This window comes from Loxodonta africana, chromosome 11 (genome assembly GCF_030014295.1).
Source record: "Loxodonta africana isolate mLoxAfr1 chromosome 11, mLoxAfr1.hap2, whole genome shotgun sequence".
Taxonomy (NCBI): domain Eukaryota; kingdom Metazoa; phylum Chordata; class Mammalia; order Proboscidea; family Elephantidae; genus Loxodonta; species Loxodonta africana.
Genome location: NC_087352.1, coordinates 2,429,820 through 2,561,914, shown reverse-complemented (window position 1 = coordinate 2,561,914; position 132,095 = coordinate 2,429,820). Strand labels below are relative to the sequence as shown.

At 47.9% G+C, this 132,095-nt stretch overlaps 5 protein-coding genes and 1 long non-coding RNA gene across 16 annotated transcripts; 4 read left to right on the top strand and 2 right to left on the bottom strand.

Annotated features, from left to right (window-relative positions):
• The first annotated feature begins 44,019 nt into the window (after nucleotides 1-44,019).
• On the top strand, nucleotides 44,020-46,831 carry FXYD3 (FXYD domain containing ion transport regulator 3). Its single transcript, XM_023539872.2, is given in 4 exon segments — nucleotides 44,020-44,880; nucleotides 44,883-44,980; nucleotides 45,522-45,559; nucleotides 45,673-46,831. Coding segments are annotated over 4 exon segments (285 nt in total). The 5' UTR covers nucleotides 44,020-44,742; the 3' UTR covers nucleotides 45,684-46,831.
• A 422-nt stretch (nucleotides 46,832-47,253) lies between these two features.
• On the bottom strand, nucleotides 47,254-60,636 carry LGI4 (leucine rich repeat LGI family member 4). The gene is made up of 9 exons (XM_003420763.4): nucleotides 55,593-60,636; nucleotides 55,129-55,200; nucleotides 54,829-54,900; nucleotides 53,369-53,440; nucleotides 53,111-53,182; nucleotides 52,712-52,881; nucleotides 49,534-49,698; nucleotides 48,914-49,419; nucleotides 47,254-47,789 (listed from the first exon to the last, which is right to left on the bottom strand). Exons 1-9 carry the CDS (start codon nucleotides 55,760-55,762, stop codon nucleotides 47,475-47,477), a joined length of 1,614 nt encoding a protein of 537 aa, XP_003420811.1. The 5' UTR covers nucleotides 55,763-60,636; the 3' UTR covers nucleotides 47,254-47,474.
• Nucleotides 60,607-64,879, top strand: FXYD1 (FXYD domain containing ion transport regulator 1). Of its 4 annotated transcripts, XM_064293560.1 has the most exons (9): nucleotides 60,645-60,727; nucleotides 61,345-61,412; nucleotides 61,805-61,869; nucleotides 62,284-62,316; nucleotides 62,761-62,835; nucleotides 63,033-63,069; nucleotides 64,352-64,401; nucleotides 64,597-64,648; nucleotides 64,746-64,879. In XM_064293560.1, the coding sequence occupies exons 3-8, from the start codon at nucleotides 61,809-61,811 to the stop codon at nucleotides 64,617-64,619; spliced, it is 279 nt and encodes a 92-aa protein (XP_064149630.1). In that variant the 5' UTR covers nucleotides 60,645-60,727; nucleotides 61,345-61,412; nucleotides 61,805-61,808; the 3' UTR covers nucleotides 64,620-64,648; nucleotides 64,746-64,879. The 4 variants fall into 4 exon arrangements, with proteins under 4 accessions (XP_064149629.1, XP_064149630.1, XP_064149631.1 ...); XM_064293559.1 differs by lacking the exon at nucleotides 61,345-61,412 and having other exon boundaries at nucleotides 60,607-60,727; XM_064293561.1 differs by lacking the exons at nucleotides 60,645-60,727; nucleotides 61,345-61,412 and adding an exon at nucleotides 61,044-61,130.
• Nucleotides 64,880-65,106: 227 nt separating this feature from the next.
• On the top strand, nucleotides 65,107-74,686 carry FXYD7 (FXYD domain containing ion transport regulator 7). The gene is made up of 4 exons (XM_023539871.2): nucleotides 65,107-65,206; nucleotides 70,645-70,674; nucleotides 72,905-72,979; nucleotides 73,103-74,686. The coding sequence occupies exons 1-4, from the start codon at nucleotides 65,176-65,178 to the stop codon at nucleotides 73,198-73,200; spliced, it is 234 nt and encodes a 77-aa protein (XP_023395639.1). The 5' UTR covers nucleotides 65,107-65,175; the 3' UTR covers nucleotides 73,201-74,686.
• On the bottom strand, nucleotides 66,307-80,523 carry LOC135232750 (uncharacterized). 2 transcript variants are annotated; one of them, XR_010323302.1, is made up of 5 exons: nucleotides 80,423-80,523; nucleotides 74,409-74,542; nucleotides 70,998-71,042; nucleotides 68,847-69,036; nucleotides 66,307-67,554 (listed from the first exon to the last, which is right to left on the bottom strand). It is a non-coding gene; the product is annotated as an uncharacterized LOC135232750 (long non-coding RNA). The 2 variants fall into 2 exon arrangements; XR_010323303.1 differs by lacking the exon at nucleotides 70,998-71,042.
• Nucleotides 80,048-93,413, top strand: FXYD5 (FXYD domain containing ion transport regulator 5). Of its 7 annotated transcripts, none has more exons than XR_010323300.1 (9): nucleotides 80,048-80,190; nucleotides 80,935-81,071; nucleotides 82,689-82,769; nucleotides 83,490-83,546; nucleotides 85,513-85,611; nucleotides 88,456-88,527; nucleotides 90,081-90,137; nucleotides 90,297-90,332; nucleotides 90,413-90,488. XR_010323300.1 is itself a non-coding variant. In XM_064293554.1 (9 exons), exons 1-9 carry the CDS (start codon nucleotides 80,063-80,065, stop codon nucleotides 93,143-93,145), a joined length of 735 nt encoding a protein of 244 aa, XP_064149624.1. In that variant the 5' UTR covers nucleotides 80,048-80,062; the 3' UTR covers nucleotides 93,146-93,413. The 7 variants fall into 7 exon arrangements, 5 of the variants coding, with proteins under 5 accessions (XP_064149624.1, XP_064149625.1, XP_064149626.1 ...); XR_010323301.1 differs by having other exon boundaries at nucleotides 89,949-90,137; XM_064293554.1 differs by lacking the exon at nucleotides 90,081-90,137 and adding an exon at nucleotides 93,096-93,413 and having other exon boundaries at nucleotides 90,413-90,487.
• The last annotated feature ends 38,682 nt before the right edge of the window (nucleotides 93,414-132,095 follow it).

Below are 132,095 nucleotides of genomic sequence, written 5' to 3'. Positions count from 1 at the left end.
TGGTTGGGCAGAGGGACAGAGAGAATATCAGGTTGATGAAAAAACAAAGACAGAACGATCCTGGGAAGAAGAGAACAGGTGGTGAGACAGCAGACAGGGAGTCAGGGGGACAGGTGGATAAATGGTGGGCAGGTAGTGAATCATTTGGTAGACTCATCTGAGCTCACAGATGGCCACAGGCAGAGCCGGAACTTCCCTGGGTCTTGTTGGTCATCCTTCACCTGGTCATAGCCTTGGACCCCTCAATGCTTCTCAGTGCAGCTCTCCAGGGCTTTGGTTACATAATCTCCACCCTCCCTACCTTTTCTGCCCCTCATCCTCTAGTTCCCTGACTCTAGCAACTGGCCGACCTCACCTGCCATCCAGTCTGCTCACCCTATTTCTTTTTCCCCATCCCTTACTTCTCGGATTTCAGGCTTCCTCTATAATTACTCCTTGCCTACAGCCTCACCTATTTTTCTCCTCCCTCCCTCTAACATTTACCAGGTGAACTCCACTTCTGGAAGCCCACCTCTCCACTGGCACTCACCCCTACACTTAGGCACCTGAACACAGCCGGGCCAGCTTTATACCTATGATGGTGAGCTTGAATTCCCCCAATTTTCCGGTCCCTTCACCTGCCCTCTCTTCCTAATGACCAGTCCATAGCCTCCCCTCTCCCCTCTGATCAAACCTGCTCCCCCAGCCTCACTCTTGGCTGATGACCGTGCTCCCTATTTTACTAGAAAATCATGAGCAGGGCCCTCTGTGAGCTCCCACTGCCAACCCTCCACGCTTCCTGCATCTCTGCCCAAGCCCTCTGCCTCCCAGGCTGCTCTGATGAAAGATGGCTTGTGCTCCTGGCTAACACCTGCCCTGTACTTACTTCTAGGTCTAACCCAGCAGTTCTTCCTGCTCGCTCTCCTATTCATCAGTGGTTTTCAAAGGGTGACCTCTAGACCAGTAGCATCAGCATCACCTTCGAGCTTGTCTGAAATGCACATCCACTGCCACTCCCCAAAAACAACAATAAAAACCCATTGCCGTTGAGTTGATTCCGACGATAGTGACCCTGTAGGACAGAGTAGAACTGCCCCTTCGGGCCTCCAAGGCTGTAAATCTTTATGCAAGCAGCTTGCCACATCTTCCTCCCATGAAGCAGCTGGTGGGTTCGAACCACAGACCTTTCAGTTAGCAGCCCAGTGCTTTAACCACTGTGCCGCCAAGGCTCCCACATCCACCCTGGACCACCTGAATCATAAACTCTGGGGTAGAGCTGACAGTCTGTGTTTTAACCAGCCCCTCAGGGAATTCTGAGGCATGCCGATGTTTGAGCAGCACTGCTCTGAGTCTGCACCATGAATTTGCCCCTTGGTACTGGATCCTTCTCATCCATATTCCAACAGGCTGTGATTGGTCCCATCTTTAAAAACCTCCCTCTACCAACCCCACCTTGAGGACTGAAGTGCGCCTGACCCAAGCCATGGTGTTTTCAATCACCTCATATGCATGCGGAAGCTGGACAATGAATAAGGAAGACAGAAGAATTGACGCCTTTGAATTATGGTGTTGGTGAAGAATGTTGACTATACCATAAAAAATAGGGTGCCGAAAAAAAAAAAAGAAAGAAAAAATCTGTTTTGGAAGAAGTGCAACCAGAATGCTCGTTAGAAGCAAGGATGGTAAGACTACATCTCACATACTTTGGACACGTTATCAGGAGGTATCAGTCCCTGGAAAAGGACATCATGCTTGGTAGAGGGTCAGTGAAAAAGAGGTAGACCCTCAACAAGATGGACAGACACAGTGGCTGCCACAATGGGCTCAAGTGTAACGATTGTGAGGATGGCGCAGACTAGGCAGTGTTTTGCTCTGTTGTACACAGGGGTCGCTATGCGTCAGAACTGACTCAACAGCACCTAACAACAACAACAACAACAGCCAACCCCCGTCTCCCTCTGGCCATTGCCCCGTTTATCAGATACCCCTTACAGCAAAAGCCTGCAAAAGAGTTGTCAGTACTCTCTGCCTCCAGTTCCTCTTTTTTCATTCTATTTTGAGCCCTCTCCAGTCAAGCTTTTGGCCTCTTTCAGCTTTATGCCACCAAAACTACTCATAGCAGGGTCTACCATGAGCTCCACATTGCTAAGTCTGGTGGTCGGTCCTCAGCCCCCAACCTACTTCACCATCAGTGGCTTTTGATGCAGCTGATCCCTCGCTCCTCCACGAACCACTTTCTTTCCCACTTCCAGGACTCCACACTCTTCCAGTTTTCCTCCTACCTCTCCAGCTGTGCCTCTCATCAACCTCACTCCTAAATGCTGAAATGCCCCAGGGCTCACTTGCCCTCTTCTCTTCTCCATCTTCGCCCACTCCCTCGGGCATCTCATCCAGCTTTTCTACTATAAATACGCCCCATCTGCTTCTCCCTCTCTCCCTCAAGAGTTTCACCCATGACCTGACCCTCACCTCTCCCTTCTTCTTGACAAATGTGTTTCTATCCCAATTATCTCCCACTGGGAGGGCTCCCTTCAACTGAACCTGAGTCATAGCCCCTGCCATGGATTGAATTGTGACCCCTCCAAAATATGTCAACTTGTCTAGACCATGATTCCCAGTGTTGTGTGACTGTCCTCCATTGTGTGATCTGAAGTAATTGTCCTGTGTGTTGTATATCCTAATCTCTGCCTGTGGTTAACGAGACAAGATTAGGTCATGTTAAAGAGGATTAGGGTGGGATGTAACACCTTTACACAGGTCACAGCCAGCAGAGAGAGACAGACCTCTTACTACCAAGAAAGAAGAGCCAGGAGCAGAGCTCAGCCTTTGGACCCAGGCCCCTGTGCTGAGAACTCCTAGACCAGGGGAAGATTGATGACAAGGACCTTCTCCCAGAGCCAACAAAGTGGGAAGGCCTGCACCTGGAGCTGGTGCCCTGAATTCGAACTTCTAGCCTCCTAGGCTGTGAGAGAATAAAGTCATCCACTTGTGGCATTTCTGTTATAGCAGCACTAGATAACTAAGACACCCCCTGACTCCAGCACTGTATCCTGTCCCAGAGGAGAATGGGTAAATTCTTCCTCTGTCCCACTTCATTCACTTGCTATCCATGTACAGGGCTCAGCTGCTCTTCTGGCCATGGATGCAAGTCTCAAACTGTGGATCCAGGATGGGCATCTGGAATTCGTCGTACGAGAAGCTGAGGTCACCATCACCAGGGGTCTGTGTGGGTCTGAAGCCCTGATGCCTCTGGAATGCCCCATCTGGAGCCGGGTCCATTCCAGGACAGCTGGCAGGAGGTGGGACCCTGCAGCTCAGTATGGCCAGGCTGCCCAGACCATCTGAAGGCCAGGCACACAGGCCCATGATGCCTGCAAGAGGCTCTTAGAGCTGATTGGCCCCTCTGCAGCCTGTGCCAGGACCCTCCCTGTGGGCGGGTTTATGGGTAGCTGTGCCGAAGAGATGTATGCAGCCAACGCAAGTCTGCCTGTCTTATGTCAGGCACTGGCCACCTTTGCCTGGGCCTATCAAGCTATTGAGATCCCTGTGGGCATCTGGAGTGCTCCTGGCTTCTGTGGTGAGGGAGGAAGAGAGGAGGTGGGTGGGAGCTGGGTCCAAGACCATTGTGTATAGTTGCACAGGCTGTGCACTGCACAAAACATCTGGTCCTGCCTTGGGGCTCTAAGGGGTGATGGCCCTGACCTGGGGGGTTTTCTTAGTCATCTAGAGCTGCTATAACAGAAATACCACAGGTGGATGGCTTTAACAAACAGAAATTTATTCTCTCACAGTCTGAGAGGTCAGAAGTCCCAATTCAGGGTGTCAGCTCCAGGGGAAGGCTTTCTCTCTCTGTGGGTTCTGGGGGAAGGTCCTTGTCATCAATCTTCCCCTGGTCTAGGAGCTTCTCAGCCCAGGGATCCCCGGTCCAAAGGATGCACTCCCCTCCTGATTCTTCATTCTTGGCAGCATTATGTACCCCTCCCCTTTTATATCTCAAAAGAGATTGACTCAAAATACAACCTAATCTTGTAGATTGAGTCCTGCTTCATTGATATAACTGCCTCTAATCCTGCCCCATTAACACCATAGAGGTTAGGATTTACAACGCATGCGGAATGTTTGTTGTACAGAAATCAGATCAGATAACAAAACGGTGGACAGTCACACAACTCTGGGGGTCATGGCCTAGCTAAGCTGACACACATTTTGGGGGCACACAGTTCAACCCATAACACCACCTGTTTAGCTCCATGTCCAGGCAGGTTCACCCTGAGAATAGTAGCTCCAGCTTTTATCATCAGCTAGGTTTCTGCCCAGCAGGAAAGAGAAATTCTTTGGTCCTGGGAGCTCCAGCCCAAGCCTCACTGTGCCTCACTGCCTTCGACTGGCTTATTCCTGAGCTAATCACTGTGGGCAATGGAATATGATTACGTGGCTTCTGCCTGATGCAAGTCTCCACCCAGGGCAGAAGTTGGGGTGTGATTACCAGTGGGCAATACACACTTGGCTGGCACCCAAAGGACACTGTCCACTGTTCCTGTCTTTGCCAAGCGATCTTTGTCAACAGCATTAAGCAAAGTCTTTCAGACATTTTTGATGGAGACCCACAGTACAAAATACAGTTAATTTTGGGAACCAGGTGTACTAGTTTTCTATTGCTGCCACCACAAATTATACCACAAACCGCAGCTTAAAACAAGAGCTTGTTATCTTACAGTTCTATAGATCACAAGGCCAGGACCGTTCTCATCAGGCTAAAAGCAAGGCGTTGGCAGAACTACATTCCTTTCTGGGGACTCTAGGGGAGATTGTTTCCTTATTCATTCAGGTTGGTGACAGAATTCAGTTCCTCGCGGTTGTCAGACTGAGGTCCCCACTTCCTTGATGGCGGTCATCTGAGGGTCATTCTCAGCTTTGAGAAGGCGCCCATGTTCCTTGGCTCATGGTCCCCTTCCTCCATCTTCAACACTAACTACAGAGGACGGAGTCGCTGCCATTCCTCAATTCTCTCCCGCCTCTCTCTGACTTTTCTTCCTCCCTCTTCTACTTTTAAGGGCCCATGGGATTATTTTGGTCCCATCCAGATAATCCAGGATAATCTCCCCCATCTCAAAGTCCATTATCTTAATCACATCTGCAAAGTCTTTTTGCCATGTAATGTCACATATTCCCAGGATCAGGAATTAGGAAGGACATGGACATCTTTGGGGGGCCATTGTTTGGCCTGTCATACCAACATATGTATACACATGATAAAAAATATCACCAAACAGAACATGCACTCAGATACTTTTCATTCCATTTCAGTTTTTAAAGCAGGTAGTGCTATATCCGTATAGCGTTGAGGCTAAGAACACAGATCCCAAGGTCAGGATGCGTTGGTTAGATTATTAACACCACCATTTTCTAGCTGTGTGATCTTGGAGGACATTACTTACAACCTCTCTGTGCCTCAGTTTCCCCTTTAAAAAAGAATGATGATAATAGTTTGCAAAACGGTGGCATCAGACCTCATCTAACTTCAAGGGGAGAGAGGAGAATCAACATCAGCCAAAAGCTGATTCCTGTGAGGTAGAGGTCAGACATGGCTCCACTCTCCAACCTGTTTACCAATTCTGACACCAGCCGTCCCTCCCATGGCACTCTACTTCTCTGCTGGGTTCGATAATTCATTGTAACTGCCATGCAGAACTCACAGGCCACACTCACAATTATGGGATTTATTAGAGAAGTAACAGGTTATGGTTCAGGATCAGTGACTTCCTTCTGCCCCCAGCCCTGTGAACTTCTTGAAAGAGGAAGCAGTTTCATCCTCCCTCAAACAAAGCTTCTTTTTGTCCACAGGAAGCAGCCCATTGCATGTTCCAAAGGCCAACAGAAGGGGTTTGTGATGGGAGGGCTGGGGGTTCTGCTCTGCCTGGCCCAACTCTCCTCCCAAGGCCAGAGACAAGCTCTGGGGCCTTACTCACCTCACAGTAACAATGACTAAGGTTAATTGAGCACCTACTAAGGACCAGGCACTGTTCTAGGCATTGGGGACCCAACAGTAGACAAAGCAGACAAACAAAGGAGTCGGTTCCTGCCCTCATGGAACCAACATTCCAGTGAAGAAGACAGAAAAGGTGAAAATAAATACATAGATTAAAGAGTGCATCAGCAACATGAGGCAGAGACAGTGTGTAAATACTGGGGGTGCTGGGGAGGGGACATGCAGTATTATAGAGAGGGCTCAGGGATGCCTGGGGTGGGGGATAAGTGCTGTAACAGTGAAGATCAAAGGTGGTGATGGAGGGAGCCGTGTGGACTGAGGAGGAACATTCCAGGCAGATGGGACCCAGGAAAATGACTCAGGAAGCGTACAGGGGCCCCTCTGAGCCCCAGGACTCTAAATGCCCAAATCAAGATGCCTTTGAGCTGAAAAACTCGCCCATCCCATTTTCCAGACCTCGTTTACTAATTCTGAGACTGGGAGACCCACCCGCCTCCTCAACAATCTTTCCCCCTATATCTGTCTTTCCTCAGGTCCATGACCCTTCTCCCCAACTTCTGCCCCTGCAGACACAGGTATGGGGTCTGTCTTGGTAGGCACAGTGTCACCAGGACCGGGCATGAAGTCTTCTAATAATATGTCAGATCTCATTGAACTCCTGATTAAAACTCCATGGTTCCTGTGATGGTTGAAGTTGTGTGTCACCTTGGCTAGGCAATGATTCTCAGTGGTTTTGCAGTTCGTGTGATGTTGTGATCGCTTCCATGATGAGATTTGATATAATGGGATCACCTCCATGAAGGGACCTGCTGTGAGTAAGCAATCATTTAAAAGGGAGTTTCTTTGGGTGAGTAGGCTGCATTGGATATAAGTGGACATTCTGGCAAGGCTAGTGGGCTTTTGCTTGCTCTGGATCCTGCATTGGCTCCTGTTCATCTGACCTATGGTTCTTGGGACTTGAGCTAGCAGTTTACCTATGGTCTTGCCTGCTGATTTTGGGATTCACTGATCTTTGCAGCCTGTGAGCAAGAGCCCTGCTGTCTGACTTGCTGATCTTGGGTTTGCCAGCCACTGTGGCTATGTGAATCAAGAGAAGCCTCTATCCTGACCCACAGACTTGGGATGTTCCAGCCTGTACAACTGTGTGAGCCATTTCCTTGATATAGATCTCTCTACACATATGCAAAAGACATGTAGAGATATTACTTTAAAGACTAAGGTGTGCCTGACGAAGCCATGGTGTTTTCAATCACCATATGCATTTTCAATCGCCTCATATGCATGCATAACCTGGACAATGAATAAGGAAGACAGAAGAAGAAGTGATGCCTTTGAACTATGGTGTTGGTGGAGAATATTGAATATACCATGGACTGCCACAAGAATGAACAAATCTGTCTTGGAAGAAGTACAACCAGAATGCTCCTTAGAAGCAAGGATGGTGAGACTATGCCATCCTTTGGACATACTCACATACTTTGGATATGTTATCAGGAGGGTCCAGTCCCTGGAGAAGGATATCATGCTTGGTAAAGTAGAGGGTCAGTGAAAAAGAGGAAGACCCTCAATGGGATGGGTTGACACAGTGGCTGCAACAACAGCTCAAGCATAACAACAATTGTGAGGATGGTGCAGGACCAAGCAGTGCTTTGTTCTCTTGCACATAGGGTCACTATGAGTTGGAACTGACTCGATGGCACCTAACAACAACTATATACATGTATTCACTTTGCTGGTTTTGCTTCTCTGGAGAACCCAGCCTAAGACAGTTTTCCATTGATCTTGGAATGAAATTTGACCTCCACCCCTCCTCCTAAGACCCTCGGAGCTTCCTCCTTCCCTCCCACCTCTCTGTACTCCCCTCCTCCCACATTCCCCCTAGCTCACTTGGCTCCAGCCACGTTGGCCCCCTGCTCTCCTGGAACACACCAGACTCATTCCCACCTCAGGCCCTTTGCATTTGCTGTTCCCTCTGCCTGGAATGCTCTTTCCCAGGTCACCACATGGCTGACTCCTCCCCATCATTCAGGTCTTAGCTCAGATGTCACCTCCTCAGAGAAGCCTCCCTGACGGCTGTCCGTCCGCAAAACAGCTCACAGGACTTGGCCACTCTTTGTTACACAACCCACTTTCTCGATCTGAAATTATCATTTGTATTTGTTTACCAGTTCATTGTCCACCGCCACCCTTCCTCCAGAATCACTTCATCAAACTTTTACTGTAAAACCCACTGCTGCCGAGTCACTTTCAACTCATAGAGACCCTATAGGACAGAGTGGAACTGCCCCACAGGTTTTCCAAGGCTATAATCTTTGCAGAGGCAAACGGCCACATCCTTCTTACTAGGAGCAGCTGGTAGGTTCAAACTGCTGACCTTCTGGTTAGCAACCAAGAGCTTTAACCACAGTGCCAGAAGAGCTCCCTAGGGAGAAAGCAAGAATTTGTCTTGGGGGCAGTGAATTGACGTCGTTACATTGCCTGGCTTGTGTTCCTCCAGAGCCAGGCTGCCCTCCCTGCTGCCACCATAAGCTCTGTAGTTCCTGCGTCCCAGCTCCTGTGCCAAGACTGCCTGCCCGACAGCTGCTCGACACCGTGCCAGGAAAGCTGCCAGTGTGACACGGTGCAGCTGCTCCAGGGGGACAGGCACCACCTGGCAGGGGAGGCCTGGGCTGGGGAGCACTGTGAGCAATTCTGCCTCTGTGGGGCTCCCACCCACCCTGCGCACTGGTCCCCTTCCTCCTGCGGGCCTGGGCAGAGGTGCGGGGCCCTGAGCAGCACCTTCAGGTGCCACCCTCTCACCTCTGGCACCTGCCAGGCATCTGGGTGCTCGCAGGTCAACACCTTCGATGGGAGGACTGTGAATTCTCAGGCACCTGTGCTTCTGTCCTGGCTGGATCCTGCGTCTCCTCCTCCGGCTCACTGCCCTTCTTCAGGGTAGAGCTGAGAAAGAAGAACAGGCCCAGCAGCCCCATCATGCTCATCTCAGAGGTATCTATCCAGGTGTACCTGCAGAGATACAGCCCAGGTGTAGCTCAGGCAAGCACACAGCTCTGGGAGATGTGTTGGCTTTAGGAATCTCAGCCCCTCACCAAAACCACAGCTCCAAGGGGAAAACTTATTTTTCCTCCAATGTTTACACATTTTTACCTCTATTCTCAGACACATCCTTCTCCCATCTGTATCCATCAGAACCCATTTGGTTTAAAATAACAGAAACAGCTCTCAAATCAGCTGAAGAAAAAAAGGGGGCAGAGGGATTTATTGGTTTATGTAAGTGGGAAAAAAAATCTACAGGTCCTGGCTTCAGGCATAGCTGCATCTAAGTGCTCAACGACATGTCAGGAATCTGTCTCCATTTCTGGGATCTTTTTTTCTCCTATGCTGGCTTCATTTTCAGCACATGCCTCTTCCTTGTGTTGACCAAGAAGGCTGCCAGCTTGGCCAATAGCACTGGACAAAGCCCAGAGCTGTCCCTCATCGGCCCAGCTTGAGTCATGTGACCATCTCTGCACCTGTCGTTGTGGATTAGTTGATTGGCTGGATGTTATGGGTGGAGTCATCTTTCTGTAAACTACTTGCATAGAGATTGGAGGGAAAGTTTCTTAAGGAAATGCAGAGAACAGAGAAATGAAAACAGAAGACGTTCACTATGAAAGTTCCAACTGTACCCCTTCGTTTTAAACATTTCCCCATGTATTTGAGCACTTACCATATGCCAAACGACGCTGAACCAAACAAAGATGGTTCCTGGTCTCCTGAGCCTTCTTTTGCCTCTCTGTCTGCCCTGCGGTAAACAGTGAGTCAGCAGCCCCAGCCTGGTCATGTACTGGCGTGGCCTCTTCTGTGTGCTGCAGTCCACCTTTGGGCCATGGCTCAGCTCAGACCTCACCTACGCCCTCACCCTCATTCTGCCCCAGCCCTATGAGGCTTACACCTGGGTGCTGTGCAGCAACTTCAGTTGTGGGGGTGACCGTCCAGTCTGTAATGACCAGGGTCAGATTGTGTGGGCCAGGGGGTGGTGCTGACTCCTGAGGGGCCTCCAGGGGCCCTTTGCTCCCTGTTATGATGAGATCAACCCAGATCCGTACATACCAGCTGTGTTGGTGATCTGGGTGTTGCTGGCGGCAGTGGCCCCAGCCTCTGTTTGGCCCTGCAGGTGTGTGCTGCAGTCTGCCAAGGTGCAGGCATCATGGTGGGGCACTGGAGGAAGTCTTCCTTCCGTGGTGAGTCATGTGGGCGGGGCAGGAATTTATCCTCATACTCTGCATGGCCAGGGGGGTTGGTGACAGACTTGAGCCAGGCTCCGGTAAACCTGCAAATACTTCAGCAGGATTCTCTAACAGACTGAGATTTAAAAACAAACAAGCAAAACACAACGCCTCGGTATTCTCACATCTAACACGATGAACGATGATTCCCTGATACCATTAACACCTAGTCCATATTCAGATCTTCCTGATTGTCTCAAAGCCATCCCGCTCCCCTCCTCGGCTCCAAAGTTTTTGCTGGCTCTCTATGGTACTGGCTAAGAGCTTGACTGCTAACCGAAAAGTTGGTGGTTCGAAGCCGCCAGCTGCTCCTTGGAAACCCTATGGGGCAGCTCTACTCTGTCCTATAGGGTCTCAATGAATTGAAATCTTTTCGATGCCAACAGGTTTGGTTTTGGGTTTGCTTCTGTTGTTTGGCTATCAGAGGTTCCCAGCTGGTTCCAGCATTAGGGGTGCAGTAGGGACAGGGTGTGTTCTCTGGGGGATGTCACTCCTTTGCCCAATCAAGGAGGTACCGAAAGTCCCACAAGGCCATTCCGGTGGTCGGGACACCCTAAAACCATGGCCCGCTGCCACTGATGTTATATCCAGATGTGAATCTCTGACACCCAGGCAGTAGGGAGCACCAGAAGGCTTTGGAGTAGGGGAAGGGAGTTGGGCAGTGTTTGTGGAGCGAGAGAAGTAGGCACACTAGGGGCTGTTTCTGGAACGGCAATAGGTCACGTGTCTCCAGGCACTGTTCCAGCCACTTAATACATTTTCACTTGCTTAGCCCTCAAATCAAGTCTCTGAGGCAGGTAATACAGAGCCCCATTTTAGAGACAGGGGAACCGAGCCCTAGAGAGATTAAACATAGCCCTAGATAGGGGTAGCGACACAAAGCCAGAATCTGAGGCACTCAGGCAGGAAGCTGGAGCAGCGGGCATGCCGTTCCTAGGCCTAGCGTTCCTCTGCCCTGCTCAGCTGAAGCACAGCCCTACCAGCTTTGCCTGGGCCCCTGCCGGGTGCTGCTCTGCGTCCCAGCCCAGCTGCTCCCGCCTGCACTGAGGGCTGGGCCTGCGATGACGATGACGGTACCTGTGGGCCAGGGCAGGTGTGTGCAGCTGCTTACCAGGGGAGTCGGGAGCTGGGTTCTGCTCCTGTGAGGGTAGCCAGGTCATCTTGGGGGTCAGGGAATGGCCAAAATTGCCAGGGGTGGGCCCCCAATCTAGGAAACCCATATTCAGCTGGTGTGGATGGTTGGTGGGTACTTGTGTGCTGGTCTCTTTATTATGGATGATTCCACTAATAATCCTAATATTAACTAAGCTTATTCCATGTGCTCAGCACTGTGTGTTAAGTGCTGCGTGTTCTTCTTCTTATCGTTATAACTATCATTAATTTTTGTTATTTTTTTTTATTAGCCACTGTTTATTGAGTGCCTACTAAATGCTAGGCCCCAACTAAACACTTTGATAATAATAAAAACAATAATCACAACAACTAATATTATTTAGCATTTGTAAGTACAAGACTCCGTACTAAATGCTTTGTTATTATTGTTGTTATTTTAGTGACCAACATTTAGGTCCTGACCATATGTCAGGTCCCGTGCTAATAATGATAACAATAACAGTTAAAACGTATTGGGTGTTTACTTTGTGTCTTTGCCTGGTCTAAACATTTTAATAATATTAACAATAACGGCTAATATATTTGGGCATTGTGATGGTTAAGGTTGTGTGTCAACTTGGCTGGGCCATGATTCTCAGTGGTTTGGCAGTGTCTCAGTCATCTAGTGCTGCTATAACAGAAATACCACCAGTTGATGGCTTTAACAAAGAGAAATTTATTTTCTCACAGCCTAGTAGGTTACAAGTCCAAATTCAGGCATCAGCTCCAAGGGAAGACTTTCTCTCTCCATCGGCTCTGGAGGAAGATTCCTTGTCATCAGTCTTCCCCTGGTTGAGGAGCTTCTCAGGCGCAGGGATCCCATGCCCAAAGGACGCGCTCTGCTCCTGGTGCTGATTTCTTAGTGGTAGGAGGTCCCCCACTCTCTGCTTGCTTCTCTTTCCTTTTATCTCTTGAGAGATAAAAGGTGGTGCAAGCCACACCCCAGGGAAACTCCCTTCACCTTGGATCAGGGATGTGACCTGAGTGAGGGTGGTATTACAATCCCACTCTAATCCTTTTAACATAAAATGACAATCACAAAATGGAGGACAACCGCTCAATACTGGGAAGCATGGCCTAACCAAATTGATACACATGTTTTTGGGAGGACATAATTCAATCCACAACAGGCAGTTATGTAATGATATAGTTTATCAGTTATGAAATGATGTAACTTGGCGGTTATGTAATGTTGCGGTTACCCTCCATTTTGTGATGTAATGTAATCACCTCCATGATGTGATTGGCCAATCAGTTGTAAGGGGAGTTCCTGCAGAGGTGTGGCCTGGCCTGTATCCAATATATATGGATGTTCTGGCAAAGCTCTCTGGGTTTTGCTCTCTCTGGGTCCTGCATACAGCTTGTTATCATCTGACCTCCAGTTCTTGGGACTTGAGCCAGTGGCCTGCCATACTGCCTGCTGATCTTAGGTTCGTCAGCCTCTGTAACCACGTGAGTCAAGAGAAGCCTCCAACCTGACGCCTGACCCACGGACTTGGGACTTGCCAGTCTCTACAACTGTGTGAAGCCATCTCCTTGAGGTAAATCTCTTTCCCTCTCTATGTATATATGCTTCACTGGCTTTGCTTCTCTAGAGAACCCAGCCTAAGTCAAGCATTTACAATGTGCCTATGTGTGTAGGGAGCCCTGGTGGCATAGTAGTTAAGACTTCAACTGCCAACCAAAATGATGGATGTTCAAATCCACCAGCTGCTCTTCTAAAACCCTGTGGGGCAGTTCTCTGCCCTATAGTGTCTCTGTCAGTCGGAATCAACTCGACAGCAACAGGTTTTCTTTTTTTAATGTGTGTAGAAAGGGCAGTGTTGATTCACTGGTAGAAAGAAATCTTGCCTTCAATGTGGGAGACTCTACCAGTTCTCAAAAAGAAAGGAGGAAATACTCTCCCTGCAAGCCTTTAGTCCTGCAATGTCCAATGCAGCAACTACTAACCACATGTAGCTATTTAAATGTAAATTAACTAAAATTAAAACTTCAGTTCCTCAGTCACATTAAGCACATTGCAAGTACTCAAAGCCATGTAGCTGGTGGCTACTGAACTGAATGGCACAAGTGGCAGAGCTGGACTTGAAGCCAAGAGGGCTGACTCCAGAGCCCATCCGCTGATGACTACTCATGCTGAGTGACGGTATGAAAACCATTTCTAACTGTGGGTTGGGGTTTGTGAAAGTTTATTACACTGCAGCAGGAGCTGTCAGAGGCTGACAGGGAGAGGCTGGAAGGGGTGGGAGGAGACTGGCTGGGAGGGACTGGTCAGGTGGGGAGGCAGGAGCCGAGGCTCAGAGCTGTCCGTGCTGAGTCTCCATGATCCCCCCTGTGCCAGCGTGAATCTGGGGGCACTGAGCCCTGCCAGGACAGGCCCCGGTGGAGCAGCTCTTAAGAGTTCTAGTGAACCACTGTGGGCCCTTCGCTGAGGACCACAGGCACGAGGACCCTGTGTCCTACACACACAGGCCTGTGTCTTCAAACTCTGCCCGTATAGCTTGGATAACCACATGCTGTGTGCTGCGCTGGAGGACTTGGCTGAGCTCTGCGTCCTGCACGGCAACTGTCTCAGTTGTCTAGTGCTGCTGTAACAGAAATACCACGAGTGGATGGCTTTAACAAAGAGAAATTTATTCTCTGAACTCAGGGTGCCAGCTCCAGGGGAAAGCTTTCTCTCTCTGTCAGCACTGAAGGAAGGTCCTTGTCATCAGTCTTCCCCTGGTCTAGGAGCTTCTCAGCACAGGGACCACAGGTCCAAAGGATGTCCTCTGTCCTTGGTGCTGCTTCATTGGTGGTATGAAGTCCCCATCTCTCTCTGCTCACTTCTCTCGTTTATATCTCAAAAGAGATTGACTTAAGACACAACCTAATCTTGTAGACTGAGCCTGCCTCATTAACATTATAGAGATAGGATTTACAACACATAGGAAAACTACATCAGATGACAAAATCGTGGACAATCACACAATACTGGGAATCATGGACTAGCTAAGTTGACAGATATTTTGGGGGGACACGACTCAACCCATGACAGCATCCATTCTCCTGCCTGAGAGGCAAGCCAGTCTCAGATGTGTTTGGTGCCCCTTCACCCTTGCCAGCTCTGCACTGACAGGAGCCTCATCCCTTGGCCAGCTAGGATGCCACTTCAGCTGACTAGAACCTTGCATCCCCAGGGACATCCCAAACCCTATTCCTTGAGATGTGACCCAAGCCTCAAACCAGAATCAGGGCTCCCCCCAACTCCCTTCTAATGCCACCTCCCACTTCCAGGCACTTGATCCAGAGTATTTCTGATTGTGCGTTGCTGTTGTGTGACATCAAGTTGATTCCGACTCATGGCGACCCTGTAGGACAGAGTAGAACAGCCTCTTCAGGTTCCTGAGGAGCAGCTGGTAGATTTGGACTGCTAACCTTTTGGTTAGCAGCTGTATGCTCAACCACTGTGCCACCCAGGCTCCTTAGGTACAAAACCATTAGTCACCCTCCTTAAATAGAAATTAATGAAAAATGTGTATACACAGTGAAAGCAAACAAGGCATTAAATTCGCAGTGGCCACAGAGTGTGCCTCCTCTGGGCTAAGGGGGTTAGTGTCACAAAAGAAGCCCTGGTGGTACAGTGGTTAAGCACTTGGCTGCTAACTGAGAGGTCAGTGGTTTGAACCCACCAGCCACTCTGCAGGAGAAAGATGTGGCAGGAAGGAAAGGTATGGCAGCCTGCTTCTGTAAAGATTACAGCCTTGGAAACCCTATGGGTCAGTTCCACTCTATCCTGCAGGGTTGCTATGAGCCAGAATCGACGTGGCTGCAGTGTTACAACAGCATTCGAGACAGGTTAGCATCAAATTTAGGACTTTCCTGTTGATGTCCACAGGCAGATTGAAAGAGAATTGGAAAAGGAATGTTTTCATTCATTCATTCACTCATTCAACAAGCATGTATTGAGCACAGTCTTCTAGGTGCTGGGAAGACAGCATGACCAAATTCTCTGTCCTTGTGGGATGGTGTTCTGATTGGTGAGTTACACACGCCATGCGTTGTACAGTAAGAGATTAGTGCAACACATAGGACGCTGGGTGGTGGCAAGTGTTAGGGTGAAAACAGGCCCCAGTCGGATCCCATCCCTCTTCAGATCTGGACTGTGTCCTCCCTCCCCTGTCTAACCCCACTCTACCCGTTCCTACCTCTCTACGGGCAAGACATAAAGTCCTCACCATGCTCCCCAAGGCTCTCCATGGTCTTCACAACCCTTTCCCCGAATCTCTCTGACCTCATCTTCTAGTATGTTCTGCTGGCATGCTGTCTTCTGGACACACTGCCTTCTCAGTGTTCCTCCCACATAAACAAACACACCAGGTGTGCTTCTTCCTCCTCATGGCCTTTGTCTTTTTGGTCCCACTTCCTGGGAATCTTTGACCCCAGAAATTCGTGTGGCACCCTTCTGTTATGGATTGAATTGTGTCCCCCCAAAATGTGTATCAACTTGGCTAGGCCATGATTCCCAGTACTGGGTGATTGTCCACCATTTTGTTACCTGATATGATTTCCGTAGATGTTATAAATCCTAACCTCTGTGATGTTAATGAGGCAGGATTAGAGGCAGTTATGTTAATGAGGCAGGATTCAATCTACAAGATTAGGTTGTATCTTGAGTCAATCTGTTTTGAGATAGAAAATAGAGAAGCGAGCAGAGAGACATGGGGACCAAATACCATTAAGAAACAAGAGCCAGGAGAATAGTGCATCCTTTAGACTCGGGCTCCCTGCACTGAGATGCTCCTAGACCAGGGGAAGGTTGATGACAAGGACTTTCACCTAGAACCAACAGACAGAAATAGCCTTCCCCTGGCGCTGGCACCCTGAATTCAGACTTCTAGACTCCTAGACTGTGAGAGAATAAATTTCTCTTTGTTAAAGCCATCTGCTTGTGGTATTTTTGTTATACAGCACTAGATGACTAAGACACTTCCCTTACCTCCTTTAGGTCTTTGCTCATGTATTATCTCTTTAGTGAGGCTTTGCCTGTCCCCATTTCTAAAATTTCAATGCTCCTTCATTCACGTTTCATATCCCCCTTTCCTGCTTTACTTTATTCTCAGCTCTTGTTTCTGGTACCCTAGGTATTTTTGCATTTAAGACTGCAGATATAATGTTCACTTTTTAAATGACATTTAATTAAACATGAGTTAATTTAAAGAAAAGTATGAATAAAAATAGTAAAACTAACATGTATTGAATGCTTACTTTGCGCCAGGCATTGTTTTAAAGAATCAACTAGTTTATTCCTCAAAACACCCTTTTTGGGTAGATACTATCACTGTACCCATTTTAGAGAGAAGGAAAAACTGAGGCCCAGTGAGGCTCAATAACTTGCCCCAGGTCACACAGTGAGGAACTGGCAAGGCTGCAGTTTGAACCCAGGCAGCCAACTCTGGACTCTGCTTAGCTAAACACTGCCTTCTCCTCTTTTCCACAGAGCAGGGGTTCACAGGTATGGCCCAAAATTATATGGTGCTTCAAGAACAATGGTGGTTTGGGAAGCATCTTGTGGACCATTCCTGCTCCCCTCACTTCCCTGAACCTTACCCTGAAGTTTTCTCCCTCTGACTGAGGGACCAAATGATTCAGGATGGTAGCCCCCCACCCCTGGTCATCTGTCCCCGCTCACAGGTGTGGTGTGTCCAACCAACAGCTACTATGACCTCTCTAGGCTACCCTGCCCAGCCACCCGTGACCAAATATGCATGTCTTTTTTCTTTCTTGGGCCTGGGCACCCGCTAAAGTTCTACCCTCATGCCTGTGGGCCCCGCACGCTGTGCCACATCATGCACTATGGGACACTCTGGCTCTATGGGGTACTCTGTGGAGACCCCCACACATGCACCTTCAATGGCCCACCACCAGCTTCAAGGGCTCAGCCAGGAGGCATTGGCCCAAACGTGCTAGCCACACCATACCTCTTTTGCTATCTGGCTAGAGGCTGGGCACCAGAAGAACTGGGGTGCTACATGGGCCCAACTGGTGGATGTGACAGGATAGCGGCTGTTGCTGTTAGCAAGATAGTTTGGGGTGGCCCGGGTAAGCATTACCAACTCTAGCCCCGGGCCTGCGAGGATCCCAGTGACTAATGGACTCATAAATAGCAAAGGGCTGAAGAAATGGTACACCTTTGGAGAGGGAGACACTAGAGGCTCTGTCACTCTTAGAATTGGGCAGAGGACCCCTGTCCTAACTCTATACTTTAAAAGTCTTGCTCTGGCCTCTCTGGTTGCACCTGTCCTCATGGGATGTGGAGTCCAAGGGCCTCTGGAAGGTGCCCACCCAGAGCTTGTGTGTGACTCTCCACCCTCTCACCCCCGCACTTCTAGACCATGCTCTGGGAATTGGAATTCCCTGGCTAAAGGCTTCATCCGTAGGTCCATCCTCAGGAGAGGGTACCATGCTGCCAGTGTGCACACCTCTAGGCTCCATTGCAGGAGATGGGTGTGTACTGGGTTTTGCCTAGCATGCTGGGTTGTCTGAGGAAGAGTATGCAAGACCCCTTACAGTGTAAGCTAAAGCAAGGGCTGAGAATACAGTGGACAGACCTGGAGAAGCCTCTCCTTGGAACTCCAGGACTCAAAGGAGTAACGAATTCTAAATTCAAGCTTGTCCTTGATATGGCCTGACCGCCAGGTTGTCAGGAAGGTTTATGCATCAAGTGAGGAGGATAGAACATATTTCACTAAATAGTTTAGCAGCTTGCTTTGTAACTTCAGAACATAAAGACGTATAAGATGTGGGCATCCATTTATACTCTTGTTTTGGGCCCCACAAATTGGATGAAAATTGGTGGTTGGTCCACCTAGGCACAGTTGACATTCTGGCAGGCAATGTGGTTGTCTTAATCTGGGTTCTCTAGAGGAGCAAAGCCAGTGAGACGAATGTGTGTGTGTGTGTGTGTATATCCCCCACACATCTATCAGTTTGTCATACAGTGGAGGAGCAGATAAACATTGATATACTAGGTATTAGTGAGCTGAAACGGAGTGGTATTGTCCATTTTGAATTGAACAAGCATATGGTCTACTATGCTGGAAATGACAACTTGAAGAGGAATGGCATTGCATTCACCTTCAAAGAGAACATTTCACGATCTATCCTGAAGTACAATGCTGTCAGTGACAGGATAATATCCATACGCCTACAAGGAAGACCAGTTAATACAGCTATTCAAATTTTTGCACCAAACACTAAGGCCAATGATGAAGAAATTGAAGATTTTTACCAACTTCTGCAGTCTGAAATTGGTCAAACACGCAATCAAGATGCATTGATAATTACTGGTGATTGGAATGTGAAAGTTGGAAACAAAGAAGGGTCAGTAGTTGGAAAATATGGCCTTGGTGATAGAGATGATACTGGAGATAGCATGATAGAATTTTGCAAGATCAATGACTTCTTCATTGCAAATGCCTTTTTTCAACAACATAAACGGCGACTATACACATGGACCTCGCCAGATGGAACACACAGGACCAAATCAACCACATCTGTGAAAAGAGACGATGGAAAAGCTCAATATCATCAGTCAGAACAGGGCCAGGGGCCAACTGCGGAACAGACTATCAATTGCTCATATGTAAGTTTAAGTTGAAAATGAAGAAAATTAGAACAAGTCCATAAGAGCCAAAGTACAACCTTGAGTATATCCCATCTGAATTTAGAGACCATCTCAAGAAAAAACTTAACATGTTGAGCACTAATGACCGAAGACCAGATGATTTGTGGAATGACATCAAGGATATCACACATGAAACAAGCAAGAAGTCATTAAAAAGACAGGAAAGAAAGAAAAGACCAAAACAGATGTCAGAAGAGATTCTGAAACCTGCTCTTGAAAGTATTTAGCTGAAGCAAATGGAAGAAATGATGAAGCAAAAGAGCTGAACAGAAGATTTCAAAGGGTGGCTCAAGAAGACAAACTGAAGTCTTATAATGACATGTGTAAAGACCTGGCGTTAGAAAACCAAAAGGGAAGAATATGCTTGGCATTTCTCAAGCTGAAACAACTGAAGAAAAAATTCGAGCCCTGAGTTGAAATACTGAAGGATTCCATGGGGAAATACTAAACCACGCAGGAAGCATCAAAGAAAGATGGAAGGACTACACAGTCACTGTACCAAAAAGAAGTGTTTGACATTCAATCATTTCTGGAGGTAGCATATGATCAGGAACTGATGGTACTGAAGGAAGAGGTCCAAGCTGCACTGAAGGCACTGGGGAAAAACAAGGCTCCAGGAACTGACAGAATACTAACTGAGATGTTTCAACAAATGGATGCAGCACTGGAGGTGCTCACGTGTCTATGCCAAGAAATTTGGAAGACAGCTACCTGGCCAACTGCCTGGAAGAGATCCATATTTATGCCTATTCCCAAGAAAGGTGATTCAACTAAATGTGGAAATTATTGAACAGTATCATTAATATCACACACAAGCAAAATTTTGCTGTAGATCATTCAAAAGCGGCCGCAGCAATGCATAGACAGGGAACTGCCAGAAGTTCAAGCTGGATTCAGAAGAGGACGCGCAACCAGAGATATCATTGCTGATGTCAGAAGGACCCTGGCTGAAAGCAGAGAATACCAGAAAGATGTTACTTGTGTTTTATTGACTATGCAAAGGCATTCAATTGAGTGGATCATAACAAATTATAGATAACGTTGCAAAGAATCAGAATCCCAGAACAACTTAACTGTGTCCCTGAGGAACCTGTACATAGACCAAGAGGCAGTTGTTCGAACAGAACGAGGGGATACTGTGTAGTTTAAAGTCAGGAAAGATGTGCGTCAGGGTTGTATCCTTTCACCGTACTTATTCAATCTGTATGCTGGGGAAATAATCTGAGAAGCTGGACTATATGAAGAATAACGGGACATCAGGATTGGAGGAAGACTCATTAACAACCTGCATTATACAGATGACACAAACTTGCTTGCTGAAAGTGAAGAGGACTTGAAACACTGATGAAGATCAAAGACCACAGCCTTCAGTATGGATTACGCCTCAACATAAAGAAAACAAAAATCCTCACAACTAGACGAATAAGCAAAGTCATGATAAATGGAGAGGAGATTGAGGTTGTCGAGGATTTCATTTTACTTCGATCCACAATCAACACCCATGGAAGCAGCAGTCAAGAAATCAAAGTATGCATTGCGTTGGGCAAATCTGCAAATGATCTCTTTAAAGTGTTAAAAAGCAAAGATGTCTCTTTAAGGACTACAGCGTTCCTGACCCAAGCCATGGTGTTTTCAATCGCCTCATATGCATGTGAAAGCTGGACAATGAATAAGGAAGACTGAAGAAGAATTGATGCCTTTGAATTGTGGTGTTGGTGAAGAATATTGAATATACCATGGACTGCCACAAGAACAAACATCTGTCTTGGAAGAACTACAGCCAGAATAGCTCATTAGAAGTGAGGATGGTGGGACTTAGTCTCACATACTTTGGACATGTTATGAGGAGGTATCAGGCCCTGGAGAAGGACATCATGCTTGGTAGAGTAGAGTTCAGCAAAAAAGAGGAAGATCTTCAATGAGATGAATTGACACAGTGGCTGTAACAATGGGCTCGAGTGTAACAACGATTGCGAGAATGGCACAGGACTGAACAATGTTTTGTTCTGTTGTACATAGGGTTGCTATGAGTTGGAACCAACTCAAGGCACCTAAAAACAAGAAGTCATGGTCCTGCCTATCTGCAAGGCGTGAGGGGCTGGGAAATGGGGGAAGCACATGGGCATTTAATGAGCTGTACATGACTTTGCCAAATGTATTAGCTCATTCAGCCCTGTATCAACCCACTGAGGAAAGCACTATTATTATTTCCGTTTCACCCATGAGGAAACTTAGGCACAGTGAGATTAAGGAACTTGTGCAAGGTCTTTCAGACAGTAAGCAGGACACATGATGTTTTGGTTCCCTGGTGCTTTAAGGATAAAGTGCGAGCTCATGTGGACTGATTTATCAGCTCTTCCAACCTCCTGTCTGCTGCCTTGCACCTCTTTTTGTGCTTCAGGGTCCTGAAGTGTGTGTAATTCTCACACCTATCAGGCAGTTTTTTGCTGCTGTTCCAGGGTACATAAACCCAAATGCCAGTGGGGCCAGGCAGGTAAGTGTTGAAGTGTCTGAGTGAAGACCAAGCGAATATGGAAATGTTTCCTACTTACATGGTTGACACCACTCGCACAGATGATTCTTGCCAAGTGGGAATGTGCAATCACAGTGGAGCCCAAAGACCTTGTTTCAAATACCAGATCTGTCACTCAGTAGTTGTGTGACCTTGAGCAAGTTACTTAACCTCTCTGGGGCTCAGTTTCCTCATCTGCAAAAGTGGGGGGTGGGTAACGGAAGTCCCTATTTCATAAATAGAAAGTCCCCTTTTTATAAATAAGATGCCATGTGAAAAGGAGACTCCTGATAACTGCTCAATGTTAGGTAGTTCTTCTCACTGATAAAATGATAGTGACTTTTCACAGTTTCTGGTTAACTCAGTATCTGTTAGTGAATTCAGGGAAAAAATAACAAGAATTAAAAGAGATGTTACCTGTACACAGCAGGGCCTGGCATATAGTCAGTGCTCAGGAAATGTTATTTCAGGACATCATCATCTTCGTTATCACTGTCTCCATCGTTGCCATCACCATTTCCACCACCATCTCCATTATCACGTTGACCATCCTCACCATCATCACGATCACCATGGCCACCACCATCATCATCATTACCACCACTGTCTCCATCATCACCATCACCACCATCACTGGGAGCATCGCTACCACCATCATCATCACTATCGTCATCGTCATCACACTACTCCCTCCTGATGCTTCAACCTTCTCATCTTTGCACGTATGACCTGCTCCTGGCCCCCAACCCTCCCTCTGCTCTCTTGGTCCTCTTCTAGTTGGAAATGTTTCAGAATAGCAATACATCAGTGCTTAACTAGTAATTAACCCCTGTCTTGGATTGAAGTATGTCCCCCCCAAAAATGTGTGTATTATTTTGGCTGGGCCATGGTTCCCGGTATTGTGTGATTTTCCTATATCTTGTATGTAAATCCTGCCTCTAGGATGTAAATGAGGGAGGATGTGTGGCAGTTGTGTTAGTCAGGCAGGGCTCAATCTACAAGATTGGATTGTGTCTTGAGGCAATCTCTTGAGATATAAAAGAAAGAAACTAGCAGGGAGATAGGGGGACCTCATACCATCAAGAAAGCAGCACCAGGAGCAGAGCGTGTCCTTTGGACTCGGGGTCCCTGTGCAGAGAAGTGCCTAGTCTGGGGGAAGATTGAAGAGAAGGCCGACAGAGAGAGAAAGCCTCCCCCTCGAGCTGACACCCTGAATTTGGACTTTTAGCCTACTTTACTGTGAGAAAATAAACTTCTCTTTGTTAAAGCCATCCACTTGTGGTATTTCTGTTATAGCAGCACGTGGTGACTAAGACAGCTGTGTTCCTCCAGAGCCAGCCTGCCCTCTCCGCAGCCCCCACAAGCTCTGTGGCTCCTGCATCCCAGCTCCTGTGCAGAGCCCACCCTTCCTGACAGCCGCTTGATGTCAGGCCAGGAAGGCTGCCAGGTGACACGGGTTTTGTGCTCAGTGGCACTGACTGCGTGCCCCTCACCCAGTACAGCTGCTTCATGGGGGCAGGTACCAGCTGGCAGGAGAGGCTTGGGCTGGGGAGCACTGTGAGCAATTCTGCCTCTGCGAGGCTCCCCCCCCCCCACCCCGCGCACTGCTTCCCTTCCTCCTGGGGGCCTGGGCAGAGGTGCGGGGCCCTGAGCCCTCTCACTGCTGGCACCTGCCAGGCATCTGGGCACACACCCACCACCACCAACAGCAGGACTGTGAGTTCCCAGCCACCTGTGCTTCTGTCTTTGCCGAATCCTGTGTCTCTTCCGACTCTGCCCTTTGTGGGGTAGAACTCAGTACGGAGAATAGGTCCAGCAGCTCCAATGCGTTTATCTCAAAGTTGTCTATCCAGATTGACGGGACCCGGGTTTATCTGCGACAGAGGGCTGTGACTTGGCTGGGGTATACACTCATAGACCTGTAGAAACTCTTCACTGATTTCAATGAAAAGAAGATGTATCGGCTCAAACTGAGTAAAAATCATGTGACACATTCCAGTGAAAGGCAGTGATTTGGGGCCCACAGGATGCCGCTGCGGACCAATCTGGTTGTTTTTGGTTGCAAGTGACAGGAAATCTCATTAAAACTGACTCAGGTCAAATTTTTTTTTTTTTAATAATTTTTATTGTGCTTTAAGTGAAAGTTTACAAATCAAGTCAGTCTCTCACACAAAAACCCATATACACCTTGCTACACACTCCCAGTTACTCTCTCCTCAATGAGACAGCCCGCTCTCTCCCTCCACTCTCTCTTTTCGTATCCTTTTCTCCAGCTTCTAACCCCCTCCACCCTCTCATCTCCCCTCCAGGCAGGAGATGCCAACATAGCCTCAAGTGTCCATCAGGTCACATTTTTAGATTACTTAACTGAAAATTCCGTACGGAGATCAGGCATGGTGTGACGCGGGTGCCCACTTTGTTTTTCAGCATTTCTCTTGATCTGTGGTCCTCTCTACAGTTAAATTTGTCTTTGGGTGGCAAAATTTCTGCAGAGCTTCCAAGCCTCAAATGTGTTTACCCATTGTCCAAAACCAAGCCAAAAAACCATTGCCCTTCCGACTCCTGGTGACCCTGTAGGACTGGACCAAGTAGAACTGCTCTCCAAGGTTTTCAAGGAGCAGCTGGTGAATTCAAACTTCCAACCTCTTGGTTAGGAGCTGTTATGGATTGAATTGCATCCCCCCAAAACATGTGTCAACTTGGCTAGGCCATGATTTCCCGTATTATCCACCATTTTGTCATCTGATGTGATTTTCCTATGTACTGTAAATCCTACCTCTATGATGTTAATGAGACAGGATTAGAGGCAGTTATGCTAATGAGACAGGACTCAATCTACCAGATTAGGTTTTAAGTCATTCTCTTTCGAGATATAAAAGAGAGAAGTGAGCAGAGAGACGGGGGGACCTTATAACACCAAGAAACAAGAGCCAGGAGGATAGCATGTCCTTTGGACCCAGGGTCCCTGTGCTGAGAATCTCTTTGACCAGGGGAAGATTGATGACAAGGACCTTCCCCCAGAGCCAGCAGAGATAGGAAGCCTTCCCCTGGAGCTAGCTCCCTGAATTCAGACTTCTAGCCTCCTAGACTATGAGAGAATAAACTTCTGTTTGTTGAAGCGATCCACTCGTGGTATTTCTGTTACAGCAGCACTGGAGAACTAAGACAGCAGCCAAGCTCTTAACTACTGCACCACCAGAGCTCCATTGTCTAAAACCAAAAAACCCAATCCTGTTCCCATCAAGTCAATTCCAACTCATAGTGACCCTTTAGGACAGAGTTGAACTGCCCCGTAAGGTTTCCAAGGAGCACCTGGTCGATTCAAACTGCTGGCCTTTTTGTTAGCAGCTGTAGACTTTTTTTTTTTTGTAGACTTAACCGCAGCACCACCAGGATTTCCTCATTGTCCAAAGCAAGACCTCAACCTTTTCTTACTCCAACTTCTGAAAATTCCTATGGTTGGATTGGACCCCGCTCAACCAATCGCTGTGGCCCAGAGATTGTCTTAAGCCTACCCTGTCCTATCACCAGGAGCTGGAGCTGGGGGCAGTCCCTTTACCCCTCTCAGCTGCCCCTTGCTGGGGAGAGAGTAGAAATGGGAGCCCACACCAATGTCCTCAAACTCTCTAAACCAGTATTTCCTCTTGCAACAATCTTGAAAGAATGCAGATGCCCTGGACAACTTCCCTTCTGAGACCTGAGACTTTTGTCTGGAACCCACAGGGGTGGATGTGTTCTCCACTGGAGGGCCTCTGCCTACAAGAGTTCCATTGTTAGCTGTTGGAAAACACATGGCCACGCCCCTCCCAGTCCACTCCCTTCCAGGAAGGGAAGCAACTTTCAGAATTAGTCATGCTGTGAGCATCTCAGACAACAACCCCATTGAACCCAAAGGGCAGCCCTACAGGGTGAGTGCCATTCTTATCCCTAAGGTACAGAAACGGGAAACTGAGGCCTGGTGAGGGAGGCTTGCTTGCCTGAGGTCACACAGTGAGAGAGTGGTGGGTTAGGATTTAACCCAGGCTGCCTGGCTCTGAGTCCTTTCCCTCTCCACCTGTGGGCCTACTGTGTGCCCCCCAAATTGTGACCGATTAAGGAGCGAAGCATGCCTGATTCTTCTATTATGGGGCCTGGAATACGGTACGGTAACCCCCGAGAATAGCTTTCATTTGCACTCTCAAATATTTTCTGAGCACCTACCATGTGGCAGACCCTGCCAGTGGTTGCCCTTGAGTTGATTCCACTCATAGCAGCCCTATAGGACAGAGTAGAACTGCCCTATAGGGTTTCCAAGGAGTGGCTGGTGGATTCGAACCGCCAACATCTTGATTAGCAGCCAAGCTCTTAACCACTGCACCACCAGGGCCCCAGACCCTGTGCTAAACCAAATCAAGCCAAATCTGCTGCTACTGGGTCAATTCCGACTCATAGAGACCGTATAGGACAAAGTAGAAATGCCCCATCGGGTTTCCAAGGAGCGCCTGGTGGATTCGAACTGCTGACCTTTTGGTGATCAGTGGTGGATCTTAACCACTACACCATGTGCTAGGTGCTAGGAAAATAGCAGGAATAGAACAGCCAGGGTCCCTCTCTCATGGAGCCAATCTTCCAGAAGAAAGAGAGACAATAAGCATAGTCAGTGAGTGTACAAACACCCAGTATGTCAGGAAGTGATCGGTGCTACAGACAAAAAAAAACAAAAAGAGAGATAATGGGGAAAGGGGTTTCAGGAGGAAGGCTCAGTTTTAAATGGAGTGGCCAAAGCCAGCCTCACTGAGGAGGTGATGTTTAAGAACAGACCTGAAGAGAGAAGGTGAGAGGGAAATCCATGTGCCCATCTGGAGGAAATGTGAATCCAGAAAGTGCAAATGTATACGGGCTGGTATGGTGCCTGGGACAGTGGAGGGGCTGCTGGGAAGCAAGTACTTGGCTGGAGCTGACTGCGGGAGGGAGGGAGGGGCTGAAGGGAGATGATGAGGTCAGAGAGGTGACAAGGGACAGATGGAGGAAGAGGGGCTTTGTCAGCCATGGTGAGGGCTTTGGCTTTCACCTGGATTGAGGTGTGGTGAGGGGAGGGCTCAGCCAGGAGGGGCCTGATGTGATTCTGGCTGTGTGTGGGGAATAACCCATGGGGGCAGGGCCTAGAGGAGGGAGACGAGAAGACAGCTGCTGCGATGGGCCAGGAGGCTGGACCCAGGTTGAGACAGTGGAACAGGGAGTGGGCAGAGTCTAGAAAAATTCTCTGGCCATCTAACCGTGCTGTCTTTTCTTGGGACCCTCAAAGTTATGTGGGGTTCTGCTGTCCTTTTGTCTCCGTCCACCTGACAACATAGGTTGAAATTCCAAGTCTGCCTGACCCTTAATTAACTGTGACTTGTGGCTAAGTGAGTTAGTTCTTCTGTGCCAGTTTCCTCAACTCGGAGTATGATGCCTGCCTAACCCGTTGCCATCAAGTTGATTCCGACTCAAAGCGACCCTATAGGACAGGGTTGAACTGCCCCTTAGGGTTTCCAAGGAGCGGCTGGTGGATTCCAACTGCTGACCTCTGTTGGCTGGCAGCCGAGCTTTTAACCACTGCGCCAACAGGGCTCCAATGCCTGCCTAGCAGACAGTAAATTCTACAGCCGCATATAACAATTTTGTTGGTTGAAGATAGAGAGAAACAGTCAGCAACAGTCGGTAGATGACTCAGGGAAGCGCGGGGAGGGGGGTTGGAGTTGGCTCTCGCCCAGGTGCAGCTCAGTCTTCTTGGACGATGAGGTGCAAGGGGAAGGAGGGATGTGATGGCAGGAGCCCCAACCTCTTATAACTGCAGACTCATCTCCCTGCCTCTGCGGCCAGGCAGGAGGCTGCCAGCACTAGCGCTAGCCGGCCTCAGAGCTTCGCGCCCCACCTTGCCAGGGCCAGACAGTGAGGAGGGATGAAGTCACCTGTAGCCAGGAAGGCGCTGAGCTGGGCACCGAGGGGAGTCAGGGACTGTGAACTGACCCAGGAGGAAGGAAAAGGGAGACATTGTAGAGGGTACAAAAGAACACAGGTTTTTATCTAAAAGAAAAATAAGATAGATATATAATATTCAATATATAATACGTATGATTTTTCTTATGATATATATACTCTGGAGAAAGATGTGGCTGTCTGCTTCCATGAAGATTTACAGCCTTGGAAACCCTATGGGACAGCTCTACTCTGTCCTACAGGGTCAATATGAGTTGGAATCGACTACAATGGCAATGGGTGTACAATATGTATAAATATATATATTTTTCTAAGTGTGATTAAGCTCTATACATTTAACTTCTAGATTACCCAATTCTAAATTTACTTTTCTCCCTGTTTTTTTCCTGTTGTTTTTCATTGTGTGAGTTATTATTTCGTGTTAACTTTAAGATTTTTAACTGCTTTTCCTTCCCCAACTTTCATTTTGAGAAAAAAAAATTTTTTTATTGTGCTTTAGATGAAGGTTTACAAAGCAATTTAGTTTCTCATTAAACAGTTAATATACGTATTGTTTTGTGACATTGGTTGCCAACCCGTGACGTGTCAGCGCTCTCCCTTCTTGACCTTGGGTTCACCGCTCCCATTCGTTTACCTTTCCTGCCCCTCCTGCCTTCTTATCCTTGCCCCTGGGCTGGTGGGTCCATTTAGTTGCATATACGTGGTTGAGCTACGTGAATTATTGTTTGTTTTATGGGCCTGTCTAACCTTTGGCTGAAGGGTGAACCTCAGGAGTACCTCAGTACTGAGTTGAAAGGGTGTCCGGGGCTATACTCTCAGAGTTTCTCCAATCTCTGTCAGACCAGTGAGTCTAGTCTTTTTTTGTGAGTCTGAATTTTGTTCCACATTTTTCTCCAGCTCTGATCGGGACCCTCTATTGTGGTCCCTGTCAGAGCAGTCAGTGGTGGTAGCCGGGCACCATCTGGTTGTTCTGGACTCAGCCTGGTGGAGGCCGTGGTAGTTGTGGTCCATTAGTCCTTCGGACTAAACTTTCCCTTGTGTCTTTAGTTTTCTTCGTTCTCCCTTGCTCCCGAAGGGGTGAGACCAGTGGAGTGTCTTAGATGGCTGCTCAACTAGCTTTTAAGACCCAAGACTAGTCTGAAAAATTTTTAACTACAGAAATGTTACATGAACAGTATGATGAACCCAAATACCCTTCACATATATTCACTTTTTCTTAATATTTTTCCTCATTTGCTCTATCTATCTGTATCTTAAGGAGCCCTGGTGGTACAGTGGTTAGAGCTCTAGGCTGCTAACCAAAGGGTTGGCAATTTGAACCCACCAGTAGCTCTGCAGGAGAAGGATGTGGTAGTCTGCTTCTGTAAAGATTTACAGCCTTGAAAACCCTATGGAACTGACTTAAGAGCTGTGGGTTTAGTATCTATTTCTGTTATCTTTACCTACATCTTTATCTTTACATATATATACATATATACATATTTTTTTTCTAAGTTTCTTGCGGTTCAGAAATATTTTCCTGCCCCTATCTGGCCAGGCATTTTCAGAAGACTCGCTTTTCTCCATTGTCAATTGCCTGACAGAGCCTTTTCGGGAGAGGAATCATGAACCACGATCTAGCTTTTCCTTATTCATGTCATTTCAGCTCACCTGGGCAAGCACCCCCTCTTTTCCTGCACTCAGGGTAACAGCCCAGGAGATCTTCCCAGCACAAACCACACCCCATTGCATTCCCTAGCTATCCATGAGAGTTCAGAGATGTAGGTAGATTGAGCCAGACGGCAGATACATGGACATGGACCAAGACACCTGACCCTGGTGGCCACGCTCCATCCCCGGCCCATCAGTTCTACCAGGTGCCTTCATGGTGACCCATTCTCAGGGATGGGGCACTGATGGGAATAAGACAGAGCTGGCTCCTGCCTCATATTAGGGGGCACCCAGTGTGAGCTAGGAGACAGGTAATTATAAAATAATTTGGGATTGTGATGGGATCTCTGCTGGAAATCCTCTGCCGTGATAGGTGACTTAGCTGGCTGTCAGGGAAGGGCTCTCCAGGGAGGTGATGTTTGAGCTGAAACCTGGGGAGCAAGAAGGAATCAGTCATGTGAAAAGCTGGGAAGAGAGCTCTGGGCTGAGGGACCAGCTGGTGCTTTGAAGTGGGGGTCTATCATGGATGTCTGAGGAAGAGTGAGGGGCCAGTGCAGCAGTGGAGTGAGCGAATGAGGGGAGCGTGGGAGGAGGTGTGGCCAGAAGGATCAGTGGTGCCAGCGTTCATCATCAGAAGGAGGTTGCACGGAGAGATTCCTTTTCCTGCCCTCTTGCTGTTCTCATTTCTGAGGAAGATACCCAAGTCCCCATGCAGAGATGGAGGCAGGCCCAGGCTCGCCAACTGTCTTTTCCTCCCCACGCCTCTTGGCACAGGCTCTTGCTCCCTGTTATGGGTTGAATTGTGTCTCCCAAAAATGTGTATCAACTTGGCTAGGCCACGATTCCCAGTATTGCGGGGTTGTCCGCCATTTTGTGATCTGATGTGATTTTCCTATGGGTTGTAAATCCGAGCCTCTGTGAAGTTAATAAGGCAGGATTAGAGGCAGTTATGTTAATGAGGCAGGACACAATCTACAGGATTAGGTTGTATCTTGAGTCAATCTCCTTTGAGATATAAAAGAAAGAAGTGAGCAGAGAGGACCAAAACCCAGTGCCGTCGAAGAGGGACCTTATTACCACCAAGCAAGAAAAACCAGGAGTGGAGTGAGTCTTTTGGACCCGGGACCCCTGTGCTAAGAAGCCCCTAGATCAGGGGAAGATTGACCTTCCCCCAGAGCCGACAAAGAGAGAAAGCCTTACCCTTCAGCTGATGCCCTGAATTTGGACTTATAGCCTAACAGTGAGAGAATAAATTTCTGTTTGTTAAAACCATCCACTTGTGGTATTTGTTATAGCAGCACCAGATAACTAAGACACTCCTCATGGTGCAAGGAGCCAGCTGTCTGTCCAGGATCTACACTGCAAATGATGGTCACATAGATGGAAGGTAGGTCTGAGATGGGGGATGACAAGAGCAGACCTGGGGTCACAGCGACTTGTGAGTCTCCCTCTCCCTCATCCTCCAATAATGCCTCAAATCAAGGGAAGAGGGGCCTGGGTCACCCTCGGGAGACAGATCTGCCGCTCCAAGTGCTGCCAAATGGGAATGTGGGCCCGTTAGACCAGACCTACCAAGAGAAATCCAGCTTGTTAGGCTGAAACATCCTGATGTTTAAATGTCGGCAACTTTTCGTTTTTGTAACAGGTTGTGAACCAAAGGAAACGTGTGCAGTGGTTGGATCCAACCCTGGAGCAACCAGATTGAATTCCTTGCCTTAGGGGATGAGGCTACAGGGTCCCCCTTCTTGAGCTGTTATTTCCCCATCCCAAATCTCAGATATGTGGCCTGCCGCCTCCTGCTTCTCTGTAATTCTTGCTTATACCTGAGACCACTAGCCATAGCCCAAGGCTTCCCCAGTGATGAGAAAGTTGGTCCAGGCCTGTCAGCAAACCTGGTCCTCCATGCCCACCTGCCTCTACTAGCAGTTCTGCTCTCACTACCTGTCATGGATTGAATTGTGTCCCCCTAAAATATGTATCAACTTGGTTAGACCATGGTTCCCAGTATTGTGTGGTTGTCCTCCATTTTGTGATTGTGATTTTATGTTATAGAGTATTAGGGTGGGATTGTAACACCCTGACTCATGTCACCTCCCTGATTCAAAGTAAAGGGAGCTTCCCTGGGGTTTGGCCTGCACCATCTTTTATCTTATAAGAGATAAAAGGAAAGGGAAGTAAGCAGAGAGTAGAGGACCTCACACCACCAAGAAAGTAGCACCGGGAGCAGAGCACATCCTTTGGACCCGGGGTTCCTGCACAGAGAAGTTCCTAGTCCAGGGGAAGACTGATGACAAGGACCTTCCTCCAGAGCCAACAGAGAGAAAGAGGTTTTCCCTGGAGCTGATGCCCTGAATTTGGTCTTCTAGCCTCCTAGACTGTGAGAAAATAAATTTCTCCTTGTTAAAGCCATCCACTTGTGGTATTTCTGTTATAGAGCACTAGATAACTGGGACACCACCCCACCTCAGCTCCTTCAAGCCTGCACTGAAGCAGGGGCTGGAAGGCATAAGGATGCCTTACTTTCATGATTTAACAAATAACTCATGAGCACCCACTAGGTGTGCGGTGCAATGGATCAGTTTTGTGTGACCTTCTTGCCATGGTCTTGTTAACTCCTGCCCAAGTGACTGGGTGGGAGTATATCAGTAAGGTAATTGTGGCCCACCAAGGGGTCAGATAGCTTGCTAATAATGCAAAAAAAGGTCATAGCATCTGTGTTGGGGGGGGACTATGCAAATGAGATCTATGGAACCCTAACGAGGGGATTGGTCAGTTTTGCCATCCTGCTAGGCTTAAAATGAGCCGCCCCAGAGGCGGAAGGAGAAGATTTCCCCAACACCAAGAAAGAAGAACCAGAAGTGGAGCATGTCTTGGGATTCCCACACTGAGAAGCTCCTGGAACCAGGAGACTGAGAGAAAGGGGTAACACCAAAGATGATGAGAAGTGGTGGCAGAGAAATGGTGGCAGGAGAGACTGTCAGGAGGCGGCGCAGTGGGTTTGCTGGCCCACAGAGTGAGAAAGCTGAGCTCCTTTGGGCAGGAGATTTGCTGGAGGAGTAGGGTACCTTGGGGACCTGGTGAAGCCAGGTTTGCCAACCCACAGGGTTAGGGCTGAATGCCTTCTGGCCGAGGCTTACTGGTGGCGTGGGGTGCCTCTGGGCACTTATCGTCAGAGTCAAAAGAGCTTTGTAACACTTGCCCGAGCAGAGGCCAAGAGACCAGAGAAAGGCGTGCCTGCGGACGCGGCTAAGAAGAGGCTGTCGTGATAGAAGAACTGTCTCCTGAATGTTCCTGAGCCTGAATTGTAAGTGTTACTTCCCTAATAAACTCCATAATCATGAGTATTGTCTGTGAGCTCTGTGTGGCCATTGCAATGAATTACAGAGCTCAGCCCAGAAGTTAGAAAGCACCTTGGAAGGGACGGGTGGTGTCAGAATTGGTAAAGATGGCAGAGAGAGGAGGCTTGTCCTACCTCTGCCTCATAGGAATCAGCCTTGGGCTGTTGACCTTGATTCTCCTTCACCCTTGTGAAGTCAGAGGAAGTCAGATGCTGCCCCACGCCATTTTTACAATGTGCCAGGCAGCTTTATAATTCAGATAAAAATCCTTGGGAGGAGCTGGCATGCTGGCAGGGAAATCAGATCATCAAAAACGAAATAAGTTTCTTATAATATGCTTTGAAGATAAAGAAGTCAGGGTAAAGTGTTAGAAAGGACAGAGGGCAGATGCAATTTTAAGTAGGGCGGGCATGTTAGAAGGTGGAATTTGAGGCAGACCTTGACAGAGGTAAGGGAATAAATTGTGCAGGTGTGGGGGAAAAGAATTCCAGACTGAGGAAACAGCAGGTACAAAGGCCCTGAGGCAGAAACATACCTGGACTGTTCCAAGAAGAGCACAGAGGCTGACTGAGGTGGCTGGAAGCAAGGTGAATGACAACAGGGATTAAAAAAAAAAAAAAAGCAAGATGAAACCCGTTGCCTTCTAGTTGATTTCGACTCATAGCGACCCTATAGGACAGAGAAGAACTCCCGCATAGGGTTTCCAAGAAAAAGCTGGTGAATTTGAACAGCTGACCTTTTAGTTAGCAACCAAGCTCTTAACCACTGTGCCACTAAGGCTCCTCAACAGGGATTGGGGAGACCTAATCTCCCCACAGTTTACCAAGTCCTTAAAACAGGAATCTCAAACTGGTGGCCTCAGGGCCTAATCCAACCATTGGACACATTTTGTTTAGCCCACAGATTGTTAAGAAAATTAGAAGTCAGTCACCAACATTTAAAAATCAGGAGATGGTGTTATAAAAACCCACCTTCCCAGCTTCTCTTGGTAGGTGATGAGATGACAGGAACAGAGCGGACAGACCTCCGGGGGCCTGCAGACCCTCCGGCCGGCTGCCCTGTGTCTGCAGGCACTTGCTCACAGACCTCACTGGCTCCTGGGAACCAGGCAGACAGCAACACACCCACAGCCACACTGCCCCAAGGTGGCAGGACAGGGCCCAGGGATGGACCACCTGGCAGCTCTCATTCTTCTCCCTCAGGTGCAGAATCCTGAGGCCACAGGGAGCAGCTCAGCAGAGCCCCGGGGGCCACACTTGCCTGCCCAGGAGGCTCTCCGTCCGCGGGTGGGAGCTAGAAGCATCTCTGCAGCCACACCTCCCCAGGCCATCAGCCCGGCCTTCCAGCCAGGACGCAGGAAGCAGAGCCCCAGCCCCACCAGGGTATCTCCCTTGTGGTGGGGGCAGGGCCCAGGCTGGCCCGTGTAGGGCCTATACATTTGCTAGGGCAACACTCACAACAAAAGCACAGCCTTGAAAAAAATGACTGACCTCTGAATGTCAAAAGCAAATGGCAAAACCCAAATTAATAGAAGTTTGAATCAATGACTATGAAACATCCTATGGCCTTAACTTTTTGCTTTAGTTCGGCATTCCTGAAAACCGTGATTCTGGAGAACAGCCAGAGTGCTCCTTAGGAGAGAGGACGGTGAGGCTTTATCTCACATCCTGTGGACATGTTATCAGGAGGGACCAGTCCCTGGAGAAGGACATCATACTTAGTAAAGTACGGGGTTAGCAAAAAAGAGGAAGACCCTCAACGAGGTGGACAGACACAGAGGCTGCAACGACGGGCTCCAACATTGTGCGGATGGTACAGGACCAGGCAACGTTTCATTCTGTTGTACGTAAGGCTGCTATGAGTCAGAAGTGACTTGATGGCACCTTCTCATTTTGCAAGAATTCCCAGGATGTTGAAAAATCATAGCCAATCACAACTTCAATAGTTTCTTCAGAGCCAAATGATTTCAGAAGCAAAATGGGAAAAATATTTCAAGGGATTTTATTATATATGTAATACAATAAATATATATATTTACACATAAAACAAACAAAAAAACCCATTGCTGTTGAGTTAATTCCAACTCATAGCAACCCTACAGAACAGAGTAGAACTGCCCCATAGGGTTTCTGAGAGCAGCTGATGGATTCGAACTGCAAACCTTGTATTTATGTATAACACATATTATTTATATAAACAGTGAAACCTGTGAGAGCTGAAATTCCATGGGACTGCCTTCTTTTTCCGGATCTCGAAAGTTTTCTGCCTTTAACTGATGCAGTCTTACCAATTTTCTATTGCTCTCTACTAGTGGAAAATATTTGCGTTTTCCTTCTCTGACAGGTTTCCACCTTCTGCAGGTTCTGGCTTGGTCCGGTTTTACTGTATATAAATAGGGCGGTGATCGATCGTATCCTCACCTTCCATGCGATAGATCCAGGTTTGATTCCTAGCTAGGGCACCTTAAGCACAGCTGCCACTCATCTGCCAGTGGAGGTTTGAACGTTGCTGTGATGTGAACAGGTTTCAGCCATGTATGTGGTACATATTACTAACAATAAGATGTACAAAAAAAAAAAAAAGACGGTCGTAAGTGTGGCTCGTCATAACTCAAACATGTCATGAGTCTCAGACTACATGGATATATCAATATATAAAATTGAGTGTGTTTTAAATATAAGTCTGAAGCAAAATTGGCCTGGAAACCTCACCTCAAAAGAGAGCCAATTCTCAACAAAATATAAGTGGCTGCCCCATGCCCTTTCCTGCAGACTTTCCCCGGCTCTCAGCATGCATGCATCTGCCCTTCCACATGGGGTCTCAGGGTTCTGCCCCTCCCAGCCATAAACCCACACCCCAGCCTAACCTACACTGGGAGGCGCCACGTTCCATTCCAGCCTCAGGAGGAAATCGCGGTTGGCCTGGGTTGGGTGTAAGTCTCATAAACATCTGTATATCAGAATGCAAGACCAGGGTGATTAAAGATCCAGGAAACGAGGGTGGCAGAGTCTCTAACTGCTGGTGCCTCTCACTGAAACCAGCCCTTAGATGCGTTCTGTTTGACTTGCATAGTTTTTTTTTTTTTTCAATTGAGTCAACTTTTAGCACTGGGAATTCTGCATGAAGATTCATCTACATCTACTGAACATAGAACGGCAATCGGCGAGAACTGTGTAGAAGCTACCCCTTAATTTTTTTTAACTTTTTTTTTCAAGGTAGTTCTCAAGATACAAAATTCAGAAGGTACAAGAGGGTACCTCATAAGTGAGTCTCCATTCCACCCCATCCTCCAGTCCCCCGGAGCTCCCCTCCCAGAAGTAACTAAGGGTGCCAGTCTCCAAAGACACTTTATTCTTATACAAGCATATAAAAGTACAGTGTGTGTGTGTGTATTTACCCTCACAAATAGTAGCATAATCCACAGTTTCCCGACACCTTACTTTTCTCCCTTAGCAAGATTTCTGGGAGATATTTCTTTGTCTATCTACGTGAGCTTGTTCCCTTCTTTTGTTGACTGATCCTTTAGATAAGACAAGAGGTCTCCAGTTTGCCCAGTCACCACCCTGGTGAAATGAGTTCCTTCTTGTGGTCTTTTGCCTTGGTTCTATGAAATAGGAGGAAAAGAAATCAGCTTGGGAGATTTTTTCCCCTGGGATCTGAGGCATTGTTACAGTTGCCCTTGTCCTTTGGAGAAGGTTGTTACCTTTGCCCAGGGAAGAAGCTAGTCCCTGCCCACAGAAAACGTCAGTTATTATGCAAATAGATGGAGCCACTTGCCAGGGGATTGGCCAGTTTAGTCCAGTGAGGGGATTGGTCAGTTATTATGCAAATAGAGTGCATAAAATTCGACCAATAGGATTGAGCCGCTTGCCTATATAACCAACCATTACACAGAGGTTGAGGAGGGATCGCACTGCCATCAAGAAGAAGAGCCTGGAGCGGAGTGTGTTCATTGGATCTGGAGTCCCTGTGCTGAGAACCTCCTAGACCCAGGAGACAGAAAGAGCTGCAACACTGGAGTGGTGGCAGCAGAACCAGGAGACCAGTGCAAGATGGTGTGGTGGGCTTCCTGGCCCACCGAGCAAGGGGCTACAGTGGGCTTGGGAACACTTGGAGCAAGAAGGCTGAGTACCTTTGAGCTAGAAGTTTGCTGGCAGAGTGGGGTACCTCAGAACTTAATGGTAGAGCTAAGAACAGCTGTAACATTTGCCTGAGCAAGTAGGACTGAGAGGAGTCCTGTCCTGAGGGTGTGTGTACAGCTGAGAAAGAGAGAGCCGTCTTACACTAAGGAAGGGAGGGACGTGCTCTTCATTTTGGGGGAGACTTCCAGGCCTTGTCTGTATGCTTTCTGATGCCAGTCCTGTTCCAAGTGAATCTTGATCTCATGTTACTTCCCTAATAAACCATACAGCTGTGAGTGTGGTCTGTGAGCTCTGTGTGGCCATTGCAATGAATTTTCAAACCTAGCAGAGAAGTACAGAGTGCCAAGGGAGGGACAGCTGGTGTCAGAATTGGTAAACAGTTTGCAGAGTGGAGGTCAGACATACCTTTGGGCTGATTTTGACTCTCATTTTCCCCGAAGCTGGACGAGGGACAAGACTGTTACTGCCACATTACACCACCATGCCATATAGTCTCACACCTGACTACTTCACTCATTCACAATTCCTGCCTGAGTTCTTTGGCATCTGAGTTTGCAGACTCTGGCACATATAAAGGGAGGTTGGAGTAGCCCCCCTTTACAGCCTTGGTACCTGCCTTCTCGTTCTTTGACTCCTGCAGTTCTGCGACATCCCAGCAGAGGGAGACACCACCCCACTCCCAAGCCACCAAAAGGGTCTTCTCGGGGCCATTGAATATTGAAGTGTCTAGGCAATTTTTTTTTTAGGCAATAGATGTTATCTACCCAGACACAAAGTCCCCCTTAAGTGGATCAGGATCCTCCCCTCAGGCCTCCTCTTCCTCTGATTCCATGTCCCCTGGAGCTTCCCCCTTTGATTGTACCCCATACTGAGTGCCCCCTCCACTCCCTGTGGGGACTGGCCCCTCTTCTTTGGGGCTGGGGGAATGCCTTGTTCTGGTCTAGGACCTGGGAGTGAGAAATTGCCTGAGGGACTTACATTCAGAAAGCACATGGCTGGGTAAACATTCCCTTCACCCTGTCCTTCCCTGCTGAGAAATTGTGGGTCCTTTCTCCCCTGCCCCTAGCAGACCAGTCCCCTAATAGGGTCTTGATCCAGGGAACCCCTTTCTCTGTTCTGCACCCCACATTCTCGATAGGACCCCCTCCCTGGCCTGGCTCCTGCGGCCTTCCTCCCCACCCCCACAATGGCATTGGGCGTTGGGGGTCGCCTGAAGTGCAGCTGGTGGCCAGCTCAGAGCCACCCCTTCCCTGGCCCTGCCCCTCCTCATGACCCCAATCCTCCGCCAGCCACTCAAAGGCTCCTTGTTCTCTGTCCAGCCCCCAGACAAAAGTTCCTCTGTCTAAGAAGGCGGAATTGGGGGAAGGGGTACCCCAAAGGGGGCCACGTGGGGGCCTGCAGAGACCCCAGCCGGAAGGCATGCCATCAGTAGCGGGGGCAGGGAGGAGGGCAAGGAGGAAGAAGTCTTGCCCAATGCAGGAGGCCTCATCTGGAGTGGGAGGCAGCTCCCACCCCACTGCCTACTCCGTGGATCCAGGCATCCTGGTATCATGATCCTTGCATCCCTGGTAAATGCAGGCCTGGGGCTTGGGAGCCAGTTCTCAATCTCCCCAGAGCTGGGTCGGGGTTACGGCCCAGTCAAAGGTCCAACAGTCCCCACTCCTAAGCCCGCCTATGTCCTTCGCATACCCCTCCCTGCTCACAATCTTGGTCATCCCAGCATTTTCTGCAGATCCTCAAACCTTGTCAACAACAAACTGTGGCCTGGGAGGGGACTTTAGACCTCCTTAACCCCCACTAACTCCTCCCTCTCCCCCAATGCCCCTGCCATGTAGAAACTCTCCTGTTAAAGACCCCAGAACCTTCCCCCTTCAAGTTTCTTTTCTGGGGGCAGGAGATTAGAGAAAGCCCCCTCTGCTCATGTGAGGAACTGACTCCCAGCCCATCCTATTTCCCCTCCTTGTCTGAGGCTGCTGTGGCCTTAGAGGGGAGCAGTTCGCTGTGCTCCTAGCTGGGGAGGAAGTGGAGCTGTCCCTTTAAGAGCAGGAGTGGGGTGGGGGTGCCCCAGAGCCTTAGGGAGTCTGACTTGTTCTCTACCTGCCCAGGTTTGCTCAGGGTGTGGCAGCTGTGCATAAAGGTAGGAGTCAGGTATAGCAGCCCCAGCTTTCTCCTGAACCTCCACTCAGCCTGCAGCACCTACAGGTGAGTGGCTGGAGCCCCCTCCCTCCAATCCCCACTTGATTCTGCTCCCAAACCACCCCTGTCTCTCCCCCACCCCATTCGTCTGTTAGGGAGCTGGGTGAGCCCGCTGGGATGAGGGTGAGGCCCACAGTGGGGCTGGGGAACATGGGAAGACTGGCGGTATCCAAGTGAACCAAGGGTATCTTAGTGGATTGGGGGTGACTGAGTGGACCCGGGGTATCTAGGTGTATTGGGGACACGTGGGTCCTGGAGTTGGAATCGACTCAACAGCAGCAGATTTTGGGTTTTTTCTTTTGGGGGTCCTGGAGACCCCTAGGAGAAGGGGTGGTGGCTGCCTGGAGTGACTGAAATGCAGAGCTTGTTCAGCGATATGGGGGAGTCGTTCTGTACACCAGTGAAGACTTGGCCACTGTCATGGAGGGACAGAGGGGGTGGCAGCAGTCGGAGGGAGGACACAGAGCCAGCACTCTGTGGAATCGGTCCCCAGGCCTGTGTCAGAACCCAGGAAGGAGCAAAGAGGGGTAGACAGGGAACGGACATCCAGCCATAGAGCTGCCCTCCTCTCCAAGCCACACCAACTGTAATCAATTCCAGGGGTGGGGAGGGCCCAGGGACCTCTTCAGACAGCAGCCTGGATGGGGAAGGTGAGAGCAGATTCCCAGACACCCGGCTCTCAGTACCCCTGGCAGAGCTTGGGCTGGACATTTCTGCGCAGGGGTTAGGGTGTGGCTGATTCCATCCATCAGTCTCTCCTGTGTTGGGAGGCTAGACAATGTCATGAGAATGCAGAATAATGGAGGCCCCACATGTTAGGGGCAGCTTGGAGCATTTCACGCAAAGAAGCTTAAGGGTTGAGTCTCAACAGTCACAGGGTGACCGGATAGAGCATTAACCTGAAGTCACTGGGGTTACAGGTTAATGGAAGATGTCACAGCTACATGGGCTAACGACAGTGTTAGCTTCACTGATCTGTGAAGGTTATAAGAGTGAATAAGTGTAAAGAGCTGGGAACAGTGTCCAGTATGGGGGAAACAACTCAGAAAACACTGGCCGCTCTTACTAGTGTTAGCATTCTTCATGGAGTAACAGAAGCCTCGTGGGGGAGCTTCCGTGACGGGCATTCCAGCTGTACCAGACCTGTGCTGTAACCACTAGCTGGCCTGCCAACACACCCCCACCAGCTATCTCCAAACCTCTCTGAGGTCTCAAATGATTGAGAACGCTCTGCAAAGCTACAAGCCCTTTTCCTACAAGAGATGGATGCTCAGACCAAAATGGCAACTCCAGCCAACGTGATTAACAGGGAAGCTGAGAGGAGACAGGGACACCCACGACCTGGAGTGGGCACAGGGAGATGAAGGGGACTGTGCAGACATGCAGAAAACAGAATCTCAGGGTGGAGGTTATATGCAGGGTATAAAGAAAAAGAGATGGGGGCACACTCGCCAGCAGCATACAGGAGTTTCTGCAGGGACCCATCAGGGAATGTCCGACGGGCTGTCAGCTGAGTCTGTGGCGCCCGTGGACTTAGGCAAAGTGAAGGGTGTTTGAATGATCATGGGGTTCCTTTCCTGGAAGAGACCTGGGGCTTTGGTCTGAGGGCCAGAGGGGTTTGTGACTCAAAGGATGCTCTGGAAGAGCCAGGAAGGGGTGCTGCTGGGGTGGTTCAGTGACTGGACGCCCAGACCTACTCAGGTCCCCATCCTGGACCTGACAGCTCCATTCCCCCTCTAAGCACAGGTTTTGCCAGACAGAAATGGGGGACATAACAGACAACCTCAGGGAGCTTTGGGGGAACTAAATGAGCGGAAACACGGCAAGTTCCCTTGGCAGTGGCAAGTACAGGGTGAGTGGGACAGAATGTCAGCGATTACTATCGTGACCATGACGATGTCTGTTTGTGGCAGTTGGGCAGGGGACAGGGAGGGGACAAGGGACACACAGAGGCCTAAGGGCTTACCACAGGCACACAAGGTGGTAGGAGGTCAGGGCTGATGCCAGGCCAGGAATAGGAAGGAAAAGGGTTCTTTCTGGCCTACTTGGGGAAAGATGAGGTGTTTGGGATAGGGGCAGGGGCTAGGCTGGGGCGGGGGTTAGGGCTGGGGCTGGAGAGGGCCTGGGGTGCAGTGAGATAGGGGCAGGGCCTCGGGCTGGGGTGGGGGCGGGGCCAGGGGCTGGGGGCAGGGGCTGGGTGGGGGCGGAGGCTGGGGTGGGGCCAGGGGCTGGGGTAGGGGCACGGGCTGGGGTAGGGGCGGGGGCTGGGGTGGGGCCAAGGGCAAGGGTAGGGGCAGAGGCTGGGGTGGGGCCAGCGGCTGGGGTGGAGGCGAGGTCAGCGGCTGGGGTAGGAGCAGAAGCTGGGGTGGGGGTAGGGGCTGGGGTGGGGGCAGGAATAGGGGCTGTGGTGGGGGCGGGGTCAGGAGCTGGGGTGGGGGCGGAGTCTGGGGTGAGGGCAGGGCCAGGGGCTGGACCAGGAGCTGGGGTGGAGGCAGGGGTTGGGGTGAGGGTGGGGCCAGGGGCTGGGGTAGGGGTGGGGCCAGGAGCCAGAGCTGGGGCAGGTCTGGGGCAGGAATGAAAGAAACAAGGGTTGCAGGCGGGGGCTAACATATGTTTCTAACCAGACTGTGACAAGGTCTTGGGAGGGGGCAGTGGCAAGAGCAGGAATAAGGGCGGGGGCAGAAGATGGGACTGGAAGAAATCAGATCCTTTCCCCAGGTCTGGCCGAATTCTCTCTACCTCACATTCTGACCTGAGCAGCCTGAGACACCAGCTCAGGCTCCAGCCCTGGCCCAGCCTGAGGTCTGCAAAGTCTGGGCAGGGCCGGGCAGGCTCCAAGCTGTCTGTAGGAGACACTCCCAGGAGTGCGAGCCTCCTGCCACCTGGTTCCCAACACCCCAAAACGCCCTAGGCCCTGCAGTCCCTGAGTTAGGAACAGCTACTGTGGAGCCAGATCTGGTTTAAATCCCGCTTCCTAGCCAGGTGACCTGGGCACCTGCTTTTACCTCTCAGACCCTTTGGTTTCCCATCTGGAAATGGGGATAACCGTAGGCAGCACCCCCTCATTTGGTTGCCGGGGTGATTCACTTAAAGTCGTGTTTGGTGTCTGTACCCATTGCCGGTGAGTAGATTTCGACTCACGGTGACCCCCATAGGGCAAAGAAGAACAGCCCCATAAGGTTTCCAAGGAATAGCTGGTGGATTTGAACTGCCAACCTTTTGGTTAGCAGCAGAGCTCTTAACCACTGCACCACCAGGGCTCCAAGTTGTGTCCACGGAGTTATTGCTGCTTCCTCTTCAGGTCTGAGTCTCATCCAGACCCCATTTCACTTTTCAACTTCTTCTTGTCTCTCGGCCCATAGTTTCAAGGCCCATTCCTGCCCCAGGTGAGCTGTGTACCCCCAGTGGGAAGCAGGATGGGAGGGTAGTGGAAATCAGAGGCACAGGGCCCAGCACCCTGGTGGCCCTGCTAAAGCTGGACCCTCTCCCTCAGACCCCCAGCCCAGCACGCTGACATGCAGGAGGTGGTCCTGAGCCTGCTCGTCTTCCTGGCAGGTAAGTTCCCATTCCTGGAACTGTCTTTTCTCCTGAACCCTCAGCCTGGCAGAGCCAAGCCTCATGTGTGCCTCTATCTGGTGCTTTTCAGCTACCCGTGTTGAGGTGGTGAATATTAGGATAGTGTCGCACTGTTGATTTCAAGGGACATGTAAGACAGGGCCTCTTATAGCAGTGACTTATGCAGCTAGAGAGTCACCTTGTAAATCTTCCGAGGACAACAAGAAGGAGGCTTGGCCCAGTGCTAGGTCTTTACACCGCCCTGACAGTTTATTTTGGAGCCCCGGTGGTGCGGTGGCTAAGAGCTCAGCTGTAACCAAAAGGTCGGCAGTTCTAATCCACGAGCTATTCCTTGGAAACCTTATGGGGCCGTTCTACTCTCTGTCCTGTAGGGTTACTATAAGTCAGAATCGAACACTTTATTCTGAGAGGTAATTGGGAGCTTAGTGGTTATGTGGCGCCTTGAAAAAGTTACCAAAATCGTTTGTGCCTCAGTTTCCCCATCTGTAAATATGAGGATAATAACAGTACCTGCTCACAGAGTCATTTCCAGGATTAAACAAGTTAATGTTTGAAAAGTTTTTAAAGCAGTACCTGATACAGAGTAAGCGCTATGTGCTTGTTTAAATATGATAAAAATTATTAATCTCCCTTTAACAAAGAAAGAAGGGAGCTCAGACTCAGATCTAAGGCAGGCCACTACCACCACTTCTAGCCAGAGTTTAACTCTAATCCTTTGCTTTCGTTGCATTTATTTTTATCCGTGACATCAGGCACACTGGTATTCCACCCAGGGTAGTGATGTAGGGTTGCATTTTTAAATAAGTTTATTTAAGTATTTATTTTGCCAAGTGTATTTAAGTTTATAACAGTGAGTTGCTTTCAAGAGGAATGGTGAGTAAATGACAGAACAGGTAGGGCGCGGACGTGGAATACTCAGGAAATGGGCTGTGAGAATGACTGAATTATTGGAAGCAGGGTCCTGGGACTGAAACCATTTGTCATTCTGACAAGGAAACGCCTCCATTTCTTCAGGAGACATGATTAGCCAGGGTGTCTAGAAATATGGGGCCAGGCAATGACCAAAAATCACTCAGATTGGACCATATTTCAGGTGGTAAAATGCTGTCATGACTGGCAGCTGTGGGGAAGAGTGGGCGAGTCCACATCTCTGTGGTGGGGTGGGCAGAGTCTGCAGCTGGACCCCTGCATATTTGGGAGGTGGGGAACTGTCTCTCAAGGGACCCTCACCCGAGGTCCCTAAGGCCCTAGTGACCCTGCCCACGGGCTTTGCCGAAGCTGGCATCACCATCTCCTGTACTTCCTGCTCTTCCTCACCAGGCCTGCCTGCCCTGGACGCCAACGACCCAGAAGGTGAGTCAGGTTGGACTCCTCCCGCCTGCCCCAACCCTAATTCTCCCCCAGGATCCCTGCATTCTAGCTGTTGTCCTGGATCTCATGTTCTTTTTTCTTTCTTTGCAGATAAAAACAGTCCTTTCTACTATGGTGAGAGCTTGTACCCCCCTCCCCACCCAACACATACTGTCTTGTGCCGAGGGTCCTATACAAGGTTGGATGAGGGGTTGATGTGAATGAAAAGGGGTGAGGACAGGAAGGGTCTAGGATGGGAACACTGAACACAGACCGACGGAACAAGAGATGTCGACCTGGCTCTTGGGAGGAGTCTACTCCAGCAAGATAGACGCACACAGGAAGTGAAGACAGCTCACGAAAGTGAAGGCAGCTCTCACAAGAAGCAGTTGTTATAGTTTAAGGGTTGACTTGAGAAAATTTCCCGGGGGAGTGTAGTTCTCTGGTCAAAGTCTTCATATGATCTCCAGGTTCCCCATGACCTGCCTCATCCCTACCCACCCCTTTCCTTTCTGTACTCCGTACCCCTCACTTCCTCCCACCCCCATCACTCACTCGGCTCCAGTCACGGTGGCCTCCCTCAGTTCCTCACACACAACAGACATACTCCCAGCTTCCAGACCTTTGTCCTTGTGGTTCCTTCTGACTGGATACTTTCCTCCCTGTGTCCACATGGCTCCCTCCCTCATCTCATCTCACTGTCTCTGATCAAATGTGGCCTCCTCAGAGAGGCCTTCTGCCACCACTCTCTCTAAAAGAGCTACCCCCGACTTTCTAACCTCTGACCCTGCTTATTTTTCTTCAAGCACTTGTCTCTACCTGACCCTATATCATATATCTTGTTTGTGGGTAAGCCAGACTGTGAGTGGCAGACGGGCTAGGATTTTGTCTGCCTCACTGCTGGATCCCCAGCGCCTGCACACTGCAGGTGCACAGCACATACTTGTCAGGTGGGTGGGGGCACGCATGGGGAGCACACAAGCTGGTGGTAAGCTTCCCTCTGATTCTCTCCTAGACTGGCACAGCCTGCAGATCGGTGGAGTTATCTGTGCAGTGATTCTGTGTGGCATCGGCGTCATTGTGCTCTTGAGTAAGTATAGGAACTGAGAGGGGAAAGAAGGCAAGGCTGTGGGTGTCCTCCCCTGACCACGCACCTCTCCCCTACAGGTAGCAAATGCAAATGCAAGTTCAGCCAGAAGCCCAGGTAGGATGGGCTCCCACGGTGCCTGCCTCATGCTGGATTGACACCTTTCAGGGATGAAAGAGTTAAATCTTGCAGAAAGAGAACAGGCCTCTAGCCCTTGCCCTGGGGAATTCCTGCCACTAAGATTTCCCAGGTTTATTAGTCATAGTTGATAATCCCCAAACCAAAACAACAAAAAAAAAAACCCACTGCCATGGAGCCGATTCTGACTCACAGTGACCCTACAGGACAGAGCAGAACTGCCCCATAGGGTTTCCAAGGCTGCAGAGCCTGCTGCCACATCCTTCTCTTGTGGCACAGCTGTGGCTTTGATCCACCAGTCTTTCACTTAGCAGCCGAGCGCTTAACTACTGTGCCACCAGGTTTCCCTGATAATCCCCAGATGGGTTTAAATCCTGAAACGCTTTGGCCCCTGGGATTATATGTGGAAAAATAGCTGGGAGGGCGTGTCTGGGCAAGCTGGGAATCCTCTAGCCCTGAGGGAAAGGACAAACGGGGGTGGATACAGCTAATACAGATCTCACCACTTTTATTTCCTTAGTCACCGTGCAGGGGAAGCCCCGCCTCTCATCACTCCAGGTAAGGTGGGACAGAATAGAGTTGAGCAGAATGGGATGTGTGTGCGCCCATGTGAATGCTGGGAGGAAAGAACGCTACTCACCCACACGAGCTGACCCCATCATCTCTCCCAGGATCTGCCTAGGACTGCTGAGAACGGACCAGCCAAGAGAGGGCAGAGGGCCTTTCTCTTCCCCAGCTCCTGGCTCTGCACACTCCCCTGGCTGACTGGAGAGCATAAACTGTGAGACGGGATTCTCCCTCTTCTCCTCAGGCTGCCTTGCCAGGGCCTCATCTCACCTCTCACTGGAGGGGGTCTTTTTATTCACTTTTCATTCTAAAATGATCTTTGCCTCCTGCCCAGACAGCCTTAAGACTCCGTATGTGTGCACTAGGGTAGGGTTTTGGGGCTGGGAGAAGGCAGACGAGCACTGAAGGCTGGAATGGAAGCCAGCAGCTGAATTTCTTCACTGGGAAAAGCCAAAGGGCTGCCCCCTTGTGGCCTGGTGGGTGGCACGGGGTCTGCCCTCTGCCTCCATGGTCATGGGAACCACATATGCAATTAAAATTTTTCCAGTAGCCAAATGGGAGATGTTTTTGAGACTTAAAGAGGGATCTCATCAGATGGAATTCTGGGACACCCCAGGGGACACTGGGACCATCCCAGGAAAACTAGGATGTAGGATCACCCTACCATGATGGAAACACCCAGATAGCTTATGATTTTAATAGTAAGACCCTTATGACCCTCCCATTCACCTCTGAGACCCCATTTCTTACAGACCTTCCCCAACATCCAGTTGTCCCTGTGAAGTCTTTAAATAACTCCCAGTAACATACAATGACCACAAAGTGTGAGGCCCTCCCATGAGCCTCAGACTACCTTGAGACCCCTAACACCCAATCAGACATCCAAAATGTCCTCATGAGCCACCCATGAAATGCCTAAAACCCTTCAAAACATGCAAAATTATCTTTTACAATGTCCTGAGCCATGACCCCTAAAAGAGACCCACAGTAAACCTGTAACCTGTTCCCAAATAATGCCCTTATATCCCTAGGCACTTCATGGAGCCCCCACACGGCTTTAGAGACCCCGCGATAGCTGACCATGAGCAGCCAGAGCGCAGCCCTGCGTCTTCCCGCCTCCAAAATCTCTCTTCCGGAATCCCAGCTCCCCCATGTTCCTGACGAGACACCCTCTCCCAGTCACTCCACAGTCCCAGGCGGGGCGGGTGCACGTCGTGTTTATTGAGCTCATACACTTTCTGTCCTCTTCCCTGCCCCCGGCCCGGTCCGGGAGGGCAACCGGGGCTCCCTGCAACACCTCGCGCTTTCCCACCTTTTCCCCGCGCACGTGCAAGAGGGATGGGTCCTGGGCATCCTCCTGCATCAGGCAGACACGCAAGCAGCAGAGGGAGTTAGCAGGCCTGGCAGGAAAACTGCCCAGCGACTCATGACGTCATTGAGGCGGGCGCTAAAAGCGATTGGCCAGATTGAGTTTAGAGGGAAAGGGAGCTTTGTCTCCTCTTCTTCCGGTTCAGAGGCGGGGATGATGGAGCCGGGTGAGACGACCTTCCAGGGCTCGTGGAGCTTGGCAGGTTATCTCCACTATGACTTCGCTCTTCCCCCTTCTCTCAGTGACCCAGCCTCAGCCCCCTTGGTGAGCGCAGCTGCCTGACACAGACGTTGCTTCAGATTAGAAGGGCAGCTTTGAAGGTCCAGGAGGCTGGGACCTTCCATTTCTCCCAGTGGACCCAGATCCTCCAAGAATGGGCCAAGGCTTGGACCTGTGGCTGGTGAACTTGGCCTGTGGTCAGCATCTCACAGAACCAGTCGTCACCCCGAGTTGGGCCAGGAGGCCAGTCAAGGGTGCATCCAGAGGGCTAGGACACCCATCCCAGCCCCCCAGCCATGACCAGGGTCCCGACTGGTATTAGGCGCTGAGGTCTAACTCGTGAATGTGGTAGATCTGTGTGGGGCCCTTGAAGCAGGCAGCAAAGAGGAAGTGTTTGCCGGCCACCATGATATGGGCAAAGGCGCGGGGGGCCATCAAGGCTGGGGGTCCCAGCTCCTGTACTGGCTCCAGGAGCCTCTTGTCAGGCTCGAGGCGGAAGACGTGGCTGAAGGCAAAGTCGCTGCCGAGGATGGCCAGCTGGTCCTTGGCGATGAGCACTGGCTGGAAGACGTGAGCACCGCGAGAGGGCAGCTGCTGCAGCAGGCGGAACATGGAGCCGTCCCAGCGCATGAGCTGTGGGGCAGTCGCTAGTTAGGCCTGGGGTCTCAGAAGAGCCCGGCTGCCCGTAGTCCTCCAGGCTCTGGAAGGCTCGTGGGTCCCCAAACTCTTGCCACTTTCGTATCTTCAGAAATAAGCTGCTTAGGCCCACACCTTAGGGTCGGTCTTGACCTTTATCCCTCCCTCACACCCCACATAGAATCAGTTAGGCAAATCCTGTCAGTTCTACCTACGAGAGAGTTATACATTTCTCCTATTTCCATTGTTTGCACCCTGGTCCTCCCCCAGCTATCGCACACCTGGACCCTTGACGCAGCCACCTCTCTAGTCCCTGTGCTCCCGCCTCCGCCCCATGGTTTGTTCCACACACACAGACCCTGCGGACCCCTGAGTCAGCTCAGTTCTCTCATAGGCTCAGACCTCTCCCCTGGCTGTACCTTACTCCAGGTGAAATCCCAGACCCTTCCTGGGACCCACAAGGACTGGAGTGTTCAAGAAACCGAGGGAAGTGGGCAGGACAGGAGAACAGTGAGTGGAGGGAGGTGAGCAGGCAGTTGTAGTTAGCTGCCCTTCAGTTGGTTCTGACTCATAGCAACCCTATAGGACAGAGTAGAACTGCCCCATAGGGTTTCCAAGGAGTGGCTGGTGGATTCAAACTGCCGACCTTTTGGTTAGCAGCCAAGCTCTTAACCACTACTATGCCACCAGGGCTGCTGGCAGTGGGAAGGGCTTAACACCAGCATGAGTCTTGGGGGCTTAGAGTCTCAGGGTGTGTGGGGGGGAGGGGTGATTGTGGCTGAGGGTTAAGTCGTGGAGTGTGTCAGAGTTAGAGTTTGGGGAGGTAGGGGAGAATCAGAATCTTGGGGGCCAGTGTCAGTGTAGAGGGATGGGGACTTAGGGTCAGCCTTGAGGGGTCACAGTCGTGGAGTCTGTGTTGGGATGGGGTCAGAGTTCAAAAGCCAGCACATTAGGTGGTGTCAGAATTCAAAGGTCAGCCCGTGACACAGGCCAGAGTTTGGAGGCCAGCGTGTAGGTGGTGTCAGTGCTGAAAGAGCAGCCCTCGGCGGGCTCCGTGCTGCGGCGTCAGGCCTGGCTTGTGCACCCCGTTGCCTGCTCATCCCTCTGGGACCCAGCCTCACCATGGAGTCCCCAATGTAGCGTGTCAGGCACAGGAACACATCCCCGCCAGCCTGGAAGTGGCGTGTGGCGTAGACGTCCTCGGCCTCAGGGATGTCTGTGCGCCTCTCGAAGCGGCCCCCAGACCAGTGGAAGAGCACAGGCCGCTGTGAGACGGAGGCCAGCAGCAGATGGGGCCGGCCGTCCAGCTCGAGGGCCTCGGCGTCCGTGTCCCGGTGCCAGGCGTGCAGGCTCTGGCGTGGGTAAAAGCCCGGTCCGTCACGGCACAGCAGCGTGGTGCTGCCCGCCTTGGAGGCATCGGCCACCACGAAGCAGGGTTGCCCGTCCAGCCACAGCAGCTCAGCGTCATTTGGTCGCAGCAGCCGCCGCGGGGCCAGTGCCTGCATCGGGGCCAGGCGCAGGTCGGGGCTGGCCTGTGCCCACAGTTGTGAGCCTCCCCACAGGCGGGCAGCCAGCACAAAGAGGCGCAGGCCCAGCACCAGCGGCTTGCAGGACACCACCGAGGGCGCTGGGGGGCAGGGCAGGCGGGAGGGCAGGTCAGGCTGGCGGAGCAGGTCTGGGTGCCAGGCACGGGGTGGGCAGGAGGGCAGGAGGGAGGACTGGAGGGCAGGAGGGGGCTCACCAGACAGCTCTTCCTTGGCTTGGAAGCGCTGCATGCTGTAGTCCCAAGCGAGGACAAGGCAGCGGCCAGCGAAGGGCTGTGCCAGGACCATATGGGGCTCCCCTTGGTAGGAGAAGAGCTCAACACCCAGCGCAGACTCCCCGACCGTCTGGAACCAGGACAGCTCTGGGTGTGGGGGGGCAGGAAAGAGTCAGGCAGGCCCACGGTGGGGGGACCCCTCATCACTGAGCCTCAGTTTGCACATCTCTGAAATGGAGACCATCATGGTGCTCACCTCACGGGGACATTAAGCAGGATCTTATGTAGTAACTCCCAGAAGCATAGTAATCTATTTTTCTAAGCTGCAAGGCGTCATCAAATAATAACTCAGACACCACATGTTTATTAAGCCTCTGGACTTCACAGTATCCCCCTGGGGCACATTCTGTTACTGTATCCACTTTTCAGATAAGGCTAAGCAGCTGAGGTAGCCAGCTGTCTTACAAAATCCACGCTTCCCATTTTCCACTAAATAGGATTCAAGCTGGGGACAAGGCTGCCCCCCTCAAAGGCCACATCCTCCCAGTCACCCCCCGCAAGTTGGATGTGACCATGTCGACACCATGTTCTCTGTGGCACAGGAGCGGAAGTGATGGGTTTAACACTCTCCTCATTTGCTTGGATGAAAATGGCTTGCCCTGGACTTGGCCTCTTTCCTTTTCTTCCCGTGAGCTGGCATATGGATGTGTTACATCCCAATTTCAACCACAGAAACAAGGACAGGGCCTAGGGGGCTGCCCCTCCCACCTGGACCGCTCACCTCGCACCGTTCTGTCTTCTTAAATTTACAGCATTTTGAGCCTCTTTGTTACAGCAGCTTAGCTTTTCTGGGAAGTGATACACCAAGGTCTCTGAGCTTGTTAGCGGTGGGGCTGGGCTGTTGACTTCAGGGTCATAACTCCTGACTTCACACCAGGCCCTGTCCTAGGCTTCGGGTTTGAAGCAACGCGCCAAACCGCCAAGGATGCGCACCCAAAAGGGGATCTTCTAAAATTGCCCATCAAATCATGTCACTCCCTGCTCAAAACTCTCCATGACTTCCCACAGTCCTTACAATGAAGTCCACTCTCCCCGTGGCTTTCGAGGTCCTGCGCAGTGAGGCCCCTGCCAGTCTCCAGCCTCATCCGTGTCCTTCCCTTCACCAAGCCACACCTACCTTTGCCTGGTCCTCAAACAGCACAAACACTGCTGCCTCGGGGCCTTTGCCCATGCTGTTCCCGCTCTCTGGAATGCCATTCCTTCTGCTCTTCACTTAGCACATCAAGATCTGATGTCAACTCTTCAGAGACACCTTCTCTGATCCCCCATGTGAGTTTGAAACCTCCCTCCCCTGTTAAATTCCTTTGTTACTCTCCATAGTTATCATGGGAAACCCTGGTGGCGTAGTAGTTAAGTGTTATGGCTGCTAAGCAAAGGGTTGGCAGTATGAATCTGCCAGGCGCTCCTTGGAAACTCTATGGTGCAGTTCTACTCTGTCCTATAGGGTTGCTATAAGTCGGAATGGACTTGACGGCACTGGGTTTGGTTTTTGGTTGGTATAGTTATCATGATATGTAGCGTCAATTTTTTCGGCAATGTTTTATTCCGTGTCTATCTACCCTGACTCCCAGGATCCCGAGCCCCATGAGGCCAGGGCTCCGGGTCACCGCAGTGTCCCCATCTCCTCGTACAGAGCCAGGCACAGAGTGGACCTCAGTGAACATTTGTTGAATAAATGAATACCGAGTAACTCTTACATTAAATCCTCTTGTTCTATGATTCTACACACCAAATATATGTCTTACACTTGGATAATTCTAGTAAAAAGCCCAAAACCCATTGCTGTTGAGCTGATTCCAACTTACAGTGACCGTATAGGACACAGTAGAACTGCCCCATAGGGTTTCCAAGGAGTGGCTGGAGGATTCAAACTGCTGACCTTTTGGTTAGCAGCTGAGTTCTTAACCACTGAGCCACCAAAACAAAACAAAACAAAAAACCCTGCTGCTGTAGAGTCAATTCCGACTCATAGCAGCTCTATAGTATTAATATTAGCAGCATCCATTTAATAGAGGCTTCATGTTTGAGCTCAAATGTCTCCTCCTTCAGAAAATCCTTCATGACCCATCCAACTGTGTGTGGCTCTTGCCCTGGGCCCCCATAGCCCCCATCACTGGGTTCCCCCATCCCAGCCCCATCACTCAGGCCTCTCTCCCCGTCAGAGCCCTGATCATCTTGGGCTATCACTGCGTGGGCTTGGGCCTCCCTCCCTCTGAGCTGCGGGCTCAGCGAGGGCAGGGCCCAGGGCTGTCTTCATCACTGCCCTGCTCCCAGCATTGCCCCGCGCCCGTGTTGTTGCTGTTAGTTGCCATCAACTCAGTGCTGACTCATGGCGACCCCATGTGTGCAGAGTAGAACTGCTCCATGGGGTTTTCAAGGCTGTGACCCGGAAGCAGATCGCCAGGCCTGTCTTCCTAGGTGCCTCTGGGTGGGTTCAAACTGCCAACCTTTTAGTTAGTGACAGAGCGCTTAACTGTTTCCGCCACCCAGGGACTCTGCCCAGTGTCCAGGAAGGCACTAGAATATGTTTGTTGAAGAGCAAAATGAAAATAAATATAGATGAGATCATGCACATGCAGCTCTTGGCACAATACTTGGGACAGGAAACAAAAAAACAAACCCGTTGCCGTCAAGTTGATTCTGACTCCTAGCGAGTACAACTGCCCCTAGGGTTTCCAAGGAACGGCTGGTGGGTTTGGACTGCCAATCTATTGGTTAGCAGCCGACTTAACCATTGTGCCACCAGGCCTCCAACTTGGCCCATAGGAAGTATTTAAAAAATGGTCACTTTTATGTTAACCACAGGAAGAAGAGTGAACACTGATAAGGGTCTCCTGTCTAGGCCCTGCACCAAATGCAGGTGTAGCTGCATCCCTGAGTTCTCACGGCAACCCAACGTCACTGTCCATTACCCCCATTTTACAGATAAGGAAACTGAGGCTCAGGGAGGTGATACTCCGTGGTCAAGCTCTCACAGCCAGGAAATGGCAAGGCAGGGAGTGACATTAGCCCCTCGGCCCTGGAAGCCATTCCTTCTGATGTCCCCCCTTCCTCCAGGGGCCCCCATTACCCCCACCCACCCTGCTGGGAAAGCCCCCACCTATGGCTCTGCACTTGAACGTCTTGGGATCGAGGTGGCGGAGCTGCAGGTGGGCCAGGGCGGCAGGGCCTGCGCAAGTCCCCATCCCCACACTGGCATTCACGCTGGGTATCCACTGCAGGAGCCAGAGGACACGGCAGTCACACTGGAACGGGTTCCCACGGAGGTCCCTGGGGCAAGAGGCCGGCGAGGGGCTGCGACCCGGCTTCCACCTCCTGGAGGTCAGGCTCCCCACCCCTCCCCCAGCAAGGGTCCAGGAGCGGGCTCCACGGGTGATGTGGAGACTGGGTAAGAACCATTGCTGCTGTACCCACATGTGCTCACCCAAAGTGACGCAGGTGCCTCCCTGTCCAGGGCCCCCAAGCCTCCCCCCACCCACTCAGCCCCATTGATCCTCACACATGAGTCAGGGTCTCCAGACCTCGGAACAGGAATCTGGGGAGGGTTTCTAGATGGTTGTTTGCCAGGCTCCTGGTGGAAGGAGAGAAGGAGAAAACTATCAGCAAATACCAGGATGCCCTGTGTGGCTGAGTGGTGGGGTGTGGGTGCCTGTCAGGGAGGGCTGGGGAGGTGGAAGGAGGAGGCCTTTGGGGCACGCACAGGTGTGTGGGTGAGCGGGCTGGGGAGGTGGAGGAGTGAGGCCTTTGAGGCACGCACAGGTGTGTGAGTGAGCGGAGTCCTCTGAGAGCGTTCTTAGAAATGGAGCCGATCTCATTGTCCTCGATGAAGCTGTGGAGGGAAGGTGGGGTGAGAAGGAGACCCCAGGTTCCCTGCTATAGCCTCAGAGCACTTAAGGGAATTTACCCCAAAGAAGCCATGGACCACTGGAAGGTGCAGAATTCTCCCCCAACACCTTCCACAACCCCAGGAAAGTCCTCCCCCAGAAACCTCTCCTCAGCAAGGTGCCAGCTCACAATCTCAAGAGCCAAGAACCCAGCCCTGTGGGCATTGCCAGCCTCACCATGAACATGGCCACCACCATCACTACCGCTGCTACCATTATCGCAAACACTACCACCAGTCTCGCCAACATCAATCCCTCCACCAGTCACGGGATCACTAATGCTCGTGTCTCTTCCGCCACCATCAATCCCGGTACCAACACTGCCCTTATCACCAGCACCGTACCGTGTCGTCACCACCACTGCCAACGTAGTCAGCAATACACCACCACCACCCACTACCATCACCAACACCAGTATCATTACCAAACCCCACACTGACCACACTAATAATCATTATCAACATCACGACCTTCATGATCAACACCAACGCAGCTGCCACCATCATCACCAGTGCTGCCACTATTATGACAATCACCGCACTAGCACCCACGTTGCCAACACCAAACACTCACATCTTCACCCGCCAGCACTACTGCTGCCAATACTTCCACTGTCATCACCCAACTCAGTACCAATAACGTTGCCGTCATCGCAACGCCAACATTCTACACGCAGCCAGGCCCAACATCAGCGCCAATACTGTAACTACCGAGCCCCCACAGCGCTAGGAATTATCACCCCCACCAGCCCCACAAGCTTTATCCTCATCGGCACCCATCGTTTTTATCAACGCCATTCCCACTCCATCATCATCAATAATGCTGTCGCTTCCCATCGGCAGCAGCGTTAGGACCAGCACCGCTGTCACTGCCATCACCAATATCAACATCAGCATCATTAATACGGATACGACAATTGCCATCGCCACCACGGCTGCAGTCACCAGTATCGCCACTGCCCACCCTCAGTACCCAACCACCGCCACCAACTCACCACCAACACCATTGTCACCAACACAGCACCACCACCTAACGCAGCTATTTCTTGTTAATTTCCTGTCTGTCCTCTTTAGACCCTCCCTGGGCTCCCTCAGGCCACATCGGGCCAGAAATGGGCTCTGGTTTTCCAGACCCTTTTGAGATCTTGCAGCCCAGAGAGGCGAGGTGAGCAGGCTGAGATCACGGAGCTGATCAGTAGCTGTGACCCCAGCCAAGGAGCCAGGCCTCCTGTGCTCCAGGAGGGGTCTTTCAAATGCCTCCTCCCCAGGGCCGTGAGTCCCCACCTCCCCCTCCTCCCAGGTTTACCGCGTGTCCCCAGCCCCGCCTTACTCACAGGTAGCGCAGGTGGGACAGGCCCGCGAAGGCATCATCCTCGATCACGGAGAGAGAGTTGGATGTGAACAGGCTGGCAAGGGAGCAAGAAAGGGGTTTTTGCAGAGCCGCTGCCCCTCCTGATGTGAGCCTTGGCTCCCACCTTCGGTTCACGTGGGCGTGGGCGCACATGCAGGTGCATGTGGAAATGAGTGTGTGCGTGGACACAGGTGCTTCCACAGAAACTCACGCACGTGCACATACGTGTGCACACCCACCCACACTGGGTGTGAACGCGCTCCCTCCAGCCAGGCCCACTCACAGCAGGTGCAGCGACGGCATCCTCAGGAAGCTGCCGGCTTTCAGCTGGGTCAGCCCGGTCCTGACAAGAGAGCTGGGCGGCACGGGCAGTGGTGGGCGAGAAAACAGCCCCTCAATGCTCCAGCCTCGTCTTGGAGCCCTGTCCTGTCTGGGAGACCCTGACATGCCACCCCGACCCTGGCTTCCAGGTATCTCCCCTGCAAGCCAGCCAGACAGGCACCAGCAGGGATTCGGGTGCACTCAGCCCACCCCTGGGCCCCAGTGCTGCCCCTGCCCTCTGGGAGTCCCAGTTTCTGCTCCCTTTTAACTTTCCTTGGCCCCCTTTCACACACCCTTTTGCTGCCCACGCTTGCCCCTTGAAGATTCTGACAGGTCCCTGTTTCCTTGGAGACCCCTGCCCCCAAGCCCTGGGGTCCCCAAGACGCCCATGGCCACCCTTGGGCCCACAGAGGGCCCGGCACTCACAGTGACAGCAGGGTTGGGGGAAAGCCCTCGGGCAGGTCCGGGGAGCCCTCACATAGGGCGCTGTCTTTGGAGCAGGAGCAGCGTAGAGAGCATTTTCCCTTTGGGGGTCTCCAGGCCACCCCCACCCCTGCCCCAGCCAGCAGCAGCAGCAGAACGCCCACCCGTCCCATGCCCCTCACCCCCGTCTGAGGCTCCAGCTTCTCTCTGCCCACCCAGCTTGGCCCAGGCTTCAGCCACTACATCTCCTATACCAGGTGCCCCTTCGTTCCGCCAGCTGGCTGGCTTCTCCCTGGAGTCTCTCTCCTCTCCCTCTGCCTCTCTTTCAGACTGTCTTCCTCCCGGTAGCTCTTTGATGTTTAATTTTCTGTGTATTTCTCTTTCCCTCCCTTTCTGTCGCGTTCTCTTTTTGGATTTCTGGCTTTATGAGTTGCTTTGCCCTGTTTGTCTTTCTCTCTGTCCCCCTCCCTCTGCCTCTGTTTCTCTTTCTGTTTCTGTGTCTCTCAGTCTTTCTGTCGGTCTTTCTGCCTCTGTCCGTCTGTCGCCTCTGTGTGTGTGTGCGTCCCTCTGTCTGAAATCTCTATTTTTCATCTCCCCCGCCGCCCTCCCTCTCCGGCCCCCCTTTCCAATTCCTTGCTGGTTCCTACACTCTTTGTCCCTGCTCCCTGAAGGTTTGGGAAAGGGACTCAGTGACCACAGCCGGGGAGGGCAGGAAGGAGGAGGGGGCCAGAGGACATAGGAAGAGCCGCTCTGGGGAAGGGACTGGATGGCCCTGGGGGAGGGCTGCCTCATGGCCACTCCCAGCCAGCCCCCTGCCCAGATTGCCCCACTCCACCCCACTGGGGGAGTCTGATGAAGACTGTCATTAGGGTGGGGACCAGATGGCTCTGCAGGAAGGAGGGGTGGGAGGAGAGGCCACTGGGGACTGGGGCTGTCCCCTGGCCACTCCCAATGAGTCCCCTCCCCAGATTCCCCTGGCTCTAGGTGGGTGTGGAGGGCGTCGTCATTGCAGCTGGGGGTGGGGGTGGTGGGCACCTCAGGTCCAGCTGCTCCCTCTGGCGGCTACATTTGGCAGGGCAGCTTTCCTGCCCCAAATCCAGGACCTCCCTCCAACAACCCAAAAGTAATTCCTTGATCCTGAAGTCACTCCCGATGTTCACCCTTCAGCCAAGGATTAGACAGGGCCATAAAACAAAACAAGTCTAAATGGGCACACCAGCTCAGGGGCAAGAATGAGAAGGTAGGCGGGGATAGGAAAGCTGGTAATGGGGAGCCCAAGGTCGAGGAGGGAGAGTGTTGACACCTTGTGGGGTTGGTAACCAATATCACAAAACAATATGTGTATTAATTGTTTAATGAGAACCCAATTTGCTCTGTAAACCTGTATCTAAAGTACCATAAAATAAAATTAATTCCTGGAGTGGCCACCAGCCACTGGGGGCAGGGAGCAAGGCCAAGGGAATGATGACTGTGGTGGTGACGATGGCAGCCCCTCTTGAGCGTTTTCTCCCCACCAGACTCTGCCCTAAAAGTTCTATGTCTATTAACTCATTCCGTCCTCACCACAGCCCTCCGAGGTTTATAGGTGGACAAACTGAAGCCCAGAGAGGTCAAGTGACTTGGGCTGTAGGCTAGCCCACTGTGGGGCAGAGCCAGGATTCAAACCCAGGCAGGTGGCTCCAGGGCCTCTCCATGTAAGTTTTGCATTCTTCCTTTGGGTATGTGTCTAATTGGTTATTTTCACTTGGACCAAGTCTTTACCAAGTTGGACATGAATGAATGACACCTGAAATAGTAATAGTATTATTTATTGGGCGCTTACTTCTCATGAATTTACTCAGTCCTCACAATAACCCCATGAGGTGGGTAGTATCACCATCCCCACTTTATGGATGGGGAAACTGAGACACCAAAGCAAAACCAAACCTGTTGCTCTCAGGTTGATTCCGACTCATAGAACTGCCCCATAGGGTTTCCAAAGAGCCCCGGGTGGATTCGAACTGTTGACCTTTTGGTTAGCAGGTGAGCTCTTAACCACTGTGCCACCAGGGCTCCAACTGAGGCACAAGGAGGTTAAATGATTAGTTCTACATTGCCAGGACATCATGCTTGGTAAAGTAGAGGGTCAGCAAAAAAGAGGAAGACCCTCAACGAGATGGACTGACACAGTGGCTGCAACAATGTGTGCAAGCGTAACAACAATTGTGAGGATGGCGCAGGCCCGGGCATTGTTTCCTTCTGTGGTACATGTGGTTGCTAGGAGTTGGAGCTGACTCAACCACACCTAACAACAACAACACGCGTTGCCAGGCTGGCCAGGTCTGAAGTCAGGGGACCCACCCTTGCCGCTGAGGAACACACACAGCCCCTCTCACTGCCGGTGCACATGCCCGGTAGACTCCTTGGAGGGCAGAGGGCTTAACAGCACCAGCTCAGGCCTCACACAGATCTGGGTTCAGGTTCGGTCCTGTGTGGCCTCAGGCAAGTCACTCAACCTCTCTGATCCTTAGTTGTCTCATTTGTCAAGTGAGAGCAATCATGGTACCAACTTCCCAAGTGTGGAGAGGACGGCTGGGACAGTGAGGCAACACACTCTGGGGTTCAGGACAGGGTGGGTACCCCCCGGTGCTCGGCAGGCTTGGAGCTGGGCTTTGGATCCAGGTTCCTGGTCTGCACCTGAGCAGCTTTATGATTTGAGCAAGGCCCTTCAGCTCTTGGTTTCCTCATCCGTGAAGTGGGGATGACAAACTTCTTTACAGGATCTTTGAAAGGGCACAGAAAAGGCTTAAGGCCAGGGACACAGCAGCGACAAAGACAGACCTGAGCTCACACTCACAGAATAGGGCTCTCGCTCAGTTTAGGATGAGCATGATGAGGGTGGTGTTGATAACGATGGTGAGAAACCGAAAAACCAAACCTGTTGCCGTCAAGTCGATTCTGACTCACGGGGAACCTAAAGGACAGAGCAGAAGTGCCCCATGGGGTTCCCAAGGAGCAGCTGGTGGATTTGAACTGCTGATCTTTTGGTTGGCAACCGAGCTCTTAACCACTGCGCCATAGGATAAGGAGGATGAGGGCAATGGTGACGATGATGATGATAGGTGACTTTTCCTTTTTTAATCACTTACTGTCAGCCCTTGTTGTAATTATTTTACACGGATAATCACCCCAGCCTTCCTCTGAGGTGAATACTATCTCCCTTTTACAGAAGCAGAAACTGAGCCACAGAGAGGTTAAGTCATTTGCCCAAACATCACACAGCTAGAAAGTGGCCAGACACCCAGCCCTGCCGGTTAGCGCTCCAGGGTTGGCTCTCGAGGGAAGGAAGGAGGCTTGGCTAAGAGCTGGCCAGGCGCGCTGGGCTTGCCCCCGACTCCACCATCGCCCCGCCCCAGTGCCGCATAAACATCAGGGTTATCATTAACCAGGGGCTGCTGGTGACCCTGGGGCGCAGGGCCACTAGGGGCAGGGATGGGAGTTCAGACAGGCAGGGATGAGGGAGACTTTTGGAGCCCCCCGAACGCTCTGAGGCCCTGCCTGTGCCTGCGTGTAAGCACATCTACCTGTTCTTCCTGCAGAGCGTGGTGTCCAGGCCTGTGTCTGACTCTCTCAGGAAGGGGCCACTTCTGCCCTTAACCACCAGGGGGACCTTGGGGAAATTACCTCCCCTTTGCTGGACCTTGATTTTCTCATCTCCAAAATGAGTGTGCAGATTTTGTCAGGTTCAGGAACCTCTGAGCCCTGCAGGGCGTTACACATGTGACCTTAGTGATTTTTCCATTTTATAGGAGGGAAATCAAGGCACAGAGAGGTCACATGGGCTGCCCAGGGTCACACGACCAGGAATGCCACAGCCCGGACCTTATCCCAGGTTTCTCAGCCTCTGAGAATCGAGCCCTCCCTTAAGGACACCAGGGGTGTTGTCCTCCACGCGAGCTCAGGGAAAGGAAGGCTTGCATTAAACACATCAGCATGCCTTTGGCGCTGGCCGTAGTTTTGGCGGTGTGCTGGATGGCGTCTGAGTGTGTGAACACAGTGTAGGCCTGTACGTCTGTGTGATTTTGTGGCCTGTGCATAAGAATATGAACAAAGTATGTGTCTCCGTTTCCGTGGTAACGTGTAAGAGTGTCTGGTTACACCTTAATGCCCGTAATAGTGTTTCTGGCTGTGTATCTGCTTCTACGTGTGCCCATGTAAACACGGTGTGTGTGCAAGTGTGCGCACATTTGCTGCTCTTCACCTCTGTCAGACTGAGTGAGAGTGCCACCTGCGTGTCTGAATCTTTGAGTGTATCTACGTGTGTGTACTGGTGCCACTGGATGGCCATTTGTGAGTGTGCGTTCGCCCTGGCTATGACATCGTGTCTCCACGTGGGCATCCATCTCAGTGGATATGTGTGTATGTGTGTCTGTGTGTGTGTGGCATTCACAAATGGGTTTGTCTCAGTGATTTGTAACCTGCGTAGGCGGTGCTGGCTGTGAGTCTGGGTCTTGGGGTTTCTGTGTGGGTGTGTGCATGGTGTACGCCCCTGGCGGGGGCACCCAGCCAGCAGCAGACAACCCACACAATCATATCCCCGGAAAGCAGTCCTGAGGCAGTGTTGAGGGGTCCACGGAGCACTGAGGCCAGGGAGCACTGGGCTCCTAAGCACACAGACTAGGTGACCTGAGGCCCTAACTGGGCCCAGTTCCCAGGGAGCAGTGCAGAAAATCATGGACACCCCTCTACCCCTCTGCAGCTCAGAATCTCTCTAAGGTGGGCGAGAGGTGTGTGTGTGCGTGCATGTGTGTGTGTGTGTGTACATGCACACAGTCCAGATCTCTGCAGACCTCCTGGTCAGCAGCCTCCTCTTCCAGGCCTTCCTAGCACGCTGCCCGCAGTTCCTCCAACTGAGCAGAGAGAGTTAACCTAGCGGGCCAGGGCGGTCTGGGCTGGGGGCCGCCCCCTGGCCCCCCTCCAGCCCCGGCTCCAGTTACAGCTGCTGGTTGGGGAGGGCAAGGGCAGGGTGGGGCTGTGAGGGGAGATCCTTGGGGGCGGTGCGTCCAGCTCTGGGCCAGGGGATCCAAAGTGCTCGACCCCGGGCACAGGGACAGCCGGATGTTTGGGGGCTTCTTTCAGCGGGGGACAGCCTGATTGGGGTGAGAGCCCCCCCGCCCCTCCCCTCTAGGCCTTACCCCTTGCCTGGTTGGGCTGCCTATTTCGGGAGCAGGAGGGCCAGCCCGTGGCTTCCCAGGCAGGCCAGACCCAGAGGGAAGGAGAGTGGGGTTGGAACGTGGGGTTCCCTCCAGGGTGAGTTGTGAGTGCAACTCCTCCCTTCTCTACTGCTGCGTGTGTACCCCGGCTAGGTGTGGGCTTCGGGCACTCACGTGTGTAGCTCCAGCTGCGTCACTGTTTGGGGGCACCGGAAGCCCAGATGAGTATTTCAAGCAGAAGTTTTGGGACAGGGTGTTGCCTCCATTCCAGCTCCACCGTGTTCCATCCCCCGGGCCCGCTGGCCTGGGCCTCATGCCACCCGCCTGGTGTTGTCCGGTTGTGAAAGAGGCAGGTCAAGGGGGGGTCGTTTGTTTTTTCATCACTGCCAGGAGAGGAGAAGGGGTGGCCTTTCCCATGGGGGGCAGCCCCTGGCGCCGAGGCAGCCGGGCCTCGCCCCAGAAGGGTTGTGTCTGACCCCCGGGTGGGGGAAGGAAGGCTGTTGCTATGGTGGCCGGTGCAAGGCGAATTCCTCCAGGGTGAAGTGGGAGATATTTATACCCAGGGTCAGGCAGAGAGGAGACAGCCGCGGAGGGCAAGGAGAGCTGGGATTTCACGGGGCACAGCAAGCAGGTGGGCCCTTGAGTGTGTCGCACTGTCTCACACAGTGTGTCTGTCTGTCCACCTGTGTGGGATGAGACATTCCTGGGTAGGTTTAAGGGATCTGGGAACTGCTGCAGGGAGGTCAAGACCTCCGAGACCCTTGTGGGCTGTATGTGTCTCACGCCTGCCCTTCTTGGGTTCTCTTGTCATGTGGCCCTCCCCCCCATTGTGTGGGTTGTTTTGGTGACACCATGTTCCCATGAAGGAGGGGGCGTCCCTGTTTCCAGGGGTGACCAAGCTGGCTGATTTTTGTGGGATTAAGTCCTGGGACCATCTCTGACTTAATCCCTTGGGTTCAGGCCCCGATGGGGGCAGGGAGGGTGTCAAGGGTACACATTTGCTGACCCTCAATGTCTCCCTAGGACAATGACATCTCTCAGCCACATCTTGGTTCTCTGTGTGGGTTTCCTCGCCATGGCCAAAGCAGGTGAGTTTTGGAGAGGCACCTTACCACCTACCTCAGCCCCAATGGGGGCTGGGGAAGGGAGACTCCACGAGATAACCAAGGTGGGAGACCCCAACCTAAACCAAGTCAATTGGGACACTAATAAGCTGGGAGTTAGCACATGGGGTCCAGTCACAGGATGGCATTGGAGGGAGGGGAGAAGATGCCCCAGGTCAGGCAAAGGCAGGAGGTATTGGGGGTCAGCTTCTTGGCGGAATGATGGAATCACAGATGACCTGTAGTGAGCCCAGGACAGTGCAGAGGGGCCAGCTAGAACCCAGGGAGGGTGAGTAACCTCTCCAGGTCCAACAGCCCCCAAACTCCCAGCCCAGAAAGGTGGGGCCCTGAAAAGGCCCCAGGAAGTATCCAGCTCCTGATGTCTGTCTCTCTTCCCAGAAGTTTCCCAGGAACACGATCCATTTACCTATGGTGAGGGGGGTCTATCTGTGGGGTCTTGGGGGAGGGCCTGGGTCTGCCTGTCCTGCGCCTTATATTCCCTCTGTACTTCACACGTTCTCTGTCTCTATGCCTCCTCTCTGTCTTTCTCTCACTGTTTATATCCCAACCACTCTTCTGTCTCATACCCTGGCTCTCTCTGGGTCTCAGGGCCCCGTCTCTAGCTGCTGCCGCTCTTCCTCTCCTCCCTGCTCCCCCATCCCCTCCCTCCTGCCCCTCTCCTTCTCCCCCCAGATGCCCTCCTCCTTCCCTCCCCGATCGCCCTCCTCCCCTCTCCTCCTTCGCTTCTTCCTCGCCGTGCTCTCTGATCTCCTCTCCCCCCTCCCCCGCGTCCTTCCCCCCCCGCCCCTCCCTCATCTGCCCCTCTCCTCTTCCTTGTCCCCTCCCTGCCCCGGCCCGCCTCCCCACTGCCCGCAGACTACCAATCTCTGCGGATCGGAGGCCTCGTCATCGCAGGGGTCCTCTTCATCCTGGGCATCCTCATCGTCCTCAGTGAGTCCCCTGCCCCGCCCGCCTCTATCCCAGCCCCCGGCCCCGCCCCGCCCACATCCCCCTCGGCCCCGCCCCCTTTCTGCCAGGGGCTGGACTCCCCGCTGCCCCGCCCCCTGGGATGGGGAGCTGGAGCAACAGCGCCGCCGTGTGGCCGCCCGGAGGGAAAACCTCAGCCCTCTTCTCCCTCCGCCCCTCAGGCAGAAGATGCCGGTGCAAATTCAACCAGCAGCAGAGGTAAGAGGCCCCGCTGGAGCTCTCACCCGACCACTACCGCCCAAAAGGCCGCTGGGGGGGGCGGAGAACGTCCACTCACCCGACCACTACCGCCCAAAAGGCCGCTGGGGGGGCGGAGAACGTCCATCCGGTCCGCAGCCAGAAGTCTTTCAGCAGTGTGCACTAAGCACCTACTACGTGCCAGGCCCCCAGCCAGGCCTTGGAGAGGCAGCGGGAAATAAGCCCCTGCCCTGCCTGGCAGAACGCCCAGCCCAGTGGGGCCAGTGGTGGTGGATTCCAGCAACCCCACAAATATAAAATCACAGAGCGTGGTAAGTGCTGGGAAAGCAAGGGACACAGAAATGAGATCACCTCACAGGGTGTCCCAGTTTAGCTGCAAGCCCTGTTCCCAGCTCTTTGATTCATCTTTAAATAACGTTTTTAAGCACAGGCAATGTATGCATTATCTTCTCCATGTGAAAACAATTACAGATGTTATTATAAATAATAGCTAATATTTATGGGGTGTGTATCATGTGCTAGGAGCCCTGGTGGTGCAGTGGTGAAGCGCTCAGCTGCTAACCAAAAGGTCAGCAGTTCAAATCCACCAGCCACTCCCTGGAAACCCTATGAGGCAGTTCTACTCTGTCCTATAGGGTTGCTATGAGACGGAATCGACTCAGTGGCGACAGGTTTTTTTTAATCACATGCTAGATATGTTTCCATTATGTATATCTTATTTATCCCTCACACCACCCCTATTAGAAGGTGCTACTATTGCCCTCATTTTACAGACGAGGAAAGTGAGGCACAGGGAGGTAAAGTCACTTGCCCAAGATCACTCAACTGGAAGGTGGGGGTCCTGGGTTTCAAACCCAGGCCGGCTCACTGCAGTCTGCCCTCAAGTCCCTTTGACCCTCTCTCCCCCTCCAACTTCAAGTCTCTTCCTGATACTCCCAGTGGTGTCCACTGTTAGGTTGGAGCGCCTCCTGCCCGGCCTTATTCTATGGGTTCCCACACACAGGCTGCTCCTGGATGCTGTTGATTTTCTGTGGGACCCTGAGCCTACCCTTTGCCCATCTCCGGGCCTCAGTACCAAAAAACAAACAGACAAATCCATTGCTGTCGAGTCACTGCCGACTCAGAGCGACCCTACAGGACAGAATAGAAACCGCCACACAGGGTTTCCAGGGAGCGGCTGGTGGATTCGAACTGCCGACCTTTTGGTTAGCAGCCATAGCTCTACAGGGGTCTCTGAAATGAGGGTTTTCCATCCGCATTCTCTCTGCCTCTTCCTTCCCAGGACCGGGGAACCTGATGAGGAGGAGGGAACTTTCCGCAGCTCGATCCGCCGTGAGTGGGGGCGGTGGCGGGGGAGGATGTTTCGGGAGTGAGGGCGAGTTCCAAAGACCCCTTTCCTGGTCCTGCCTGGGCACGCGGAAGGCGGGCTTGGTCTGAAGCCCGAAGGTGGGAGTTCTGCCTTAGAAACCCCTCCAGAGGAGCCGCAGGTGCCCCTCCTGACACCCGAACTCTCCGTTCCCCCCTCAGGTCTGTCTAGCCGCAGGCGGTAGAAACACCTGGCGCCGTGGAACACTCCCAGGTGCTGGGCTGGGGAGGGGGAAGTGCGGGAGGGAGGAGGCCGGGAGGAGGGCTGGGGGGAGCTGTCTCCTCGCCCCTTACCCTTTTTACCTGCACAGGATTCCCCTGGCACCTGACTCCTCTCACCCACCGCCCGAGCGCCCACCGCCACCTGGACGACGCCCTTGCCCACCCCTGTCCCCACAGACTCCCCAGTGCCACCCAGACGTCCAATAAAACATGCTTTTCTCTCTTGACAGCGATTTGTCGGCCAGTCCCTCTGCGCGCAAGCCTGGGCACCCCTTTGGCCCCGGCAGGGGGTGCCCCCACCCTCGGGGAAGGGGCGGGGACGTCGGCAGTGGGCGGGGGCGGGGGCGGGGGTGGCCCGGCCGGGGGCGGGCTCCCCGGGCCCCCATTGGCTGCAGGCGCCCCCAACACCAGGGCTCCCCTCACATTCCCCCACCTCAGTCCGTCCGGCTACCAGCTGCTGTTGCAGGCGCGCCTTCACCGCATAGGCAGGCATCCAGCAGCCCCCTGCTCCAGCCCGGCATGGTGACCCCGACCCAGGCCCCCACAAAGGGTGAGCTGCGCCTGGGGAGGATACGCGGGGGGGGGGGCTGTGGGGTCGGAGAGCTTAGAGGAGAGGGTGTGGGGACATTCCAGGACTGGAAAGAGAGGGACGTGGGGGGGGGGGGATGCCCGCTCCTCCCCTGGGTGGAGGCCCCTGTAGCACACCCCTTAGCGCCCCTTCGGGTCTCTTGGACACCTCCTGCCCAGCAGTGCAGTCCTTGTATGGGACCCGCGGTTGGAAAGTGGAGGCCCCTGGGAGAGGGATAACTCAGACTGGTCGCCATGGCAACTGGGTGACTGGTCCAGCACTGTGGCGGTAGGAGAGAAGCAGAGATGGGCTGGGAGGGTGGGAGCGGTGGATCTGCGGCCAAAGGGGTTCTCACAGATGTCAGAGGTTCACGGAGTGATGGAGGGAGGGGGATCCTTCTTCTTTTGAGCGCTGGATCCTATGGTGGGTGTTTCTTGACATTCCTGACAGACAGACATAGAGGGAAGGAAGGAAAGAGGGAAAGCCATGGGGATGGAGAGCTGGAGAGAGGACGTGATAGAGCGAAAGAGAGATGAAAAGAGACAGAAAGACATACGGAGAGACAGAAAGGAATACAGAAAGACAGGCTAAGAGAACCCCAGAGGGAGAGACAAAGAGAGACTCAAAGAGAAATAGAGGCAAATAGGAGGCTTGAAGAGATTCAGAGAGTGAAGGGAGAGACAGAAAGAGAGAGGGAGGCAGTCGATATGTATATATATGTGTGTATGTACAGAGAGAGAGAGAGAAAGTGAGAACCAGGGACAGACTCGGAGAGATGGGGATAGAGGCAAGAGGGGATGCAGAAAAGGAGACAGAGACAGAGAGATACAGACCTACAGGAGAGAGCAATAGAAAGAGAGAAGAAGGGAGGAGGCAGGCAGCGTTGGGTGGGGCGCGAACCACTGCAGTGAGCCCCCACGGGTGGGAATGGGGTGGGGGCCCTCCTGCCCAGCCTGCATCCAGGGTGTTGTGTGGTGGAGGAGGTGCACTTGGGTGTGTGCACACAGATGCCCCCAAATCCCCATCCAGCGCACTCTGAGTTGCATTTCACACTCATTAACCCAGTTATGTACCCACTTAAACACTGGTAGCCCCTAACAGCCTCCTTTCGTGAACCCATTTCTGCAAAGGAACAAGGAAAGAGTGCTTTAATGGGGCAGGTAGGCATGGGAAAGGTGTCTAGCACTGAGGCAGAGCCAGGGGAGCTAAGGGGCCCCTGGAAGTGAAGGGAACCCCAGTTCCACACGATCTCTCCTTCCCTGCCCCCTTTCCCGGCAGGCGGGGGCTGCTGCACTGAGCCGGATCTGCAGAATCCGAAGCAGGGCGGGGGGTGGGGGGGCTGCAGAGGCTGGAAGCCACCCCTGGGGAGAGGGGGCAGGGCTGAGCCAGCAGGCCTGGCAGGAGCCCAGGGCTTCTTCTCACAGAGGTGGTGGTTAGCAGGATCGATGGCAGCAGATGGGCAGAGGTGGAATGACAGACGCCTCAGCGCCCCCTCTCACTTTTACCCAGTCACAGCAGGTCTTGGGAAATCAGGGAAAGGGGCAAGCATGTTGTGCTTTGCAAGTCACTTAAGGAAACTAATTAATGAATTGTTAGGTGGGGGTAGGGGGAGGAGCTGGAGGCCTCTTGGTCCCTCCAGGAAGCAGGAGGGAGAATGGGGGGTTGGAGGGACAAGCTGAAAAGGGATGTGTGAGCATAGGTGGGCTTGGGTCCCTATCCATGAGAGGAACCTTCAGCTTGGCCAGAAACCAGCCTGCAGGGGCACAAATGGGAGGTGCAGAGAGAAGAGAGGGGGACTCAGGATTGGCCCTGGGGTCAGAGACCAAATCCCCAAACCTCCAGCAGACCCCACCCCAGCCTCAGGTGCCTGGACCCATCACCTCTCTTCACTTCTCAGGATGCCCCAGTTGCCATAGTAACCACCTCTTTCCTAGTGTCTCCTTGGCAACTGGCCCAGAGTGGTGCACATTCCTTCTGCCTCCTGGCTCCACCCTTAGCCCAGCCTTGCTGCTAGGGCCAAGATTGCTGAGGCAGCAGGGACCTGGAGAGACCTTCTGCATGGAGCACCAAGCACTCAGGGAAGAACCAAAGAGGATTCTGGGACAGGGGCTCACCCCCTGGGTTCCTGATAACTCTCAGGGAAGGAGAGTGTGGAAACACAGAAGACAAAAGCCAGATGACACAACTGCTCCACCTTTTGTGCAGCTTTCTGTAGCTGGGAGAGCCTCACATTCATTCATTCACTCCAGAAAACTTCTCTGAGAGTCTTTTTTAAATGCCAGGATTAATGCAGAGAAGAGTCACCGTTATCTACCATCTGGTGGGGGGAGCTAGGGCAGAAACACAGATGACTTTAAAACGTTTCCTCTTTGACGCTTTTGAGCACCACCTTCATTATATTAGTCCTATCCAAATGTTGCCCGCATTACTATTTACTTAATGTTTTTCCATCAAATAATTAACTTCTGCGAAACTTCATTAGCTTTATTTGATATCACTACTACAAATGGAAACGCAGCACTTTTTTATATTGTGATTTAGGTAAATATTTACAGAGCAAATTAGTTTCTCATTAAACAACTAATACACATTTTGTTTTGTGACATTGGTTGCCAACCCCACGACATAGCAACACTCTCCCCTTCTTGACCTTGAATTCCCTGTTACCAGCTTTCCTGTCCCCTCCTGCCTCTTCGTCTTTGCCCCTGGACCGATGTGCCCATTTAGTGTCGTTTTGTTTTATGGGCCCGTCTAATCTTTGGCTGAAGGGTGAACCTCAGGAGTGACTTCAGTACTGAGTGAAAAGGGTGTCTGGGTGCTGCTATACTCTTGGACTTTCTTCAGTCTCTTCCAGACTAGTAAGTTTGGTCTTTTTTTTGTTTTGGGGGAGTTAGAATTTTGTTCTACATTTTTCTCCAGCTCTGTCCGGGACCCTCTATTGTGATCCCTGTCAGAGCAGTCAGTGATGGTAGCCGGGCACCACCTAGTTGTGCTGGACTCAGTCTGGTGGAGGCTGTGGTAGTTGTGGTCCAGTAGTCCTTTGGACTAATCAGAAACACGGCATTTTTTGCCTTAAGTTGAAGGCAAGCATAAAAACAATCTTGAGCAAGTGACTTCACCTTTCTGGGCCCCTGTGTCCCTCTTTTGTGAAATGGGGATGACAGTAGCGCCTACATCAAGAGTTGCTGTGAAGATTAAATGTGTCAATATCTATAAAGTGCCCAGCAGAGAACCCGGCGTGGAGTCAGTCAGTGCTATCCAGTGCTGGTTAGATAAATTCAAAAAATAAAGGTGAAAACCAAATAATGTCACAAATCTCTACCTAGATATAGTTGCCTCCTGAAGGCTCTGAGCTCAAGGCCTGTTTTCTCTTGGGTCAAGGGGGAGCTTAACACAGTTAGAAGGTGTTAAAGACGCATCAGCACCAACCTAAGACTTCCGCTTTGAAGGCTGGGCAGAGAACTGAAAAGGGCAAAACATATTTTGTGTTTCGTTTAGGTTTAGGTTAAACCATGCTGAAATAACAAATAGTACCCAAGATCTCAATGGCTTATGACAGCCAAAGCTTATTCCTCACTCATGCTTTGTGTCCATCGCAGGTCAACCCAGGGTCTCTACTCACCAAAGAAAACTGGAACAGCCACCTTCTTGAACATCTCGGTCACCAGGCCAGAGGCAAAAGAGCTTTAGAGAGTCTTGCATGGGCACTTAAATGCTCCAGTCTGGAAGTGACCATGGCACTTCCGTGATAATCATTGGCCAGATTTATCACATGGTCCCACCCAAACTCAAAGGGGTATCCTTCCTTGAGCCTGGAAGGGGAAAGAAGAGACTAATGACAACACTTGCACTGCCCTGGCATGCCTCCCATATTAGCACATACCCCACACTTTGCAGAATTCTGCTCTAGACAGGACAGAATGTACTAAGAGCTATCAGAGAAGTTAGAGAGCCACTGGGATGGGCTTCTTCAATGCAAAGGATGTTCTGAGCTCACCTGAAGGGCAATGTGATTTGGGGCAAAGAGGTGGGAGATGGACAGGCGTAGATCCACAGACACACACACATTTTATCCACATGTTAACAATTCTGAAATTGGGGTGAGTCTTCTAATGGACAGGCACATTTCATGTGGTAGAGTTACACACATCTTCACACACATGAAATCAGCTTTGACTCTTATAAGTCAGTGGTGTCTGTCCTAGTCATCCAGTGCTGCTATAACAGAAATACCACAAGTGGATGGCTTTAACAAAGAGATTTATTTTCTCACAGTCTAGTAGGCTAGAAGTCCAAATCCAGGGCTTCAGCTCCAAGGGAAGGCTCTCTCTCGGTCGGCTCTGGAGGAAGGTCCTTCTCATCAATCTTGCCCTGGTCAAGGAGCTTCTCAGGCACAGGGACTCCAGGTCCAAAAGACTCGCTCTGCTCCCAGCACTGCTTTCTTGGTGATATGAGTTCCCCCTGTCTCTCTGCTTGTTTCTTTCTTTTATCTCTCAAGAGATTGCCTCAAGACACAATTCAATCTTGTAGATTGAGTCCTGCCTCACTAACACAACTGCCGCCCATCCTCCCTCATTAACATCATAGAGGCAGGATTTACAATGTAGGAAAATCACACAATACCAGGAATCATGGCCCAGTCTAATTGATACACGTGTTTTTGGGGGGACATAATTCATGACTGTGTCTTAGAAGTAGGCAATATACAGTAAACCTGTGAGAGCTGGAACTTGATGGGACTGCCTAGTTTTTCTGGGTCTTGAAAGTTTCCTGCCGTTAACAGGGTACAGTCTTACCACTTTTCTATTGCTCTCTATTAGTGGAAAATATTTTAGTTTTCCTTCTATGACAGGCTTCCTCCTTACACAGGCTCCGGCTTTTGCAGGTTTTACTGTAGGATATTAAATAGTGGGGCTCCCTTATACTGAATTCAGCAACTGGTGAGTGATTGAGAACAATAGCTGCAGTGCCTGCCCTTGGGAGCCCTCCGATGGCTGAGAAGTTTTGGGAAGTGTTCAGGGGACAATTAGTGAGACATTCAGCAGTCCACTGGTGGGAAATGGGATCTGTGCATTGTCCCTGGCATCACATGCAAACAGGAGCACGTATGTGCTTTTTAGGGAATGGGTCCATAGCTTGCATCAGACCTCCACAAGGGCCTGAGATCAGGGCTGCCTTGTACAGTTGGGTAGGTTGTACACTGCATGGGGGAATGTACCAATCAATATAATAAGTGGGGGCTAGAATGCAGCCTACTCTCCTCTCTTCAGGTCACCTGTATCATTCAGAGCAAGGGGCCTTTTTAACAGTTTTCCACAAAGAAACTATGGGCCCAGTGGCCCCATCTGGATTCCTAAAACATGAGGAAACCCAGTGTTGAAATGTTTTCCCTCTCTCTTTTTCTGCCTTCCTGCCCACAGCTCCTCAGGAACCTGACCCATTTTTCTATGGTGAGTGTTGGACTCTGTGATGATGGTGCTCTGAGGGACACTCTGGGGCTGGATGGAGGGGTGGCAGCAGATCCCCACTGGTCACTGCTGGTGTGGTCCTGGCTTTAGCCATGTGACACTTGCTGGGTCACTGGCCGTGTGACCACATGGATGCAGCTCACAATGACTGCGCTTGAGGAGGGCAGAACCAGATGGGGCTGGGGATTCCACAGCTTCTCAGGGCCCCTTCAGGTCTCACTCTGGGTTGGTGCATTGTGTTCATCAGAGAAGCAGATGGGGGAAGGCTATGCTGCTGGGGGTTGAATCCCGGCTTATCCACTTACCAGCTGTGTAGCTGTGGTCAAGCAACTGCATCTGTCTGAGCCCTCCTGTAAACAAGGGATAGTAATAGTTTGCACTTATGGGGGCTGTGTCCCTGGGTGGCAAAAACGGTTTGTACTTTACTCCCATGGGGTTGCCATGAGTTGGGATCGACTAGACAGCAAATAACAGCAACAATAGCAACTAAACTAAAGGTTGGCGACTGGAACCCACCCAGTGGTGCGAAGGAAGAAAGGCCTAGCAATCTGCTTTCATAAAAACTACAGCCAAGAAAATCCTATGGAGCAGTTCTAGTCTGTAACACACGGGATTGCCATGAGTCGGAATTGACTTGATGGCAACGGGTTGGTTTTCTGTTTGTCTTACGAGGGTTGTAGGAAAGATTTACCTGGATGACGCTATTAAATCGTGAAAGCTCAAAGAAGTTACCCCCAGGTCTGGCAGATCTGGGCCCAATCCCCCTTCTAGACACCCTCCTGACCTCTCCCTCTGCCATTCTTACTGTTCCTCCGATACACCAAGTTCCTTCTCATCTCAAGACCTTTGCACCTGCTGTTCTCTCTGCCAGGAATAGCCTCTCCTAGCTCTCCACACACCAGGCTAAGGCTCCTTCTTCTCTGTTAGGCCTCAGAGCAAATGCTGACTGCTCTTCTCAGAGGGGGCCCCCTGGCTATCCCGGCAACAGGAGCGAGCCACATCCACACCCCACCGTGGTCACAAGACTCTGGGCTATTTTGGTTTTGTTTTGTGTTTTGTAGTGCTTGATAACAATATGAAAGCCACCTCTTTGAGGGCAGACACCTGGACCACTGGTGGCAGAGTGGGTGCTGCATATGTTCACATCCCAGCAAACATTTACTGACCACCCACCAGGACACTGCAGTGAGCGAGACAGATGAGAACCCCTGCTCTCCTCTACCTTACACTCAATGGGAGAGACAGATACTCAAGAAAATAAATGTGAAAATTTGTGGTATATCAGATAAAAATAGTTCTTACAAAGGAAAATAGAGGGAATGAGATTAGAAAGTGTTGAGGTGAGAATAGGAATTTCTAAACAGGACAACTGGGGAAGGCTTCACTGATATTTAAATAAAGCCCACAAGGTGGTGAGGGAAGAGCTTTCGTGTAGAAGGAACAGCAAGTGCAACGGCCTGATATGCTATGGGAACAGCAGGGGGGCCAGCGTGGCTGAAGGAGGGGAGCTAGGGTGTACGCAAAGTGGAATGAGGCCCAAGAAGGAATGGTGTTGTTGTTAGGTGCTGTCAAGTCGATTCCGACTCATAGTAACCCTACAGGACAGAGTGGAACTGTCCCACAGGGTTTCCAAGGAGCAGCTGGTGAATTTGAACGACCTTTTTGTTAGCAGCTGAGTTCTTAATCACTACGCCATGGAATAGGGACTAGATACTAAATGGCCTTGTGGGCCATGGGGAGGGCTTTTGATTTTACCGTGAGTGCAGTGGGAGCCAGGGGCAAGCTCTGAGCTGAGGAGAAACATGATTGATCCGACTCAGGTCTTCACAGGGTCTCTGTGGCTGCATGAAGGGGATGCACTATGAGGGTGGGGCGGAAGAGCCAGACCATAGAGAAGGCTGCTGCAAGAGTCCCGACGGGCAACAATGGTAGACAGGACCAGGATGGGGGCATTAGAGAGGAAGATAAACAAATAAATAAACCTAACAAATGGCTAGCTAGGGCAGAAGGACCAGAGAGAGGGAAGGAGAGAAACAGAGAGAGATCTTTGAGGAGCAAGCAATGCCCGAGCCCGTGTTCTCAATTAACCCATTGGAGAAGCATCCAGCATGGCCTGCAGCATCCCTGAATTTGGGCATGTGGGTGGTCAGCCTTGAGGTCAGGACTGAGGCTCCAGGTGGGGCTGAGATGATGTCCCCCATTATCTCCCCAGACTACGACACTGTACAGACCGTGGGCATGACTCTGGCTACCATATTGTTCTTGCTGGGTATCATCATCATCATCAGTAAGTGTAACCCTTCCTGAGTTCCGAAGCTGCCTCAAAGACCCCTGCCCCTGGCTTTTCCCCTGTCAGCTTTTGTCCACATCCTTATGTCTTGTCTCCTTGTTCTGTCTTATCTCCTAACAGGCAAGAAGGTGAAGTGCAGAAAGGCGGACTCCAGGTCTGAGAGGTCTGGCAGCAATGGGGGGAAGGGGGAAAGGTGGTGGGAATACCCTGAGGTGTAGGGAGGCTTCCCTAAGAGAAGGCCCCCTGGGCCTGTCACACATTTCCCATAAAGCCTGTGGCTATTGAACCTCTTTATGCTTTTCTCTCTCATTTTTGCTTCCACAGCCCAACGTGCAAATCCTGTAAGTCGGAGCTTCCCTCCTCAGGTGAGTGAAAGTGTGTAGCTCTGAGAGGAGGCTAGGTGGGAGCAAAAGTGGGGGTCATTAGAATGGGGGTCCACCACCCGTCTGTCACTTTGTTGTACAGTGGTGGCTTGTGTGTTGCTGTGATGTTGGAAGCTATGCCATTAGTATTTCAAATACCAGCAGGGTTACCCATGGTGGACATATTTCACTGGAGTTTCCAGACTAAGACAGACTAGGAAGAAGGACCTGGTGACCTACTTCTAAAAAAATTGGCCAGTGAAAACCTTATGAATAGCTATGGAACATTGTATGATATAGTGCTGGAAGATGAGCCCCTCAGGTTGGAAGACACTCAAAATATGACTGGGGAAGAGCTGCCTCCACAAAATAAAGTCGACCTTAATGATGTGGATGGAGTAAAGCTTTCGGGACCTTCATTTGCTGATGTGACGTGACTCAAAATGAGAAGAAACAGCTGCAAATGTTCATTAATAATTGGAATGTGGAATGTACAAAGTATGAATCTAGATTAGAAGTTGTCAAAAATGAAATGGAACGCTTGAAGATGGATATTCTAGGCATTAGTGAGCTGAAGTGGCCTGATACTGGCCATTTTGAATCAGACAATCATATGGTCTACTATGCCGGGAATGACAAATTGAAGAGGGACGGCATCACATGCATCTTCAAAAAGAACATTTCAAGATCTATCCAGAAATACAATGCTGTCAGTCATAAGATAATATCCATACACCTACAAGGAAGACCAGTTAACATGACTATTATTTGAATTTGCGAACCAACCACTAATGCCAAAGATGAAGATACTGAAGATTTTTGCTAACTTCTGCAGTCTGAAATTGATCAAACATGTGATCAAGATGCATTGATAATTACTTGTGATTGGAATGTGAAAGTTGGAAACAAAGAAGAAGGATTAGTAGTTGGAAAATACGGCCTTGGTGATGGAAATGACGCTGGAGATCACATTCACATGATAGAATTTTGCAAGACCAACGACCTATTCATCAGAAATACCTTTTTTCAATAACATAAATGGTGACTATACACGTGGACCTCACCTTATGGAATACACAGGAATCAAATCGACTACTTCTGTGGAAAGAGACGATGGAAAAGCTCAATATCTTCAGTCAGAACAAGACTGGGGGCTGACAGCAGAAGAGCTCATCAAAGGCTCATATTCAAGTTCAAGCTGAAACAGAAGAAAATTAAAACAAGTCCACCATGAGAGCCAAAGTACAACCTGGAGTATATCTCACCTGAATTTAGAGACCATCTCAAGAATAGATTTGACACATTGAATACTAATGACTGAAGACCAGGAGAGTTGTGGGATGACATCAAAGATATCAAATATGAAGAAAGCAAAAGGTCATTAAAAAGACAGGAAGGAAAGAAAGAACAGATCAAAACGGAAGTCAGAAGAGACTCTGAAAGTTGCCCCTGAAGGCAGAGTAGCTAAAGCAAATGGAAGAAATGATGAAGTAAAAGAACTGAACAGAAGATTTCAAAGGCAGCTTGAGAAGACAAAGTAAAGTATTGTAATGACATGTGCAAAGACCTGGAATTAGAAAACCAAAACGGAAGAACACCCTCGGCATTTCTCATACTGAAAGAATTGAAGAAAAATTCAAACTTCGAGTTGCAGTCTTGAAGGATTCTATGGGCAAAATGAAGCCTTGGTGGTGCAGTGGTTAAGAGCTCGGCTGCTAACCAAAAGGTTGGCAGTTTGAATGCACCAGCTGCTCCTTGGAAACCCTATGGGGCAATTCCAACTCTGTCCTGTAAGAGTCAGAATCAACTCAACACCAACAGGTTTGGTTTGGCTTTGGGACTGGCAAAATATTGAACGACGCAGGAAGCAACAAAAGAAGATGGAAGGAAGACGCAGAGTCATTGTACCAAAAAGAACTGGTTGACATTCAACCATTACAGGAGGTGGCATATCATCAACAACTGATGGTATTAAAGGAAGAAGTCCAAGCTGCACTGAAGGCATTGTCAAAAAACAAGGCTCCAGGAATTGATGGAATACCAATTAAGATGTTTCAACAAATGAATGCAACGTTGGAAGTGCTCACTCATCTGTGCCAAGAAATTTGGCCAGCCAACTGAAAGAGATCCATATTTGTGTCCATTCCAAAGAAAGGTGATGCAATGGAATGTGAAAATTATCAAACAATATTATTAATATTACATGTAAGTAAAATTTTTGCTGAAGATCATTCAAAAACAGTTGCAGAAGTACATATACAGGGAACTTCCAAAAAGTCAAGCCAGATTCAGAAGATGACGTGGAACAAGGGATATCATTGCTGATGTCAGATGAATCTTGGCTGAAAGCAGAGAATACTAGAAAGATGCTTACCTGTGTTTTATTGACTAGGAAAAAGCATTTGACTGTGTGGATCATAACAAGTTATGGATAACATCGTGAAGAATGGGAATACCAGAACACTTAGGTGTGCTCATGCAGAACCTGTATATAGACCAAGAGGCAGCCATTCAAACAGAATAGGGGGCTACTGAGTGGTTTAAAATCATAAAAGGTGTGCACTAGGGTTGTATCCTTTCACCATATTTATTCAATTTGTATGCTTAACAAATAATCTGAGAAGCTGGACTCAGGATTGGAGGAAGACTCATTAACAATTGGTGATATGCAGATGACACAACCGTGCTGAAAGTGAAGAGGACTTGAAGCACTTACTGATAAAGATCAAAGAATACAGCCTTCAGTATGGATTACACCTCAAAATAAAATTTAAAAAATCCTCACAACTGGACCAATAAGCAACATCATGATAAATGGAGAAAACATCGAAGTTGTCAAGGATTTCATTTTACTTGGATCCACAATCAATGCCCATGGAAACAGCAGTCAAGAAATCAAACAACCCGTTGCATTGGGCAAGCTTGCTGCAATAGACCTCTTTAAAACATTAAAAAGCAAAGATGTCACTTTGAAGACAAAGGTGCACCTGACCAAAGCCATGAGTCTTAGTTATCTAGTGCTGCTATAACAGAAATACCAGACGTGGATAGCTTTAACAGAAATTTATTCTCTCACAGTCTAGGAGGCTAGAATTCCAAATTCAAGGTGCCAGATCCTGGAGAAGGCTTTCTTTCTCTGTCAGTTCTGGGGAAAGTCCTTGTCATCAATCTTCCCCTGATCTAGGAGCTTCTCAGCACAGGGACCCCAGGTCCAAAGGACGTGCTTCCTCCCCCCCAGAGCTTCTTTCTTGGTGGCATGAGTTTCCTTGTCTCTCTGCTTGATTCTCTTGCCTTTTATCTCACCTAAGATAAACAGGCCACACTCCAGGGAAACTTCCCTTACATGGATCAGGGCTGTGATCTGTGTAAAGGTATTTCACCCTACCTTGATCCTCTTTAACATAACCTAATCTTGCCTCATTAACCACAGGCAGAGATTATTAGGATTTACGACACATGGGAAAATTACATCAGATCACAAAATGGAAGACAACCACACAATAGTAGGAATCTTGGCCTAGCCAAGTTGACACATATTTTTGGGGAACGCAGTTCAATTCATGATACCATGGTATTTTCAATCACCTCATATGCTTGTGAAAGCTAGACAATGAATAAGGAAGACCGAAGAAGAACTGACGCCTTTGAATTGTGGTGTTGGTGAAGCGTACTGAATATACCATGGACTGCCAGAAGAACAAACAAATCTGTCTTGGAAGAAGTACAGCCAAAATGCTCCTTAGAAGCAGGGATGGCGAGACTTCATCTCCAGTATTTTGGCCATGTTGTCAGGAGGGACCGGTCTCTGGAGAAGGACATCATGCTTGGTAGAGTAGAGGGTCAATGAAAAGGAGGAAGACTCTGAACAAGTGGCTGCAACAATGGGCTCAGCTATTGTGAGGATGAAGCGGGACCGGGCAGTGTTTCGTTCTGTTGTACATAGGGTTGCTGTGAGTCAGAACCAACTCGACGGCATCTAACAACAACAGAATAGGGGTTGCATTCGATGTAGCTGGGAATGGGGCCATGCAAAGGCATTAGATGTATGTGGGAAAATTCAGTAGGAGGCTTAAACCCTGCAGATCAAAAATGCTCAGCCATGCAGGTTCAGTGGGACGTGAAATGTCCTAAAGAGCTCACAAAGCTTCCCGGAAACAAGTACCTTAGCCTATAAAAGCAAAGATGAACTAATTTCACAGGGGAGAAAGCCACAAACCCACAAGCAGAGGGGCCCCATGTGGGAAAAGGCCTTCTGCTAGTCAGAATGCCAAGAGTTGAGCGCTTGAGAGGACAGGAAGATAGAGTGCTTTCTAGACTTCATTGTTCCACTGGGCAGATGGAGGATCAAATGACCGAGAGATAGAAAGACTGACAGATGAAGTCCTGAATGACTGTGTCAAAATAACGGAAAGAGAGAAGCATACGACACAGATCAAAAACCACTGATGTGGGACACAGAGAATACAGGGATGTAGGGAGTCTGAGGATGGAGCAAGCATGAAAAGGACGGAAGGTAAGGACATGGATAAAGAGTGAGGAGGATGGGAGGGTGTAAGGGGGCTGGAGGCAGAGAAGGAGGTAGGGGTAGGAGGAGGTGTGGTGTGTAGCAAAGGAGTGGGGGTCTTGAAAGGGGATGTGGATGTAGAGGTGGATAGGGTATGAGCAGGGGAAGAATGCAGGAGGGAGTGGAGGTGAGGAGGATAATGGGAGTATAAGAGGGGGATGAAGGTATGGGGGTCTGGGAATATCTAAGGGGTTAGGGTCTATAAAGGTTATGGGATTGAAGAGGAGGATGAAGGTGAAAGGGGGGATGGCGGTGAGGTGGGGGTGGGGTGTAGGAGAAGTGGGTGGTGTAGGGAGAGTGGAGGGTGTGGGAGGAGGATGGTGGATGTAGATGGATGGAAAGTATAAAGGACCATGGCAGGAGATGGAGGGCGAAGGTGGGGTGAAGTGTGTACATGAAAGACTGTGACTCTTGAAGGCGCTTATTTTAATCATGTAAGACTGTTTTGACCTGTTTTTAGTGGGATTGCTTCCTTTTCAGGGACTTAAATAAAACCAGAGCTGGGAATCTCTGCCTTTTATAAAGTTCTTATAACTAAAAAATATGGGCCTTGAGGTACTCAGTGTCCTGGGGAATCTGGTGTGGATTTCATACATTTCACATTCCTTTAAGTGGACCTGAAAACATTAATGGGTGTGAATGATGTAGATCCACCCAAGGAAGAAGCATTTTGTGGGGGAGACGGAGGTGTGTACTTAGCCCTGGAACCTGGGTACAGTTTAAAAATATATCAACTTGCCCTAATTAAATTATAGTTAGAAGTGGGCAGGAAATGGAGGGAATTCCTTTTGTATCCAAATATTTAGGATACAGGGTGTAGGAGAGAGGCGGGGGTGCAGAGGGGGATTGGGGCTGTAGGAGAGGGGTGCCAGTGTAGGAGGGATGGAGGGTAGAAGAGGGAGGTGGAGAGTGTAGGAGAGAGATGGGGCATAGGAAGGGGTGGGGATTCCCTTTCTGGCTGGAAGCTGGCCTCAGAAAAGCCTGGGTTGGTCTGGGGGTCTAGCTTCATCAGAGAAGTGTCCCCTAGAGCCCCTGTGAGGCAGGATGGAAGCCACAGAAGTGTCCCCATATAGACCAGACATTAGGGCTTGGTAGGGCAGGACAGCTCCCCAGTGCCAGCCCAAGGGTGACAGTTCCTGGGAGGGGCCCCACTTTTATGGGCTCGAGGGCCACCAGCCGGGCCTTGGGGAGGGGGACTGCTCCCACCCCTCTGGTCGCTGATGTCAGTTTTCTCTCTCTCCAGCCCCTGGCGGCGGCGGCGTGTAAGACCAGCCCCCGGCACCTCCACAGCTGTCCCTGCCTGAGTGCAGGAGCCTGATGCCCGGGTGGAGGCGGTGGGGACCCCAGGCTTGCGCCGGGGAGCGCTCCCCCGAATGAGCCGCCACACCCACCTCGAGGCTGGAGCCGCTGCACCCCGCCGCCCCTCCCCAGGCCTTGGCAATGCCGATCCCCCAAAGATCCTGTCTGCATCCCAGACCCAGGGACTCGGGCTTCCAGCTCGGGCGTTTCGGGAGTCCACCCCCAGCTATCCAGAATCCCCGGGTACCTCTCCCGTTCACCTCCCCGTCATCTGCCCGAGGATTCGCTCCCCGGATCCCTCGGTGTCTCTGTCGTGAGCTTAATAAATGTGCATTTGTTTTTTTCTCCTGTCTGTCTGTGTGTTCTCGTCTGTGGGGAAGTAACGGACTGGGGGGGACGCGCGGACTGAACCTGGGGCAGCTGTCCCCGGAGTTGCCCCTCCCTCGTTCTCGGCCTCCTTCCCCTCCCCCAACGTCCCGAGGAGCCCCCTCCCCTAATTCAGAACCTCTCCTCCCTCAATGGCGTCAGAATTGCCCCCTCCCTTCCCCCAGCCGTCCTAACGCTTCCGTTCCCTCAGCGACCCCATCCTAGCCCCTTCCCCAGGACATCCTCCTGCCTTGTCCCTCCGGCCAGACTCGCTCCCCTCCCCTTCCTCCTCCCCTTTCCCTAGCGTCGCCCCCTCCTCCCCTCCGCAGAGGAGTCCACCCACCCAGGACCTGCCTGCCCGGGTTCCCCAGCCCCAGACCCGGTTGGTGGGGGCCACTACCCCGCCTCTCGCCCCTACCCCCCGTCGTCTTCAGCTTCCCCCCCTCCTGCTCCCACCCCGGGCTCTGAAACCAGGAAACCCAAAAGGAAATGACTGAGCCGGTCCGGGTCCCCGCCCGCCAGCGCTCCCCTGGCCACACCCTCCGCCTCAACGCTGCTACCTCGGCTGCCCTCTCCCTACGACACTGCCCAGCCGGCTCGCGACCCCCAGCTCTGACGTAAGTCCCTCCTCCCACCCACCTCCACCCGCCGCCCCTCTGCCCCAGGCCGGGCTCAGGTGGGTAGAAGACTGAACTTTTCTGTGCCTCTCTGCCCCCATTCAGGCTTGCTCCTCTCTGCGCCCTCTTTTGTTACTGCCTTGGGCTGCCTTGCTCACTGCCCGTCCCCCTCCTGTGCCTCGGTCTCCCCAGCTCCCCTCCATCCCTCTGGAACCAGTCCTACCAGACCTACCCAGCATCCTGTTCTCTTGTCCCCGCACAGCGGCCCGTGACACCAGCTCACTTTTTCCTACAAGACGGGAGCATATTACTCACTCTTCCTCTTCCCCCTTCTTGCTGACTCCTCCGCTCTGTGCTCTGGGGACAGGCCCCGGGGAGGAAAGAGGCCCCCTGAGATATCTCCTTGTGCTCCAGACCCCTCCCTGCCCCTGTCACAGCCACCCTGGGCCAGGCGCGGGGGCCGGGCGGGCAGCCTTCAGAGCATCCCTGAAAGGTCAGTTTGGTCTGATGCTCCTTGTTTTCTTTAGGGATCTGAGGGGAGAAGAAGGGGTGGCCGCCTGGGACCCGGTGCCTCAGAGCCCACCCCCCAGTTGGCTGTTTGTGTTGGCATGAGGTCGTTGAGGCCAGGGGTGGCTGTTTGGGAGGGGAGGGCCGAGGCTGCAGGATCCCCCCACCCAGGGTGGTGGCTGCTCGGGCCTGCCTTACTAGCATCGTGACTGACCCCAGCTCTGGCTCGCCCCGTAGATGTCACCCTCTGGTCGCCTGTGTCTCCTCAGTATCCTTGGCCTGGTTTTCCCTACCAGAGGTAAGGCCCAGCCCTTGTCCGCCCTGCTCTCCGAGCCCCAAGCTGCGCCCTGAGTGTGCTGCTGGGTGGGCAGCTGGTGAGTGTGGCTTTCTGCCCTATGAACTGGGGATCCCTCTGCAGGGGGTGGGGTTAGCCCTCCTTGAACACCTCAGGCCTGCGTGGCTGCTTCCAGCGAGTCTGGCCAGACCATGTCCTGCTGAGCACCCTCCATTTCCCCTCCAAGAAGAACTTGCTGAGTTTGATTTGGCGGGAAGATGGGTGTTGGTTTTCTACCGGGTAGCCAGGAAACCTGGGCTCTCAGCAAAGCAGCTTCCTGAGCCCCTGGGCGAGGCACAGTTAGTTAGGGTGAGCTGGCACTGGTTCAAAGAGCAAGACGTCTCAGTCCTGCCTGGTAAACGGTCCCCAGAGGCAGTAACTGTGGTTTGTGGGCATGATCTGGGTGACAGGTGCTCTATGTGTCATCCTGTTTTGGCTTCAACCCTACCTTATTGTACATATTGGCATGCCCATTTTATGGATAAGGAAACTGAGGCTCAGTGAGGGGAAACACCCTGTGCTAGAGGCTAGAAAGTGGAAGGGCTGGGATTACAACAATCCTGCCTGCCCCCAGAGCCCAGAGTATACACACCTCTGAAGCTGCTCCCATTTCTCTTTGATAAAATGGCTTTCGTGTCTTTTTTCAGTCATTCAACAAATATTTATCGAACATCTACTACTTGCCAAACCCTGTTCTAGGCACCAGGGGAAATAGCAGTGAGCAAAACAGGAGCTTACATTCTAGTGGGGAAAGATAGCCAATGAACAATAAATTAGTAAATTATATAGTATGCTTGAAGGTGATAAGTCTATGGAGAAGGGTAATAAGGATTAAATAGGGAGATCAGGGAAGGCCTCAACGAGGAGGTGGTATTTGGGCAAACACTTGGAAGGAGATGAGGGAATAAGCCTTGCAGGTATTTGGGGGTGGTGAGTTTGAGGAACAGCAGGCAGGCTGGGAGTCTGGGCTGGGGTGAACAAGGGGTGGAGTGGGAAGAGGAGAAGGCAGAGGGGTGACCAGGGACTAGATAAAGGGGGAACTTATGGGCTGTGGTGAGGACTTTGCTTTGTCCTGGAGTGAGGTGGAGCCAGGAGAAGGCTCAGCCAGGAGGGCCCTGATCTGACTCAGGAGCTGCCAGGCTCCCTCTGGCTGTGTGGGGAACAGGCTGTGAATGGCAGGACAGGGGGAGAGACACCAGGGGTGCTGTGATGGCCCAAGAGGGAGAGGCTGGCATCTGGAGCGGGGGGGGGGAGGGGCAGTGGTCGTATCCAGCACTGCTGCTGCGCTAAACAGTGAGGGAGACCCTTTCCCTGCTCCATCTCATTTCACCCTCTCCGTAGCCCCATGAGAGGGCAGTGGGGGTTCAGTGGTAGAATTTTCGGCTTCCACGAGGGAGATCCAGGTTCGATTCCTGACCAATGTACCTCAAGCGTAGCCACCACTTGTCTACCAGTGGAAGCTGTGTGTGGCTATGATGCTGAACAGATTTCATCAAAGCTTCAGACTAAGACAGTGTTGATGTGGCAAAGTTGAACGGTTCTCCCAGCAGACAGGACCTCCTGAGTTACCCCTAAGATCTCAGAAGGGGAGGGATGGTTGGTGGGAAAGGGGAGAGCAGACCTCCCCCACCATGACTTCTCATCCTTAATTCCACAGGACAGGTGTTGGAGAAGACCACACCCATTCCTCAAATGGAACCAGACACTACGGACAGTCACGTCCTGACTCAAGTCACAGGTGAGGAAAGAGGGACAGGTGTATAAAGATAACGATAGGACAGATCCTATCATTGCAAATAACCTCAAAATGACTTGGCTAAATGGAGAATTTATAGACTTGTGTAACTGAAAAGTCCAGGGATAGACCTTCAGGCATGGCTGAATCTAGGTGCTCCAATGATGCTATCAGGAACCTGGCTCTATCTCTTGCTTCTGTTTTCTCTGTATTGGGTTCATTCTCAGGCAGGCTTTCCCAAATGTGACTCTCAGAAGCCCAGGGCTTCTATCCTACCTGTTAAGAATCCAGAGGAAAGAGACTTCTTTCTTCCCCATTCCCGCAAATATCTCAGAATTGAGTGTCATTGGCCAGGCTCAGGTCACATGGTCACCCCTGAGCCAATCATTGTGGTCACAGGCATGGAATGCTCTGATTGGCCTGGCCAGGGGCTCATGTTCAACTTCTAAATGGGCTGGTGCCTGCCCCACTGAATGAAGTGGACTGAGAGTCTGGGAAGAGTGGTTCCCCAGAGGAATTTTGGGTACCGAGTAGGGGGAATGGCCATCTGTGGGGAATGAGGTGCAATATGGGCACAATTAGCAAATGGCTAGATTAACTGAGTCATTCCCATCACTTCAAACTTTTACCGAATTGCCATGAGAATCCCCCTAAATCTGTATCCCTGGAGCTTCCCCCCATTTTTTCTCTCTTCTCTCCCTGACTCCTATCTCCTGACTGCAGACACAGTCCACCCAGAACTCCAGTCTACCCCTCAGACCTCAACTCAAAAGACCGATGGTGAGTGGGGGCAGGGGTAGGGGGTGGGGAGGTGAGTCTTTTGACACCCTGAGTCCTTGATTACCCTTTTCAGCCTCCCAGCTCTGAGTCCTCTGCTCCTTTAAATAAAAAGTACAAAAACCATACATGTAAAACTTCAATTACTCTAAATCAAACCCCTGTGTAACCACCACCCAGGTCAAGGAATAAAAAAAAGCAAACCAATCCCATTGCTGTTGAGTCCATTCCTACTCATAGTGACCCTATAGGACAGAGTAGAACTGCCCCATAGAGATTCTAAGGAGTGCCTCGTGGATTTGAACTGCTGACCCTTTGGTTAGCAGCCACAGCACTTAACCACTACGCCACTGGCGTTTCCAGCCAAGGAACAGATCTTTGCAAACACCCCCGAAGCTCCCTGTGTGCCAACCCCATTCATTTCATCCTTTTCTCTCCTTTTTTGAATTTTCAAATATTTTTGAACTTTTTCTTAGATTATAACATAATGTTATATGTTTTTTTTTTTCAATTAATGTTTAATGACACGGTAGTACATAAACACATTCTTCTTGGAAATCATAAATATACTGTAGGTGGTACAAACGTATGACTAAATCCCTTTTTCTGTGCTCCCCAATCCTTGTCCTTTACCCCATCTCTGAGAGGTCTCCCCCACTATTATCATCGGGGTAATTCCAATGATATATCCCAAGCAGGTATGTAAATAGATACAGGTAGCCCCCCGCTTACAATGTTTCCGAGTTATCACCAACCGTACTTACTACCATCTGTTTTTTTTTTTTAGCATCGTATTGTTAGTAATAGGTACTACATACAATGTTGCAGCATGCAATTTGCTGATGTTATCATTCTCAGATGTTTATATGAAATGTTTCCAGCCCTCAAAGACACATAAAGATCGGATTTATAAAGCTACTGATAATAAAAGGCAAAAATGTTGAAAACTAAAATAAATAAATAAAGAGGTATTTGACTTACGTTGTCGTAAGGGAACCCTTCTTAAGTCAGGGACTACCTGTACGTCGTACTGGAGAAAATACACTGTGTGGTATTTCTGCATGAGCTCAAGGATGTCATTGAGTGCTGTCCTGCAGCTTTGGGCTTTTACTGCCCTGGGTAGCATGTTTAGAAGCTCTTCCCACATTGCTATAGAAAGGCTCCCCCTTGCCCATTTTCCCTGCTGTGCGGTACTTCACGGGGTGTCTGCCACAGTTCACGAGTTAATGTAGCCACGCACCTCTTGGTGGGTACCTTGGTTGCTCCCAGACTCTGCTGTACACAGTGTCACAGGGAGCAACCTGTCCCTTCCTCCGTGAACAAACACGTTTAGAACTTACTATGTGCCAGGCACGGTTCTTTAGAACTTGTGTCGACTCATTTATCCTCACAAGATCCTTATGTGTTAAAGCTGCTACTATCCTCATTTCCCAGATAATGGAACAGAGACCCTGAGTAATTTGTCCAAGATCTCACAGCAAGCCAGCAATGCAGATGGGATTTGAGCCCAGTCACCTAGCTCCTGAGCCCCTGCTTTTACTTATAACACTATGGGGTACAGGACATGAACGTTTAAACTTGTTGTAAAGCATTGCTTTCTTAACTGGCTGCCCCAATTTTCATGCCAGCAGTGTACAGGTAGTCCCTGACTTACATTGCCCATCCCACAGCAACACTAGATTTATCAACGTGTCTGATTTTTGCCAATTGATAGAGGGGAGATGGTCCCTTGCTGTCCTAAAAAAACAAAACAAAAAAAAAACCAATGCTGTCAAGTTGATTCCGACTCATAGTGACCCTATAGGACAGAGTAGAACTGCCCCACAGGGTTTCCAACAAGCGCCTGATAGCTTCAAACTGCCAGCCTTTTGGTTAGCAGCCGAGCTCTTAACCACTGTGCCACCAGGGCTCCCTTGCTGTTTTATGGATCTTTATTTCCTTAATTCACACATTTGTCGTTCTCCCCTAGAAACAACACAGAGCCAGACCAAGGCCCAGACCCGGCAACCGACGGTGAAGGATGAGCTTCTAACAACAGAGGACCAGATGGACGTGACGGGCAAGGAAGGTAAAGCCTGGGACTAAGAACTCCACATGAAATTTTTGTTTAGTTCTCTGTCTAGGTCGGCCTTTCCCCAAACACGTTTCTCAGAGCACCCATCTGGGGAATTGTTAATACACTTGAAAAAAGAAAAGTATATATATATATATATATATATATATATATATATATATATATATATATATATATATTGGGCTATGGTCAAAAGTGCTGGGGAAGCCCTGAGTTAACGTTAAACATGCTTCTTTATGGCAGGACTTCTCAGAGTCCTTAAAAAGCTAATTTGCAGTGAGCATCCCCAAGGGAGTTCACCTAGTTGTGCAACATTTCCCAAACTTGATAGACTTGGGGACCCTCTTTTGTTTGGATCCTCTCACAGGGCTGGTGCTGAATTTGTGGCTATGGGTGTTTCCTTTGTGTATGTCTTCTTAATACTAGAGCAGAAGTTTTTTTAGCCACAAAAGACGTAAAACCCAACTTTTAAGAAAAAAAAGATTTATTGGCCATGTAAGTTCCGTAAAGTCCAGTTTCAGGCATACCTGGATTAAGGGGCTCCAACCATGTCACCACGGCTGACTTGGTCTCTCTTTTGGCTCTGTTGTCTTTGTTCTCAGGTGGTTTTTCCCCTGTGGATAATAAAAATGGTCTCGTAGTTCTAAGTTTAGGTCACACACGCAAAAGCTAGAGAGTATCTCTTTTCCAATATACCTAGCCACAATTACTGAGTTAATGTAGTCACATACCTCTTGATGAGTATCTTGGTTGCTTCCAGATTTTTCTGCCATACACACAGTGTCACGGTGAGCAACTTTATCCCTTCCTCCTTGAATAAACACGTTTAGATTGATTCTCATTGGCCCAGCTCAGGGCACTTGTCCAGTCTGACCCAATGGAGCCTAGGAAATGGACTGATCTGATTGGCCAGGCCTGACCCATCTTGGGCTGAGAAGGAGATCAGCTCTGCCTGAGCCATATAGACCAAGAGTTGGAGGAGAGATGGTTCCCTTTAGGACAAGTGAGCGAATGTTACCAGAAGGAATGGGAAAGGTTGCTGAGCTGAGATGAATGCAACAGGTGGCCTTCAATACCTGTGTGAGGAGGCAAACCCAGTGCGAAGTACTGTAGCTTGGGCCACCCCTAAGTGCTCACGGTTGTGCAGAGTGGACATTACACAAGAGCACCACCTACAAGGTTGTGCCATTCCCCTTGCAGATTTTTATGATTTGTTACAACAGTTTTCCAGCAATGGTGGTCAACATCTCATTCTTACATAATTTGTCTTTCAACAGGTGGAAATAAAGTGTCTTGGGGAAGAGCACCTTTTTGATTTGGCATAAAAATCGGGGCGGGGGGAATGGTTGTGTCCTATTTCTCAATCACTGGAACATTTTCGTGTTTCTGAATTTATGTATTTTTGAGTCCTTGCTGATTTGAATTACTCTAAGTATTAGTCCATATTCCTGGTTATACATGATAGAACTGTAACTGGGTCTCTCCTGGACCAAAGGGGTCATAGAACTGAGTAAAAAGCACAGCTGAGCCTTGAAGTTGTCCAAAACCTGGACATGAAAGCCCCCAGAGCCTCTCTTCCTCCTTCATCTTTGCTGCTCTTGTGCTTGGCTTCACTTCTGCATGGCAGGGAAATAATTCCTGGCATCGCCCAGCTCATAGCTACCCAGCTTCATCATTCAAAATACCTGCTTGGGATTTGAAAGATTCCAGGGTGGACCCATATTGGCTGGACTGGGGTCTCATGATCCCTTTGTGGCCTGGGGTACAATTGACAGCTACCACTGGAGCCACATGGCATGGGAAAGGGGCAGTAGTTCCCAAGAAAGGGGGCGCTCCTCCTAGAAGGGAGGGACCCCCAGCAGAAAGTAACAACAATGGCTAGTGTTTGCAGAGAGCTTACTCGGTGCTGGGCACCATGCTTGGCTTTTACCCATTGGCTCATTTGATGCTCACAATCACCTTAGGTGGTGGTAACTATTGATACCCCATTTTACAGGGGAGGGAACTGAGGCCCAGACAGGTTACCTGACTTGCCTTAGGCCACATAGCTAAATGTGGCAGAACCAGGATTTGAACCCGGGCTCTCTAGCTCCAGTGTGCACAAACTCCACACACTCCCATGGCTGTCCTTTACATTCTCTGTGATCTTGGCATCTTTGTCCTTACTGCTGATCTCACATATACCTTCTTCCTGGCAAGGCTTTCCCTGAACATCTCGTGATCCTTGGCTGTCTGCTCATGTTTAGGGGATGAGGCACTGAGGGGGGACTGGGGAACTTGGGGCTCATGGGACAACTTCTCCACCCACTGGCTTCACATTGGGGCATCATACAGGGGTGACCACTTCACTAGGGACATTTCTCAGTGCCAGAGGGCAGCTCTTTTCTTTGGGGCATTGATTTTCTTTTTTGAAGAAAGGAACTGTCTGGTATTTTTGGTCTGGGGGAAGAAGAGGTGATATTCAAAATGTTTTATAATAAGCATCTCTGGACAGCATATCTGGGCATGAAAGTTCTGGAGGTCCCCCTCCTTGGCTATGCCAAGTGTTATCCTTTAGTTGTGGAGGAGGTCCTGGGGGAGGGGGCAGGGGACCTTGGGGGATGAAGCAGCCAGCCTTAACCAGCAGGTGCAGGCTTACCTGAATATTTAACACCCACCTTACTTGCTGCCTCCATGGGTAGGAGGAAGGAGGATGTCCCGTGTTTTGCACACCTGATGTATAGGCATGGGAGAGGGCTTCTCTCAAATACAGACTTTCAGTGAAGCCCCTTGTTTATGCTTCCATGGCTCACTCCTGCCCCCTGCCTTCTTTTGGCCACTCTGCTGATCTCACTGAAGACACCACGCTCTCCAAGAGACGATCCCCAAGCAAAGACATCTGGACAGACTCCCCTACTCCCAGGACAGCTGGTAAGTGACTTCCTTCCCAGACTGGGAACAGGCTGTTTTCTGTTTATTTGTGTACTTCCAGCGCTTCACAGCGCAGAGTAGGTCCTCGATAAACATGTGTTAGGTGAATAAATGAATTCGAGACTGTACAGAGTACCAGAAAAACCAAACCATTTGCTGTCAAGTTGATTCCAACTCATAGTGACCCTTTAGAACAGAGTAGAACTGCCCCCATAGGGTTTCCAAGGCTGTAATCATTACAGAAGCAGATTGCCACATCTTTCTCCCAAGGAGTGGCTGGTGGGTTCAAACTGCTGACATTTTGGTTAGCAGCCGACCACCACCAGGGCTCTTCTGTACAGGGTAGGCATGCAATAAATGTCTGAATAGATGAATGAATAAATAAATAAATACTGCATACATAGCAACCCAAAACTCAATGGCTTAAAATGACAATTATTTATTTAGATCTTGATGTTACAATTTGGAAATTTAGGCTAGGCTCAGCTGGGTGGTTCTTCTGGTCTCTGCTGGACTTACTCATGTATCTGAGGCCACTTGCAGGTTGTCTTAGTCACCTAGTGCTGCCATAAACAAATACCACAAGTGGATGGCTTTAACAAAGAAAATTTTATTTTCTCGAGTCCAAATTCAGGGCGTCAGCTCCAGGGGAAGGCCTTCTCTCTCTGTTGGCTCTGGAGGAAGGTCCTTGTCCTTAATCTTCCCCTGGTAGAGGAGCTTCTCAGGTGCGGGGACCTTGTGTCCAAAGGATGTGCTGTGCTCCTGGAGCTATTTTCTTGGTGGTATGAGTTCCCCAACTCTCTGCTTGCTTCTCTTTCCTTTTATCTCTTGAGAGATAAAAGGTGGAGCAGGCCATACCCCAGGGAAACTCCCTTTACTTTGGATCAGGGAGGTGACCTGAGTAAGGGTGGTGTTACAATCCCACCCTAATTCTCTCAACATAAAATTACAATCACAAAATGGAAGATAACTACATAATACTGGGAATCATGGCTTAACCAAGTTGATATACATATTTTTGGGGGGACATAATTCAATCCATGACACAAGTCATCAGGGAGCTCTGTTTATAGGGACACCTTGATTCTTCCTCTCATGATCTTATCCTCTACTCTCAGCCCAGTCAATCCCCAGTGAACAAATGGAAATGATATGCCCACAGGTCACATAGAGAGTCCATTCATTTATTTACTGATTCAGCAAATATTCATTGAGCGTCCTCTGTGTGCCAGGTGCTGGGGACATAGCGGTGAACAAAACCAACAAAAATCTCTGCCTCATGGAGCTGGCATTCTAGTGGGGGAGAGAGAGACAGTGAATAACAAACATAATAAATATATGTCAGGTGATTTTAAGTTTCAATCAAGAAAAATAAAGCAAGGTTAGGGTTAGAGTAACTGGGGGGCGTATTTTATATACAGGGCCAGGGAAGGCCTCACTGAGAAGGAGGTGAGGGAGAGAGCCGTGTGGATGTCTGTGGAAATGGTGTTCTATGCAGAGGGAACAGCCAGTGCAAAGTCCCTGAAGTAAGAAGTGCCTGGTATGTTCAACAGCAGGAATGCCAGTGGGACTGGAGCATAACGAGTGATGGGGAGAGTGGTGGAAATGAGGTAAGAGAGGTTACGGGAGCCAGACTGTGCACCACGGTGAGAATTTTGGGTTTTATTTCAAGTGTACCAAGTCCGACACCCAGGTGTCTCCTCTACCTGACTTATTCACCCCACAAACGTTTGCTGAAGTCTGACTTGCTCCCTGTCTGTCTCATCCAGGGTCGGGTGAGGTTACGGACAACCCCTTCTTCTATGGTAAGTCACTGTAGGGAGTTGGGGAGGGGAGCAAGGGTTAAGGTTCCTCTGACTGTGCCCCTCCATTTTTCTCTCTGCAGACGAGGACACCCTCCGGAAAAGGGGCCTGTTGATTGCAGCTGTGTTGTTCATCACTGGCATCATCATCCTCACCAGTGAGAATGGGGTTGGGTGGGAGGGGCACTGAGACTGGGAAGGAGAGGCCTTGGCCTGCACTGTGACTGAGGATTAGGTTCTTGAAGACCCCTGGGAAAGATCATTTTAAATGAGTAGTATCTGTTAGCTATTGCTGTATACAAACCACCCCAAAAATTCATGGCTTAAAATGACAACCATTTATTTAGCTCTTGATTCTGCAGTTTAGGAATTTAGGCTGGGCTCAGCTGGGTGGTTCTTCTGGTCTCAGCTGCACTTATGCATGTGTCATGAGGTTAGTTGCAGGTTGGCAAGTAGCTCTGTTTCTAGGGACTTTGGTTCTTGTGCGGTTATCCTCCAGTAGGCTAGCCTAAGAATGAGCTGTGCTTAGAAGTTAGCAGCTGTGTCAGTCAGGGTTGTGGCAGGTGACAGATGGACACTCAAGTTTAATGGAGAGTCTTTTACAGAGGCACAAGCTGGGTAATGGGATGGTGCAGCACCCTAGGACTAGCAACAAAGGAGAGCTGTTATCACCCCAGCCTGGAGGGGGTAAAAGGAAGTAATGGCTATGCCAGGGCATGGCGAGAGATGGAATTGTAGGAGGGGGCTGCTGGCAGGAGCTGTGGCCTCAGTGAGAGGGCTTCAGGGACTACCACATTGCAGCCCTGCAGGGAGAACACAAGGGATTGGGGATCAAATACCTAAACCTCTCTCCTCTTGCCCCCTCCAATCTTCTGCCAGTGCCTCCCTGGCAGTTGTGAGCTAGAGGGTGAGGGGCTGGGGGCATATGGCCTGTCAGGTCAGCCTCCTAGGACCAGTGCAGGGCAGGGCAGGGAGCAAATGGAGAATAACAAGCAAAGCAACTAATTTTTTTGTTTTTTTCTATGCATCAAATAAAACGTAGGAACCACCAGTTTGCAACCTCTCAGTTAAGCTGTATAACCTAGGCCAAGTTTCCTTACCTCTATTGTCCAATTTCCTCATTGGGAAAATGATCACAACTACCTTTTTTGCCTGTAGGTGGGAGACAGAATACTAATACTCAGGAAGAATATTGCTAATGTGTGCCTGGTACTCGTTGAGTCTGGGAGTCAGGTGCTGTTGCCTCAGTCGTTCAACTTGTGTTTACTGAGTCTTACTTGGTGTCAGGCTCTGTTCCCTCCCCAGTGGGGAGTTTGGGGCTCAGAGAGTTGAGGAGCTTGCCCGAGGCCATACAGCATATAAGAATCAGGAAAGGACTAGACCCAGGTCTGCGTGAAGGCAGAGCCTGAATGTTAGCTCTGAGGCCACATATTGTTCCAATAACAAATGTCTGTGGGCTTCACTCTGTGCCCAGCCTGTGCTGGGTGATGCTGGGGACACAGCGGAAATAAGCCACCCTGGTCTCTGCCCTCAGGGAGCTCCCATCTGGTGGGAGGTGACAATAAACAATTAACTACATGCATGGACAGGGTGATTCAGAGAAAGATATTTGCTACGAGGGAAATAAAGCAGCATGACAGGACCGAGCGGGGTGAAGAAGGAGCTTCCTCTGAGGAGGTGAAGTCTGAACTGATTCCTGATGATAAGAAAGGTGATTTAAAAACCAGGGAGAGGGAACAGCAAGTGCAAATCTCTGGAGGCAGGACTGATCTGAGCAGGTTGCAATAACAGTGAGGAGGCCATTAGGGCAGAGTGAGCAAGGGGGAGATTGGGGGTAAGATGAGGCCAGGGAAGTAAGGAGTGAGAGAAGCAGGGCAGCAGCCAGGAGACAGGTAGATTACTGTTTTCTCACATCTCCTTTGGCTCCTAAGACCCCCTTTACTCACTCTGGTCCAGCCTCTTGGCCTCCCTGCTGTCCCTTGAGCCTACTTGTGTCCTCAAGGACTTTGCACTGGCTGTTCCCTCTGCTTGGAACACTCTTCCTCCAGATGCCCACCTGACATCTCCCTACCTCCTTCAAGTCTTTACTCAGATGTCACCTTCTCCGTGAGCCTGATTTTCTCCATGAGGATGCCTCTGGCCCTGGACCTCTCTGCCCCTTCCTGGCTTTATTTTTCTTCATAGTACTTATCACTGTCTGACTTATCATCATCTATATGTTTCCAGTACCCAGTGCCATCGAGTCGATTCTGACTCATAGCGACCCTATAGGACAGAGTAGAACTGCCCCATAGAGCTTCCAAGGAGTGCCTGGCAGATTTGAACTGCTGACCCTTTGGTTAGCAGCCGTAGCACTTAACCACTACGCCACATACGTTAGGCTTAGTTATTTTTCTCTTTGTCGATTCCCCCCCACTAAAAAATATTGGCCTACAAAGGCAGAGATTTTTTTCTTTTTCTTGTTCTTGCCTGTGTTCCCAGTGCCTGGCACGTGATAGGTTCACAGTACATATTTGCTGAATGAATGAATAATACACAAAATATTGTGAATTTTCAAAGAGCTTATCTGTGTGTGAATGCGGGAAGCTCTCCCTCAGGGGCCTCACACTGGCTGGGCCAGTGTTGGCTTCTTGTTCACTTGGTTGTAGAGCTGCCTCTGAGCTCCCCAAGAGGCAGGGATTGATCGGCCTTGTTCCCCAGCACCCAGGTCATACACATAATCAATACCGTTCCAACTCATGATCAAATGATTTCCTTCACCCACAGGTGGCAAATATAGACAGATGTCCAAATTCTGTCGGAATTCTTGCAGGTGAGTCCATCGGAAGTGGGTGCCGATGGCCTAATTGGCACCCCAACACCGAGCTCCCCCAACAGCTCACCGTGCCCAGCCTCCTCGCTCCCTTCATAGAGCCTACAGAGTGGTCAGTGTATGAAGCCCAGCATAAAAGGGAAGACACAGATGGTTCCAGAGCTGGGACTGACGTCCCCAAGCCCCCTGCCCACCCAGCACTGCTCTCCCTGGCACTACCCCCCAAGTTATGCATTCTGTTCAGATCAAAAGTAAAGCACTGTGGTCCTTAACCCTGTGTCTCTGGTCATTTGTGAAAGGGGACTAGAAGAAAGGGGCAAGGGCTAGGAACAGGTTTCCTGAGGGATAAAGGAAGACATCACAGACTCAAAAGCCAAGGCAGGGGACAAAGTGAATGAGGCCAGCTGGTGTGGAGCAGGTGGGGGACAGGACAGGGTGGGTGTGGGATGGGGTCAATGATAACGACTCTAGCCAGTGAGAGAATCAAGGCTGGGTTCTGTCTATGGGCAGTTTGAGACCCCTGGCCTTGTCTGTGCACAGAGCCTGGTAGCCAATGTCAGCTCACCTCTAACATTAGCAGTGGCCTGGAAAACCATAAGTGGAGGCATGTGGTCCATTGTGTCTGTCTTAGTCGTCTAGTGCTGATATAACATAAATACCATAGTGGATGGCTTCAACAAACAGCAGTTTATTCTCTCACAGTCTAGTACGCTAGAAGTCCAAAATCAGGGAGCCATCTCCAGGGAAAGGCTTTCTATCTCTGTTGGCTCTCGGGGGAGGTCCTTATCATCAGTCTTCCACAGTTGAGGAGCTTCTCAGCCCAGGGACCCCAGGTCTGAAGGATGCAGCATTCTCCTGGCTCTTGTTTCTTGGTGTTCCAAGGTCCTCCTGTATCTCTGCTCACTTCTCTCTTTTATATCTCAAAAGAGATTGGCTTTAGACACAACATAATCTTGTAAATCGAGTCCTGTCTCATTACTGTAACTGCTGTTAATCCCACCTCATTAACATCATAGTGATAGGATTTACAATGCATAGGAGAATCATATCAGCTGACAAAATGGTGGACAATCACACAATACTGGGAATCATGGGCTAGCCACATTGATACACATATTTTGGGGGAACACAGTTCAACTCATGACAGTGTCCCACTTTCTCTTCCCACCCTGGGTTCCTTCCACACTGCAAGAGGCCTCATGCACATGAGTATAGACATCCCAGCCTGCGCATCCAAGCTCCATCCACACCTCCAACCCACAAATGACTGCCTCTGAGCCACCCCTTGGCTTAGGGGTGTGCCCACCAGGAAGGTCACACAGGCCCTGGAAGTGATTCAGAGCAATTTAAGGGTTGCAGGAACTTGGAGCATTGTTGAGGGGAGGGACACAAAAATTCAGATGGTCACTCTTCAAAGCCCTTTGGACTCCACAGCATGTGGGAGGAGAGCAGTCAGAGCGGGGCCTCTGAAATGCCAAGCTCAGGGTAAGGGGCCTTCTGCTCAGGTTTAAGTATCCTGCCAAAGTAAAGAGACAAGATCCTGTTCACAGGTGGTTGCATAACAACGTTTCACAAACTTCAGGTCATAGCCCATTCATGGGTTATGAAATCAATTTAGTGGGTCATGAGTAGCACAGAAAATAACAGAAAAAGAAGAAAGAGGTAATAAGATAGAAAAGATGCCAGAGTGCATCACAAATAAGTGTAAAACTATATATATATATATATTGAAGTTGTCAAGGATTTCATTTTACTTGGATGCACAATCAACGCCTGTGGAAGCCACAGTCAAGAAATCAAATGACGCATTGCATTGGGCAAATCTGCTGCAAAAAACCTCTTTAAAGTGTTGAAAAGCAAAGATGTCACCTTGAAGACTAAGGTGCTCCTGACCCAAGCCATGGTATTTTCAATTGCCTCATATGCATGTGAAAGCCGGACAATGAATAAAGATGACTGAAGAAGAATTGAGGCTTTTGAATTGTGTTGGTGAAGAATAACGAATATACCATGGACTGCCAAAAGAACAAACAAATCTGTCTTGGAGGAAGTACAGCCAGAATGCTTCTTAGAAACAAGGATGGTGAGACTTCGTCTCACATACTTTGGACATGTCATCAGGAGGGACCAGTCCCTGAAGAAGGACATCATGCTTGGTAAAGTTGAGGTAAGGAATAAAGAGGAAAGAAAACCCTCAGCAAGATGGATTGACACAGTGGCTGCAACAATGGGCTCAAGCATAATAATGATTGTGAGGATCACGCAGGACCAGGCAGTGTTTCGTTCTGTTGTACGTAGGGTTGCTATGAGTCGGAACTGACTTGATGGCACCTAACAACCACAACAGCACAGTATGTGATATACATATTATATATATATATATATACATGCAGGGAGCTACTAAAGTGTTTTATGATTGACACCTGCCACCTACTAATCAGGACAAATGCCCAGCCAATCAGAAGGGAATACACACACATAAATACATGCACACACATATACATAGAGAATGTACTACATCAAATTATTATTCAAATATTTTTTTTTACCTACTAAAAGAGCAATTTCATAGGGCTCAACCTGATGATGTACATAATGAGCGATAGGTATAGTATGTATCTCACACTGTAGGTCACTTTTATATTGAAGAGGGGTATATTAGGGAAGAGAAATTATCTCTTAGAATGGGAAATGCTGACAGACAAGGTTGCCTGGGCTGGGTAAAAAGCCACACCAATATGCAGAAGGTGTTTCTAGGACAATATTTCTCAAACTACGTCAACACATATCCCTTCCACAATTTTTGCCTCGTTTTCATCCTTTTTGTCCTATATAATTCACTTTTTCAAAGATCATCTTTCACAGATTTATTTAAAGGCACAATCATAAATGGAAAATGATATACAGATTTAAAGGCACAATCATAAATGGAAAACCAGTATTGCTTAATATAAATAGAAGACAGCCATAAAGATAAATCCAGTGAAAACAAAGAAAGTTTTATTGCATTCAAGCTGGATACTAGGTTGCTGGTTATCTTAGGCTGGGTTCTCTAGAGAAGCAAAACCTGTAAAGCATGTAAGTAAATATACAGATTTATATCAAGGAAATGGCTCATGCGGTTGTAGAGGCTGGAACATCCCAAGTCCATGGGTCAGAAGAGGCTTCTGCTGATTCACATAGCTGCAGGGGCTGGCAAAAGCAGGATCAGCAGTTCAGAGAGCAGGGCTCTTGCTCACAGGCTGTGAAGATCAATGAATCCCAAGAGCGGCAGACAAAACCACAGGTAAGCTGCTAGCTCAAGTCCCAAGAACTGGAGGTCAGATGAACAGGAGCCAACTACAGGATCCAGAACGAACAAAAGCCCACAAGACTTGTCCAGTTATATTCGATGCAGGCCACATGCCCAAGGAAACTCCCTTTTAACTGATGGCCACTCACAACAGATCCCATCATGGAGGTGATCAAATTATATCAAATCTCATCATGGAAGTGATCACAACATCGTGTGACTGCCAAACCACTGAGAATCATGGCCCAGTCAGGTTGACAGACAACTTTACCCATCATACTGGTCAAGGGATTTGAGCCAGGATCTGTTCTATCCTTGGGGAGACTGGGGAGTATCAGGGGTGTGAGCGTTACCCTAACATCCAAAGACATTTGCTCCCTCTGTTGCTTGATGGATTAAAAGAGATTCAAAAGGTGCTTTGCTTTCTCATCATGTGATTCCGTACTGTTTGGGGACTAAAACCATCTTATGTGCCAACACCTCTTGGGCTTTTAGAATCATAGGTTTGGGAGAATACCTGACGACCTGCTCAGGTGTGGCAGGTGAGAGCGAAACAGGGGCGGTGCTGACCCCCTGAGTGGACGATTGGTGGATTGGTGCTCAATGTCCTTGCTCCCCCTCCTATGTCTTTTCCCATACGGCAGAGATGAAAAGCTAACCCTACATTTCCGAGATGCCCTCTGACATGGTGGTCTGGTGTGGATCAGCCCTATTAATTAGAGGCCCTCATAGGAGATTAGAGTGATCAACATTCTGCTTAACTGGCTGTTTTCTAATGGCCAGTAAATTGTTATTATCACTTTAGGTAGCTGTATGACAAGTGTCTTAAAAAGGTACCAAAGACCAAAAGCCAAACCTGTTGCCGTCGAGTTGATTCTCACTCATAGCAATCCTGTAGGACAGAGTAGAATTGCCCCATAGGGTTTCCAAGAAGTAGCTGGTGGATTCAAACTGCCAGTCTTTCTGTTAGCAGCTAAGCTCTTAACCACTGTGCCACCAGGGTTCCTCAAAAGGTACACAACAGAGCAATTCAACTCCTAAGTATTTACCCAAGAGAAGTAAAATTGTATGTCCACACGAAGACTTGTATATAAATGTTTATCGTAGTACTATTTATAATAGCCTAAAAACTGGAAGCAACTCAAATGTCTGTCAGCAGATGAATGGATACAAACTGTGGTAGGTTCATACAATGCCATACTACTCAGCGATAAAAAGGAAGAACAACTGATACGCATGACATGGATGACTCTCAGAAGCATTTTCCTGAGTGAAAGAAAGAATTTGGATACAAAAAAAGCACATGCTGTAAAATTCCATTTATATGAAGTTCTAGAATAAGCAAAACTGAGTGCTGGTAATCGAAGTCAGAATAGCAGTTGTCTCTACAGGGATTGGGGGTGGGTGGATAAGCGATGAAGTGGCTTAAGAGAACTTTCTTGGTGGATCAAAATGTTCTGTACCGTGATACTCATTGCTGTTGAGTCGATTCCCACTCACAGCTACCCTATAGGACAGAGTAGAACTGCCCCACAGGGTTTCCAAGGGGCAGCTGGTGGATTCGAACTGCCGACCTTTTGGTTAGCAGCGAAATGCTTAACCATTGTTTCACCAGGACCCCAGTACCTTGATAGTGGTACGTATTAGAGTACGAGAATGTGTATATTTGTCAAAACTCATTAAACATTATACTTAAGATTTGTGTACTTTACTACATATAAGCTACAACTCAATATGAAATAAAATAAAACTGAAAACCAAAAGGCAGTTGTGTCCTGAGTGGTGATGGTTTCCTGATTCTTGGATCTCATAGCAACACGATCCTGACATTGACACACCCAACAGGGCCTCCTGAAGACAGGGGTGGAGGGGTGTCTTAGGCTGGGTTTTCCAGAGAAGCAAAATCAGTAAAGCGTATAAATATATATATAGAGAGAGATTTATATCAAAGAAACGGCTCAAGAGATTGTAGAGGCTTGAACGTCCCAAGTCCATGGATTAGGATAGAGGCTTCTCCTGATTCACGTAGCCACAGGGGCTGGCAACCCGATAGGCAGATCGGAAAGCAGGGCTCTAGCTCACAGGCTGAGCAATCCCAAGATTGGTAGTCAAGACCGCAAGACTTCTCCCAATTCACGAAGCTGCAGGGGCTGGCGAACCCAAGATCTGTGGTCAAAGAGCAGGGCTCTGCTTATAGGCTGTGATGATCGGGCAGATAAGCTGATAGCTCAAGTCCCAAGAGCTGGAGGACAGACAAATAAGAGGCAGCTGCAGGATCCAGAGTGAGCAAAAATCCAGAACGTGTGCTTATATTCAGATCCAGGCGACACCCCCCAAGGAAACTTCCTTTCATCTGACTGGCTACTCAGCAGATCCCACTGAGAATCATGGCCCAGCCAGGCTGACACACAATCTTAACCATCACAAGCGAAAAGTTCCCAGGTGAGTTAGTTAGGTTTTATTCTGGAAACCATTTGCAGAGTTTCAGCCTAGAGCCCACCCCGCTAGGCTTTCCAGAGAACTTGTCAGCCTCTAATTCCCTATATCAAACCAGCTCATTTCTTCTTAAAATCAACAGTAACAAATAATCCCAAAATCTCAGTGGCTTACAACCAAGTTAGTTTCTCTCTCAAAATGCATGTCCACTGTGGGTCAAATGGGAGGTATGGAGGAACCTAAGCTTCTGAGCAGCCACTATCAGAGACATTTCTTGTTATCATGACAGAAGGAAAAGCAAACAAGGTGATGAGACCCACACCTGCTCTTGCAGCCTCTGCCAGGAAGAGACACACATCATTTCTGCGCATATTTCATTGGCCGATGCAAGTCACATGGCCACATTTGGGTTCAGTAGAGTGGGACAGTACAATCCCTCTGTAGGGAGGGAGCTGGAGTTGGAATCGATTCCTGTCCCATCAAAATGTGCGTCAACTTGGCTCGGCCAGGATTTCCAGTATTGCGTGGTTGTCTACCATTTAGTGATCTGATGTTATTATCCTACGTGTTGTAAATCCTAATCTCTATGATGTTAATGAGGCAGGATTAGAGGCAGTTATGGTATGAGGTGGGACTCAGTCTAAGGGATTAGACTGTAATTTGAGTCAATCTCTTTTGAGATACAAAAGAGAGAGTGAGCAGAGAGACATGGGGACTTCCTGCCACCAAGAATGAAGAACCAAGAGAGGAGTGGATCCTTTGGACCCAGGGTCCCTGGAATGAGAAGCTCCTAGACCAGGAGAAGATTGATGACAAGGACCTTCCACCAGGGCTGACAGAGAGAGAAAGCCTCCCCCTGGAGCTGGCACCCTGAATTTGGACTTCTACCCTCCTAGACTGTGAGAGAATAAATTTCTGTTTGTTAAAGCCATCCACTTGTGGTATTTCTGTTATAGTGGCACTAGATAACTAACACCAACACTGCAGGTTACTACAAAGTATGTTCATTATCACACATAGCAAGAATTCTGGAGTCAGTATTCAGTTGTAGGAGGTGGAAGCCAGAAGCAACAGTGCCTTAAACAACATTATTTATTTCTCTCATGAAGAAGAACTCTGGAGTATGTAGTCCAAGGCCAGGGTGGGGTTGCTTGATGTCGTTAAGTGGCCAGGCTCCTACTGACTTGCTGCTCTGCCACCTTTAGCATGTATCTTTAATCCTCAAGATCACAAAATAGCTGCAGAAGCCTCATGCCCACCATCCAGGAAAAAAGGAGAAGAAAGAAAAAAAGGCACAGCCAGGAGTGTGGGCTCCTTTTAAAGAGCCTTCCCAGGATTCCCTCCCAAAGTCTTTTGTTTCCTTCTAATTGGGGTTTTTTGTTTTTTTTTTTTTGGTTTATTAGGAGGAAGGAAGCGGGGCAGTGTAGTCTTTTAGCCGAGCCTATTGCCACCCGGACTATCATCAGGGATAACATTACCCCCCAGAATTTGTTGATTTGGTGGGGAGGAAGCTAGGCTTCCCCAAGTCAAGGAATAGAGGCTCAACCCGTTTTTATTCAAATAGGAAAGGAAAACTTAACTCTTAAGACTGGGGGCTGTTAGTCTCTGCAGGGTACAGCAACGTAGAACCACAGAGTTGGGAGAGACCTCCAGGGGTCTCTCCAACAGCTCCCCTCCCCTGCGCCCCCAGAAGGTTGTTCGTCTGCTGCCCAAACCTCTTTTCAGCATGGGGCACCCTTCTTCTGTTGTGTAGTGGTCTCAACTGAAGCCTCCTCCTTTCCTCCTACATCAGGAGAGAGATTCTGTCAGGAGCTGATGGAGAGGCTCTTGTAATGCAGCCAGGCTTCTAGACACAATTCTGTTACGGGTCTCGTTTGGGAAGGATTGAGGCCAAATCACATTAACTAGAAGGAATCTAGTTTCCTCATGAGACACTATGAGACTGTGCTTTTCTTGAGGAGTTGGAAAGGGAATCCCAATGCTTGCTTGCTTCAGTGACTGTGCTTGCTTCTAAGGAGCTTGGAGAATCCATGAACTCTAGCTCCTGCTGGTGGGAGATTAAACAGGAGTCTAGGACCCACTGTCATGGCTTTGTAATGTATCAGCTTGGCTAGGCTAAGGTACACTTCCCAGAATTCGCTTCCCTGTACCGTTCTAGTTAGGGTAGGACTCAAGGGACATTCTTGTGGGAGCTCTCGTGTGTGGAGGAGCCATTTTGTGGCTCACACCTGTTGTCCCTTATCTGCTGGCTCTCCTCATTGGCGCAGGGTAGCAGCTGGGCCTGCAACGGTTTCATTTGCCCCTGAATTCTCCTTCAGCTTTTCCAACTCCAGAGCTAGATGTTTGTGCTTAGTCCCATGATGAAGGGCTCTGACTTTGGCAAGATGCTCACACTACCAAGGTCAAAGGCAACAAGAGCTGACATGGGGTTCAGGCCATTCTTGTGGATTTCAACTTGTGCTTATGGGTTCCGACATGTTCTTGCTATTCCCTACTTTACATCTATATTCCCTTCCTGACTGCCCACACTGTGAACTCCAAGTTCCAGCATCAAACAGAGAGACAAAAGCCTTACAGCTTCCATAATTGCATACCATCAAATCCCTGCAGCAAACCTGTGTGTGTGTGTTAGTTGTTCTGCTTTGCTGATACAAAATTTGGTACTAAAAGTAGTACCAGAGGAACAAGATCTTAAGTATGAGTTCTCTGAATTGGTACTGGATTTTCTGAAATTGGGTCTCTGCTCTGATTAGATTTAAGGGCATTAATGATCTTTCCAGTGGTAAAGTTACTCAAGTTATCACCTGTAGATACCTGTAACATAGGGACCCGAGAGCTCCTAAATGACTTCCCTAAAAGAAACTTTTGTCTTTTGTAGTCACCGGGCCAAGAATTTTGAAAACCAGGCCCAAAGTCTAATCGTGTGGAGAGCTGAATTACAACCCAATCTCCAGCTGCCTTCTCCCCAAATGTTGTTGTTGTTGTTAGGTGCTGTTGATTCATTTCCAACTTATAGCAACCCTGTGTAAAACAGAGTGAGACATTGCCCAGTCCTGCTCCATCTTCACTATGTTTGAGCCCATTGTTGCAGCCACTGTGCCAATCCATCTCCTTGGGGGTCTTCCTCTTTTTCACTGACCTTCTACTTTACCAAACATGTTGTCCTTCTTAAGGGACTGGTCCATTCTGATAACATGTCCAAAGTGTGTCTCACCATCCTTGCCTCTAAGAAGCATTCTGGTTGTACTTCTTCCAAGACAGATTTTGTTCATTCTTTTGGCAGTCCATGGTATGTTCAATATTCTTCACCAACTCCACAATTCAGAAGCCTCAATTCTTCTTCCATCTTCCTTATTCATTGTCCAGCTTTTGCACGCGTATGAGGTGATTGAAAACACCATGGCTTGGGTCAGATGCATCTTATTTCTTCAAGGTGACATCTTTGCTTTTTAACACTTAAAAGAGGTCCTTTGCAGCAGATTTGCCAAATGCAATGTGCCTTTTGATTTCTTGGCTTCTGCTTCCATGGATGTTGATTGCGGACCCAAGTAAAATGAAATCCTTGACTACATCAATCTTTTCTCTGTTTATCATGGTGTTGCTTATTGGTCCAGTTGTGAGGATTTTTGTTTTCTTCATGTTGAGGTGCAATCCATACTGAAGGTTGTGATCTTTGATCTTCATCAGTAAATGCTTCAACTCCTCTTTACTTCCAGCAAGCAAGGCTGTCATCTGCATATCAGAAGTTGTTAATGAGTGACGCTGAGTTCTTCTTCATATAGTCCAGCATACATATTGAACAGGTATGGTGAAAGGATACAACCCTGACGCACACCTTTCGTGATTTTAAACCACACAGTGTCCCCTTGTTCTATTTAAACGACTGCCTCTTGATTTATGTACAGGTTCCTCATGAGCACAGTTAAGTGTTCTAGAATTCCTGCTCTTCGCAATGTTATCCCTCTGTAGGTTTGCCTATTCTAGACATTTCATATAAATGGAATCATATTACATGTGGCCCTTTGTGACTGGCTTCTTTCACAAAGCATATTATTTTCAAGGTTCATCCATGTTGTAAGGTGTATTTCTTTAAAGCGGTGAATAATATATATATATTTTTTATTGTATGTAGTTTTATTTACCCATTTGGCTGGTAATGGATATTTGATCTGTTTCCACCACTTGGCTATTATGAATAATGAGCTATAAATATATGTGTAAAAGTTTTCATGTGGGTGTATGTTATCATTTCTCTTGAGTATATACCTAGGAGTGGTATTGCCAGGTCAAATGGTAAGTCTCTGTTTTTAATCATTTGAGAAATTATCAGACTATTTTCCAAAGTGGTTACACCATTTTACGTTCCCAACAGCAGTGGATAAGAATTCCAACTTCTCAACATCTTCTTCTGTGCTTGTTATTTTCTGCTTTTTTATTACAGCCATCCTAGTAGATGTGAAGGGGTATTTCATTGTGGTTTTTGTTTGCATTTCCCTGATAACTAATAATTTCAAGCATCATTATAATTCCTTGTTGGTCTTCTGCCTAGTTGTTCTATCCATTATCGAATATGGGGTATTGAAGACTCAAACTACTATCGTTAAATGGTCTATCTCATCCTTCAATTCTGTCAGTTTTTGGTTCATGTTTTTTGGTGCATTTACATTTATGATTGTTACATCTTCCTGATGGATTAATCCTTTTTTATTATAAAATGTCCCTCTATCTTTAGTAGCCATGACTCAACTGTCATTTTGTCATACTGTGGTGGCTTGTACATTGCTGTGATTCCGGAAGCTATGCCACTGGTATTTCAAATGCCAGCAGGGTATCCCATGGTGAACAGGTTTCAGTGGCACTTCCAGACTGAGGCAGACTAGGAAGAAGGTCCTGGCAATATGCTTCTAAAAAATTAGCCAGTGAAAACCTTACGAATAACAGCAGAACACTGCCTGTACAGTGTCAGAAGATGAGCCCCTCAGGTTGGAAGACACTCAAAATATAGCTGGGGAAGAGCTGCCTCCTCAAAGCAGAGTCGACTTTAACGGCATGGATGGAGTAAAGCTTTCGGGACCTTCATTTGCTGTTGTGGTGTAACTCAAAATGCAAAGAAATAGCTGCAAATACCTATTAATAATGGGGACATGGAACATTCAAAGTATGAATCTAGGAAAATTAGAAGTTTGGAAAATTGGAAGTTCTCAAAAATGAAATGGAACACATGAAGATAGATATTCTAGACATTAGTGAGCTAAAACAGACTGGTGTTGGCTGTTTTGAATCAGACAAGCATGTGGTCTACTATGCCGGGAACGACAAATTCAAGAGGAATGGCATTACATTCATTGTCAAAAAGGAAATTTCAAGATCTACCCTGAAATACAATGTTGTCAATGATAGGATAATATTTATATGCCTACAAGGAAGAAAGTAAATACCACTATTATTCTAATTTGTGCACCAACCACTAATCCCAAAGATGAAGAAATTGAAAGTTTTTACTAACTTCTGCAGTCTGAAGTTGATCAAACATGCAATTAAGATGCACTGTTAGTTACTGGTGATTGGAATTTGAAAGTTGGAAACAAAGAAGGATCAGTAGCTGGAAACACGAACTTGATGATAGAAACAACACTAGAGATCACATAATAGAATTTTGCAAGACCAATGACCTATTAATTGGAAATACCTTTTTTCAACAACGTTAATGGCAACTCTGCCAGTGGACCTCGCCAGATAGAATAGACAGGAATTAAATTGACTACATCTGTGGAAAGAGATGAGAAAAATGCAATATCATCAGTCAAAACAAGGGCAGGGGCCAATTGGGGAACAGACCATCAATTGTTCATATGCAAGTTCAAGTTGAAGTTGAAAAAAATTAAAACAAGTCCAAAGTATGACCCCAAGTATACCCCCACATGAATGTAGAGGCCATCTCAAGAACAGATTTGATATGACTGAAGACCAGATGAGTTGTGGATATCAAAGACATTATACATGAAGAAAGCAAAAGGTCAATAAAAAGACAGGAAAGAAAAAAGGACCAAAATGGATGTCAGAGGAGACTGAAACTTGCTCTTCAATTTTGAGCAGCTAAATCAAATGGAAGAAATAATGAAGTAAAAGAGCTGATCAGGAGATTTCAAAAGGCTGCTGTAGAAGACAAAATAAAGTATTATAATGAAATGTGCAAAGACCTGGAGTTAGAAAACCAAAAGGTTAGAACACGCTTGGCATTTCTCAAGCTGAAAGAACTGAAGAAAAAATTCAAGCCTTGAGTTGCAATGTTGAAGGATTCTAAGGGCAAGATATTGAACTATGTAGGAAACATCAAAAGAAGATGGAAGGAACACAGAGTCACTGCACCAAAAAGAATTGGCTGACATTCAACCATTTCAGAAGGTAGCGTATGATCAAGAACCAATGGTATTGAAAGAAGAAAGAAGTGCAAGGTGCACTGAAGGCGTTGGCGGAAAACCAGGCTCCAGGAAGTGACAGAATACCAATTGAGATGTTTTAACAAATGGATGCAACTCTGGAAGTGCTCACTCGTTTATCCCAAGAAATTGGAGAAGACAGCTACCTGGCTAGCTGACTGGATGAGGCCGATATTTGTGCCCATTCCAAAGAAAAGTGATCTAATGAAATGCAGAAATTATTGAATAATATCATTAATATCACGTGCAAGTAAAATTTCGCTGATGATCCTTCAAAAGTGGTTGCAACAGTACATTGACAGGGAACTGCCTGAAATCCAAGCCAGATTCAGAAGAGGACACGGTATGAGGGATATCAGTCCTGATGTCAGATGGATCTTGGTGAAAGCAGAGAATACCAGAAAGATGTTTATCCATGTTTTATTGACTATGCAAAGACATTCAACTGTGTGGATCATAACAAGTTATGGATAACATTGTGAAGAATGGGAATTCCAGAACGCTTAGTTGCGCTCCTGCAGAACCCGTACGTGGACCAAGAGGCAGCCATTCAGACAGAACAAGGGGATACTGAGTGGTTTAAAATGGGAAAAAGTGTGCATGAGGGTTGTATCCTTTCACTATACTTATTCAATCTGAATGCTGAGCAAATAACCTGAGAAACTGGACTATAGGAAGAAGAACAGGGCATCAGGATTGGGGGAAGACTCATTAACAACCTGTTATATGCAGATGACATCACCTTCCTTGCTGAAAGTGAAGAGGACTTGAAGCACTTACTAATGAAGATCAAAGACCACAGCCTTCAGTGTGGATTGCACCTCAACATAAAGAAAACAAAAATCCTCACAACTGGACCAATAATCAACATCATAATAAACAGAGAAAAGATTGAAGTTGTCAAGGATTTCATTTCACTTAGATCCACAATCAACACCCACGGAAGCAAGCAGCAGTCAAGAAATCAAAAGACGCATTAAATGTAAATCTGCTGCAAAAGACCTCTTAAAAGTGTTTAAAGCAAAGACGTTGTGTTGAAGATTAAGGAGCGCCTGACTCAAGCCATGATATCTTCAGTCAACTAATAGGCATGCAAAAGCTGGACAATGAAAAAGGAAGACCGAAGAAGAATTGACGTCTTTGAATTGTGGCATTGGCGAAGAATATTGAATATACCATGGACTGCCAGAAGAACAAACAAATCTGTCTTGGAAGAAGTACAGATAGAATGGTTCTTAGAAGCAAGGATGGCAAAACTTTGCCCTACCTACTTTGTTGATGTAGAGGAATCCAAGTGATTTTTGTATGTTTATCTTATAACCTGAGACTCTGCCAAACTCTTCTATTACTTTCAGTAGTTTTCTGGGGGATTCCTTGGGGTTTTCTGCATATAAGATCATGTCATCTGCGAATAGAGATAATTTTACTTCCTCCTTGCCAATCTGGGTGCCCTTTATTTCTTTGTCTAGCCTACTTGCTCTGGCTAGGACTTCTAGCACAATGTTGAATAAGAGCGGTGATAAAGGGCATCCTTGTCTGGTTCCTGTTCTCAAGGGAAATGCTTTCAGGCTCTCTCCATTTAGAGTGATGTTGGCTGTTGGCTTTGCATAGATGCCCTTTATTATGTTGAGGAATTTTCCTTCAATTCCTATTTTGCTGAGAGTTTTTATCATAAATGGGTGTTGGACTTTGTCAAATGCCTTTTCTGCATCAATTGATAAGATCATGTGGTGCCCCACCTACTTTGGATGTACTATCAGGAGGGACTAGTCCCTGGAGAAGGACATCATGCTTGGTAAACAAGAAAGTCAGCTAAAAAGAGGAAGGCTCTCAAGAAGATGGCTGGACACAGTGGCTGCAACAATGGGCTCCAAAATAGCAATGATTGTGAGGATTGTGCGAGGCCAGGTAACGTTTCATTTCGTTGTACACAGGGTCACTATGAGTGGGAACTGAGGCGACAGCACCTAACAACAGCAACAAATCTTTAGTAGCATTTTTGTTTGTTTATTTTTTTCAAAGTCTGTTTTGTTTAAAATCAGTATAGCCACTCTAGAAAACCCTGGTGGCATAATGGTTAAAAGTTCAGCTGCTAACCAAAAGGCTGGCAGTTCCAATCCACCAGGCGCTCCTTGGAAACCTTATGGGCAGTTGTACTCTGTCCTGTAGGGTCGCTGTGAGTCAGAACTGACTTGACAGCAATGGGTCTGGGTTTTTTTTTTTTTTTTTGGTTTTATAGCTGCTCTAACTTTCTCATGGCTGCTGTTTGCAAGATAATTTTCATCCCTGTATTTTATATCTATTTGTATCTATGAATCTAAAGTGTGTCTCCTGTAGACAGAATATACCTAAATCTTGTTTTTTTTTTGTCCAGTCTGACAACATCTGTCTTTGGATTTGATTGTTCAACCCACTCATATTTAATGTTATTCACACAGTTAAATTTATGTCTGTCATTTTACTTTTCATTTTCTATGTCTCTTGTGTTCTTTTTGTTCCTCTATTCCTTCTCTACTGCTTTCTTTTGCATTAATTGAATATTCTTCATGGTGTTGCAGTCATTGTCAAATAGAATATTTCAAGATCTATCTTGAAGTACAACGCTTTCCTTGATAGGAAAATATCCATACGCCTACGAGGAAGACCAATTAATATGATTATTATTCAAATTTATGCACCAACCACTAATGCCAAAGATGAGAAAATTGAGGATTCAATTCCTAAAGTAGAGGGTCAGCAAAAAAAAAGGACGACCCTAATGAGGGGGATTGACACAGTGACTGCAACAATGAGCCCAAGCATAGCAACGATTGTGAGGATGGTGCAGGATCGGGCAGTGTTTTGTTTTGTTGTACACAGGATCTCTGTGAGTTGGGACTGACCCGACAGCACCTAACAACCACAACAAAACAATGTAGCGTTTTAATTTCCTTAATGATTTTCACTATTTATTTGAGTTATTTCATTAGAGATTATTGTAGGCCTTATGATATACATCTTAACGTATCAGAATCAGCTTCACATTAACACTAAATTCCAGTGATATATAGCTCTTACAAAGCTGTATTCCTTTTCCCACGTTTTATATTATTGTTATACATATTGCATGTGTAAATGTTACAAACTCAATAATATATTGTTATAATTATTACTTTATGTAATTGTACATCTTTTAAAGAAGCTGAGAGAAGAAAAGACATCAAGTACATATTTTAGTTTTTATTATAGTAACCTTCTTATTTATCATTTCTGGTTCATTTTTTCCTGTGCATTTGGGTTACCGTCTGGAGCCATTTCTTTAGCCCAATAGATCTTTGCTTACATCCACTTCCTTTGTGCTATTTTTGATGAATATATTACATTTCTGTATGTTATAGATGCAACAATACATTGTGTAATACTGTTTTATTCAATTGCTTTTTAAGTTAGTTAAGAGAAAAAGAAGAAATACGAATTTACACAGTCTTAAAATTTTTTTTTCTTCTTTTTTTTTTATAATTACATAATTACCTTTACCAGTGCTTTGTTTTCTTCATGTGAGTTCAAATTATTGTTTTCAGCCTGAAAAACTCCCTTTAGTGTTTCTTGTAAGACAGGTCTCTTAGCAATAAATTTTCTCTGTTTTTACCTGGAAATGTCTTTATTTTGCTTTCATTTCGAAAGATGTTTTGACTAGATATAGAATTTTTGGGTGAGAGTTTTTTTCTCTGAGCACTTTGTATATGTCATCCCACTGCTTTCTGGCTTCCATTGTTTCTAACGAGAAGTCAGCTATTAATTTTATTGGAGTTCTTTTGGAAGTGACAGGTCATTTTTTTCTTGCTGCTTTTAAGACTTTCTCCTTGTCTTTAACTTTCAGCATTTTTACTGTGCTGTGTCTGTAGACCTCTTTGCCTTTATACAACTTGGAGTTCACTGAGCTTCTTGGATGTGTAGATTAACACTTTTCAGTTTTGAAAATGTTCAGCCATTATTTCTTTGAATTTTTTTGTGTCCTTGTTTCTCTCTTTCTCCTCTCCTGCTACTCCTATTAGACATATGTTGGTGCACTTAATGGTGTTCCATATTTCTCTGAGACTCTGTTCATTTTTCTTCATTCTTTTTCCTCTCTGCACTTTGGGTAACATAATCTCTATTGATCTATCCTCAAAGTCACTAAATCTTTCTCTGCCAATTCATATGTACTGTCAGGTCCCTCTAGTGAGTATTTCATTTCTGTTATTGTAATTTTCAACTCCAAAATTTCCATTTGGTTTTTTATCTTTCCTATCTGAACGCTGGGTTTAAACGTAAGCTTTCATTTCTCTAGGGTAAATACTCAGGAGCTAGGTCATATGGTAAGTGTATATTTAACTTTACAAGAAACTTTCAAGTCATTTTCCAAAGTGACCATGTCATTCTGCATTCCTACCAGCAACATAATAGAGTTGCAGTTGTTTCACATCCTCTTGGTATTGTTGCTTTTTTTTTTTTTAATAGGTGTGTAATGGTATAAAATTGCGGTTTTGATTCACTTTTCCTAATAGTTAATGATGTTGAACATCTGTTCATGTGCTTTTATCTATATAACCTCTTTGGTGGTTTGTCTAAGGTTTTTTTTTTTTTTTTTTAATCCATTTTTTTTCTAATTGTTCAGTTTTGAGACTCCTCTATATATTCTGGATACAAGTCTTTTGTCAAATAAGTGATTTTCAAATATTTTTGTCCACTGTGTAACTTGTCTTTTTGTATTCTTAACAAGGTCTTTCACCATTAAGTTTTTAATTTTCTTTTTTTATGTTTTAACTAAAAAATACATAATCATTTGGAAATAATTATAGATTCACAGGAAGTTACAAAAATTGTACAGAGAGTCCTGTGCACTCATTACCCAGTTTCCATCAATGGTAACATCTTGCATAATCATAGTATAACATCAAAATCAGGAAGCAGATGTTAACGCAATACGGTTAACTAAACCACAGGCCTCATTTTGATGTTACCAGTTTCCATATGCAGTTATGTGTGTGTGTGTGTAGTTCCGAGCAATTTTACTCAATCTGGAGAATAGTTTGTTAGTTTCTTATAAAACTAAGCGTATCTTACCATACAACCAACCATTTCTCTCTTAGGCATGTATCTCAGAGAAATGAAAACTTAAGTCCACGCAAATACCTGTACACAAACATTTATAGTTTTCAGCATAAAGAACTTGTATATATGTTTTATTATATTTGTACATAAATATTTAATTTTATTTGGGGTGATAGTAAATGGTATTTTAATGTTCTTTGATTTCAGTTTCCAATTGCTGATTGCAAATATATAGCAATATGGGTGCTTTTTGTGTGTTGGCCTTGTTTCCTACAACTTTGCAAAACTCATTTATTACTTACAGGAGTCTTTTTTGTAATTTCTTGAGGTTTTCTACATAGAGAATAATGTCACATGGCAATAGGGACAATTTTGTTTCTTCCTTTCCAATCTGTATGCCTTTTATTTCCTTTTCTGCTTTAATACACTGACTAAGACTTCCAGTATGATATTGAATAGAGATGGTGATAGTGGACATTCTTGTCTGGTTCCCAGTCTTAAGGGAAAAAGCACTTATTTTTCATTATTAAGTTTGATATTAACTTTAATATTTTTGTAAATGTCTTTCATCAGATTGAGAAAGTTTTCTAGTTCTAAGTTTTCCTTTTTAATTATGTACAGATGTTTTGTGTATATATTTTCTGCATATATTTATATGGTTATATGAATTTACAGTCTTATTTAGACTGTTAATATCTTAGGTTACATTGATTAATTTTCAAATATAAAACTACACTCGCATTCTTGGAATAAACCCCTCTTGGTCATAGTTTGTTATTATTCATCTATATTGCTCTAACAATTTACAAATATTTGTTGAGGATTTTTGTATGTATACTAATGAAGGATATTGTTATGAAATTTTTTTTTTTGGTATGTCTTTGGTTTTATTATCAGAGTAATGCTAGTCTCATAGAATGAGTTAGGAGGTGCTTCTACCTCTCCTATTTTCTGTAAGAAATTATGAAAAGTTGGATGATATTTCTTCTTTAAACCTTTTATAGGATTCTCCAGTGAAACCACCTGGATCTGGAGATTTAATTTTTGGTTGGTTGTTACCTACAAATGCAATGAATTTAATATCTACAGAACTATTCAGGCTATTTCATCTTGGGTAAGTTTTAGTAGTTGGTGGGTTTTGAAGAATTGATCTATTTCATATAAGTTGTCGAATATATGTATGTAAAGTTGTTTCTAGTATTCCATTATCATCCTTTTAATATCCGTGAGATCTGTAGTAATATCGCTTCTTTCCTACCTGATACTGGTAATTTTTTACTGTCTCTGTCTTCTCTCTCTCTCTCCTCAATCTTTCTAGAATCCTATCAATTTTATTGATTTTTCAAAGACCAGCTTTTTGTTTAATTGATTTTCTCTATTGCTTTTCTGTTCTCAGTTTCATTGATTTATGCTCTTATTTTTATTATTTCTTTCCTTGTTCTGGATTTGGGTTTATTTTGTTCTTTCTTTTCTAGTTTCTGTAGGTGGAGGCTTAGATTACTGATTTGAGACTTTCCTCTTTTCTAATATAATAATTTAATGCTATAAGTTTCCATCTAAGCACTTCTTTAGCTGCACTCCACAAATGTTGATGTTTGTTATTTTTTTTCCAATTCAAATTATTTTCTAATTTCCTTTGAGACTTGTCTGACCCATGAATGTACACTGACTGGTTAAATTCCTAGTGACTGAAGATTTCCTGTTATCTTTCTATTTCTGATTTCTAGTTTAATTCCAATATGGTCAAAGATAATGATTTGAATGATTTCAATTCTTTTAAATTTGTTAAGATTTGTTTTATGACTCCTGATATGGTCTATCGTGGTGAATATTCCATGGACACTTAAAAAAATGTTTGTTCCGCTGTTGGGTGGAATGTTCCATAAATGTTGAGTCAACCCATTTGGTTGATGATATTTTCAATACTTTGATATGCTTGGTTATTAAATTTTCTACTATTTTGATTTATTTCTGAGAGGGAAGTCTTGAAGTCTCCAATTACAATTGTGGGATTATCTGTTCTCATTTCAGTCCTGTCAGTTTTGGCTTTCTGTATTTTGAAGCTCTGTTGTTAGGTTCATACACACTTACAATTATAATTTCTTCTTGGTATTTGATCCTTTTATCAATATGTAATGTTCCTCTTTACTCCTGGTAGTTTTTATTTATTTTTTGCCCTGAAGTCTACCTTGTCTCATATTAATATAGTCACTCCAGCTTTTTTGTGATCAAGGTTTTCATGGTATTTCTTTACCCACTATTTTACTTTTAATCTACCTATATTATTAAATTTGAAGGAGTTTTTGTAGACAGCATATAGTTGAGACATGTTTTTTGGTCCATTATGATAGTATCTGTCTTTTAATTGGTGTATTTAGATCATTTACACTTAATGTAATTGTTAATACCTTTGGATTAGGTCTACCATTTTATTATTTCTTTTCTATTTGTTCTCACTGTTTTTTGTTCCTCTTTCCCCTTTTCTGACTTCAGTTGACTTATTTGAAAATTGTTTAGTATTCCATTTTAAGTTATCATGATTTTGACCATATCTAGTGGTATTTTTTTTTTTAGTGGTAGCTCTAAGGATTACAAAGTGTATACTGATCTTTTCACAGTCTATTTAGAAACACTATTTACTACTTCATTTGAAATATAGAAGCCTTATAATAGGTCCCTTTACTCTCCCCACTTTGAGCTATATTTGTAACATATTACATCTACATTGTTGAAAACTCCATCAGGCAATGAAATTTTTAAAAATCTTAGTTGTCAAACAGATTTTAGAGGATTACAGAGGTGCATAGTCTAAATGGTCTATTATATTTACCCAGATAGTTACCATCTCTGTTGCTACTCCTTCATTCCTGATATTCTAAGTTTCCTTCTGATATAATTTCTCTTCTGTCTGAACAACTTCCTCTAGCAATTCTTATAGAGCAGTTCCTCTGTCTACGAATTTTCTTAGTTTTACTTCATCTTAGAATGCCTTTAGTTCATCTTCATTCTGAAAAATATCTTCACTGGATATTAGGAATCTGGGTTGACAATTCTTTTCTTCCCCCACCACTTTAAAGATATTGGACCACTTCATTCTGGCCTCAGTGGTTTCTGATGAGAAATGTTAAATCATTTGAATTGTTGTTCACCTATAGATAATGCATTGTTTTTCTTTGTCTTCTTTCAAGATTTCTTCTTTGCAGTTAGTTTTCAGAAGTTTGATTATGACTTGTCTGTGCATAGATTTCTTGGGTTCACTTAGCTTCTTGAATCTGTAAGTTTATGTAGTTCGTTAATCTTGGGAAGTTTTCAGCCATTATTTCTTCACATAATTTTTCAGCACTGCATTTTCTCCTTTCCTTCTGGGATTCCAGTGATACAAATGTTGGACCTTTTGTTGTCGTCCCAGAGATTCCTGAGACTCTGCTCATTTTTAAAATTCTTTTTTCTCTCTGCTGTTGAGGTTGAATAATTTCTATCAGTCTATCTTTAAGTTCACTGAGTTTTTTCTCTCATCTCCATTCTGCTATTGAGTCCATCTAGTGACTTTATATTTTGGTTGTTGTATTTATTCCAGTTTTAAAATTTCCATTTGATTCTTCTTGATATTTTCTATTTCTTTGATGATACTTTATATTTTAATATTTGTTTAAACAGTGTTCACGATTTCTTTTTGAGCACTTTTATAATGTTGTTTTTGTTGTTGTTAGGTGCTGTCCACTTGGTTCCAACTCACAGAGACCCTATGCACAACAGAACGAAACACTGCCCGGTCCTGCGCCATCCTTACAATTGTTGTTATGCTTGAACTCATTGTTGCAGCCACTGTGTCAATCCACCTCATTGAGGGTCTTCCTCTTTTCCTCTGACCCTGTACTCTGCCAAGCATGGTGTCCTTCTTCAGGGACTGATCCCTCCTGACAACATGTTCAAAGTATGTAAGACGCAGTCTCGCCATCCTTGCTTCTAAGGAGCATTCTAGTTGTACTTCTTCCAAGATAGATTTGTTCGTTCTTTTGGCAGTCCGTGGTATATTCAATATTCTTCACCAACACCACAATTCAAAGGGGTCAACTCTTCTTCAGTCTTCCTTATTCATTGTCCAGCTTTCACATGCATATGATGCGATTGAAAATACCATAGCTTGGATCAGGCACACCTTAGTATTCAGGGTGACATCTTTGCTCTCAACACTTTGATGAGGTTTTTTGCAGCAGATTTGCCCAATGCAATGCATCTTTTGATTTCTTGACTGCTGCTTCCACTGCTGTTGATTGTGGATCCAAGTAAAATGAATTCCTTGACAACTTCAATCTTTTCTCCATTTATCATGATGTTGCTCATCAGTCCAGTTGTGAGGATTTTTATTTTCTTTATGTTGAGGTGTAATCCATACTAAAGGCTGTGGTCTTTGATCTTCATTAGTAAGTGCTTCAAGTCCTCTTCATTTTCAGCAAGCAAGGTTGTGTCATCTACATAACACAGGTTGTTAATGAGTCTTCCTCCAATCCTGATGCCTCGTTCTTCTTCATATAGTCCAGCTTCTCATATTATTTGCTCAGCATACAGATTAAATAGGTATGGTGAAAGAATACAACCCTGATGTACACCTTTCCTGACTTTAAACCAATCAGTATCCCCTTGTTCTGTCCGAACAACTGCCTCTTGATCTATATAAAGGTTCCTCATGAGCACAATTAAGTGTTCTGGAATTCCCATTCTTCACAGTGTTATCCATAGTGTGTTATGATCCACACAAATGGTTTTGCATAGTCAAAAAAACACAGGTAAACATCCTTCTGGTATTCTCTGCTTTCAGCCAGGATCCATCTGACATCAGCAATGATATCCCTGGTTCCATGTCCACTTCTGAAACCAGCCTGAATTTCTGGCAGTTCCCTGTCGATATACTGCTGCAGCCGTTTTTGAATGATCTTCAGCAGAATTTCACTTGCGTGTGATATTAATGATATTGTTCTATAATTTCCACATTCGGTTGGATCACCTTTCTTGCAAATAGGCATAAATATGGATCTCTTCCAAACAGTTGGCCAGGAAGCTGTCTTCCATATTTCTTGGCACAGACGAGTGAGCACCCCCAGCACTGCATCTGTTTGTTGAAACATCTCAATTGATATTCCATCAATTCCTGGAACCTTGTTTTTCACCAATGCCTTCAGAGCAGCTTGGACTTCTTCCTTCAGTACCATCGGTTTCTGATCATATGCCACCTCTTGAGATGGTTCAATATTGACTAATTCTTTTTGATATAATGACTCTGTGTATTCCTTCCATCTTCTTTTGATGCTTCGTGCATCATTTAATATTTTCCCCATGGAATCCTTCACTATTGCAACTCGAGGCTTGAATTTTTTCTTCAGTTCTTTTAGCTTGAGAAACGCCGAGCTTGTCCTTCCGTTTTGGCTTTCCATCTCCAGCTCTTTGCACATGTCATTATAATACTTTACTTTGTCTTCTCGAGCTGCCCTTTGAAATCTTCTGTTCAGTTGTTTTACTTCATGAATTCTTCCTTTTGCTTTAGCTGCTCGATGCTCAAGAGCAAGTTTCAGAGTCTCCTCTGACATCCACCTTGGTCTTTTCTTTCTTTCCTGTCTTTTCAATGACCTCTTGCTTTCTTCATGGATGATGTCCTTGATGTCATTCAACAACTCATCTGGTCTTTGGTCAGTAGTGTTCAATGCGTCAAATCTATTCTTCAGATGATCTCTAAATTCAGGTGGGATATACTCAAGGTCATATTTTGGCTCTCGTGGACTTGCTCTGATTTTCTTCAGTTTCCGCTTGAACTTGCATATGAGCAATTGATGGTCTGTTCCACAGTTGGCCCCTGGCCTTGTTCTGACTGATGATATTGAGCTTTTCCATCGTCTCTTTCCACATATGTGGTCAATTTCATTTCTGTGTGTTCCATCTGGAGAGGTCCATGTGTATAAATTTTTTTTTTTTTATAGTTGCCATTTATGTTCGTGAAAGAAGGTATCTGCAATGAAGAAGTCATTGGTCTTGCAAAATTCTATCATTCGATCTCTGGAATTGTTTCTATCACCAAGGCCATATTTTCCAACTACTGGTCCTTCTTCTTTGTTTCCAATTTTCACATTCCAACCGCCAGTAATTATCAATGCATCTTGATTGCATGTTCGATCAATTTCAGACTACAGCAGCTGATAAAAATCTTCTATTTCTTCATCTTTGGCCCTAGTGGTTGGTGCATAAATTTGAATAATAGCCATATTAACTGGTCTTCCTTGTAGGCGTGTGGATATTATCCTATCACTGACAGCGTTGTACTTCAGGATAGATCTTGAAACGTTCTTTTTGACAATGAGTACAACACCATTCCTCTTCAAGTTGTCATTCCCAGCATAGTAGGCTATATGATTGTTTGATTCAAAATGGCCAATACCAATCCATTTCAGCTCACTAATGCCTAGAATATCAATGTTTATGTGTTCCATTTCATTTTTGACGATTTCCAATTTTCCTAGATTCATACTTCGTACATTCCAGGTTCCGATTATTAATGCATGTTTGCAGCTGTTTCTTTTCATTTTGAGTCGTGCCACATCAGCAAATGAAGGTCCCAGAAGCTTTACTCCATCCACATCATTAAGGCCGACTCTACTTTGAGGAGGCAGCTCTTCCCCAGTCATCTTTTGAGTGCCTTCCAACCTGGGGGGCTCATCTTCCAGAGCTATATAGGACAATGTTCCACTGCTATTCATAAGGTTTTCACTGGCTAATGCTTTTCAGAAGTAGACTGCCAGGTCCTTCTTCCTAGTCTGTCTTAGTCTGGAAGCTCAGCTGAAACCTGTCCTCCATGGGTGACCCTGCTGGTATCTGAATACTGGTGGCATAGCTTCCAGCATCACAGCAACACATAAGCCCCCACAGTACGACAAACTGACAGACGCATGCGGGCACTTTTATAATAGTTGATTTAAATTATTTTTCACATAATTTCAACAATTGTGTCATTTTGATGGCATCTATTGATTTTCTTTCCCCATGAGAATTAAGATTTTCAGGCTTCTTCATATACAAGTAATTTTGAATTGCATCCTGGACACTTTGAATATTATTTTATGGTACTCCTTGTCTTGTTTAAAACCTATGAAGAATGCTGAAATTTTTGTTTTAGCCGCCAGTTCACCTGGGTAGGTCCAGGTTACAAGTTCCAACCTGCCGTCTGTGATCTGTGGTTCCAATGTCAGTTTAGTTTTCGAAGACTTTGTAGTGCTGTTGTATCTGTCCACATATGTGCCACCCCATGGACAGTTTGATACCTAGGCAGAAATCTAACCACTAGCTCAGTTCTCAAAGTGTTCAGTAGGCTAATTAGGGCCAGATGAGCTCAAGAGATCATAAATAACTTTATGGAGAGATGTTCCTAAGCCTCTCCCTCTTCACTATCTTCTTGGCACTTTCTAGTTTCATGAGCTCCCCTTTTTTGTATTCTGGCCAGAAACTGCTCACTTCCTTGATTATGCTAGGTCTAGGACGAATGGATGAGAGGAGAGGGAAGGGGGGAAAGCAATGGGGTTTGGTCCTACCCTCTTAGAGCTGGGATTCCACTAAATGAAGAGGAAAGTCCCCCTCCCTTATAGTTTTGACTCCCACAGGCTCTTGTAGTCAGCTGCTGTTGCTGCCATGGCTGCCGCCAAGGGGTTGCCTGAAAGAGAACAGAGAAAAAAGAAAGAAACACAAAGACTTGGGGATTTTCCTTGCCTTGTCTGAGCTTCAGAAGCTCCCTTTTCTGCTCCTTCAGCCAAGCTTCTCCTAGATGTCTCTCTGTCTGCACCACAGACATCACTTCCAGGTTTTTGGCTGTGTTGAACTCAAGTCAGGGGATACAAGAGGAATAGAAAATGGTAAAGTCACCACGGATTCAGTAGTACTTCAAACTCAGCCCTTTCTCCATTGTGCAAGTAAAATCTTAACCTCTCCAGGTTTGCTTTTTGTTTATTATGCTTACTGCTAACCTTCCAGTGTTCGTCATTAGAAATGGAGATATTCTCGCTCCCCTGCAGCAGTGAAGGAGGTGGTAAAATGCTGCATCATAAATCTAGTTCACAGAATCTGATGGAATACGGTATGGAAAGGACATTCACAAGAACATCTCCCATGCAACATGCAAGCAGCCTTGTGTTGATTGTTCTTAGGATAAAAAGCACCCCCTCACCCAGCGTACAGGTCCTCCTTGGCCTGAATGTCTACATCTCCAGCCCATTCTCTCCACCTCTCGTCCTGCTCCCACTTTCTGTCTATCCAGCTAAATCGCTGAGACTCATCATTCTGTCTTTTGGCACAAGGCCATTGCACATGCTATTCCTTCTGCCTGAAATACCCTTCCCACATTCCTTATTCCAATTAAGTCCTCTCATCCTTCAAGCCTCTGCTCAAATTTCATATCTCCAAGGAAATCTTCTTGGAGCCCCCTATAATATACGCTCTCATGGATCCCTATACTTTTCCTTCATAGTATTTATCATGATTAAGTTTGTATTTGTAATTGTGTAATGTGCTGATCAGTGTTCAACAACCAGCTGGGGGGAGGGAGTGGGCTGATTGGTAGAGTTTGCTGATTTCTGTGATATAAATCTCTCACCATGGCCACTTTGAAGCTACCAATGTGATCTTAGGAAACCCTGGTGGTGTAGTGGCTAAGAGCTATGTTTGCTAACCAAAAGGTTGGCAGTTCAAATCCTCCCAGTGCTCCTTGAAAACTCTATGGGGCAGTTCTACTCTGTTCTATAGGGTCGCTATGAGTCGGAATCAACTTGATGGCAATGGGTTAGTTTTTCTTTTTTTTTTTTTTAGCTAATGGGATTTCAAGCAGCTGATAAAATTCCTGAAAATTTTGGCAAATGATTCTCGTGAGCTGGTATAAGTTGGCTCCAGCACACCACTGATGCTGAGTCCCCAGCACCTAGCACAGATTTGTTGAATGAATGAATAAAATTAGTCCCACAAAGCAGAGCTTCCCCTACCTATGCTGGCTCGTGACAAACTCTTCATCCTCTCCAGGGGGATTTTTTTTTTCTTTTTTTTTAAGCAGAAGTGTGGGTTTTCATCAAGAAAATGTATTCAGTTTAAAGAAATATTTTATGGATGTAACCTTCCCACTTTTCCCTAGTGTTAAGACATCCTCCCTTGCATGTTGGAGCCCTGGTGGTGCAGTGGTTAAGAGCTAGGGATGGTAACCAAAAGGTCAGCAGTTCGAATCCACCAGCTGCTCCTTGGAAACCCCATGGGGCAGTTCTACTCTGTCCTATAGGGTCACTGTGAGTCAGAATCAACTCCATGGCAATAGGTTTGGTTTGAGTTTTCCTGCATGTAAGTTAGAGCTTTGCAAACTGTGAGTAGACTCATTAGTGGTTCATGAGATCATTTTAGAACATCCTGACCAACATGTTTTTAAAAAATGAAATCAAGTAGAAGAGAAGAGAAAATGTCACTGTATCAGAGCTCATCTTAGGCAATCATTAAGTAGTGTTTTAGGCAACTTTTGTGAGTGCGTGTGCGCGTCCTGTCCTGTAATGTAAAAAAAATCATGTTCTTTCAGTCAAAAAACATTTGAAAGCCACTGTTATTAACAGCAATTCTTTTTAGTTTAGTAGCTTTGCCCTGTATTCTATGTCCTTATTTGGAAAAAAAATTTTTAAAAGCAGGAACACTACATCAGACTTCGTATTTTTTTGGTTGTACACGTTACAAGTTTGTGTAAAAAAAAAAGTATTCCAAAGTCTAAAAACAAACTTTGGCTTTCCCAAGTCCCTGTCTCCCATCCCCAGGGACCTAAAGGGTTAAGACCACTGAGCTCCCAAATCTGGGGAAAGGATTCCTAGAGAGGTCGGGCTTGGAAGCCCAGGAACTTCCCGTTTTGGCCTGCCCACCCAAAGCCCAAACTACTCTGGGTGAGGGTGCCCAGCCCAGAGCTGTGGGAACATTTCCACCCAGCTGCCCTCACCTGGTGACAGCATGGACAGGACAGGGAGCATCCTGGTGACGATGTTCATTGTCCCTATCCTCCTGCATTAAAGGACAGCCCACCCGTAGCTGATCCTTGAAAGCTGAGGTGGGAGAGGTGGGAGGATTGTAGGTGAAACCAGACTTAGGCCTTCAGTGAGGTCACGTGTCCTGCCAGGAAACCCTTTTGTGGGTTGCAGTTGGCTGTACTGATTGCATCATATGTCACGTTCCATTTGCCGCCTGGAGCCCTGCACAAGACACTTTTTCTGTATAAGTTCATTAAACCTGTACCACTGTGCTCTGTGTGTGTGTGTGTGTGTGTGTGTGTGTGTGTAGGGGGCTGGGGGAGCAGAGGGGACTGCAGGTGCTGCAATGAGCCCCATTTTATGGAGGGAGGAACTGCACCCCAGAGCAGGCAGGCCACTTGGACAGGGTCTCACAGCCATGAAGCCACAGTCATGACTGGAATCCGGACACTGGAGAGTCCAAGCTGGTAACTGCTGCACCCAACTCCCTCCGAGAGACATTTACAACAACTCGGGGGTGATAATGACAAGTCAGTGGTCAAGAGTTTGGCTGCTAACCAAAAGGTCAGCAGTTCGAATCCACCAGGCACTTCTTGGAAACCCTAAGGGGCCGTTCTACTCTGCCTATAAGGTTGCTGTGAGTCAGAATTGACTCGATGGCTTCGTGTTTTTTTTTTTTAAATAATGGAACACCTACTCTGACCGCGTCACTGCTCCATGTGCTTTAAATTTGTTGTCTTCAGAGACTGCGTCTTAGTTATCTAGTGCTGCTGTAACAGAAATACCACAAGTGGATGGCTTTAACAAACAGAAGTTTATTCTCTCACAGTCTAGGAGGAGAGAAGTCCAAATTCAGGGTGCAGCTCAAGGGGAAGGCTTTCTTTCTCTGTGGGTTCTTTGGGGAGAACCTGGTTTAGGAGCTTCTCAGTGCAGGAACCCAGGTCCAAAGGACGCTCTGCTCTCAGCGCTGCTTTCTTGGTGGTATGAGGTCCCCCTGTCTCTCTGCTGGCTTCTCCCTTTTATATCTCAAAAGAGGTTGATTTAAAACATAACCTAATCTTGTAGGTTGAGTGTTATATCATTAACAGAATTGCCTCTATTCCTGCCTCATTAACATCATAGAGGTAGGATTTACAACACATAGGAAAATCACATCAGATGACAAAATGGTGGACAGTCACACAATACTGGGGATCAAGGTCTAGCCAAGTTGACACACATTTTGGAGGGACACAATTCAACCCATGACAGACTGTGTCTATTATTATGCTCATTCTAGAAAGGGAGAAAACGAGGGACAGAGAGGACCGTGGGAGAACTGACAGGGACCCAAGTTAGGTCCCTGGTGGTGAAGGCTCTGAGGTACTGGGTCTCAAGACCTTGGCCTTACGCAGGGCACTGACGTGACAGCTGTGACCACAACCGACCCACAAACATTAAACGTTTCAGAGACAGGAAGTAAAGCAGGGTGGTGTGATGGTGACAGGACTCAGGGGAGAGGGCTAGTTCAGTTGGTGTGGTCAGGGAAGGCTGCTCTGAGGAGGGACACCTTGGCAGAGATCTGAGGGCTGAGAAGGAGTTGGCTTCGCGAAGCTCTTGGGGCGGGATATTCCAGGTAGCAGTAACAAGCACAAAGGCTCTGAGGTGGGAACAAACTTGATGCGTTTGAGGAAGATAAAAAGGAAGCTAGGTGGATGAGGGAGAGGGAGAGGGGTGGGAGAGAGGACGGTTTGGGTTGGGGAAGGGAGGGGTGTGGGATGTGGCCCCTAGGTGGGGTCCATTGTCAGCCCCTCCTGCTGGATCTCGGGGAGCCCACACCCTCCTTCCCCCGCTTCTCCTCTCTGGAGACATCTGCACTCTCCACTTCCCCGCTCAAGGTCTACATTCTCAACTCTAGCTCCCCTCTTACCACATGGGGGCTCATGTGTTCCTTGTGAGCAGGGAGATGGGGCTCTGTAGACAGTCCCTGCCTGGACGCATCTGTTCTTTTATTCACTCATCCCCGTGTTTAGACATCAAATGTCGTTTTTCCTCAGGACTTTTGCCCTTGCACGTGTCTCCTCCTGGAACACTGCCGCTCCTCAGGGCTCTACTTCCAACATTTCCACCTCTGAAAAGGCCTTCCCTGGAGCCCTGGTGGCACAGCGGTTAAGAGCTCAGCTGCTAACCAAAAGATCAGTAGTTTGAATCTACCAGCCTCTCCTTGGAAACCCTATGGGGCAGGTGTACTCTGTCTTATAGGGTTGCTGTGAGTCGGAATCAACTCAACGGCAAAGGATTTGGTTTTCTCTCTTTTTTTTTTTGGTTTGGACCACAAGGTTAATGTAGTCCCTATCACTCCACTGGGAACCCTAGTGGCCTAGCGGTTAAGTGCTACGGCTGCTAACCAAAAGGTTGGCAGTTCAAATCCACCAGGTGCTCCTTGGAAACTCTATGGGGCAGTTCTACTCTGTTCTATAGGGTGACTATGAGTCAAAATCGGGAACGATTTTGGTGTATCACTCTGTTTTCTTCTCTTCGTATCACTCTCTGGAGTTATCTTGTTCTACTATTATTTTACTTGATTACAATGTCCTCCCTCTTTAGAATGTGATTCTTGTGTCTCATGTCTCCTCGCCAGTAGTAACTACAGGAATGAGCACAATGTGCTCAAAACCTACTTGTTGAATGAATGAAGGAGTGAATGAATGAAGCACCAGTTTTCTGGCAAGAGGCACTGGCCTAGATATTAAAAAGACAGAGAAACACAGTCACACAGAGCAGGCGGCAGAGGGAATGTCAGCCTGTGGGTCAGGGAGTCTCCCTTGGAGAGGTGATATTCAAACTGGGCTGGGGCCCTACATGATCTCATCGCCCATTATCCTCTGACGCCATCTCACTCTCTGATCCTCACTCTGCTCCAGATGCACTAACCTTCTTGCCATTCATCTGGCATACCAAGTATGCCTCTGCCACAGGACGTTTGCACTTGCTGTTCCCTCTGCCTGGAATGCCCTTCCCTCGTATATCCACATGGCTCCCTCCGTATCCTCCATCAGGTCTCTGGTCAAAGTTAATCTTCTTAGTGAGGCCTTCCCTGATTCCCTCTTTGAAATTGCATCCCTCTACCCCAGCCACTTCTGAGCCTCCTTCCTTTAGTTGTAACGTTTATTATGGACACACTTATATGTCTTATGTGTTTATTTACATGTTCTGTGTTTCCTCAGGTAGAGTTTCACCTCTGCGGTAGCAAGGTCTTGCTTACTGCTGTGTCCCTAGTGCCTAGAACACGGTCCGGCACATAATGGGTCAATAAATATTTGCGGAATGAATGGATGGCAGACTATTACGGTCCTTGAGCTGAGACCTAGACCTGAGTGATGAGAAGTCATGGGAAGGATGATCTCAGGGGGAAGAGCGAGGGCAAGGGCCAACAAGAGGGGTGGAGCTTGGTGGTCAGGGGAAGAGAAAGGAGGCTGGTGTGGACTCATGAAGTCAGCTCAGGGGAAATGAGGTTGGAGAGCAGTGAAAGTGACATTGACACTGAAGAGGCTTAGGGCTCGATGCTGAGGAAATGGGCATCTGGGGGCCAGGATGGCTTGTCCATGAGTGTATCTACTGGAAGAGGAGGAGAAGGATCAGGGCTAGGCCAGAAGCACCCAGGAGAGAGTGAAAAGGATGGTATCCCTCTCCAAGAAACAGTGTTCTTCTTCCCACCCCCAGGCTGAGAGCCCCAAATAAAATCCCACTTTTGAAGATCCCAGAGACACCATGCCCACCCCATCTCGATCAGTCATCTGTGAGCATGACCACTACTAACTCCTCTTCTCCCTGAACAAAAGCTTCTCCTCACATCAAGAGACGGAGCTAATTCTTTTCCTCTCTAGCCTCAATGACTTGCCTTAACCAATAGGAGACATTTTGGGACTTCAAACACTGGGTCATGAGAAGCTTTGCAACTTCCATGTTGGAACACCCATTCTGAGGAAAGCCAGGTGCCATGTAAGAAGTTGACTGCCCTGAGACCACCATGCTGTGAGGAAGCCCAACTTGGCCATGAGGAGAGGAGGCAGGGTGTTATGGATTGATTTGTGTCTCTCAAAAAGGTATGCTGAAGTCCTGACCCTGTACCTGTGGATATGACTCTGTTTGGAAATACAGTTGTTCTTTTGTTATGTTAATGAGGCCAGCTGGGTAGGGTGGGTCCTAAACCTAATCCCTTCTGAGAGGTGTCCAATGATAGAGAGCAGAACAGACACAGAGACTGACACACAGTGGGAAGAGACCATGTGTGAGCCCATCTACAAGCCAAGGAATGCCAGGGCTATCAACAAGGAGGAACTCTCCTCTAGAGCTGATGTCCCGATTTGGGTTTCTAGCCTCTAAAACTGTGAGACAATACATTTCTCTTCTTTAAGGCCTCCCACTTGTGGTATTTTTGTTAACACAGCATTAGGAAACTAAGACACAGATTAAGAGGTGTTTTCTTTCTAAAGAGAAGTTTATATGTTTTTCTCCCACGGTGGTGTAAAGAGGAAAGCAATTTCTACTTATTTTTCCTTGATATGTTTTATTGCACATCTGTGATTCCTAAAAAGTATATGTGTGTAGGTGTTTATAACTTCATAAAAGAGGATTATGGGAGTGCAAAATGGCACAGCCATTGTGGAAAACAGTGTGGCATTTCCTCAAACTAAAAATAGACTACCACGTGACCCAGCAATTCCACTCCTAGGTATATACCCAACAGACTTGAAAGCAGAGACTCGTACATCAATATTTATTGTAGTACTATTCACAATAGACAAAAGATGGAAACAACATAAATACCCATCAATGGATGAATGGATAAACAAAATGTGGTACACATGCAATGGAATGCTACTCAGCCAGTAGGAGAAATGAAGTCTCGATAAATGCCACAGTATGGATGGGGTTTGAAGACATTATTCTGACTGAAATCAGACAATCACAAAAGGGCAAATATTTATGACCTCACTTACATAAAAAGGCAAGAACAGTGAAACATATAGAGACCAAAGTTCATTAGTAGTTATGGGGGGTGGTGGGAGGGAGGGGAAAAGGGGGCGATTGTTGCTATGGAGCACTGAGTCTCGGTTTACAGTGATGGAAAAACTGCATTGATTAAGGGTAGGATTGCAGAGCCAATCAATATAACCGCTGTCAATAAATCGTACACTTGTAAAATGTTGAATTGGCCAAAGTTGTGTAATAGGCGTACTTCTAGAAATGAGAAAAAGAAAGGAAAAAGAGCAGCTGCTGAGGCTGTTTATATACGAACAACTATTTCATGGAATTTGATTTCTTTGTGTGGAGATTTAGGGTCATGAATTCACAGGACATTCTAGTTAATTGGGCTAATAACATGTTTAGTGTTTCTGTTCTACCTCCTAGTTTGTTGCATAGTACCTGGTCTTACAAACTTGCAAGAATGCAAGCAGCCATCCAAAGTAAAACAATTAGTTTCTATTTGCCTGGAGTGACAGAGGAAGAAGGAGAGTCTGGAATAGGAGGAGGAAATACAGTGTGTGGCTAATTGCCTTCAGGAACAACTGTTGCCTCCTTTGCCATCAGACCAGAACTGGATGGTGCCCAGCTACCATTAGTGAACATTTTTATCAAAGATTGTATAGAAGAATCCTGATCAAAAGGGGGGAAATGTAGGAAAGAATTTATAATTCTCATGGAATCCAGGTTTTCTGGAGCCATGGGAAGTCTTCTTAAACCCAAACAATAGTTTACCTTAACGAGTAAAGGGTGTCTGCCTCAAGCACTGTGCTCTTTTAAGATATATCTACATCTACATGGGATCAAATTGCCAACAACAATTTGAAAGATTAGGTTAGAAACTTGGGGGCAGTGAGTTTACGTTAATGGGGGAGCAACAACTCGGAAAAGAGGTGAGGATGGTTGCACAACTTGAATGGAATCAGTGTTGCTGAATAGCACATGCAGAAATTGTTGAGTTGGTGTACGCTCTGCTGTGTATGTTCTCAACAACAATAACAAAAATTAAATAAATTACGTAGGCATGTAAAGAGAATCATGCTGCTATAACCTCTGGAACTTTCCCTTCCACTTCGTGTTACATTGATAAAATTCGTCCATTTTGGTGCAGGTTGCTGTAGTTGATTGATTTTGACTTCTGGGTGAACATGCCACACAGTTCATCCATCCCCTGTTTTGGTTTTGGATCGCTTCTGGGAGTTTCCTATTGTGTGTGTCTAAAAGTAGAATTACAGGTCATGGAGTGCATACATGTTCAGCTTTAGGAAGTAATGCCAAGCTGTTCTTAAGGCTGTTATACAGTGTATACTCTCAGGGGCAACATTGTCTGCACTCCACGTCCTTTACAGAGACTGGCATTGCTGACCACTTTCATCGTGGCCTATCTGACGGGTGCCGAGATAAGGTGAAATAAGATGTTCTGGATTTAATTGTGTCCCCCAAAAATATGTGTGTCAGTTTGGCTAGGCCATGATTCACAGTATTGTGTGATTGTCCTTTTTGTCATCTGATGGGATTTTCCCATGCTTTGTAAATCCTGCCTCTGTGATGTTAATTAAGTTGGGCTTAGTGACAGTTATGTTCATGAGGCAAGACTCAATCTACGAATGTGTTTTAAGCCAATCTCTTCTGAGATATGAAAGAGAGTAGCAAGCAGAGAGACATGGGGACCTCACACCACCAAGAATGAAGAACCAGGAGGGTAGCACATCCTTTGGACCCAGGGTCCCTGTGCTGAGAAGCTCCTAGACCAGGGGAAGCTGGATGACAAGGACCTTCCCCCAGAGCTGAAGGGGAGAGAAAGATTTCTCCTTGAGCTTGTGCCCTGAATTCCAACTTCTAGCTTCGTAGACTATGAAAGAATAAATCTGTCTTTGTTAAAGCCATCCACTTGTGGTTATTTCTGTTATAGCACACTAGATAACTAAGACGTTAGATAAGATTTATATTTCTCTGGCAACTAGTAACAATGAACGTGCTTCCATAGGTTTACCAGTCAGATCTGGTTGCTGTTCTGTGAATTGCCTGTTCATACCCCTTGCCTATTTTTCAATGGGTTTGTTTTTGCTTCTTCTTATTGATTTGAGAAGTTCCTTATATAATATTCTATATATTTGTCTTTTATCAGTTAGTCATACAGCATATATATTCTTCCAACTCGTAACTTGTCTTCTCACTTTCTTGAAGGTGTTTTTGATGACCAAGATTCTTAATTTTCATATAGCCAAATTTATCAATCCATCTGAGTTGACTTTTTTGTCTTGTTTAAGAAATATTTTTCCAATATGTGTATTTCTTTTTCATATGTGTAACCTTCCCAGTTGCTCAGCTCTGATGGGCCCCTTGATGAACTGGGTAGCAGGTGTGAAGATGGTTCTCGAGGGAGGTGAACTGTTCTTCACGATAAAATGGAATACAGTGATGTTCCCAGGAGCAGTCTGAGAGAGACAGAGAGATAGTAGCCTGCCAGGCGTCCTTTTCTGCTTCTCATTTTCCTTTGGGAGCCACCCTTCCCTTCTCTCAGTCTATGTGGTTTGGTCCCCATTCTCCAGCATGAGAAATAAGCATAACATCCAAGTAAGGCCAATGAGAGACAGCTGCAGGCCTTTCATTGGTGCTATAGGGAGTCCTGGTGGCACAGTGGTTAGGAGCTCGGCTGCTAACCAAAAGGTCAGCAGTTCAAATCCAGCAGCCGCTCCTTGGAAACCCTATGGGGCAGTTCTACTCTGTCCTATAGGTTCATTATGAATCAGAATCAACTCAACGGCAGTGGGTTTTGGTGGTTAATTATATGGTAGGCTGCAAGGCTAGAGCTGCAGGGGGCCGTCTTTGCCATTGAGAGGAGAGAACCTGCCTGAAAATGAAATCGATACTGAGGAAAGCAGAAGTGAGAGAGGGAGAGAGTCACAGTCATGAGGGTATTTTTCAGCACCTGGATCCAGCTATACCTGCAGTTCACACACCTCGTGTACTTCTCTTTTATAAGAAGTGTTTGTGTTCAAGTTAGTTTGGGTTTTAGTCATTTGCAATAGAAGGCCCGATTGATAACCAAGCCCGAAATACGTGCAGGCAGTCGAGCTTAGGTACCTTCCTCTTAAGAGAGGTGGGCAGGTGTCACTTCCCCTTCCGGAGGTTCCTATTCTAACAGGCCTGAGTGGTTTGGGTTCAAGCTGAGGGAGAGGAGCAGAATCAAGGTGTCAGGCCAGAGGTGGGGTGACTACAAAAGCAGCCACACAGCCAGCAGCAGGAACTGGGAACCTGCGTTATTAATAAACAAAAGCCTTTTCCTTCCATCTTCTCTGTTGGTAGAGCCTGGTTCTATGTGCTTGTTCCTCCTCCCTCTCTCTATATCTTCCAGAAGAGTAACCTCAGCCCTGGAGCCAGTAGTAGTTCTTTAGTCTCCTTGTCAATGGTTGGGTCTGGGAGGGGTTTTGATGCATCTCTGGCTCACGGATGTAAGGAGGAGTCTGCTGGGGGGTGGTTATTAGGAGGCTTCTGGGGAAAATGGATTTGCTCTTAAAAAGTAATGTAGGGGAAAAAAAGCCCCTTATTTGCCTCCTGCAGAAAGGGTGGTAGTGTGACGAGGCATTAATTGAAATGAAAGTAGACTCTCTCAAAGTCTTTGTTTAAAGCTGAAATATGACAGTCATTTATTTTGTTTTCCCCTCCATTTATGCAGGAGAAAAAGGAACGGTAATAACCTTCTTCTGGGTTAACAAAGAAAAAAACTCAAATATTTATTCCTTTCAGAATTCACAGAACAATTTAAGCATTATTCCCAAAGCAATAAATTATTAAGTAAGAGACTCAATCAGGATTACAGGTTTTGGAGGATTAATGTTTCTTTTTACACAACTTGGTAATGACCTCTGAAGTTCCTATGGCCTACTCAAAACATTTGCAAGAAGAGTTTTATGATGCTAAAGAGCGTCTGTCTTTCTGCAGCTGTGCAGAATTTTTCTCCTTATCTTTCTGCAATTCCTTGGACCGGCACTCTGAAGAGCCTATAATCCTCAAACCCCATTAGATGGTATCAAGGACAAAACCAATATGGGAGGAAAGGGGCCAAGTAAGATTTTAGCAACGGGACCTACAGAGTTGTAATGTTTTCCATCTGTAACAGGTGATGCCTGAGACAGTGGCAGCCACGTTACCTCCATGAGGGATCATGCTGTCAACACGCCAAGAGTCTGGGTCAGTGAAGATACCATTCAGATAATGCATTAATCACTGTAGAACCCCCTACCTTGGCGGGTCTAGTTGTTTTGTAAAATAATAAAGGCCCTTGCCTTTTAAGATGTTTGGAATTTGGTCTTCCTTTACTGGCAGCAAACAGCATCCTGCATGATACACCACCCCAGGGCGAGTGAGCTCACCAGGTGGGAAAGCCGCTGCTGACACAGGATCTTAAACCACACGGCCAGCTCCGTGCCCAGGCCAATGCCTCTCTCCCAACAGGGGGGCTCTGGCTGTCAACAATGAGAGCCCCTTATTGCCTCCAAGCCCCATCAATGCTGTGTACGATGGTGAACGAAGGTTATCTTCAGGATAGATCATGTTGATTATGGTCTTCATATTTGTCTTAGCTAGTGCAGCTATAACAGAAATACCACACGTGGATGGCTTTAACAAAGAGAAATTTATTCTCTCATAGTCTAGGAGGCTAGAAGTCCGAATTCAGGGTGCCAGCTCCAGGGGAAGGCTTTCTCTCTCTGTCGGTTCTGGAGGATGGTCCTTGTCATCAACCTTCCCCTGGTTTAGGAGCTTCTCAGCGCAAGGACCCTGGTTCTAAAGGACGGGCTCTGCTCCCGGTGCTACTTTCTTGGTGGTAGGAGGTCCCCCATGTCTCTCTGCTCACTTCTCAAAAGACACTGATTTAAGACACAACCTAACCTTGTAGATTGGGTCCTGCCTCGTTTACATAACTGCCTCTAATCTTGCCTCATTAACATCATAGAGGTAGGATTTACAACACAAAGGAAAATCAGATCAGATCACAAAATTGTAGACAATCACACAATACTGGAAATCATAGCCTAGCCAAGTTGACACACATTTTTGGGAGACACAATTCAAACCATAACATTATTCTATAGAAGAGGGCAGTGAATTTTTTTTTCCCCTCCAACTCTAGTAACCAACCTCTGGACAGAGACCAGATGATTTAATTAAGGCCACTCCCGGAACATACATGTCTTCAACACTTGACAATGTAATAGTCAAGGTATGAAGATATCAGGCCCATTGTTCCCTTTAGGGGTACAGCTGGTGTGAGTATAAGGAAATTTGGGGAGTGATGGAAAGATGATCTTAATAGAGATTTGGATCACATAAATGTATGCATTGGTTAAAACTCAGCAAATGTATGGTTAGGATGTGACTTTTCACTGTATGCAAATTTTACCTAAAACAAAAGAACTGTAAACATTCAACTCTAGTGAAATAAATGCTGAAAATTTGAAGGCATAAAGAGTACCGGTAGCTCCTTTAAAACACTTTAACTTACTTTAAAATACATCAGAAAAAGCCCAAATGGATGGATTGGTTGACAGGTATGTGGTAAAGCAAATATAGGACTATGTTAACAATTAAGGTGACAGGTGTACGCGTATTACGGTAAAATTCATTCAAATTTTCTGTTTGAAATTTTTCATAATAATATGTTAAGGAAAAATAAAATCCTATGTATACTTAGGAAATGGGGTCTGCTGCTGGGGCCGATACTCAAAATAATTGTGGCTAAAACCAGGCAGAAGTCCATAACCTCCTCAGGGAGAGTACAGCCAGGGTCTGTGTGGACGCCACAGCATCAGGCTCTGGGCCCTTCTCCCCAGCTGCTTTGCCCCCCAAAGGTGTTGTTTTCAGCAGCTCATGACCACCATGCCCACTTTCTGGGCTAAAGAAGGGGAAAGACAAGGATAAGAAATGGAGATTCTATTACTGGAAGTTACAAAAGTGTCTTAGTCATCTAGTGCTGCTATAACCGAAATACCACAAGTGGGTGGCTTTAACAAAGAGAAATTTATTCTCTCTCAGTTTAGGAGGCTAGAAGTTCAAATTCAGGGTGCCAGCTCCAGGAGAGGGCTTTCTTTCACTGTTGGTTCCAGGGCAAGGTCCTTGTCATCAATCTTCCCCTAGTTTAGTTGCTTCTCAGTGCAGAGATCCTGGGTTCAAAGGATGTGCTCTGCTCTTGGCTCTTCTTTCTTGATGTTAGGAGGTCCCTATTTCTCTGCTTGCTTTTCTCTCTCCTAAGGTAAAAGGTGATGCAGGTCACACCCCAGGGAAGCTCCCCTTACATAGGAGCAGAACTACGACCTGTGTAAAGGTGTTGCATCCCACCCTAATCCTCTTTAACATAACCTAATCTTGTCTCATTAACCACAAGCAGAGATTAGGATTTACAACACATAGAAAAATTATATCAGATCACAAAATAGAGGACAACCACACAATATTGGGAATCATGGCCTACCCAAGTTGACACACATTTTTGAGTGACACAATTCAATCCGTCACAGAAGGTAACTAACAGGGAAACCAAAAATGAAGACAATAATTATAATAGCAATAATAACCAACATGTCTACCATCCTTATCGTGGGCAAGGCCCTGTTCTAAGTGCTTTATGTGAATTAAGTCATTTGCTCCTTACAACAACCTTATGAAGTAGGTGCCGTTATTATGCCC

What these genes read in the sequence shown, in the direction of transcription:
- LGI4 (XM_003420763.4), bottom strand. Translation starts at nt 55,762, where the DNA reads ATGGGACGGGTGGGCGTTCTGCTGCTGCTGCTGGCTGGGGCAGGGGTG. An exon ending in CTCCGCTCACTCACACACCT is followed by an intron (nt 53,183 to 53,368) that starts GTGCGTGCCTCA and finishes TCCTTCCACCAG; the next exon opens with GAGCCTGGCAAACAACCATC. An exon ending in GCTACATTGGGGACTCCATG is followed by an intron (nt 47,790 to 48,913) that starts GTGAGGCTGGGT and finishes ACTGCCCCACAG; the next exon opens with CTCATGCGCTGGGACGGCTC.
- FXYD1 (XM_064293559.1), top strand. Translation starts at nt 61,809, where the DNA reads ATGACATCTCTCAGCCACATCTTGGTTCTCTGTGTGGGTTTCCTCGCC. An exon ending in CCTCGCCATGGCCAAAGCAG is followed by an intron (nt 61,870 to 62,283) that starts GTGAGTTTTGGA and finishes CTCTCTTCCCAG; the next exon opens with AAGTTTCCCAGGAACACGAT. An exon ending in GGGCATCCTCATCGTCCTCA is followed by an intron (nt 62,836 to 63,032) that starts GTGAGTCCCCTG and finishes TCCGCCCCTCAG; the next exon opens with GCAGAAGATGCCGGTGCAAA.
- FXYD7 (XM_023539871.2), top strand. Translation starts at nt 65,176, where the DNA reads ATGGTGACCCCGACCCAGGCCCCCACAAAGG. An exon ending in GACCCAGGCCCCCACAAAGG is followed by an intron (nt 65,207 to 70,644) that starts GTGAGCTGCGCC and finishes TCCTGCCCACAG; the next exon opens with CTCCTCAGGAACCTGACCCA. An exon ending in GGGTATCATCATCATCATCA is followed by an intron (nt 72,980 to 73,102) that starts GTAAGTGTAACC and finishes ATCTCCTAACAG; the next exon opens with GCAAGAAGGTGAAGTGCAGA.
- FXYD5 (XM_064293554.1), top strand. Translation starts at nt 80,063, where the DNA reads ATGACTGAGCCGGTCCGGGTCCCCGCCCGCCAGCGCTCCCCTGGCCAC. An exon ending in TCGCGACCCCCAGCTCTGAC is followed by an intron (nt 80,191 to 80,934) that starts GTAAGTCCCTCC and finishes CTCGCCCCGTAG; the next exon opens with ATGTCACCCTCTGGTCGCCT. An exon ending in CTCAACTCAAAAGACCGATG is followed by an intron (nt 83,547 to 85,512) that starts GTGAGTGGGGGC and finishes GTTCTCCCCTAG; the next exon opens with AAACAACACAGAGCCAGACC.